We start from the raw sequence: 144,179 nt of genomic DNA, 5'->3' as shown, positions 1-144,179 counted from the left end.
CCAGGGCCAGTGAAGGGAGGGGCCCAGCTCAGTACAACCCTTGGATTTCCACACACAATATTCCTAAAGCCCCTGTGGTGGTAACATGGGCCATGGACATCAACACAGACCTCAGCTGCAGTGGAACCCAGTGGCAGTGCTGGCCACCCGGATCACTATGGCCCCAGAAGCAGCATGGTTAACAGACAATAACATGGTGTCAGGTGGCTGACTAGACTCTGAGCATCCACACAACACTCAGTGGTAAACAGGAGTCAAGAACATCAATTAAGACCCTGGCTGCTGCAGAGCTACAGACTTTAGACCTCGGGGCTTCCTTGAGGCCTTGGGTGGCAACATGGACCACAGACAGCAATACAGACCTTGTGTGCAGTACACCAACCCAGATTTGGTCCTTTGTCTCAACCTGGCCCTAGGTGCCAGCCAGGCCCTGGATCACAACACAAGTCACCCAGATCAGCAGGTCATGGTGGCAGCATGGCCCTCAGACACCAGCATGGTGGACTCAGGTGGCTGACCAGCCCTCGGGCAACCACATGGCCTTCAGTAGTTAACTGCAGTCATCAACACAGACCCTGGGTGCTATAGGGCCACGGACCCAGACATAGCCTTTGGCAGGAGCACGGCACATATACATCACTCTGGCCCTGGACGGCAAGTAGGCCACCCACATCAGCCTGTTCCTCACAGCCTTCACTTCCTTAGTTCTGTCTCTCTCCACAGCACATAAGCTGCTCTGCTTCTCTCCCCTCCCATTTGACCACCACAGATTTGTTCATCATAACCACATCAGGTGACTCTGTGAATGTCTTTAGCCAGCCTGGACTGTGAGGACCCACGCTCATAAAAGAATACTCTTAGGTATATCTAGGGGATACGGTTTTATATTTAAAGTTAACTACGTATTTAAAAGTTTAAATGTATAATGTTTAAAATCCTATCAAAATTTAATAGGCAAAATAAAGAATCACATTAACCAATTGAGAAGACTACTTCTTACACACTCATCATTCTTTATTTGCCTATAGCTCTTTATGTAGGATTGAGGCCTCTTGGGCAGTCCCCTGCCCATGTTAGCAGTTCTTGAAAAACATGCATACAAGTAACATACAAACTGAGCAGGCCATATCTATGTGTGTAGGCATATATCAAATATGCATATACATTTATGGAGCGTGGAGATGTATATGCAAGGGTTTGGAGAGAGGAAATGGAAGGCAAATGATGTAATTATATTATCATATGAAAAAATAAGTTTTGAAATGGGTTAAAGATCTAAACAGAGAGTCCTCAATAGAAGAAATAAAAATGTCAAAGAAACTTTAAGATGTTTAACATCTTTAGCAATTAATGAAATGCAAGTTAAATCAGCTTTTAAAGCTTTATAAAGAGATTCTCAAACTCCCTATTAGTAGTTTATCCTAAAGGAGAAAAATAAAAGTATGCTGAATGAAATTACCTCCAAATCCTGGATCAAGGGTGGATTGAGAATTATTGTATATCTGTGTATTTCATGTACATGTGAAAAGGAATGGGCTACAGCCATGCTTATTAACTTGGAAAGCATTTCCATTGTCTTTTAAGTGTACTAAAATTTCAAAGTAATACATATAATTAATTCAACAGTAAAAATATATGCCTCCATGACCTCTAGAAACAAAATTTATATTGGTAAACATATTAAGATAGATAAATGGTAGAAGATGATAGATGGATAGATAGATAGATGGATAGATAGGTAGATAGACAGATAGATAGATAGGTAGATAGATAGATAAAGAATGAATAAGTAATCCAGATTATCTCAAGGAAAGGATATGGAAAAGTTATTCATTTTTTTTACATATTTGGATTCTTTGCTTGTAACAGTGAACATGTTATACTTTAAAGTAATATAGACATCAAATTTATGTAATCTTTAAAGAAATTAAATAAATTTCAAAATTTAAATGTCTCCAGTTAGAAATGAGATGTTAGACTAGATGTGGCTGTGCAAAGGCTAAAGAGGAACTTTTCTAGAATTTCAATAACAGATCTGATTCCTTAACAAGGCCATGTCTTAAAAACTAATGACTGGCTGTATGAGAGTCACTTTGGAAATCACTATGGAGATACCTCAGAAAAATGGGAATAAGCCTACCACAAGACCCAGCAACTCCACTCTTAGGCATATATCCAAAAGATGCCCATTCATACAATAAGGACATCTGTTCCACTATGTTCATAGCAGCATTATTTGTAATAGCCAGAACCTGGAAGCAACCTACATGCTCCTCAACTGAAGAGTGGATAGAGAAAATGTGGTACGTTTACACAATGGAGTACTATTAAAGAGAAAAAAAACAATGGAATCCTGAAATTTGCAGGCAAATGGATGGCACTAGAAGAAACCATCCTGAGTGAGGTAACCCAGTCACAAAAAAAGAAACATGGCATGTACTCTCTCATATATGGATTTTAGACATAGATCTGGGGAGTGTCAGCCGGCAATCCCATGGCCAGAGAGTCTGGGAAACAGAACCTTCATTCAATGGCTGATGAAAGCAGAGGCAGACTCCCACAGCTAAACACTGAACTGAACTCAAGGAATCCAGTGACAGAGAGGGAGGACTGATGAGCAAAGGGATTAAGACTGGTCAGGTTTAACCCCCAGAAACAGCTGACCTGACAAAGGTTAGCTCTTGAATCCCAGATAGATGGCTGGGAATCCAGCATGGGACTGATCAAGACCCCCTGAATGTGGTTGTCAGTGAGGAGGCCTAGGTAATCTATTGAGCCTTGGGTAGTAGATCAGTCTTTATTCCTGGCATACAAATGGACTTTGCGTACCCATGCAACAATGAGAGATGCACTCTCACCCTGGAATCTTGGGGAAGGGTCTAGACCCTGCTCTGGATGAAATAACAGAACTATGGACCCCCCATGGAGGGCCTCACCCTCCATGGAGAAATGAGGGGATATTGGAGGGTTGGTAGGAGGGCATGGGAGGAGGGCAGGGAAAGGGAGAGGGACCTGGAATTGACATGTGAAGCAACCTTGTTTCCAATTTAAGAAAAACTAATGACTGGAAGTTCAAGCAATACAAAGAACAACATAGTTGTGGAAGTGTACATAGTAAGTGTAGAACCCACTTCTATCATCAAACAACTTAGAATGGAGTCCAAATATAGGATAAAAGCACCTACAGAAAAATAGATGCCAATATATGGTATCACATTCTGTGCATTTGCAATCTAGACAGTCATGTATACCAAGCAAAGGTATATAATTATGTGTTATATCTGGCAGAAAAAGTCGACTCAAGAATTTAAAACCTGGGGTTTAGGTTATGGGGAATATTGGAAAAGAAAAAAAGTTTAAACATACAGGGTTTTATTAGGTCAACTTCTCTAGTTGTGGTTTTTCAACTATTCCGAATTCTAGCTCATACTTTTTATCTAGAAAATAAAGGGATGAAAATTGGGCTGGAAAGATGGCTTGGTGTTAAGTGTACACCTGCTGCTGTTCCAACATAAATGTTAGGCAGCCCACAACCACCTGTAACTCCAGTTCCAGGGAATCTGATATGTTCTTTTGGCTTCTACTACATGCACAGACACTTTAAAAAAAAACACACACACTCTCACACACACACACACACACACACACACACACACACCCCACAAGCGATTTTTTATTCATGAAAGAGATGGGGTTTACTAACATTTCCTTCTGAAGGTATATTTGTTAATTTCTTTTAGAATATTATGTAAACTGAGTGGTGGCTTTAAGTAGCATTGTTTTATTATTGAACTCTATCATAAAACGTATTTCAAAAGGTACTGTATTTATTCAATGCTTATGAGAACAGAACTCACTTTCTTGTGGTCACGTTTTGCGTTTTCTAATTTAGGGATGTTGCTTAGCAATTTCCTCTGAATTGACACAGTGCATCATAGACAGAAGCTGGCTAAGACTCAGGAAGCCACACAAGTCTCAGGAAGTTACTGAAACATAAAAGATTCAAAAGGCCCCCTCCACAAAGTTTTATAAGCAGTAATTTCTGGGGAGGCAAGGCTCTCTAATCGGTCAAGCTACCTGCAAATCGTGGATGTAACTCTTTAGAATGGAGCTTTTCAGTGACTTGTTATCCATACTGGAGTAGGTTTTTCTGCCATAGCTACCTTTGACCCATCAATGCTCCTGCAAGAAACCCCTCATCCATACTCCTGTAAGTAACTGTAATAAACTCAATTCTTAGGCACTTTAGACTTTGACAGAACCGTTGCTTTGGTCTGTCATTGGTGCTTTGTCTGCTATGGAGCTATATTTCCTTGTATCTCCCCAGGAAAAGTTAATACAGCAGGGTGACATTGCCCTAGTATTGTGGCATGGTTTTATTATCTTTGCTACTAATAATGCTTTCATGTTTAAAATAAATTTTGCAAGATATTAGTGTTTTGCACCAATGTTCTTTAAACTGATATCTAAATAGTACAATTTTATTACTGCTTATTTTTAAAGTATGTTTCTATTACTCATATATAAGAAGCATAAAAGCTCTTCTAATATTTGTCTTTTAAGTGTAGAATTCAGTTCATAAAACTTTATTGTGCTGGCGATTTATTCAGGTTTGTATTAACTAAATTAAATTATTTTATTTTTCACTTATTTTTGTCCCTGTACTTTCACCTAATGATCACTTTCCCTGTTGTTTTTGTTATCCATTGTGTCCATTACCTTTTTTCTGAGCGTGGCTTCTCTGACAAAGCTTTCAAGTTGACACCTTACCTAGGTACCTAGGTATACTGTCTGATTATCATTCTCCTTATTTACACCTGGAACCATATGTTTCTGCTCACACTATCAGATTCTGCACTGCCTGGGACTGCTCATCTTCTGTAATGTATATGTTGGCATCCAATATGTGAATGTGTAATAATTAATATGGAGGCCCTTTGGTACTTTCCCATCAACTTCTTTTGCCTTCTACCATGTTAATGGAGATACAGTTTATTTAATATTAGAAGGCAATTCAGGTTCAGGAAAGACATAACTAATATAAACCAAGAATTACAATACCATTATTCCACTTGGGTGTTATGTTTAAATTTAGTTATATGACTTTATTTCAAACAGTGTGAGAAAAGCTAAATCTGGAAGATTATTAGAAATGTTTTTTGCCTCTGAGAAAAAAATGACTCATAGTAGAAATTGTGTGTGTATATGTATGTATATATTGTGTGTGGTGTGTGCAACAGAGTCTGAAGCCACTATTCTGAGACTATAATAGAATCCTTAAGAGTAAAATCAATTTGTTGAGAAGCAGTGGATAGAAAAATACTGTCACTGGTGCCAACTCTGGACTAGCACAGCAAGGTCCAGACATCACCTTTGCCAGTTTTGCACAAAACTTGTTGACCTACAACACCAAACTGAGTGCCTGACATAGACTGAAATTGTTCCTAATCACATTGCCATGTAGTTTACATGGAGAAGTGAAAGATCTGTAGAACTGTCCATTTAGACATTACTTTTACCCAGTTTCTCTCCAACAAAGAGCTGATTGAACTGGCTCATCAGGTTAAGAGGATTATTATGGTTTGGTTCCGTTCTCTTTGGTGTTCTTCTTGTTACTTTGTTCGTATGTGTCAGGATTTTTATCACCATTTACAGAAAAACAATAGCCTCAGATAAGGAGGCAACTGACATTTCATTTGAAGTCCTAGATATTTTCCAAGATAATGTTGTGTGTCCTGAATTGTGTCCCCCAGGGGTTATGATTACTTTAAAACAGACAATGTACATTTATTTATTTAGTGTGGGTGTAAAGGTGTGTCTTTGTGCATGACTGATTTTCTGAGCATCTGTCACACATGTGCAAGTGACTGTGGAGGCCAGAAGAAACTATAGGAACCTCTGAAATTGGAGCAACAAGAAGTTGTGGGCACCTGATGTGGGTACTGGGAACTAATCCTATAGCCTCTGCATAAGTAGCATATACTGGTACCCAGTGGGCCATCTGTCCAGTCTCTCCCATTACTTCAAACTTGCTTTCCAACCCCTCTGTCTTCAGTCGGTGCATGAATGATTAAGACAATTCCAGAAACTCTTCTAGAGGAAGGTTTCACAATTTCATGTTTTGATGCTATTATTGATTAATTTGAATTCATTCCCTTACTATAAAGAACCATAACTCTCTGCTTCTCCCTTGTAGCATCAGGAACTCATCTTCCTGCCATGTTTCAAACAAGAGTGTCTCATAACATATTCAGCATGGTGCTGTGACATAAAGCAATGCATACTGATTTAGAATGTCCAGGAGACAGAGTTCAAAGCTTCATCACTCTTTCTGCTCAGCATCCAATTGGGAATTACAATCTAGCTAGTGAGAAATGTAAAGCCTCTTCCCCTTATCCTTTCTGGTGAAGTGGCAAGTTGACTTTGCAGAATCAGACTGAAGGACAAAAGAAAACTTCACCCTGTTCTCTGCCTGTGAGGGCACAATTCTCTTCTAGGCTGAAATGTAAAACATCAGTAAAAGTGCAAACTTAGAAACAAGTAAAGCCAGCATAAAACAAACATTATAGAAAATGGTAACTTCAAAGTAAAGCCATATTTAAATTTGTTTACATATGAGTAGTTGTGATTTTCTATAACAACTGTTTTCATAATCTTCCAAAATATACTGTGTTTGTATTTCAGTTTCTATCTACCACATAAAGAACATTCCCTGTGACTTTGCTGCATTGATCTTTTAAAGCATTTCTTGATGGCATGGTTGGGTTTTTTTTAAACAGAGCCTTCTGTATGTGACATACACATTTTTGAAAAGTGTTTTTTCCACTCTTAAATCAATTGTCTTGTTATTTTGGACTATAACTCACGTCATCCACCTTCACTGAAACCCTTGGGGGCATCTCTACTGCTACACTCCCTTAATTAATCATTTCCTCTTCTGTTGATTTGGCATGAGGCCTCTTGGTCTGCTATCTGGTCTCCTTGGCTGATAGCGTTCAGTTTTTTCTGCTTCCCTGCGTGTTCTGCACTGACATTTATTTTCTCCATCTAGCATTGATTAGAGGATGACCCTGTGGGGGAGAGAAGCTAATTCTCAAGTGGGAATCTTGAGCAAGAGGAAATTGTGAAGATCTTTATTTCTGGGAAGATTAAAAAAGAAAAACAACACATAAGACAACACGAACTTCCCAAAGATTTGAGTGACAGTGTGAAAGCTTTCCAATGAGCCAAGATCTGTGATGACATGGTTTCCTTCAACAAGGCTATTATCTTCTCATCCTTCAAAGAACAATTCTACCAGCTAGGGACCAAACATTCAAATAAATGAGCCTGTGCGGACCCATTCTCATTAAAGCCATCACATTTCTTTCCCTGGACTCCATAGCTAATAGCCATATCACAATGCCAAAGAAAACAAACAAACAAAAGCAAAGCAAAAACAAAAACAATAGCAATAAAAACATTTGATTCATATTTACAAGTCTTCATAGGCTTGCACAGTATCAAGACAGTTTAGAAGTCCAAAGTCTCTTGTGAGACTCAAGGCAGCCTCTTCACTGTAATCACATGTAAAATTAAAAAGCAGATTACATACTTCTGACTCACAATAGCACAGAATATACACTATCATAACAAAAGGGAGGGGAGAGGAAATAGTGAGGAAACACTGGACCAAAGAAAGACCATAACCCAGCAGGGCAAACTCCAAATCCTTGCTTATAGTTCCAGAGGGTGAGTCTATGACCATTATGGTAGAAAGCATGACATCAGGTGGGCAAGCATGGCACTGGAACAGCAGCTGAGTGCTTACATCTGGTTTACTAGCAGGAGGGAATGAGAGGGAGAGAGAGACAGACAGAGACAGAGATAGAGACTGCCAGGCAGACAGAGACAGACAGACACAGACACAGGGATCTTGGGCTTGCAGCAGACTTTTGAAGGCCCCAAACCCACCTCTAGCAACACAGTTCAATCCTTCCCAAAACAATTCCATCCACTGGAAACCAGGCATTCAAACACACCAACCTATGGGGTCTTTCTCAAGCAAACCACCACATAAACTGCTATGGCCAAAATGAGTTGCTTTATCTGTTAAGGGGTTTCTTCAACTTTGGAAGAAGCTAACCCAAATTATTTTCTGTTCTCCCTCAATTTAGCTTTAAATGAAATAATTTAATTGTGCCCACAAGTCTATGATTATCCTCTCAACACCTGCAATTATGTTACTCACTAGACATTGGGTAGTTGAGCACATTCCAGCTGAACTTATCCAATGCCGAAATCTTGGAAAGGGAAGCCTCTATCAGCTCATAGGAAGATGTGGATGGGACATCTTTCATTAAAAAAAATTGGTTACCTCCCACTCACTGTGCCATTGTATTCCATCAAAAGTATAGCATCAGAGATCAACAGTGATGGATATGCTACTGTCTTTGAGACGGATCTAGGAACTTCTTTGTGTTGAAAGACCTCAGGATCTAAGTCATAGTGTAATGTTTAAAGTAACTTATACATACACCATTAAAAGACAGCAACTACTAGATGTTATCTGGGGGGATCTTGACTTTTCCCACATTGTAAATTTACCCCAGGATGCAACAGAAATTTAAACTTTGGAAAACTAAAGCTTATTGGTATATGCTTTGCAAGCATTTAGTTTATTAACTCTTTACACTGTCTCCTCCTCTTTGGGTAGGTTAATCAACTGGTCAAGGGGCCACCCCTCCAGAAGACTGGTCCACCTTAAGCAATGTTCCTCAGATGGGAGTAATAATTATCCCTTGAAAGAGATAATATCCTTCTCCTTCCCATAATTCCAGGCCTCTGAAGGTAGTTCCTGTAAGTTTCCATAAGGTTCTGTTGGAACATCCAAATTTTCTGAGAAAGGTGGACACAGAACAGTATCTGAAGTTAAACAGAGCGTTAGATGGATTGACTTTATTGGGCCAGAAGGACAGAGAGGAAGGTTAAAGCCATATGTTGCAGATATTGCTATAAACCTCTGGGGTCGTGATCTACTCCAGCAATGGAATACGCAGATTAAAATTCCTCCTGTATCAGCTAGGAATTATAGACAAGCTCTTAGTGGTAGTAAGAATATAGTAAGACAGTACAGAAAACAGATGCCAAATGTACAGGCTGTGCAGAAGCAAGATACTAGTGCCAAAAGCTCTACCATTAAAATGGCTGACAGATGAACCCGTCTGGGTGGGTCAATGGCCTATGACATCTGAGAAGTTAGAGGCTTTGGAGAAGTTAGTTCAGGAACAGCTAGATGCTGGACACATTGAGGAATCAACTAGTGCGTGGAATTTGCCTGTTTTTGTTGTCAAGAAGAAGTCTGGTAAGTGGAGAATGGTTACTGATCTTAGAGCCATCAACAAGGTAATTCAGCCTATGGGGTCTCTACAACCTGGGATGCCGTTACCTTCTCTAATTCCTAAGGATTGGCCAATTATAGTTATAGACTTAAAAGATTGTTTCTTCACCATACCGTTACAAGAAAACGACAGAGAAAAGTTTGCCTTCACAGTACCTACCTATAATAATTCCCGTCCGGTACAGAGATTCCAGTGGAAGGTACTACCTCAAGGTATGTTAAACAGTCCAACTTTGTGTCAATATTTTGTGAATAAACCTCTAGAAATAATTCATAAAAAATTTCCACATTCGTTAATATATCATTATATGGATGACATATTGTTGTCTGATTCAAATAAGGATACTTTGGAAAAGATGTTTGAGGCAGTAAAGGAAATTTTGCCTCGCTGGGGATTACAAATTGCCCCAGAAAAAATACAAAGAGGAGATTCTATTAACTATTTAGGTTATAAAATAGATGCTCAGAAAATTAGACCACAGAAAGTACAGATCAGAAGAGATCGTTACCGGACTCTTAATGATCTTCAAAAACTATTAGGAGAAATCTCTCAATTACAGACGATTATTGGTGTAGAAGGGCATGATTTAAAACACCTGAAAATGGCTTTAAAAGGAGATAAAGACCTAAACAGCCCACGAGTACTATCAGCTGAGGCTGAAAAAGAATTAGAATGGGTAGAAAAGAGAATATTAGAAGCACATGTGGACCGTGTGGATCCAAATCTGGACTGTATTCTGGTTATTTTACCATCTAGAGAATACCCCTCAGGAATATTAATGCAGAGGGATGACATCATTCTAGAATGGGTATTTCTGCCACATAAACAAAATAAAAAATTGAAAACATATATAGAAAAGATATCTGATTTGATATTAAAAGGTAAATTAAGGCTTCATCAACTGACTGGGAAAGACCCAGCTGAAATTATTGTACCTTTAACGAATAAGGAAATTTCCTCCTTATGGAAGGATAATGAGTATTGGCAAATAGCTTGCAGTGACTTTTTGGGAAGTATTAGTAATAACTATCCCAAAACAGAGAGAATCAAATTCATAAAGAAAACAATTTGGATTCTTCCACGTATCGTGAGGCAAACACCTATTTCTGGAGTTCTTACCTTCTACACGGATGCAAACAAATCAGGTAAAGCAGGGTATAAATCAGGAAAAATAAGTAAAGTTGTTCAAAGCCCTTACAACTCCGTACAAAAGGCAGAGTTATATGCCATTCTCATGGTACTTAAAGACTTTACAGAGCCTCTCAATATAGTCACGGATTCTCAGTATGCAGAAAGAGTTGTCCTGCACATTGAGACTGCAGAATTTGTTCCTGATAATACAGAATTAACCTCATTGTTTTTACAATTGCAGGAAATCATCAGAAACAGGACTCATCCTATATATATAACACACATCAGATCCCACTTCTGACACCATTCTGTTAAGAGAAGCTTTTTCTTTTGCTAGCCGCTTTGGTTTATCCCCCACCAGCCGCCTGGGCTCTGCCGTGCGAGCCTGTTTCTAGATCCGCATGAGTCCCAAATAAACACACAGGAAGCTATATTCATTATGAAGCTGTTGGCCTTGCTTGTTTCTAACTGGCTAGCTCTGACTTAAGTAATTACCCCATAATTGTTAATCTAAGTATGTCTCTTACCGGAGAGGTTTCCAGGCTTCCTACCCCAATGGCGGTTACATCTCGAACCCTGTGTTTCTCCTACCCAGAGTCCTCCTGGACTCCTAGCCCCACCTATCTAGATTCCTATTGGCCAGACAGTGCTTTATTAGCATAAGACTTCCCCAACAAGGCACTATAATCAGAAATCAGATCTGCTCTTTCCAAGTCCTTTCTTCCAGAGAGATGTCCATACTAAGCAGTCATGTCCTACAGAGACAGTAGGCTGTCTACAGACTTCTGGAATAACAAACTTGAATTGTTACTTTTATCCTTGTTTAGGAGTCTTTTCCTATGAGCCAGTTAGTGTTGGAGAATACATATGCTTCATTACCCAACTCACAGCAACCTAAGCTAATGAGACCAATGCCTCCAAAACAGATGGCTGCTATGGTAATTTACAAATTTACAATGAGACTGTAAGTAATGGGAGAAAAGGAAAACTCACCAGCAGATTAACAGGGGAATCAAAATGATACTTTGAAAGTATGGAAAATAATTATTGTAGTCACTGTATTTCAAATGTTATTGTGCTGTGAAAATTCAGATTACCCATTTACATAAAATTAAGCTATCAATATTCAATAAACCTTAAGAAAGAATTTCAGGAATATACACATGATTTTACTACATATCAGAACAAATCATGGTTATGTATTATTTATAAATAAATACACTTTTGTAATTGGTAGGGACATCTAAATTTCATTATGCAAAATTGCCCCATATATTAGGGGACACTTAGCACAACTAGCTCTTTCTATAGAATACAATGATACTACCCAATCATTTCAATAGGCAAAAGAACCCTGAGTTTTCCTTTTAGAAAGAAAGATTTCCCCTCTTAATTGATTTCACAGGTTGACCTTCGATGGAATGGATAAAGGATTTAAAAAATCCCTTCCTTCTGCAGAGCATGAATACGTTTTTCTTGGCATCGTTCTGAGATTATTTGGTGAAATGTTTCCTTTTTTAGTGATATTTTTAATTTAAATGAGAAACAATATTATTATACATATCAATCCCAGTTCCCTCTCCCTCCCATCCTTCCATGCCTCTTAGTGATCAATGTAAAGATATTAGATACCCAGTGACATCTCATAGGAGACTAACTGGGAACCACAAAGGCGCTCATGTGAAAGACACCTTAGCAGCCCTTCAGTGTCTTACTAGTGTAACCAGTGAGTTACAGTATACATCTCAAACTGTCATAATTTTCCCCAAGTAGTTGCTAATGCTACACAGAGCCCCATGACAATATACAAATAAAAACGAGGCTACTGTATTAGAAATGGTGATGGTGTGGAGGGTAGTAAGGCTCAAGACATCCCTAGCTTCCCATCTTACTTACACTTTGTGAAGCAGCCCATTGGAAAGCTATGAAGCCCTGAGGTCCCAAGGAACAAAATTTATAACTTGGATTATCTAGTTTACTGCACAATTTTGTCTTTAGCATTAAGGAAGCTACAATGTACAATCTGGTCTAGAAAATGCTCAGGATTCTTTAATTGCAGGTGACAATGATCCTCAAGTTCAGAAATTCGTACCTGCTTTCCTTTTCTTTCAAAACCTGGGTTGCTCCTTAGGCCACGCTGTGGGGTGGAAGGGTGGGACTGTGCACTGGCACCTTGCTTCCTCCTACACTGTTCTGTGGCCCCGCCCACTTCTGACTAGGTGAGACAGTGTCCTTAGCTGTTTCCTAATTTTAGAGCCATCTATTTTTAGGATGATTTTCCGTAGCTCTCTCTTTGTTATTTAACTTTATAGCGGCAGTCTTACTTACTTAGATTGCTTTGGAAATTCTGAAGCATGTTTCTGTGTTCTTATTCATATAACTTCTGTGGTTATCAGTAGGTAAATACTGAGGGATATCTGCAACAAAACTAAGAGATCAAAATAAATCCTTGGCTTTTATTTTATAGCATGCTTTTATCATATTCTCAGAAATTGGTAAGATGAACAACTAATAATGATAGGTTTCCTATCAGTCCTGAGTGGTGTATTTTAATACAGAAAGGAAAATGTTTGACTGAAAGAACTGAAGCAGATGTATCCTCTGAGTTCTCTCTTCCTCTTCAGGGAAAATGTTCATGGCTACCCAATTACATGGTGGGTGCTTTTCCCGACATCTAAGGTTAGGCTGAGGCAAATCATCCTTTCCTTTAATAAGCGCAATTATTAACTGTCTAGATTGGAATGCCTCTCCTTCCCTCCCCCCAACCCCCCATACTCCCACTTTTGAAACCAATTGCCTATTTATTTCCTTTTTGGGTCTCCATATCAGCATTTTGATAATTATTCTTACCTTTAGTTTTTCCAATATTAACAAATTATCTATTAAATATATAAAAGGAAGGTTCACTGACTGCAGATCTCAGGCAATGAGGAGCTGAGTAAGCACTACAGGTATAGGATGATACTTCAGAACACTGAACATCACTCTTTGTAGAGCCCTTTGTATTCACTATTCCAAGTCTCTTTTATCCAAGAGGGTGAGTAGATTCCTGCCCTCATCTTGGTGTCTGTGTGACCCTTCTTTCACTATAAGGCATGAACTATTTTACTTAATAAGAAAACTCAATAGAGCCTGCCGAAGTCCAGGTTCTAGTCCCACCTCCACCCATGGGAAGAGGAGAGATATCATAGTATTGGAACTTCTTGCCCCCACCAGAACAGAACCTTGGACCAATATCCACCAGAAGAAAAAGAGACCCAGCCAATACACACTGGAAGAAGGGAATGGAAGACAGTAGTATAAAAACACATTCAACAACAGAAAGATCAATATGATGCCAACAGTTTAGGGATTCTACACAAGCAAGACCTGAACATCCCAACACAGATGAAGCAGAAGAGAATGACCCTAAAAAAACTTTATGAAGATGATAGAGAACCTAAATAGGTAATGAGAAAAATCCCTTAAAGAAATAGAAGAAGAGCCGTGTGTTGGTGGTGCACGCCTTTAATCCCAGCACTCAGGAGGCAGAGGCAGGCAGATCTCTGTGAGTTCAAGGCCAACCTGGTCTACAGAGCGAGTTCAAGGACAGCCTCCAAAACAATACAGACAAACCCTGTCTCGATAAACCAAAAAAAAAAAAAAAAGAAAGAAAGAAAGAAAAGAAATAGAAGAAGAAACAAAGAATTCAAGAAATGGAGGAAAAAACAAACCAAAAATTGCAAGAAATAAACAAATTTATTAAAGAAAACAAGAAAAGTCAAGAAAAAAATCAAACAAGTGAAGGAAACAATTCAACAGTACAAGGCTTGAAAGCTGAAATACAGACAATTAAAAAAGCAGTCTAAGGGAATTCTGGAAATAGAAAATCTGGGTAAAGGATCAGGAACTACAGATGTAATCATAATCAACATAATACAAGAGATGGTAGAATCTCAGGTATTGAAGATACATTAGGAGAACTGAATTCATCGACCAAAGAAAATCTTAAATCCAACAAATCCCTAACACAAAATATCCAGGAAATATGGGACACTGTGAAAAGATCTTATAATAGGTATAGAAGAAGGCAAAGAAGCCCAGCTCATAGGTTCAGAAAACATATTCAACAAAATCATAGAACACTTTCCCAATATAAGGAAAGACATGTCAATAAAAGTACAAGAAGCTTATAGAACACAACATAGAGTGGACCACAAAAAAGTCCCCTCGCCACACCATAGTCAAACACTACTCACACATAATAAAGAAAGAATATTACAAGAAGCAAGTGAAAAGGTCAAGTAACATATAAAAGCAGACCTACCAGAATTACACCCGATTTTTTAATGGAAACTCTGAAAGGAGGAGTAGACGCCAGGAAATAATCAAATTGAGGGCTGAAATAAATAAAGTAGAAACTAGGAAAACAATACAAAGAATCAGTGAAACCAAGAGTTGGTTCTTCGAGAAAATCAACAAGATAGACAAACCTTTATCCAAACTAACCAAAAGGCAGAAAGAGAACTTGCAAATTAGCAAAATCAGAAATGAAAGGGAGGACCTAACAATGGACACCGACAAAATCCAGAGAATCTTCAGGTCATACTTTGAAAACCTGTACTCCACAATTTTTGAAAATGTAAAGGAAATGGACACTTTTCTGGATGGACATCACTTACCAAAATTAAATAAAAAACAAATAAGGATTTTAAATAAACCTATAATTCCTAATGAAATAAAAGCAGTCATCAAAAGTATCCCAACCACAAAAAACCTAGGGCCAGATGGTTTCAGTGCAGAATTCTACCAGACTCTCAACAGCTAATACCAACACTCCCCAAAGTGTCCCACACAATACAATCATAAGGATCATTGCCAAACTCATTTTATGAGGCTACAATTACCTTGGTATCCCGCCACACAAAGACACAACTAAGAAAGACAACTATAGACCAATATCTGTCATGAACATTGATGCAAAAATACTCAATAAATTACTGGCAAATTGAATCCAAGAACACATCAGGAAAATCATCCATTATGATCAAGTAGGCTCCATCCCACAGATGCAGTAACGGTTCAACATGTGAAAATCCATCAGTGTTATCCACCATATAAACAAACTGGAAAAGAAAAACCACACGATCATCTCACTAGATGATGAAAAGCCTTTGACAAAATCCATTACCCATTCGTGATAAAGGTCTTAGAGAGATCAGGAATAGCAGGAACATACCTAAATGTAATAAAGCAATATACAGCAAACCAACAGTCAACACCAAACTAAATGGAGAGACACTCAAAGTGATTTCTCTAAAATCAGGAACAAGACAAGGCTGTCAACTCTCTCCATATATCTTCAATATTGTACTTGAAGTTCTAGCTACAGCAATAAGACAACAAAGGAGATGAAGGTTATACAAATTGGAAAGGAAGAAGTCAAACTTTCACTATTTGCAGATACTATAATAGCTTACATACGTGACCCAAATAACTCCAACAGCTGGTAAACACCTTCAGCTGAGTAGCAGGATACAAGATTAACTCAAAATATCAGTAGACCTACTATATGCAGATGATAAATGAGCTGAGAAAGAAATCAGAGAAGCATCTACCTTTCCAATAGCCACAAACAATATAAAATATCTTAGGAAAATGCTAACTGAACAAGTGAAAGATACATATAACAAGAACTTTGAGTCTTTAAAGAAATAAATTAAAGAAGATACAAGAAAATGGAAAGATCTCCTATGCTCTTGGATAGGTAGGATCAACATGGCAAAAATGGCAATCTTGCCAAAAGCAATCCACAGATTCAATACAATCCCTATCAAAATCACAGCACAATTCTTCTCAGACCTTGAAAGAATAATATTCAACTTTATACAAAAAACAAAACACCTAGGATAGCTGAAACAGCCCTGTACAATAAAGGAACTTCAGGAGGCATCACCATCCTTGACTTTAAGCTCTAGTATAGAGCTATAGTCCTGAAAACAGCTTGGTTATTGGCACAAGAATACACAGGTAGACCCATGGAATTGAATTGAAAACCAACACACCTATGAACACCTCATTTTTGAGAAAGAAGCTAAAATTATTCAATGGAAAAAAGAAAGCATCTTCAGTAAATGATACTGGTATAACTGGATGCTGGTGTGTAGAAGACTACAGATAGATCCATATCTATTGCCCTGCACAAAACTTAAATCCAAAAGGATCAAAGACCTCAGCATAAATCCAGACACACTTAACCTCTTGGAAGAGAAAGTGGGAGGCACCCTTGAATGAATTGGTACAGGAGACTGCTTCCTGAACATAATGCCAGTAGCACAGACACTAAGATCGACAATTAATAAATGGGACCTCCTGAAACTTAGAAACTTCTGTAAGGCAAAGGACATAGTCAACAAGACAAAACGGCAGTCCACAGAATAGTAAAAGATCTTCACCAATCCCACATCTGACAGAGGACTGATTTTAAAATATACAAAGAATTCAAGAAGCTAGTCTCCAAAACACCAAACAATCCAATGAAAATGTGGAGTGCAAAACTAAACAAAGAATTCTCAATAGAGGAATCTAAAATAACTGAAAGACACTTAAATGTGCTCAGCATCTTTAGCCATCAGGGAAATGCAAATCAAGCCAAATCTGAGATACCATCTTACACCTGTCAGAATATCTAAAATCAAAAACACCAATGACAGCTTATGCTAGAGAGGATGTGGAGAAAGGGGGACACTCCTCCACTGCTGGTGGGAGTGCAAACTTGTATAGCCACTTTAAAATAAGTGTGGTGGTTCCTCAGGAAATTTGCAATCAGTCTGACTGGGCTGGTTTAACCCCCAGAAACAGCTGACCTGACAAAGGTTAACTCTTGAATCCCAGGCATCAGTCTGGGAATCCAGCATGGGACTGATCAAGACCCCCTGAATGTGGGTGTCAGTGAGGAGGCCTAGGTAATCTAATGAGCCTTGGGCAGCAGATCAGTACCCATCCCGAGTATACACACGGACTTTGGACTCCCATCCAACAATGTGAGGTGCACTCTCACCCTGAACTCTTGGGGAAGGGTCTAGGCCCAGCCCTATATGAAATGACAGACTATGGACACCCCCATGGAGGGCCTCACCCTCCCTGGGAAAATGAGGGGATAATGGGGGGGTTGGGGAGAGGGTACGGGAGGAGGGGAGGGAAAGGGAGAGGGCCCTGGAACTGCCTTGTGAAGCAACCTTGTTTCTTATCTAAATTTAAACTGAAAAAAAAAAAGATCCAGCAATTCCACTCTTAGGCATATACCCAAAGGAAGCACATTCATACAACAAGGATGTCTGTTCAACTATGTTCACAGCAGCATTATTTGCAATAATCAGAACCTGGAAGCATCCTAGATGCCCCCCAATGGAAGAATGGATGGAGAAAATGTGGTACATCTACACAATGGAGTATTACTCAGCAGAAAAAAAAACAATGGAATCTTGAAATTCACAGGCAAATGGAAGGCACTAGAAGAAACCATCATGAGTGAGGTAACCCAGTCACAAAAAGACAAACATGGTATGTACTTCCTCATATATGGTTATTAGACATAGAGCAAAGGATTACCAGCCTGCAATCCACACCTCCAGAGAAGCTAGGAAACAAAGAGGACCCTAAGAGAGACATGCATGGTCCCCAGGTAAAGGGACATAATCTCCTGAGCAAATTGGGAGCATGGCAGAGGGGGAGGGGTGAAGGAGTTAGGAAAAAGAGAAGGGGAGAAGAGGAGGGTGGAAGACAAGAGGGAACAGGTGATTGAGTTGGTGGAAGAATAGAGGAGAGAAAGAAAAGAGATACCTTAATAGAGGGAGCCACTGTAGGTTTGAAGAGACATGTGGCACTAAGGAAATGTTCAGAGATATACTAGGATGACCTAAACTAAGACTCTAAGCAATAGGGGAGAGGCTTCCTTAAATGCCCTTCCCCTGTAATGAGACTGATGACTACCTTATAGGCCATCCTAGAGCCTTCATCCAGTAGCTGATGGAAGCAGAAGCAGATACCCACAGCTAAGCCCTGAGCCGAACTCCTGGAACAGAGTTGTAGAGAGAGGAGTGATGAGCAAAGGGGTCAAGACCATGCTGGGTAAACCCACAGATACAGCTAGCTGATCTGAATAAAGGTGCCCTTATGGACCCCAAACTGACAGCTGGGAAACCAGCATAGGATGACAGAATCAGGCCCCTGCTATGGGTGTCAGGATGCCTGGGAAGTCTATGAGGCTCCTGGTAATGGAACAGCATTCATACCTAGTGTGCAAATGGGCACTGGGAGCCCATTCCCCATAGAGAATTCTCTTTCCATCACAGAAATAGTTGACCTGAACAAGGCGGAGCTCATAAACCCCAGACTGACAGCTCAGAAACCAGCATAGGACAGAATCAGGCTCCCTGAATGTGGGTGTCACTTAGGAGACCTGGGCAGTCTATGGGGCCTCTGATAGTGGAATAGTATTTATCCCCAGTGTACGAATGGACATTGGGATCCCATTCCCCATAGAGGGATACTCTTTCAGCCTAGACACATCGGAGGGGGGGACTGAGATCGTGCACCAAATGATGTGACAGACTTTGATGATCCTCCATAGAAGGTCTCACCCTTTCTATGGAGCAGAAGAAGGATGAGATGAGGGATGGTGGGGGTACAGGAGAATGGGAGGGAGAGGGAACTGGAATTGATATATAAAATGAGACTGTTTCTAATTTAAATTCTAAAAAATAGAAAGATAATTAGGTAATATTAATCTGCTATCTGTTCCAGATTGAGTAAACTGTATGATGTCTGTTCCCAAGTAGTATCAGTACATCTTCCAGATTTTTCAATTCAGTGTTATTATTAAAGTTTGTACTTGGTTTAAAAGCTGAAGTAGAGCAAAGCATGCATGTTTTACCACAGTTGAAACTGAGGTACCTTGCATGTTCCAGGCAATTTTACTGAGCTACATGAGAACACTAGCGGGCTTAAGGTGGGCTGAAGGATGTCTTCATGGACAGCCCACCCATTGGTATAAAGCACCCATATGCAGTACGCTCAAAGAAATCCAGTGCTGTCATCAAAACCACAGAGTTATGAAAAGGTAAAAAAGACTGGCATTAGTTCTCAAAATCATGCAATCATACCCTCTGACTTACAAGGTAAGAGGCTAAATAGGTATTCTCTTAGGTCCTCAAGCTTGTAGCATGGAAGGTAGATGCAGCACTAAGGAGAAATAATAGTAAAATGACCTGTCTCACAAAGAGTCTAGCCGAGACAGCCTGGCACAGACAGCACACTACACTGAACTTGAAACCAAATGACATATATGTGAGTCTTCACACACAGGTTACTGGCATGTCACTTAGACTCTCTGAACTTTTCTTCTTGTTCGTAGGACTGTAGCAAGAATGTCTATAAAGTACCTCTAAAGTACAAATAAAAACAGGCTGATCTTATAGCTTTTCGTTTTGCACGTGTGTGTGTGTGTGTGTGTGTGTGTGTATAGGGTACATATATGTATGAATGTTGACATGTGTGCACATGAACACAAACATATGTGAAGGTCCATGGCTGACATCTGGAATCTCCCTCAGTTGTTCTCTGCCTAATTCACTATGGCAGGGTCGCTTGATTGAACCTAAAGACACCATAGGAAATAGTTCAAACAACTGAAATATGATTTATATTTAGTGATTATAATGTCAGGGGTTCAATCTTAAGCATTTTAATTTTTACATATTTGAAGTGGGTGCAATTATTGTTTCATTTGATATCTTTAGGAAGAATATGACTTTGCCTACTAAACTTCAGGTAGAAATTCCTTTGGTAATTTATTATTTTAGAAGTGTTGCATACTTAATTTTACACATTTTTCTTTTAACTTTGGATGTTCCCTGGGCTTTTTGCACACTTTCCTTTGCACGCTGTTCAAAGCCTTAATAAGAGACCAAGTTACATGATTGTCACTCACATACAGAGTCTAGGTGGATCCCATTCAGGCTCCCTACCTGTTGGTTTAGTGTTAATGAGATCCTGTGAGCTCAGATCAGCTGTCTCTGTGGATTTCCCCATCATGCCTTCCCTAACTTGTTCAGTCCCTCTCTCTGGTACTTTATTGAAAACAATCTCACTGACTCTTAATATAGTCTACTTATAAGCAAATTCTATACCAGATGATATATTAAACCTATATCTACTAGCTGGCAACTTAGCAAAATCTATTCTATTCCCATTTTATAAATCAAGTAGAAGCAATTTGTGCATTTCTGAAGGAATAAAGGGCAGGCAGGCCCCAGGTCTACCTGAGCTCACCACGGGCCTTTCCACTATTTTTACTGAATGACTAGCATGGTTAGCAGGACTTGTCCTGGTTATGGGTTCTACTTCTCCAGGTATATTCCTCTCCAGCACTAACATTTCTTTCCCATCGAATTGCGGTTCTAATAGGAGGCCCACATTCACAACGTGAAAAGTGGAAAGTTTCCTCTCTGATGCTAGCTGTGAAGAGAAATGACATCTACGCTATGAGCACATGGGAACATATCAGTTATCAGAACAGAGTGGCTAGGGAATTCCTGTTATCATCAATAAAGAGTAGCTCTTGTTTCAGAAAAATCCATTTCCAGAGATTTCATGGATTTGTGGAGGGACATGACCCAAACCAGAAAGCCATAGGATGCTACCAGGACAGGGGTGAAGAATGGTAGGCCACTCACTGATCATATCTTGCTGTATGATGGACACTAAACTGGAGATCTCTTTTGTTACTTCATTGCAAAGCATCTTGCCTTCATTGCAAAGCATCTTGTGACTTTGGTTTCATGACAACTAAGCATGAGCTAACCTGTGTTAACCTTTGCGGATTCTGTTGTGTCTCATTTCCTGTCTCTTCTCCAGTACTAGCAGGATTTCATTTGAAAGATCATTATTGACAGATAGCTTCCAAGAGATATTTTAGTGCTGTAGATAAGAAAATCTCCAGCAAAGGTCAGATATTTCACTGTTTTAATTAAATCTCAGTGGGAAAAGATTCTATCATGAGGGTGGCCAGCCAACTCATTCTGTCACAATATACACAAGGGTGCCACAAGTCTGCTTCATTACCATACCTGTGTAAGAGTGATGTGCACAACCAGAGCCAGGTTTTAATTTAAACTGAGACTTTATAATTACTTAGTTTCTTCAGAGATGTCTAGGGATATTTAATAATGCTTACAGATACTCTGTGATTATAATTATCCCATTTTATTGGTATAATATTTCATTACTTTGTCTTCATATATGAGTGTGTGGTTGCTAACCAATAGGGTCTTGTTGTTAGTCACCAAATGTCTCCAAAATCAATCCATTATGTGAGTTTCAGAAAATATGTCTCTATTGGAAAATTTCCATAGCATTTTCCACTTACTTATCTCATCACATATTCTCCTGAGAACAAATTTGTTAGAGTTCATTTCAAAAGCAAGCATTACACAAATTTCAGGAAAGATGCTTTATTCCAAGGAAGAGATCTTGTTAAAGACTATGCAGTGTCGAGGCTGAGAAGAAGGTGAACTACAGATGCTCTTAGATGAATACATCCTCATTTATGTTACATATATGTAGGACTGAACGCACAGGAACATCCCAGTTCCACAGATGATTCAGCTTTACTTGCTTCATAGACTTAACAGGCAGTCATGAATTTTATTTTATCTTAAATTGGCTTTTATAGGTTGCAAATCAGAGACTAACATTTTTATTTAAAATACTCAAAAATATTCTCAGAATTACTTTTATGGGCAAAAGGAGGTTATTTCAGAACTACTTATCACATGCTACATTTTGTAAATTTATAGTAAATGTTACCTATTATTTATCATTTTCTAGGTATCTGTGTATCATAATCTATACATCTATGCATTTATATATTTAACATTTATGCATCCATCCATTCATCTATGCTGGGATGGATTCTGTCTTAGTTAGGGTTTCTGTTGCTGGGAAGAAACACCATGACCAAAAAGCAAGTTGGGGAGGAAAGGGTATATTAGGCTTATACCTCAGCAGTGCTGTTGATCCACTGAAGGAAGTCAGGACAGGAACTCAAACAGAGCAGGATCTTGGAGGTAGGAGCTGACACAGAGGCCTTGAAGGGGAGCTGCTTACTGACTTGCTTCCCATGACTTGCTGAACTCACCTTCTTATAGAACTCAGGACTGTCGGGTCCCCACATATGATTTTTTGGTTGTAGGCCTCAGCTCAATTCTAGGAGCTCGAATCGCCTATAGTCTTTTAGATATCGGCTGGTTACCTCCAGATGTCCTGGCTACAGTGGAGAATGGTTTCTAGTTTGTGTAACAATAAACCTAGGCCCCATGCCTATCATGAGGGCTAGTGGGTTATGTCTGAAGACTGGTGAGATGTGCCATTAGTGCCATTATGGAATGTCTGAGGGTTTGTGTACATGCATTCTAGGACCATCTTTAGGGTTAAAGGAAGTGCTTCCTAGTCAGCCCTACATACATGATAATAGATGTCTTCTGCCAGTACCCCCCACTTTTGGAAAGCTATTTAAGAGGATGCTTGAATAAAGCAGGGTCTCCAGTATGAACTGAGAGCCCTCCTGAAGTGACAAGATGTCTTTGTCTCATCCATAACGCTGCTGGGTAGCTTGAACTTCCATGATCCACACTCCACCACACAGAGTCAGACCCAGGACTGTTCAGTTGGTTCCAAACACAGCCCTAAAGACATCAGTCTGGAATAGATGGCTCTTTCAGCCTAGGACTGATACTGGCAGAACCCCAGCACAGGACCAACAGCCCAGGGATGGCACCACCCACTGTAGGCTGGGCCCTCCCCCATTAATCACTAAATGAGAAAATACCTTACAACTGGCTTTCAAGAAGGCATTTCCCTAGCTGAGGCTGCTTTCTCTGATGACTCTACCAAGTTGACACACCCAGTACAGAACCCATGACCTGGTGACTTAACAATACCTCCAATCCAGTAAGTGTGGCCTATTAAGCAAAGACAAATATTATGCCAAAATGAGGAATAACATCAAGCTACATGAACATACAGGAGTGCTGGTTAGGCGCTGTTAGTGATTCTTTGAATAAGTTTATACATATATCATCACTTTACTTTATCATATGTTCACCAGAGGACAAACTTATTAGAGTTAGAAGACATATGTATGTCTTCTTAAAATATGTAGCTACATAGCATAAGAAAAAATGGGATTAAGAAAATATGAGGTAGGACAGAGGGAAGGAGGGAGTTATAGACAGATTTACTTGCCTTCCAGAATGATCCCAATGTCCCTACATTGGTTCTTCCATTTTTACTCTCCTTTGTCTAATTGAGAGCATCTTTCTTCATGTGCAAAGTTAGCAGTAAGCTTCCATCCTGAGAAGAGTGTGAAAGGTATCCATTATCACAAATGACCGTCTTTGGTGATAATCTTGGCCTTTGTCTAAAATATGCCTCCCCTCTCTTTTTTCACCAAAACTGTTTTCTTACTTCAACAGTGCAGATCACCCTAACATTTCAAAGTTATCTCCTAATCTTGATCTCCATGGCATCACAGTAAATGGTTTCCCATCCAGCTCATTAACCACCTCTATATCCTTGCCTTCTGTTTCATCAAATTCCCCAAAACTCCCATGATCATCAAATGTCAGTGATATCCATTGATCTGTTCAGGTCAACCCTTTCACTGGCAAAATTATTGATGCATCTACTTAGGCTATCTTATAAGCACTAAAATGTTAACCTGTTCAAGAAGGAATGAATCTTCTCTGTCCAAGAACAACTGTTTAAACACACTGATTTGTGTTCTTAATATAGACTCATTCAGAATGTCTTAGGATTTCCAACACAGATTCCTCTATTATTTAGTTCTATATTTAGTTTCTTTCTCCCTATTTGCAGGAGCATAGCTAGGGACTCCAAATTTCACTACTTGGATTCTTCAACAAATTGTTCAACCCCACATTCTACCCTTGCAAACAGAAGCATTTTTTTGTGCTGGATATTTCTTCCCTGTTGAACACCTCACTAAAATCATGTATGTCTTCTTAATACTCTAAAGATAAAATCCAAATGTAAACCTGACTAAATTTCCTGTTATTTGAAATTTTCTTTCTTTCTTTCTTCCTTTCTTTCTTTCTTCCTTCCTTTCTTTCTTTCTTTCTTTCTTCTTCTCAGCATCTTCTCTTGATTGACTTAGAATAACTCCTCCATATAGTTCTTCCAATGCGTTTACTTTCTCTCAGTCTGGACATGCTACCTCTGCTGCTTTTTTGTTCTATTTTACCTGGTGAATTGTGTCTCATACCGCCTTTGGGAAAACTATGTTTTCCTTCTTGTAATTTGTTTTAATTCCTCACCTTCCTCTATAAGCTTTAAGGCACATGAGAACAGCAGCTTAACTACCTGTCAGGGAAATGGTAAGTTTTCTTAGTTAATTTTATCCTGCTATAACAGAATCATTCAGATAGCTAATTTACCACAAAAGTGTATTTTTGGTTTTCATGGCTCTGGAGGGTGGGGAATGCTGTCAAGCAGTTAACATTTGGCAAGGACTGTTCCTGAAGAAGAGGGTGAAGGAACAAGCACAAGAGTGAGGTGGAGATTGATCCTTTATGAAAACTTTCTACAGAGATCATTAGTTTTTCCCATACAATGCACTAACACACTCATGACTGATCACAGTTTGAAAGCCTCACTTTGTAACACTGTTTTATTGATGATCGCTTGTCATCATGTGAATTATGAGGGAAGGTCATGCTAAAACCATAAAATTCATCTAAAGGATGTCCTTTGTTGCCCTTTTCTGTCTCATGTAAGATCTCATCAGAATGTTTTATACTATATATACTTCTACAAACCTCCACATCACCCCCAATACCACCCCATAGCCTCTGCTAGGACCCCTTTTAATGTTCTATTCATCACAATTGATATGTTTTCCAGTCATGATCCCCCAAATTTTTCACCTCTGTCAATAGATTGCAAAGTTACTTCCCACATTTTCAGCTACTTGTAGCAACAGATGACTCACTTTCAGTACCTATTTCCTGTTTAATATTTCTGTAACAGAATTCCACAGATGAGTAACATATAAAGAGATTAATATACTTCTCACAGTCCTAGAGGTGGGAAGTCAAACATAAATGTGCCAGCATTTGGTGAAGACTTTCTTCTTACATCATCCATGGCAGAGGCAGAAGGCAAGAGAACATAGAAGAGATACTAAGAAGAGGGTGGGGATAGAAACGAAGGAAAACTAATTTTTTCTTAACCCTATATAAGGAATTTACTCCCACAATATTGGTATTAAGCCTTTTGAGTGGGCACAACATTAGCAATATTATAAAAGTCCCATTGCACTTGGAGCTAAGTTAGTAATACTTGAGCTTTGTGAGGCATAGTTACAACAATGCCTACTTCCTCAATGAACACTTGTACATGGTTAAACATTTTTTAGATGACCTCCATAGTGATTTTCCCCAAATACCTTCACTCTATTGAATTACTGTTGTCAAATCAGTTGTCAATTAATTTATCTACTACACAATTCTGTGTAGAAGCAGGTGCTAGCTATAAGAATCCTTTTTGACACTGTCCTTGAGAGTTCAATGAACTACAGAGATAAACCTAAATCTTACCTGGAAAGACACTGCTCAAAGCAGACATCAGGAGGTAACTTGTGATGCCTTTTCCTGGGAGATGCAGAGAGCTAGCTTAGGCTCGGTCCACATTTTCCTGTTTTATATGTTTCCTTCTCCTGTTCACATATTACTGCTTTGATTTGTACAACTGTTTTTCCCCCAGTTACCTCCAGTTATACCCATTTCATCATCTCTTTTATTATTATTATCATTTATTATTTATTATTATTATCATCAGCAGCAATATCATCATCATCAGCCATTCTTTGTGAATCACTTCTTGCACTAAATTGATTCTACTAATAAACCAGTGAAGTTTCTTTCTGTGCTTAATATGAGAAAAACTGAGGATAACGTGTAATCACATAGATATTCTATGAACAAGTTTGACTTTGAACTCTAAGTGTCATTTTACAGTTTCTGAGGGGTACAGAGATTTTCTATATGTCACTGTCACCTGACATAGAGTTAAGTACTTGGTGAGTACTTTCTGTGGTAATGAAGGAATTACTGTTTTGAAAGAAATTGGATATTCTTTTCACTTTATATTAATCCATCTTTATCAAACACTGGGTGAGTGTATATTAAGAACTACTTACAGCCGGGCGGTGGTGGTGCACGCCTTTAATCCCAGCCCTCGGGAGACAGAGGCAGGCGGATCTCTGTGAGTTCGAGGCCGGGCTGAACCGATAGCCTCCAAAGCAATACAGAGAAACCCTGTCTCGTAAAAACCAAAAAAAAAAAAAAAAAAAAAGAACTACTTACAACTGCAGTAAAATGATTGACAACAAATATCTAAAATAAATAGTAAACAAATAAAATAATATTATGCTTTATTTGACCAACAATAAAGACCATTGAACTTAAGGAAAGTGATAGCCCAGCAAACTATTGGGACAATTTCTATTTTGTTTCTAAAGCTTCTGTTTTAACCAGTGTGAACTTGGATTAGCTGTATGTCATTAAAGTTGATGTGGATGAACTCTTTAAGATGTGTGAATTTTGTGTGAGGTAAAATGAAACAAAATGTAGTACTTCTCAAAGGTATTCATAGCAAAAATTAGTTAAATATTTGTGTTACTTGCATATACTATCTGTTCTTTTCATGATTGCCTATTTACTTCTGGAGAAATAAAAGCTAATGCTTGGTGTTGAGAGCAATCTGCCCCACCATCTGTCTGCACAATTGCAGTCCCCAAATAATACACAGGACACTGTATTAATTATGAAGCTGTTGGCCGTTTGCTTGTTTCTTACTTGCTATCTCTGACTTAAGTATTTAACCCATCTAAGTATCTCTCATACCAGAGAAAGGGTCCAGTCTTCTTACCCCTATGGCAGCTACTTTGTGACTCCCTGTGTTTCTCCTTCCCAGAGTCCTCCTCGACTCCTAGTTCCACCTATCTTGCTTCCCTATTGGCCAACAGTGCTTTGTTCAACAACCAATAAGAGACAGATTTACAGAATGGCAACTACCATCAGCTTGGTTTCAATGAAATCATAAAATAATGTCAGACTTATTAGGAAGTATTAATGATTCAACTTGGGCTATTTGCCTGAAATAGTAAGTTATCTGGAAAATAGACATATTTCTACTTAAAAAGAAATGTATAAAATAAATTAGCAGGGTGAGCTGAGTTCATGACAACTGATATTTGAAAATTTAGTTGTGTTTGTGGGTTGAATAGATTTCTGTATCACTGTCTTCTGACTTATGTGTCATTTTATGGCTTCTGTATCAGAAAATGTATTTTTTAAAAAGGTCTTATATGACTTAGGACTATAACTCACCATATCAGTTACTTTTCTATTGCTGTGATAAGGCAAGGCAACTTGTAGAAAGAATTTATTTTTGGGCTTACCGCTTTAAAGGGCTACTGATGGTGATTGCAGAGTGAAGATAGGAGGTGGACTGGCAGCTGAGAGCAGGAGGCACAGAGAATTCATTCAAAATAACACGAGCCTTTTGGAATCTCAAAGCCCAATGCTGTTCTAGAATATTATTGTAAGGTGTTGAACTCTTTTTCCTGCCTCCCCAGCACTGGGAGTACAGATGTATACCACTTTACTCTGCTAAAATGTAGGGGTTTTATTTTGTTTTTTTTTATGTTTTGTTTCATTTTTGCTAAGTTTGCTTGATGAAAATCAGTACTCATCTTTCTCCCACTTTGCAGTCTCTTCTGATCCCACAGTCTTCATTTTAAACCACTGATTATGTGTTCCAGTGCGGCACTTGTAACCTGGATACTTGAGTCAAATCAGCACAGAAAATTCATTTTTAATGATGAGATAGTGAAAACTAGGAAAAAAGACAAGCAGATTTTTCTGTTAATATTTCCAAAAATAGTACAAACTCACATTCATCAATAGCCCGGGTCACAAACCTGGGAGCACCAGGCATTATCATTGGAAGTTAAAGCACTATGGGCCAAAATATGATGGTGACTATTGTAAGAGTGACTGAAAGCAAATTGTGAAGCAATTGTGGAAGCAAATTGTAAAGTGGATACTGAATTTTAAAAGGTAACTATTTTGTTAAGAAAGACACAGGATAGCCTAGATTGATAAACCAAGTATAAGATGAAGAAATGAATAGGCTACACGAGGAGGGTGAAGAACCTCCCACAAGTTGTGCATATGCCCATGTCTCTGTCACCAGCATGGCTTTCTTTATAGATATGCATTTCCTCATGGAAACTCCACAAAATGCTAAAAGAATCATCCTGCAAACCATGAACAGACTTGTTTTTGACTTACGAAATGTTAAAAAGCAATCTAGTCTTTTTGGCTTGCTAAGACTGTAGAAGTTTATGTATTTTTTGACACATTGATCTACCATTAGTTGCTACATCAACAACTCTGAAAGAAACAGAACTGGTGTTGCTACCACCTCAATTCCTGGCATACACATACCAGTCTGGAATGTTCTGGTGGAAGCTCCACCTGAGCCCCTGGCACACACATACCACAAAAGTAGCCCCTGCCTCCCTCAGAAAGCCTGTCAAACAGCAGCCCCTCCCCTTAGGAAGCCCATGAGAAATTAGCCCCTCCCCAGGGCTGCTCAAGATCATGCCTATAGGCTGCTTAAGATCTAACTGCCATATTTGCCATGTGATTCTTCTCCTGCCCTTCTGAGGATCACCCAGGAAAGCTTTGCTCTGTTCATTAAACCTGGATTTATTAATTCTGTTTGACTGGCTTATTACATCAGTAGTGGTGGATATCCAATAACCGGGGATTCAAAACTTATCATCTATGAATAGACTTCTTTAAAAAATGATTCATGACTAGTGTTGAGAGTGTTTCCTGTTCTACAGCAATGGAAGAGATTCCAGCTCATATTCAGACAACCCAGATGAGTCAGTATATTAGTGTGTGTGTGTGTGTGTGTGTGTGTGTGTCAGAAAGAGGAAAGAATGCTCCTAATAAGAATAATAAGAATGTTTCCTAATAATCTTGGTTATTACTGGAAACTACAATAAATTTTGTGAACATGAGGGCTTCCACAACTACCTCATCATTATATATAACTGGAGGGTTTTGAAATGTATAACTTTATTTGCACTTTACATAGATATGACTTCATGATCTTAGATGCAATAGCAAAGGTCAAGAGTTGAGAAAGAAAAGATCCTTTTCTGTCCTGGATATTTATAAAGTAATTCTTTATTATAGTTCTACATAAATATTTTCCTGGATAACTCTTAGTATCACTACAAAGGTTTGGCAATCCATAAGAGGGTATGGGAATTTACAAGTCTCCTGCCTGCCACACATTGGCAGAATGAATTCACCAGAGTAATCTGTGGTGGATAGAGTATCCTCTACCCTACTGCAAACTTTCAGCACAGACTCCTTAGTGGGGCCCTTTGGTCTACCTGACCTGCGATTTGATGAAAGCACTGTGGGCTCTGGAAAGTTTGTTTACAATCTCAGGACTGATGTAGGATGGACAGGAGAATAACCAAAGATTTTATTGTTTATGTTTTCCTGAAACTGGAGCCGAGAGTTAATCTTAGCTGAGATTTAGAAGCTTTAGTTAATCAGGTGTAGAGGGAGGAAATTGCCATGGTAATAAATCCTTATAAATTCATTCTAGATGAGGACATTACCCCTCAGTTTCATGAGGTCCCATTTATCAATTGTTGATCTTAATGCCTATGCTGTGGTGTTCCATTTAGGAAGTCTTTTCCTGTGTCAATGACTTCAAGACTGGACTTTGTGTGTCCATACCACAAAGAGGGATGCTCTCTCAGCCTGGACTCTTGGGGGAGGGCCTGGACCCTGCCCTGAACGAAATGACAGACTCTGGAGATCCCCTATGTAGAAGGGAATGGAGATAGGGTGGGAGGCTGGGGGGTATGGTGGGGAGGTGCAAGAAGAGGGGAGGGAGAGGGAGCTGGGATTGACATGTGAAGCAAACTTTTTTCTAAAAAAAAAGTAATAAAAAACACCGTTCCCCACTTTCCCTTTCATCAGGATCAATGTGTATGGTTGTATGTTGAGGTCTTTGAACTATTTGCAGTTCAATTTTGTGCAGGGTGATAAGCATGTCTCCATTAGCTCTCTTCTACAAGCTGACATTTAGTTTGACCACCACCATTTGTTGAAGATGACATCCTTTTTTCTAGTATATATTTTTGGCTTTTGTTGAAAACCAGATGTTCATAGGGTATGGATTTATGTCTGGGTCTTCAGGTTGATTCCATTGATCAACCTGTCATTTTTATTACTATAGATCTGTAATACAACTTGAAATAGGGAATGGTGACATGTCCAGCAGACCTTTTGTTGTTTTAGCTCTCCTTGTTTTGTTGTTGTTACAGTTGTTTGTTTTTCCGTATGAAGCTGAGAACTGTCCTTCTAAGGTCTGTGAAGAATTGTATTGTAATTTTAATGAGGATTGCATTTAATATGTAGATTGCTTTTGGTGGGATGACCATTTTCAATATAGTAGGCCTATCTATCCATGGGCATGGAAGAACTTCCTCTCTTCTGATATCTTTTCAACTTCTTTCTTCAGTGATTTGAAGATTTTATCATACAAGGCTTTCATTTGCTTAGTTAAAGTTACCCTCAAGAAGGACTGAACTAAATAGAGATTTCTCAATAGAGGAGACTAAAATGGCTAAGAGACACTTGAGAAAGTGCTCAACATCCTTAGCCATCAGGGAAATGCAAATCAAAACAACTCTGAGATATCATCTTACTCCTGTCAGAATGTCTAAAATCAAAAACACTAATGACAATTTATGCTGGACAGGATGTGGAGAAAGGGGAGCACTCATCCATTGCTGATGGGAGTGCAAACTTGTACAGCCACTTTGGGAATCAGTATGGAGATTCCTCAGAAAAATGGGAATAAGCCTACCACAAGACCCAGCAATTCCACTCTTAGGCATATACCCAAAAGATGCCCATTCATACAACAAAAGATGTCTGTTCCACTATGTTCATAGCAGCATTATTTGTAATAGCTAGATCCTGGAAGCAGCCTAGATGCCCCTCAACTGAAGAGTGGACAGAGAAAATGTGGTACATGTACAAAATGGGGTACTACTCAGTGGAAAAAAAAAACCAGAATCTTGAAATTTACAGGCAAATGGATGGCACTAGAAGAAACCATCCTGAGTGAGGTAACACAGTCACAAAAAGAGAAATATAGTATGTACTCACTCATATATGGATTTTAGACTTAGATCAGGGGAGTGTCAGTCTACAATCCCAGGGTCAGTGAGTCTGGGAAACAGGGAGGTTCCCAAGAGATATGCATTATACCCCCAGAGAAGTGGAAAGAGGCAAGATCTCCTGAGCAGTTGGGAACATTGGGGGAAAAGAGAGGGAACCAGGAAAAAGAGAGGGGGATAAGAGGAGGGTAGAAGAAGACATGGAGGAGCAGGAAGGTTGAGTTGGGCTTAGAATAGAGGAGACCAGGATGAGAGATACCATAATAGTTGGAGTCATTATAGCTTTGAGGAGAAAGCTGACACTAGTGAGATTTCCAGAGATGTACAAGGATAACACCAACTGGAAAACTAAGTAATAGTGGAGAGACTACATTAATAGCCCCAACATGATGATAATGTTGACCTTATATGACATCCTAGAACCTTCATTCAGTGACTGACAGAAGCAGAGACAGATACCCACAGGTAAACACTGAACTGACTCACAGGAAACCAGTGACAGAGATGGAGGAGTGATGAGCAAGGAGGTCAAGACTGTGCTGGTAAAACAAACAAAGACAGCTGACTGGACAAGGGGGATCTCTTGAACCCCAGATTGATGACTAAGAGGCAAACAGGGACTGATCCAGACACCATGACTATAGTGTCAGTGAGGAGGCCTCAGAAATATCTGGGGCCTTGTGTAGTAGATTAGTGTTCACCATGGCATACAAATGAACTTTGGGAGCCCATTCCACATGGAGGGATTCTCTCTCAGCCTGGACTCTTGGGGAAGGGCCTAGGTACTGCCCTGGATGAAATGACAGACTCTGGAGATCCACCCAAGGAGGTCCTCACCCTTCCTGGGGAATGATGTGGGGATTGGACTGGGGTTGGGGGGTGAGGGTGGGGCTGGTGGAGGGAGTAAGGGGAGAGCCGGGATTGACACTTGAAGCATGTATGTTTCTAATTTAAATAAAAAACATACTTAAAAATATAAAGTTACCCCCAAGATATTTTATACTATCTGAGGCTACTGTTAAAGATGCTATTTGCCCGATTTCTTCTCAATTTTTCATTTGTATTTAGAAAGACTGATGATTTTGTAAGCTAAACTTGCATCCAACTACTTTGCTGGAATTATTTATCAACTGTCGAAGTTTCTCTGATGATATTTCTAGGTTCACTAATGTATACTAGCATATCATCTACAAATAAAAATACTTTGACATCTCCCATTCCAGTTTGTATTCTCTTGATCTCTTTCAGTTGTCTTATTACACTAGCTAAGATTTCAAGTATTATAGATATGGAGAGAGTGGACAACCTTGTCCTGTTCCTGATTTTAGTGGAATTGCTTCAAATTTCTCTCCATTTAAGTTGATGCAGGCTGTCAGCTTATTATAAACTGCCTTTATTATGTTTAGGTGTGTCCCTTGTATCCATAATGTCTCCAAGATTTTTATCATGAAGGAGTATTGGATTTTGTCAAAGGCCTTTTCTGCATCTGAGATGATCATGTGGTTTTGTCTTTCAGTTTGTTTATACAGTGGATTGCATTTATCAATTTTCTTAAATTGAACTATCCCTGAATTTCTGGGATGAAGCCTACTTGATCATGGTGGATGAACTTTTTGATGTGTTCTTTTATTTTGTTTGCATGTATTTTATTGAGGACTTTTTGCATCTATGCTCCTAGGGAAATTGGTCTTTTTGTTTTTTTGACTTGGGCCTTTATATAGTTTGGCTATCATGGTAACTATGATCTTATAAAACAAATTGTGCAATGTTATGTTTCTATTTTGTGGAATGATTTGAGGAGTATTGGAGCTAACTCTTCTTTAAGTCTGATAAAATTCTTTGCTAAAACCTCCTGGCTCTGAACTTTTTGTGGTTGGGAGGCTTTTAACGACTATTTCTATTCACTATGGGTTATAGATCTGTTTAATTGATTATCTGATCTTAATTTAACTTTGGTAAGTGGCACATATTGAGAAAATTATCTCTTTCTTTTAGATTTTCCAATTTGCTGAAGTACAGCTTTTTAAACTAGGTCTTTATGTTCTCTGGAGTTTCTCTGGGTTTGTTGGCTATGTTCCCCTTTTTGTTTCTGATTTTGTTAATTTGTATGTTATCCCTGGGTCTTTTAGTTAGTCTGTCTTGTTTCTTCATATTGTTTTCATTGATCCTTCATATTGTTTTCTTTGTTTCTATTTTGTTGATTTTGGCCTTCAGTTTGCTTATTTTTTCCTGTCTATTCCTCTTGGGTGTGATTAATTCTTTTGGTTCTAGAGTTTTCAGGTATGCTGTTAAATTGCTAGTAGGAGATCTCTCCAGTTTTGTTTGGGTTTTTCCACACAAGGTTTCTCTGTGTAGTCCTTGCTATCCTGGAACTCACTTTGTAGACCCTGGTGGCCTTGAATTCACAAAGATCAGCCTTGCCTCTGCCTCTAGAGTGCTAGGTTAAAGGCATGTGTCACCAGACCCAGCTTCTCTTCAGTCTCATTATATAAGCACTTCCAAATTGCCTCTTAACACCACTTTATTGTGTACCTTAAGCTTGGGTAGGCTTCGTATTCATTTTCATAGAATGCTACAAAGCCTTTAGTTTCTTTATTTCTATCTTTACCCATTTCCCATTCAGCAGAAAGCTATTCATTTCCATGGGTTTGTAAGCTTTCTGTTGTTGTTATCTACCTTTAATCCGTAGTGGTCTGATAGGACACAGAGTTATTTCAGTTTTCTTGTATCTGTTGAGACTTGCATTGTGGCTGAGTATGTGCTAAATTCTAGAGGTTCCATGGTTGAAGTCATCTGTAAATATCTGTTAGGTCCTTTAGTGAACAACTTCTCTTCATTCTCCTATTTTTCTGTTAAATTTTTGACTGGATGACCTGTTCATTGGTGAGAGTTGGGTATTGAAGTCTCCTGTCAGTATGTGAGGGTTGATAAGTAATTTAAGTTGTAGTACTGTTTCTTTTTTTTTTTTGAGTTGCCAAATATCTTTATTCTTTAAATGAATCCCTTATTGAATATATGTTTTGCAAACATTTTCTTTTTTATTAATTTTTTATTTTAATTTTAAATAGCTTGTTTTACATGTCAATCCCAGTTCCCTCTCCCTCCCCTCCTCCCACACTACCCCATCCCCCCCCCAGCCTCCCACCCTATTGCCAATTCCTTCCCTATAGGGGATATTTAGAGTCTGTCATTTCACTCAGGGTAGGGTTCAGGCACTCCCCTAAGAGTCCAGGCTGAGACAGCATCCCTTTTTGTGCTATGGGCACACGATGACTGTTTGTATTCCAGGGATAGACACTGATCCACTGCTCAGGGCTCCATAGGTTGCCCAGGGCAGTGACAGAGAGAGAGGAGTGATGAGCAAATTGGCAAAGAATGGGCTGGCAAAACCAGCAAAGACAGCTGGTCTGAAGAGGGGAGAGCTCTTGAACGCCAGACTGACAGCAGGGAGGCCAGCATGGTACTGATCTGGACCCCCCCACCCCGAATGAATGTGAGTGTAGTAGTGTTTCTTTTACAAACTTAGGTGTCCTTGTATTTGAGGCATAGATGTTACATTCACTTGGTGGTAATGTCCTCTGGGTGGATTTTTCCTTTGATGTATATGCAGATTCCTTTTTGACAGAGACCGCCCCTCACATAGTAGGGGCTCCCTTCCAGATTCCAGGTTAGTCACAAACCACACATAAGCATCTGTTTTCACAGAGAGATCCTTTAGCAGGAAAGAAAATTTGCAGAGACTGCTTTCCGATTCAGGCCGGAAACAGCAGCAAATGAACTTGCAGGTATACATTTTAACAAGAGAAAAAAAGGGAAGGTCTGTGTTAGAATCGGCTAGGATGTGGTGGTATATTTTTTCTGGGCATGTTAATTAGGTGAACCAAAGAGGACTTTTGATTGCTGAACTTTGGTACTCAATCTCAAGAATGAGTCTGGCATAAGAAAGTGTTCAAATAAGGGAATAGACCTTGATGGCTATCTCTAGGGATGTAATCTAAAGATTTTTAGTGAGGCAGAGGGAATGGGAAAGAAAGGCATGGATTGCCAGAGCCAGAGCCACATACTCAAGTGGAGCTGGTGTCCCTTCAATTCTCCATTTCCCTTGATTACCTTTACTTTGATGTCTATTTTGTTAGATATTAAAATGGCTACACCAGCTTGCTGTCCATTTGCTTGGAATATCTTTCCAACCCATTTACCCTGAGTCTGTCCTTGGTGTGTAGGTGTGTTTCTTGAATGTAGAAGAAGGACAGATCCTGGTTTTGCATCCATTCTGTTAGTATCTATCTTTTTATTGGGGAATTGAGCACATTGATATTGAGAGGTATCAATGAGCAATGATTGATGATTCCTGTTATTTTGTTATTGTTGTTGGTGGTAGTGTTGATGGTGGTGGTGGTGGTGGTGTGTGTGTGTGTGTGTGTGTGTATGTGTATGTGTATGTTTTCCAGGATTTCTTTAAGGAATTTTGTTTTCATTTTCTCACCCCATTTATTTTTCCAGGATTGCTCTAAGGGGATTAATAATTTCTTCTTTTAAGGACCTTTATCATCTTCAAGTAGGCAGTTTTAAGGTCTTTTTCTTGTATTTCAGCTGTGTTGGAGTAGTCAGGGCCTGCTGTAGTCAGATAGCTGTGGTCTGGTGGAGACCTATTGCCCTGGCTGTAATTGTTGTGTTCTTGCACTGGCATCTAGGCATCTGGGATTGGGATGAATATAGGCCTACATGCTAATTTCTGGTTTTGTCTTTGATGGATGGGTGTTCTTTTCCTTGTTTCTGCTTTCTTTCTGAATTTTTATAGAATGTGATGATTGTGTGCTGTGTGATAGGATATTTTCTTTGGACCTGTTAGCTGTGGCCACTGGTTGGGGGGGATTCTGGGTAAAATGTGTTTCCAGGTATTGGGAGCTAACACTTAGGAATGGGGATAGGCTAGTCTTCACAGGAGGGAAAGGAGCAGAGTAATTAACCAGGATATGCTTATTTTATCTTCTTGGAATGAAGAGACAGTAGAGGGGTCACTACAAAAGGTCTGCTATAGTCCTGGGGATAAGACTAGGGAGTGGTTGGATCTAGAGGAACAGAAGGAGAGGGGAAGATTTGTAGACAGCCTACTTGCTTCCCTGACAGAAGTAGTCTGTGAGTTGCCTATGAATTTGGGGGCTGGGATAACGTGAGAAGTGGGGGAAGGAAGACTAGGAGGGTATGGTACTTTGAATGTATGACCCCCATAAGCTCACAGGGACTAGCACTATTAGGAAGTGTGTCTCTACTATAGTAGGTGTGGTCTTTTGGAGGAAGTATGTCACTGTGTGTTGGCTTTGAGATCTCCTTTGCTCAAACTTTACTTATTGTGACACTCAGTTCACTTCCTGTTTGCTGTAGGTCAAGATGTCAGACCCCCAGCTCCTTCTCTAGCACCATGTTTGCCTGGATGCTGCTGTGTCCCACAATGATGATAATGTACTGAGCTTCTGAAACTGTAAGCCACCCCATTAAATCTTCTTTTATAATAGTTGCTGTGGTCATAGTGTAACCCTAACTAAACCTGTCTGTATGGGCGATGGCTTATGACTTCAGAGAAGCTAGAGGCTCTACAGCAGCTGGCTCAGGAACATATTGAGGAATCTACCATCCCTTGGAATTCTCCTATATTTGTTATTTAAAAAACTGGAACATAGAGAATGCTTACAGACCTGAGAGCCATTAATAAACGAATTCAGCCCATGTGCCAAGAGATGTAGACAGGTGGGAAGGAAGGCTGGATCTGGTTTCTGTTGCTGCATTAGGGATGAGAATGGGGCATTGGGTTTTGAGGGGAGGAAAGAGTGGCGAAGGTCTTCAGACAATTTACCTGCTTCCCTGGCAGGAGTGATCTCCTAGTTTCCTTCTAGTTAAATAATATCTGTTGCCTTATGAATCTAAATGAAACCTGCATCAAACTAACTAGCAATAAATGTTCATATTATCATGTGGGATGCTGATTAAAATGCAGTGTTGGATATGTCCTTTAAATTTTTTATTATTTGTATGCATTATATCTATATCAGTATAAGAATGTAATACCAGAGTTCAATAAGGCTTAGAGCAGTGGTTTTCAACCTTCCTAAAGCTGCCACCCTTTAAGGCAGTTTGTCGGAGACCAGGGGACCAGCTGTTCTGGTGGGTCCAGGAAACCAGAGGAGCCAGGGAGACCAGGGGACCAGTTGTTCCGGCGGGTCCAGGTAAAACAGACCCTGCATCTGGGCCTGTGTTCCAGTGCCTTGGGATAGCCTGGGAACTGCACAGAGCTTCCAATCCCAGCGGGAGCCAAGCACCCCAGATATCAGGTTTCCTCTCCCACCAACATGACCAGGAAACCAGAGGAACCAGGAGACCAGCTATTCTGGCAGGTCCAGTGACTGGGGATCACCTGGGAACTACACAGAGCTTCCAATCACAGTGGGAGCCAAACACCCCAGACTCCAGGACTTCTCTCCCACCAATGAGACCAGGAAACTAGCTGATCCAGGGAGACCAGGGGACTGGCTGTTCTAGCAGATCCAGGAAACCAGAGGAGCCAGGGAGACCAGGGGACCAGCTGTTCTGGGGGATCCAGGGACCAGAACGAGGACAAGGAATAGAAGAACTACCAGATTATTGGACATGCTAGCACCAACCAAAAGCAACTCTGGTCCCATAACCACCAGACCAGAAAGGGGCTCTTTCTGCCCCCACTGGAAGAAGAGATGGGAAAGAGACAATACAAAAGCACACTCAGCAACAGAAAAACAAATATGACATCACCAGATTCTAGAGACTCCACAACAGCAAGACTCCAACACCCCAATGCAAATAAAGCAGAAGAGAATGACCTTAAAACCACTTTCATGAAAATGATAGAAGCCCTAAAAGAGGATATAGGAAAATCCCTCAAAGAAATGGAAGAAAAAAACAAACCAAAAATGCAAGAAATGGAAGAAGAAACAAAGCAAAAAATGCAAGAAATGGAAGAAGAAACAAAGTAAAAAATGCAAGAAATGGAAGAAAAAACAAAACAAAAAATGAAAGAAATGGAAGAAGAAAAAAAACCAAAAAATACAAAAACTGGAAGAAAAAGCAAACCAAAAAATGCAAGAAATGGAAGAATAGAACAAACCTAAAAATTCATAAAATGCAACAAATGGACGAAAAGATAAACCAAAAGTTGCAAGAAACAATGCAAACAGTGCAATGATTGAAAACTGAAATAGAGACAATAAAAAAACACAATCTGAAGAAAGGCTGAAAATAGAAAAGCTGGGGAAATGGTGAGGTACTACTGATACAAGCTTTACCAACAGAATACAAGAGATGGAAGAGAGAATCTCAGGTGTTGAAGATACATAAGGAGAAATGGATTCATCAACCAAAGAAAACCTTAAGTCCAGCAAATCCTTAACACAAAACATCCAGGAAATATGGCACACCAGGAAAAGACCAAACCTAAGAATAATAGGTATGAAAGAAGGAGAAGAAAACCACCTCAAAGGGGCAGAAAACATATTCAACAAAATCATAGAAGAAAACTTCCCAAACCTTAAGAAAGACATGCCAATGAAGGTACAAGAAGCTTACAGAACACCAAATAGAGTGGACCACAAAAAAAGTCCCCTTGCCACATAATAATCAAAACCCCCGAACATACAGAATAAAGAAAGAATATTAAAAGCAGCTAAGGAGAAAGGCCAAGTAACATATAAAGGCAGACCTATCAGAATTACACCTGACATCTCTGTGGAAACTCTGAAAGCCAGAAGGTCCTAGATAGATGTTCTACCAACATTAAGAGACAATGGATGCCAGCCCAGACTACTACACCCGGCAAAGCTCTCAATCAATATAGATGGAGAAAACAAGATACTCCATGACAAAACTAGATTCAAGCAACATGTATCCACTAACCCAGCCATACAGAAAGTTTTGGAAGGAAAACTCCAACCCAAGGAAGTTAACTACAACCAGAAAAACATAGGCATTACAGAATCCCTCTCTACCAACAGCCAAAAGAACAAAGGGGTCAAATTCCACACATAATTCCACCAATAACAACCATTGCAAATCAAAGAAGAATGAGAAATCAATGGTCATTAATATCCCTCAACATTAATGGCCTTCACTCACGCATAAAAAGACACAGGCTAGCAGAATGGATTCGAAGACAGAACCCATTCTTCTGCTGCATACAAGAAATACACCTCACCCTCAACGACAGACATTACCTGAGAGTTAAAGGTTAGGGAAATTTTTTCAATCAAATGGAACCAAGAAATAAGCAGGGGTAGCAATCCTAATATCTAACAAATTAGACTTTAAAATAAAAATCAATCAAAAGAGATGAAGGAGGTCATTACATACTCATCACAGGTGATATCCACCAAGATGCAGTGTCTATCCTGAACATCTAGGCCCCAAATACAAAGGCATCCACATTCATAAAAGAAACATTACTAAAACTCAAATCACATATAAAACCCCACACACTTATAGTGGGAGATTTCAACACACCACTCTCACTACTAGACAGGAATACCAGACAGAAACTCAACAAAGAAGCAAAGGGTCTAATAGAAGTAATGGCCCAACTGGTATTAACAGACATCTATAGAACATTTCATCCACATAAAAAAGAATATACCTTCTTCTCACCACCACATGGAACCTTCTTAAAAATCGACTGCATACTTGGCAACATATCAAATATCAGCAGCTACAAAAAATTGGAATAACTCCATGCATCTTATCAGACTACCATGCTTGAAAAATTAGAATTCAACAACAACATAAATTGCAGAACCTACAAACTCGTGGAAATTTTATAATGCACAACTGCACCATTCCTGGGTCAAAGAAGAAATAAAAAAAGAAATTAAAGACTTCCTAGAATTCAATGAGAATGAAGACACAACATACCCAAACCTATGGGACACTTTGAAAGCAGTGCTATGGGAGAAAGTTCATAGCACTAAGTGCCCACAGGAAGAAACTGCAGAATAGTTATATTAGAAAATTAACAGCACAGCTGAAAGCTCTAGAACATGAGGAAGCAAACTCCCCCAAGAGGAGTAGACGCCAGGAAATAATCAAATTGAGGGCTGAAATCAATGAGGTGCAAACAATAAAAAGAATCAATGCAATGAAGAGATGGTTCTTTGAGCAAATCAACAAGATAGACAAACCTTTGTCCAAACTTACAAAACAGCAGAGAGTGAATATGCAAATTAACAAAATCAGAAACAAAAAGGGGGACAGAACAATAGACTCTGAGGAAATCCAGAGAATCATCAAGTCATACTTTGAAAACCTGTACTCCACAAAATTCAAAATTTAAAGGAAATGGATGACTTCCTGGATAGCTATCACTTGACAAAATTAAATCTAGAACAGATAAGCAATTTAAATAGACCTATAACCCCTATGGAAATAGAAGAAGTCATCAAAAGCCTCCCAACCCAAAAAAGCCCAGGTCCAGATGGCCTCAGTGCAGAATTCTACTAGAAATTCAAAGAACAGCTTATGCTAATTCTTCTCAAAGTATTCCACACAATAGAAGCAGAAGGGTCTTTGCCAAACTCTTTCCATGAGGCTTCAATAACCTTGATCCCCAAGCCACACAAAGACACAACTAAGAAACAGAACTTCAGACCAATATCCCTCATGAATATTGATGCAAAAATACTCAATAAAACACTGGCAAATCGGGTCCAAGAAGACAACAAAACAATCATTCACCACGATCAAGTAGGTTTCATCCCAGGGATGCAGGGATGGTTCAACATACGAAAATCTATCAACGTAATCCACCATATAAACAAGCTGAAAAACAAAAATCACATGATCATCTCACTAGATGCTGAAAAAGCCTTTGACAAAATCCAACACCTCTTCATGATAAAGGTCTTGGAGAGATCTGGGATAACAGGAACATACTTAAACAAAATAAAGGCTATATACAGTAAACCAACAGCTAACATCAAACTAAATGGACAGAAACTCAACGCAATTCCTCTAAAATCAGGAACAAAACAAGGCTGTCCACTCTCCCCATACCTGTTCAACATGGTACTTGAAGTTCTAGCTATTGCCATACAACAACAAAGGGGGAATCAAGGGGATACAAATTGGAAAGGAAGAGGTCAAACTTTCACTGTTTGCAGATGATATGATAGTTTACATCAATGACCCAAAGAATTCTACCAGGGAAATCTTACAGCTGATTAACACCTTCAGCAAAGTGGCAGACTACAAGATCAACTCAAGAAAAGCAGTAGCCCTGCTATATACAGATGATAAAAGGGCTGAGAAAGAAATCAGAGAAACATCACCCTTTACAATTGCCGCAAACAACATTAAATAACTTGGGGTAATGCTAACCAAACAAGTGAAAGACCTGTATCGCAAGAACTTTGAATCTTTAAAGAAAGAAATTAAAGAAGCCTTCAGAAAATGGAAAGATCTCCCATGCTCTTGGATAGGTATGATCAATGTAGTAAAAATGGCAATCCTGCCAAAAGCAATCTACAGATTCAATGCAATCCCCATTAATATCCCAGCACAATCCTTCACAGACCCTGAAAGAACAATAATCAATTTTGTATGGAAAAACAAAAGACCCAGGATAGCCAAAACAACCATGTTCAACAAGGCAACGTCTGGAGGCATCACCATCCCTGACTTCAAGCTCTATTATAGAGCTATAGTCCTGAAAACAGCTTGGTATTGGCACAAAAATAGACAGGTAGATCAATGGAATCGAATTGAAAACCCTGATATTAACCCACACACGTATGAACATCTGATCTTTGACAAAGAAGCTAAAATTATACAATGATATAAAGAAAGCATCTTCAACAAATGGTGCAGGCATAACTGGAGGCTGGCATGTAGAAGAATGTGGATCGATCCATGTTTATCACCATGCACAAAACTTAAATCCAAATGGATCAAAGACCTCAACATAAATCCAGCCACACTGAACCTCTTAGAAGAGAAAGTGGGTTGTACCCTTGAACGAATTGGTACAGGAGACAGCTTCCTGAACATAACACCAGTAGCACAGACAGTGAGATCAACAATTAATAAATGGGACCTCCTGAAACTGAGAAGCTTCTGTAAGGCAAAGGACACAGTCAGCAAGACAAAAAGGCAGCCCACAGAATGGGAAAAAATATTCACTAACCCCACATCTGACAGAGGGTTGATCTCCAAAATTTAAAAAGAACTCAAGAAGCAAGTCTCCAAAACACCAAAGAATCCAATCAAAAATGGGCTGCAGAACTAAATAGAGAATTTTCAATAGAGGAGTCTAAAATGGCTGACAGGCACTTGAGAAAGTGCTCAACATCCTTGGCCATCTGGGAAATGCAAATCAAAACAACTCTGAGATACCATCTCACTCCTGTCAGAATGGCTAAAATCAAAAACACCAAAGACAATTTATGCTGGAAAGGATGTTGTGAAAGGGGAGCACTCCTCCATTGCCAGTGGGAGTGCCAACTTGTTCAGCCACTCTGGAAGTCAGAAAATGGCAATAAACCTACCACAAGACCCAGCAACTCCACTCTTAGGCATATATCCAAAAGATGCCCATTATACAACAAGGATGTCTGTTCCACTATGTTCATAGCAGCATTATTTGTAATAGCCAGAACTTGAAAGCAACCTAGATGCCCCCCACCCGAAGAGTGGATAGAGAAAATGTGGTACATTTACACAATGGAGTACTAGTCAGCAGAAAAAAAAATGGAATCCTGATATTTGCAGGCAAATGGATGACACTAGAAGAAACCATCCTGAGTGAGGTAACCCAGTCACAAAAAGAGAAACATGGCATGTACTCTCTCATATATGGATTTTACACATAGATCTCGGGAGTGCCAGCCTACAATCCCATGTCCAGAGAGTCTGGGAAACAGAAACTTCATTCGGTGGCTGATGGAAGAAGAGGCAGACTCCCACGGCTACGTACTGAGCTGAACTCAAGAAAGCCAGTAACAGAGAGGGAGGACTGATGACCAAAGGAGTTTAGACTGGGCTGGTTTCACCCCAGAAACAGCTGGCCTGACAAGGGTTAACTCTTGAATCCCAGGCTGATGCCTGGGAATCCAACATGGGACTGATCAAGACCCCCTGAATGGGGGTGTCAGTGAGGAAGCCTAGGTAATCTATTGAGCCTTGGGCAGTAGATCAGTATTCATCCCAAGTATACACATGGACTTTGGACTCCCATCCAACAATGTGAGATGCACTCTCACCCTGAACTCTTGGGGGGGAGGGTCTAGGCCCTGCCCTGGATGAAATGACAGTCTATGGACACTGTCATGGAGGGCCTCACCCTCCCTGGGGAAATGAGGGGACAATGGGGGAGTTGGGGGGAGGGTACGGGAGGAGGGGAGGGAAAGGGAGAGGGACCTGGAACTGACTTATGAACCAACCATGTTTCTAATCCAAATTTAAACTTAAAAATAAAAAAATTAATAATAAAAATTAACTAGCATGGGAATGATGTTGAGAATACTTAAATAAATATAATGGCTATTGGAAAAAAAAAAGACAGTTTGTCACATTGTGATGACCCCACCAATAAAATTATTTTCATTACTACTTCATAACTAAATTTGCTAGTGTTATGGATCATACTGTAAGTATTTGTGTTTTCTGATGGTATTAAGGAAACCCTAAGAAAGGTCATTAGACCCAAAAGTGTTGCAACCCACATGTTGAGAAGCACTGCTTTAGAATAAGTCACTTTATCTAAAATTAGAGTTTATTTCAGTTTATTTAAATAGGTCATTTTTGAGTCAAAATTTTGGGGAAAATTAAGAGTACAGGTATAAGAATAACAGTTCTGTTAGTTCAACAACTGTTAAGCATGATGGTCTGGGGTTTACTCTGACATTCTTAAATCTAGCAGTTTAGAGAAGAAAATTGGAAATATGTATGGCAGTTATTGGCATTCTAGGTGGATGAAATTAAAGACGAAGGGAGTATCTTCAGAAATAACTATCTTTGAGCTCCATTTTCTCATTTTTACATACTAAAAATAATTTATGTTTCTCTTACATGTGAACTTTAACTCTATGTCAGCAAGTCTCCCTGAAGCTACTGGATTCAATAAATAGACTGTCGACTGCAAACATATTTAGCATTTAGAACTCATTACAGAAGAATACTTTCTCTCTTTGTCTCCTCTTCCAGTGCTAAATAGGTAGCAGGTGATAGGGACACCATGCCTATGAGTCATTCACTAGCATTGTGCCTAAAAGTATGTGGCAGCTCAACCACTGAGTGATTTCAAATTTCTAAACAGATGGTAAAGTACATGAGCATGATTACATACACCCCCATACGAACAAGTTTTTGTTCTCCATATCAACATGTAGCCTGTACAGCTCTAATTCCAGTCTAGATATTCAAAAACAACTATCAAAATACACAGAACATGATTGCACTTTCTGTAGTGGGAAGGTCCATGTAAAGCTAAAGTTCTTGACTCAGAAGCAAACCATGATGTGGCCTATTTTCTCCAGTAATGATTTGGCTGCAAAGGTGATATTTTCTCTATTCTAGGAATTATTTCAAATTACAGAAAAATATTTTGCATATTTAGAAAACTTGTTCGCTTTATTTCATCTCAGGTTGGTGACTTAAAGGATTTGATTAAAACTTGACACAAGAGACTCCTTTGAGATATACCCATGGATAAAAGAGAGTATGTTGCCCAATAGTTATCAAGATAGAATGTAAATAACACACACATGTATACTAATATAAACAAGACTTCCAATAGATACTATTCCTAATTTGATGACCTATGACCGTCTGGAAAATACCTCTGTATAGAAGCAGCTTGTATACAGTAAGACATAATTTGTCAAAGACATACATGTGTTTTTACATTTATTGAAAATTTCCAAGGAATATGCGCTTAACAGACTCCAAAATTATCAACAATATGGTATAAATTAAGATATAAAGGACACTGTAGTTTTTAATTTGTAAGTGTTATATTTAACTGGCTTTAGCTAATTTTATTTCAGATATTTTCAGTGGGACTTTCCTTGGTAGAATCTAAAATCATACCCACATACCCTAAATATTACATATTTCTAGAGGCAAAATTAAGTAAAAACAAGAAATGACACTTATTGAAGCAAACACAGGGCAGAAGATAAGTTATCTTAGAAATGATGAGTTGAAAAAATATAAATAAAAATATAAATGGTAAAATGAATGATACCCATTGTACAGACACATGAAGTCTAGAAAAAAAATTGGATAAAATATTATTGATGTACAATATGTAAAACCATGAACTATCCTATAGTATTAACCAAACAATGAAATAAACAACCAGGTAATGATATAGGTAAAATAATAGTAATATTGGAAAGGCAAGAACAGAGAAAAGCATCATGTTGCTGGCATTCAAATTATGTGTACAAATGAAATATTTTAACCTTACTGCATTGCATAATACTATGTGTCAGCCATGGTTCTAAATAGAATATGGACTTAAATTCTCAGCAGGATTAGTTAATGTGCCAACTTACTTTACAAATATCAACTATGAGAAATGTTAACAGCACATCCATTAACTTGGTAATAAGTTGCCATAAGTATTACATGAGTGTAAAAGATAGATTTGCATATCTTTTACAGTTAAGAACCAGGAAGGGCCAGGCGGTGGTGGCGCACGCCTTTAATCCCAGCACTCGGGAGGCAGAGGCAGGCGGATCTCTGTGAGTTCAAGGCCGGGCTGGACCGATAGCCTCCAAAACAATACAGAGAAACCCTGTCTCGTAAAAAACAAAAAACAAACAAACAAACAAAGAACCAGGAAGGGCCAGATCACTTGTGAAAGTTGTATATTATTTGGTTTATGGTTATCTTGGATGTTATCTTAAGTCATTGATCTGCATAGCGGAAGGAAATACATCTATTTGTCTAAGTTGTGTAAGTCTAAATGTATAGAGACTTATGGTTTCTATTACTATGATAAAAATGTCATGACCAAAAGCAAATTGGGGAGGAAGGGGTTTATTTAATCTTACAGTTTGTAGTTCAGCACCCAGGGAAATTCAGGTAAGAACTCAAGGTAGGAAGCTGAAGGCATGAACTTATGTAGAGGCTGCTTGCTTAGCTTGCTTTCTTAAAGCATTCACAACACTAGCCTAGGGGGAGCACCAACTACAGTGAGCTGGTCCCTGCTCTATCAATCACAATCAAGAAAATGCACTATAGGCTCTCCAATAGGCCAGTCTGGGAGGGGCATTTTATCAGCTTAGGTTCCCTTTTCCCAAATGACTCTTGCTTGTGTCGAGTTAACATAAAACTAGTCGTCAAAGATATGCTGCAAACTGTTTTCCTAGAAATCAGTCCATGACATCTTAATGCATTTCACTACTCAAATCAAACTAACCAACAGGACTCTTCTCATGAAAGCTTATTACAGACAGAGAAGGCTGTTGAGGTCTTTGCCATAGCACAACAAAGGTACCTAGATCTCTCCCTACAGTGCTGAACTGGGTGAGACTGACCAGGAGATCCATGTAATTGAGTTCAGACCTAGGGGCCACAGAAGCTATAAGTGACTGACATCACTAAACAGATTAAAGACAAGTTAGATTTTTACAATTTTGTGATTTTAGAACATTGACTCAATAACTCCTAGAGTCATAATCTTCAGATTTTAAATGAGAGAGAATTAATTATTTAACACAATATTTACTGGGAGGGAACTAGAGTTAAAGATCTTGCTATGCAATCATGAGGACTTGAATTCATATCTCCAGTGATCATGTAAAAATACTGAGTATGACAGTGCACCCTGTAATGTTAGCCATGGGTGGGGGAGACAGAGTAGTCATAGGAGCTTGCCAGGTTAGCCAGTACAGTGAAATAAGTGAGTTCCAGGTTCAGTAAGAAACCATGTAAGAAAATCATGTGGCAAGTGATAGGGGAAGACATACGTTAGTAATGCCTTGCCTTCATATGCACATATATACACACGCCTGCATGTATATCTGTGTACATACAAGACATATATCTATACATATACACATAGATAGATACATAGGTATATAGATATAAAGATAGCAAAGAGGAAATGATTAAGAGTCCATCAATCTATACATACACAAATATACACACATATAGATAGATGATAGATAGATAGATACATAGATAGATAGACAGGCAGACGGATAGTTGATAGTTAGCCAGATAGCAACGAGGAGGCTCAGCCATTAAGAGTGCATGTTACTATTTCAGAAAATCCAGGTTCAAGTTCCAGAAACGCACACGGCAGCTCATAATGATCTGCAATTCAGCCTCAGGGAATGTGATACCCTCTTCTGGTCTCTGTGCTCACTAGGCATGCAGATTGAAGATGACTTGGAGAACAAGCCTAAAGCTGTTTCTCCAGGGTCTCTACTTCAGTGTCTACCTCCAGAGTCCAGCTTTGGCTTCAAATAATGATGGACTAGAACGCAAAAGACGAATAAACCCTTTTCTCTCCCAGCTGGACCAAGGAGGAAGGAAGAGTACAAAGACATGAAAAGAGGGAGATCAGTAGTGGGGCTCTGTTGCCCAGTCCAGGCTCATTAAATAAGATCAGTGGAGCAGCTTAGAGAGGCCTTTATAGACAAACTGATTAATGGCATTCCAATAGTGAGTGAAAGCTGCTAGAAATGAACAGGTTTGTTTAGGATAAAATCAGAAAAACTAACATTAGACTTGTCAATCAGAGGAAAAAAAAACAGAAAAGACATGTGGCCTTCTTACAACATGGTCTCCCAGGTAACAATGTGCTCTACAACTTACTTTGGGAATTGAAATGCTGAACAGAGATGACCTTTTCTAAAATGGAAAGCAAGTGATGCACAGGGCTTGATCTCACTGAAAAGGACACTTGAGATTTTCTGAAACTTTTCTACACCTCTCCTGCTATTTTACTGTGTATTACCCATGTATGAATGAACCTGAGTCACAAATAACCTAGAGAAAAGCTGTGGTTACTTAAGATGACTTTGTCTCCATGAATGAAACTGCATTTCCATTTAGCAAGCTCTCCCATACACACATCTGTCTTCAGCACCATTCCATCTACTCCGGAAAGGAGTATTCATGACCACTGCAGATATCATGTTAAGAAGGACACTATCAGAATGTCAGAATGGGAGGCACTATAAGGGAGACTTTTTAATCTGTATTAGAAAAATACCAAAAATTAGATTTGTCAATTGTGTATTGTTTGCAACTAAATTGTCTTACCTGATACTGAACAAAACTCTCATATAATAACTCAATGAGGTATAAATACATCATTTTATAGCTAAGGATCCTTATAGCTAAGGATGAAGAGGTACTGTTTAAGTGTTCCAAATAATCAGTTGAAATTGTAATTGAAAAACTTACACAGAATTTCTGTAGTTTTTAATGCCAAGATATTTTATGTCAAGTACTCAGCTCAAATGCTGAAAAATACAATAGTATACAAAACACAAGTGGTTCCCTAGATTGGTAGAGTTTAAGCCTGCAATCCAATGCTGCTGATTAATAAAGGAACAATGTGAAGTGTTTTCAAATATAGTGCTAAAGAAAGTACATGGAGACTGCAGTAAATAAGTAGAAAATCATTTATACCTGGGTCCCAAAGAGTAGGCATTGCAGAACAGGGCTGTGGACAGAGTTGGAGTCAAGACCTGTTGATTCCCAGGCCAAGGACCTTCAGAACATCATGAGATACTGACCCATGTAATTCCACTAGAAAAAAAGTCTAACTAGCCATCAATAAGGCTGTGTTCCAGTGCTACTATGTTTAAAAGCAGTTACAGTTAGCACTGGTACACTCCAGAGAATGAAGTGCATATCTGCTTCCAAGTAGGATATAATCACCTGTTCATATAAACACAATTGGCCATTGTTTTGAGACAGTCTCGAGCATGCCAAGCTGAGCTCAAACTTGAAATCGCTATGCAGTCAAGAATGACCTCAAACTTCTTATCTTCATGCTTCTACATTCTAAGGCCTGGGGTTATAAGTTTGTGGCACTATGGTGGGTTTATATAATCCTGGGAATCTAAACCAGGGCTTCGCACATTCAAGAAAGCCACTCTATCAGCAGACCCACATCCCAAGTGCCAAATTGTAACAATGGGTCAAATACAATAAAAACTTCATTTTGCAAATTAAAACACATGTAAGCATTAAAACTTGGCATGTGAATGCTGTCTATTGAGAAGGTAAAACTATCTCATTTTTAGGATACAATTTTTATTAGTAGTTTAGTTCATCTAGTTTGAAAGCAAAAACATACCATGGGTTGGATAGTACTTTCTTATTTTCTAGGCCAGTCTGGAGAATCTACTGAGAATCATCCTAAGCCAGTTGCTTAGATTAGATGTTAAGTACGCTGAGTAACAACCAGTTCCCTCGGATGGCTGCCCTAATCACCAGTGTTAATGATGGTGCAGAGAGCTGAAACCTTTACCCTTTCTTAGTGAAATTAAAAAATCACCAGTGTTAATGATGGTGCAGAGAGCTGAAACCCTTACCCTTTCTTAGTGAAATTAAAAAATCACCAGTGTTAATGATGGTGCAGAGAGCTGAAACCCTTACCCTTTCTTAGTGAAATTAAAAAATCACCAGTGTTAATGATGGTGCAGAGAGCTGAAACCCTTACCCTTTCTTAGTGAAATTAAAAAATCACCAGTGTTAATGATGGTGCAGAGAGCTGAAACCCTTACCCTTTCTTAGTGAAATTAAAAAATCACCTAGTCATGTTGGAATCAGTTCTGGGTATTCCCAAGTTAAACATAAAATTGCCAAATATCCCAGCAATTCCACTGTTATATACACAAAATATTTGAAAAAAATGTATGTCATACAAAAACTTGTATGTAAATGTCCATGGCATTTTTATTAATTACTTCCTAAAGAGAAAGTAATTAAAACACCCCTTAACTGATAAGAGCTAGAGTGGAATATTGCTAAATGATAACAAAAAGGAATAAAAATAGTTGCCTTTGCTTTTTTTCTGTTGCTGTGATAAAATACACTAACAAAAATGATTTAAGCAAGGAAGGGTTTATTTGATGCACAAAGGTTACAGTCCATCTTGATACAGACGTCATGGCGGCAGGAGTCTGAGGCAGCTAGTCACTCTAGCATCCAGAGTCAAGAAGCAGAATGAGTGAATAATTGTGCTCAGATCACTTTATATTTTTATACAGACCAGGGAATGGTGATAGGCTTAGTTGGAAGGTATTCCAGCATCAATAAATCTAACCAAAATAATCTTTCACAGCATGTCTAGGGATTTGTCTACGAGGTAATCTAGATCTCATCAAGTGGACAGCTGAGATTAGCTATCACAGCACCAGTATCTGCTATAGTACTGGGGACTCTTATATACCCTATAGCAAATACTGCATGGTTGACACAAAAGGTCACACACTGTAAAATTCCATTTGTGTGATATGGCCACAATGAACAAAACCAAAACCAGTAAAGAGCTGCTTCCCATGACCAAGGCTAGAGAGAGGGAAGGGTAAACGCTAATTGGATACAGGTATGGAGGAATATTGAATAAGTATGTGTTATGGTGGAAGCTTCACCCCAGCCCCTGGCATCCATAGGCCCAAAAGAGTTTGGAATGTTATGGTGGAAACTCCACCCAAGCCACCCTCCCCTATTTCCCTCCAAACCCTGCTGCATCTCAGAAAGCCCACCAAATGATGATCTCTCCCCCAGAGACGCTCAAGACCATTCCTACAGGGTATTTAAACTGACCCCCAGAAAATAGGCATGTGATTTTCCAGTCTCTCTTTCTCGGGGGGGGGGGGGAGGATGGAAGGCCATCCAGGAGTGTTATATCCGTTAAAGTGAGCTTTTTCTAATTCTGCTTGGTTTGATCTGATTTGGATTACTGCATCAGCGGAGAAGCTCATGGGGTGCAGAAACTTTTCAGTATGTAACTAACCAAACAAGAATTGTTAAAAGAGAGAACTATTGTTTCATTTTTTTTGTTTAAAGATATACAGCTTATACTGAAATCATGAACATGGTAAATATTTTCATATATTTTTGTTCACCCTAAAAACAAACAAACAAACAAAAACTTGAGGATAACATGAGGTGATTCAGGCCTAGAAATACTTTAAGTATAAATAGGAAAGTGTTTTATGCAACTGTGGTGATTTTCCATTTTATTGTCTCCCTTCTCTACGTCATTGCAATTTACATAAACAAACAGAACTTTGAATGCCACTTTCAATTCTGAGGCAAAGCTTTGAACTTGAGGTCTCTTCCATATCATATTCTTATAATTTTTCTGTTTCTATCTTCTCCACATTTTGGAGCAACTCTTCTCATTCCTTATCGGCTCTTTTTAGGTCTCATGCCTTGGCTATGCCATGAAATCATGTTAAACAGTACCTAAGACGACACTATTAAACCCCAGTATTGGACATGTCACGTGTTCCCCTCCACATCAGAGCCCCTCCTGGTTCTTTGCCTTAGGTACTCATCAGTCCTCTCATCTCCTGGCTGTTGACCTGTGTGTTTCCCAGTGCTTTCCCCTGGCTGCCTCTGGAATTGTTAGCCAAGAGAAAGCAGCTTGAGTGCTAAGTGAAGAGCTACTCAGAGGCTCCTTCCTGTTTGCACTGCATGCCTGGTATGGGCAGAGAGGGCAAGGTCTCCTGCTGCTTACCTCTGTTTGAACAGAGCACAGGGGAGGCTGTTTGTGTCTCACTTCCCTGGGCACTCACTCAGAACTGCTTTCTGGATCCATCTGTGGTAAAATCTGAAAATGTGCTACGGGCAATTACACAAGCAAACACAATGTCCCAAGACAAATATGCCTATTAGCAGACAGGCCAGAACTGAAGTAAAAGCAGGTGTTTCCTATATTGGGTCTGATTGTCTACATGTGTGGCTACTCTGAATTATTTCTTAATGACCCCTGAAGAGTGATCTCCAGCAGAAAGGGAATAAAAACACTTCACAGTGCTTCTGAAGCCTATCTGATCCTCTGCTGAATTAATACTTAAAAGCTGAGGCTTGTAATTAACTTACATGTTTTAGATTCACCATGACCCATTTTTCCTAAGCGAGCAAATTATAAATTCCAACTCTGAATTAGATTTCATCTTCTTGTTATTCCTGAAGGATCATGGCCTTTTTAAGCCCGGAATTCTAATTTGATAAAGATATTCCCTGACTGGATGCCACACAGTATGTGAAATATTCCTGAATTTTAATGTGCATTAACAGCTCTAGGAGGAATGAGTCAGCTGTTGCCCTAGAGTAAACTGAACCTTCAGGCCTACTTTCTAGTTGGTTGCTATTGAGCCTGCCAGGACAGGTGTGTACCAAGCTGTCCTGGGCCCTACAGATACTAAAATGAAACTGGTTTTTGGAATGTATAAATAAAAAAACAGTATATGCTAGCTATTAAAACATGGTTCCATACTACAAGCAATCATATTAGGATGAGATCTGAGTGGATGAGCTAAAGATATGGTGGGAAAACAAAGCAACCTAAATGGAAACTTATCAGACTACTCACAGAATACTTCCCTAATTAATTCTAAATGTTCTCATGATGTCATTAAGAGCTTATATCCAGGAGAAGATGACCAAAACTAAATTGTATATTTGTAGAATTTTTGTTTCATATGAATTTGTTTGGACATTTTTTACAGTGTGTGTGTGTGTGTGTGTGTGTGTGTGTGTGTGTGTGTGTGTGTGTGTGTGATTTACATCTATCTGCTCCTGGAACTTTTTCTTTCTTTTGTTAAGTTTTAATTATAATTTGTTTAGGGGGTTTTGGTTGTTTGTTTGTTTGTTTGGAGTTGAGTGAGTGGGGGGATGGGAGGATCTGGGGGAGGGTAAATCATGATCAGAATATTCTGTAAAATTTTATCGTACATATTTTTATTACATATATAGTGCACTGTATAAAATTTTATTATATATGTTAATTATATATATGAGAGTTGAAATTAAGGATTAAAAAGATTAAGCAATGATGGCCACTTCCCCTACATAAAGAAAACCCTACCCTCAACTCAAGCCCTCACTCTGTAGACACATAGCAAGATGTACATAGCATGTTTACTCCATAAAAAAAGAAGTTTTCTCCTTTATATCACCTGACAAGGAGAATAATGAAAAAGTAGGGTTAAGTATAGAGAGAGCTGGGGTAGGGTAAGGCAGAAGAGGGGATCAAGGAAGAGATTAGCTAATTCTAAGGATGTTTGAAAACTTCAAATGGAAACATATTTTATAAGCTTCATACATGTAGATACACAGAGACATAGATGTGAGTTTAATTAGTGGATTATTTTTCTCTCAGAAGCCACAGGTTGCTAAACAAAATGAATAGTGCCAAGTGTGGTAATCTGTCCTTCAGTTGCTGGTCACAGATGCCCCAAGTCCCTGTACTGTTACCATTGTTCTTGGTTGCCAACCATTATGCTGGTTACACCACACAGAGTCACAGGAAAATTCTCATGTAAGGGTTTGAACATTAGATTTTTTTAAAAATCATATTGTTGCCAGGCAGTGATGGTGCATGCCTTTAATTCCAGCACTCGGGAGGCAGAGGCAGGCACAGAGCACTGTGAGTTAGAGACCAGCCTGGTCTACAAGAGCTAGTTCCAGGACACCCTCTAAAGCCACAGAGAAATCCTGAACACCCCCCAAAAATCACATTCTTGTGATTCTTCTCTCTGTCTCTATTTTCTTCACATCTTCAAACAACTCTTCTCATTCCTTATTGACGGCTTCTAAATCCCTATTTTGATTATACCACTAAAACATGTCAAAATGCAACTATTAAAACTCTATGAACTACTAAATCTCCAGTTTTCTCCAATGGAGTGTCATTGAGCATATCAACTACACACCAGGACAGGGCCTCATGCCCAGTAATAGTTGGCCAACACAAAGTAAATTGCATGGTTTCTTTTTGTTTAGAAAGAGAGACAGAGACAGAGAGAGACACATAGAGAGAATCTGTGTATATGAACTTTTTATTTCATTTTGGTATATTTTTGTTTTATTGGTCTTTTGTTTGTTTTGATGTTCATTTTTTGTGTTTTATTTTTATTTTTTTGTCTAATTTTGGTTGTTGTTTCTGTGTGTTTGAGAAAGAGAGAACCTATTTGAGTGGGTAGGGAGGTCAGGAATCTGGGAGCAGTTCGGGAGAGGAAGGAACATGATTAAAAATATAATGTTTGAAAAATATTTTAATAAAAATGAAATTAAGTAAATCTCTAATAAAATATTTTAACATTTCTCAAAGAAAGTAAATAAAAACTCCAGTGCTGGACAAGTTGGCACTGAGAAGGAAATCCTTGCAAGCTAGCTCTCATAGTACTGAAAAATGTTAAGCAGGTTGCCAGGAGATTTTTAGAAAATCAATAGTCTCACTCAGCTCTAAACACTATGAACTATAACAATAAAACAACCAGTGTGACAACATAGGTCATTTAGTGCAATAGTGGCAAGAACGTTATAGGGGTAACTGCTTTTTTATTGGATTTAAGGCCCGTTCCACAAAAGGAAGCACATACCTGGTACTGTAAATCTGGCCAAGAACTCATGGTTAGACAGCTTATAGGCCATTGGATTGAACCAGTTACCACTATTTTTCTAAAGGAATGTAGTGACAAACTGCCCACTAAATTTATATCTCTCAGTGCAACTGTCAGACCTCATCAGGGAAGTTTCTTTGTGCAGTAAATGGTAATTAATGCAGAAACTCACTGACATAGTAAAGAATTAAGTGACTACAGAATGTTCAGCCACAAATGTAAAATCTGTATCATACCTCTTCTCCAAGGCTCAGAAACTATCACAGAAGAATGGGTTGAAGGGGAGGTTCTAATAGCTAGAATTTGGGGAGGACCAGAGCAAAACAGTGTCTTCTGAACCTCATAGGAATTCTGCATACATGAACTCACGGCAACTGTGGTTGTCTACGTAAGACATGCACAAGATCAACCCAGTCAATGAATGAATGACATGAAATAAGAAGGAATTAATGAGTCTCCAGTGCTAACCAAGATACTATGGACACTTGATGGCTTCTCATGGAGGAAGAGTCATCTTTTTTAAGGGTGTAGTTGCTAGTAGGTTAACCACATGCCAGTGAGTGGTCGCTACCCATAAGTGTATTGGCATCACAAAGTGGAGTTGATGGGCTTTTCAATTCATGGAAAAAAAGTAAATATGAAGATAGGGAGCATAAAGGCAGAAGGGTAAAGAGTTGAGAAGGACCTAGGGAGAACTGAGGGTTGGAGCTGGGATGAACATATTCAAAATAAATTATATATAAGTCTTGAGGGACCAGACCCTCATCTAGACTCCTGCTTTGGCAGCCATAAGAGGATGCAGAAAATACCCCTGACTCAGCAGGATGTGCTAAGCCCCTGACCTTTCCTGACCTTGCCCTAGACACTAGGAAGCTAGATATCCTCCATGTGGCAAGGAACCAATCAGAAGTTATATGATGGGTTCTGGAATGCAGAGCATAGTAACCACCCTGGGAGGGCCTATAGGCCATAGCAACCTACCTGCAGCTGCAGCTGGCCAATCAACGCAGGACAGGTTGCCCAAGCTCTGAAGTGCACCTATCCTGAGACTGATGTGCACCCCAGACGCTCCCCTTGCTCTACCCCCAATAAATTCCCTACCCCACATTACGTCCCAGTCCTTCTCCCTCTACCTGCTGGGTCAGATGGACAGAAGACCCGAGTTAATACAGTCAACTTGTTAATTAATTAAAGACTCTGCTTTTGCATTGGATCATGTCTCTTGATGATTTGGGGGTCAGAATTTGGGCACAACAGTCTCAAAGAACTAATAAATATATTTATTATAAAGGGAACTTTTGGCAATTATGAATTTACTCTTTTCTTACATTCTCAGTCATGAAAACCACTAAGTTTGATGACCATTTCTCTAGGTCAAAGTTTGTTTAAAAAAAGGGAGGGGGCAGATAGGCAATACTTGAAGCCTTGTGACTCATTCCGGTGTCATTTGTAACAACCCAATCTTGCCGTGTGTATCAAAAGCTGTGAGAGACAGCACATAGACTAACTAGCATGACTACAGCCCAATAAGATTTATTTTGGACACAGAAATTTTAGTTTTATAAGAATTTATGTCTTGCAGAATATTATATTTTCAGTATTTTTAACTACTTAGGAATATGATAACTATTGTTAACTCAAAGACAGCAAAAATAGATTGATTGGGCATATTTGTTCCATGGTTCAAAGTTTGCTGACCCCTGCTCTAGATGACAACAGACTGGGCAAGTCATTAACACATGGAAATGGAAGGCAGAAAGATGATTCTGACAACTTTCTGTCATGATAATTTCATTTTATCATCCTCCATCAATCTGACACAACAAAAGTAAGGAACATAGAAAGGATAACAAAAAAAGGATGAGATGCACCAGTTTCAAATAAAAATACAAGTTGTATGGTACAGAAAAACTGACTGGTCACCTCAGTGGCTTCCAAGTAGAGAATGTGACAATACTTAATAAAGTCAGGGAGACAAAAGAGTAAAGGACAGTTGTGGATTGAAAAGGGTTTATTTCCATATATTAGTGCAGAAGGAAGTGCTCAAGTTGAGTTTAAGAATGACAGCTAAGTCAAAGGATTTGGACAAACAGATTAATTGAAGGCCAAATATCAAACCTAGTTAGATGTTTGATGATGGAAGTTTCTGTTTTACCTGGTCCCTCAGCCAATTAGCCCCAAATAAGCACACAGAGACATATTAATTATTAAACTGTTGGCCAAGGGCTAACAGACCCCCATTAGATGTTCTCTTAAGGCAGTATAGAAGTCTGTACTTTCTGGTAGATGTCAGAGGTTCGAAGTGAGTTGTCAGGGAATACAATATATATACAATATAATGTACACATATGCATACATGCACACACACACACACACAACGCTTGGAATCTTTCAAATTCCAGTTTCCTATGAAAAATCAGATCTGACAACATTACTCTAGTATTTCTATACCTGTTTATGAATGGGTTCTCATTTTTTCTTAGTTCTAAACTCTTGCTATTGGATTATTTTTCTGTCCCATTTCACTAGTTTTGATATATCTATATAAGGATGGTTCATCTACACTTCACATCCATGAAATCATCATGTACTAATTGTACTCCTCTCTAAGTCTTAACACACACACACACACACACACACACACACACCACCACCACCACCACCACCACCACCACCACCACCACCACCACCACCCATTATTCTATCATGGATAATGTTACAGTATTAATTTAGTTCTGGATGCTGAGAATAAAAAAAATCACTCAATTCTCTTGGTGCTTAAATCAAGTAAAGGGTTATAGGCAATCAGGGAAAAAAGTTAGCAAATAGTTTGGAAGAAAGTACCAAATGGGATGGAGAATGTAAAATAGAATAAGGGGCTGAGCACAGTGGAGGGGGACAGGCTCCTACCTCCTATAAATGCCAGGCTTTGTTGGTAGAGTGACACAGAATAGATACATGAAGGGAGCTGGGGAGCAGGCATGTGCACAGCTGGAAGAGGACTGTGCTAAGTGAAGAGAAGAATCAGAGCAAGCCTTGGATTTTGTGGTGTATTGAAGGAGACCACAGCAGCTGGAGCAATGCAAGAAGGGAGGTGCCACAGTAAGAAACAGCCAAACATCACTGAGAAACACAGAAATTTATTAGAGTTTTGAAAGGGAGGTGACATGATTTGACACATTTCTAAAGAGGGTCATATTGACTGCTGTACTGAGGACAGATGACAGTAGGTGGCCAAGGAACAAACAAAAAGATGCTGATTAATGTTTTAGTTCTTCAAATAAAACTTATGATGACTTAGGCTAGAGCAACCTTAGTCAGAAAAAAAAAAAGAAGAATGAAGAAATTTGTGAGAACTAAGCATTCTTCCTCTGTGAAGAATGCTGGAGAAGGTCCAATAAAGAACATTAACATGTTCTGAGGATAGCTTCCTGATACGGATCTAAATCTCTCATGGGACAGAAGCTCAGGAATTACAGGAATATGTGCATATTACTTGTGATTTTATTATTTGTGCATGGCATTGGGTACATATTACAACTTCTTAGAGAACAGGGTGAATAAAATAAACCGAGGACATTAAAAAAGACAACTTGTAACCATATTCATTTGAAAGATAAACCTTTAGACTTTATTGAGGAAATTAAGCCACATGGAGGAAGAGGTGCTGGAACTGTTAAATATCTTTACCACTTTAAGAGGTTTTGAATCTGGGAAACCTGTACAGAGGACGAAATTTATCACAACAGCAATAGGTCACAAAAACACAGATACGCTTAATTTTTAAAGTAATGGATCTTACAAAAACTTTTATTTAAATCAGCAACTCACATATAATTTGTATTTCTAGCCTCTGAAATCTTCAAGAGTTCTTGAAATCTTCTTGAATTCTTCAAGAAGAATACTAGTGGAAATTATCTGCTTGGATTCTTCAAGTGCTATCCAAGTATCTTTAAGGCCTACATTGTCCCTCCTCCAGGTCATCAGGTTCCTCATTTGTTCTCCAAATGCCAAAAATGAAGGAATGTTCTCCTCTGCAGTATTCAGCTCTCTTTTCTTATATATGTTTTCTGTTTGGGACCTGGGGGTTAGGGAGTTTTCATCAACTGTATCTCCTGAATACCATCTTGCTCCATCATTTTCTGACCTCACTTTTTCCAGCTGGGGAACTCAGAGTTATAATTGTTCCTTGCATTTCACTAGCATGTACTGATGTCATGAAGCATTTGATACTGCAAATGCAATGGCCTCTAAATATAGGGGAGGGATTTTCTGGCACAGATCTTCAAGTATAAAAGGAAGACTTGAGAAATAGGAACAAACTAACAAATAGTGTCATGCTACAGCCAATGCCATGAAGAATGGAATATGTAACAAGAGGCTCATATGCGGGGGACGTGGAACCTAAATGATTTGATCCGAAGAGGCATCTTTGAGATGACGTTTAAGCTGAATGAGATGCACACAAGAAAATTGCTGGAGGGAACAACATGACACGGCACTGTAACACTAGTTAAATGAGGCTAAACTTGCTGTGGGCTTCTGAGTCAAGCCAGAGAGTGTGAGACAAACTTAGAAGGCAGGAAGGCAAGAGGCAAACCCTGAAGGACACTGAGTGTTATCTCCAGTGATCCTGGTTTCTTTTCAGTGCTGTGTGAAGCCCATCTGGCATGTGAGAGGTCCATCAAATCACCAAAATTACTCTCAAGAAAAGATTGCTTCCATCTTACACTGAAATAACTGGGGGCAAGTAATGCCACTTTCTGGGTGGAGGTTGAATTTTATTTTAGTAAGAGTCAAGAACTCAAGCAAGTTTACCATACCAGGATGAAATGTGTTAGCAGAATGTATGCAGATTGGATGGTAAACTCCACCACCACTCAAACGTGTAGGAAACCAAAAGTTTCAGAGAAACAACTCCTACATTAAGAAGTAACCAGGCAGAGGTGAGAACTCAAATTTAAGGATGAATGTGTAGATAACACTTCAGCACCTCCCTTATTCAGAGGCTATGGACCTAGAAGTGGCAGACCCTGATATAATGAAAATGGTTCTCCATACCTGACACGGTCCTGAAAAAGTCCATCAATTAAGCTCAGACACATGAGTCACTTCATAAGAGAGCTCTCCTCTATCTCTGTAAGCAGCTACATTTTAAAAATTAGTTTCCAAAATCAGATTAGAAAAGGGAAGTATTAAAAGTAACAATAAGAGTTTGGAAAATTGACCACGCCAAGGCCATTACGGTACAGTGAAATCACTTCTTGAATTTTGTGATACTGCCAGTAACTGTGAGATCAGCAGTCCCACCTGCTTTGTTAATGTCCACAGAGACAACCCACTTGGAGGTATTTCTGAGTCACAGGGTAGACTAGAGACTGTTTTACAAGTTAAGGAAGAGTGAGGAACACTGTGGAAGGATTTCTTTATGGCATGATTTTATAAAAGCAGTTTCAGGAACTTAGATAGTGGGCTTCATTAATTCAGTCAACAGGTGAAAAAAGGAAATCATACCACATATTTCTTTTTTATTTAAATTAGAAACAATCTTGTTTTACATGTAAATCCCAGTTCCTTCTCCCACACCTCCTCCCCTGTCCCCCACCAACCCCCTATTCATCTCCTTTCAGCTTCCCAAGGAGGGTGAGGTCTTCCATGAGGGATCTTCAAAGTCTGTCACATCATTTGGAGCCTAGGCCCTCCCCCATGTATCTAGGCTGAGAGAGTATCCCTCTATGGGGAATGGGCTCCCGAAGTCCAGTCATGCACTAGGGATAAATACTGATCACTGACAGAGGCCCCATAGATTGTCCAGGCCTCTTAACTGACACCCACATTCAAGGTGTCTGGATCGATCCTATGCTGGTTTTCTAGCTATCAGTTTGGGGTCCATGAGCTCCCTTTTGCTCAGGTCAGCTGTTTCTGTGGGTTTCTTCAGCCTGATCTTGACCCCTTTGTTCATCACTCCTCCCTCTCTGCAACTAGATTCCAGAAGTTCAGCACAGTGTTTAGCTGTAGGTGTCTGCTTCAGCTTCCATCAGCTACTGGATGAAGGCTCTAGCATATAAGGTAGTCATCAATCTCATTATTGGGGAAGGGCTGCTTAGATTGTTAGTTGGGGTCATCCTTGTAGATCTCTGGACATTTTCCTAGTGCCAGATTTCTCTTTAAACCTATAATGGCTCCCTCTATTATGGTATCTCTTTTCTTGATCTCCTCTATTCTTCCCTTGACTCAATCTTCCTGTTCCCTCTTATCCTCCTCTCCCTGCCTCTTCTCCCATTCTCTTTCTCCTAACTCCCTCTCACCTCCCCCCATGCTTCCAGTTAGCTCAGGAGGTCTTGTTCCTTTCGCCTTTTCTTGGGAACCATATTTGTCTCTCTTAAGGTCCTCCTTGTTTCCTAGCTTCTCTGGCAGTGTGGATTGGAGGCTGGTAAACCTTTGCTCTATGTCTAAAATCCATATATAAGTGAGTACATATCATGTTTGCCTTTAGTTGACTGGGTTATCTCACTTATAATGGTTTCTTCTAGTTCCATCCATTTGTCTGCGAATTTCAAGATTCCATTTTTTCCCACTGAATACTCCATTGTGTAAATGTACCACATTTTCTTTATCCATTCTTCAGTTGAACAGCATCTAGGTTGCTTCCAGATTCTGGCTATTACATATAATGCTGCTATGAACATAGTTGAACAGAAGTCCTTGTGTGAATGTGTATCTTTTCATGATATGCCTAAGAGTGGAATTGCTGGATCTTGTGGTAGACCAATTCCCACATTCCTGAGGAATTTCCATACTGATTTCCAAAATGGCTGTATGAGTTTGCACTCCCATCAGCTTTGAAGGAGTGTTCCACTTTCTCCACATCCTCTCCAGCATAATCTGTCATTGGAGTTTTTTATTTTAGCCATTCTGACAGGAGCAAGATGGTAACTCGCAGTTTTGATTTGCATTTCCCTGATAGCTAAGGATGTTCAGCACTTTCTTAAGTGTCTTTCAGTGATTTTAGATTCCTCTATTAAGAATTCTCTATTTAGTTCTGCACCCCACATTTTAATTAGATTATTTGGTGTTTTGGATATTTGCTTCTTGAGTTCTTTGTATATTTTGGAAATCAGCCCTTTGTCAGATGTGGGATTGATGAATATCTTTTCCCCTTCTGTGGGCTGCCTTTTTGTCTTGTTGACTGTCCTTTGCCTTACAGAAGCTTCTCTGTTTCAAGAGGTCTCATTTATTAATTTTCATCTCAGTATCTGTGCTACTGATATTATGTTCAGGAAACTGTCTCCTGTACCCATTCATTTAAGGGTACCTCCTACTTTCTTTTCTAAGAGGTTCAGTGCGGTTGGGCTTATGTTGAGGTCTTTGATCCATTTGTACTTACATTTTTGTGCAGGGTGATAGATATGGGTCTATTTGCAGTCTTCTACATGCCCGCATCCAGTTATGCCAGCATCATTTGTTGAAGATGCTTTCTTTTTACCATTGTATAATTTTAGCTTCTTTGTCAAAAATCAGTTGTTTGTAAGTATGTGGGTTAATATCAGAGTTGTTAATTCAGTTCCATTTGTCTACCTGTCTATTTTGTGCCAATACCAAGCTATTTTCAGGACTATAGCTCTATAATAGGGATGGTAATTTCTCCAAAATTCATTTATTGTACAGTATTGTTTTGACTGTCCTGGGTATTTTGTTTTTCATATAAAGTTATCACACATTTCTTTTGCAGGCAAAACTCCTATATCCATCTTAGAAGTGTCAGCATGTTTAAAGTGTAAAGGTAGACAATGTGATGAAATCACCAAGCTTTGAATCCTGTACATTGCTTTGTGTGTAGGCCCTCACCCAGCCTCCTGCTTTGGCAGACATGACAGGATGCAGAAAAGACCCAGCAAGACGTAGATAGGATATGTCAAGCCCCTGACCTTTCCTGACCTTGCCCTAATAACTAGGAAGCCCTCCATGTGGCAAGGAACCAATCAGAAGTTAGCTGTCAAGCTTAAGATGTGCTTTACTGATAACAGTGGAATGCAGAGCACAGCAACCACCCTGGGAAGGCCTCTAGGCATAGCAACCTTGCTGTAGCTGCAGCTGACCAATCAACACAGGACAGGTTTCCCAAGCCTAGTGGTGCACCAATCCTGAGAGACTGTTGCTATGCCACTAGCAGACCCCAGACACTTCCTTGCTTTATCCACATATATTCCCTGTACCACTGCTGTCCCAGGTCTTCCTGCTTCACCAGCTGTGCCAGAAGGATGGGGAAATCAGAATTAATTTGCAAACCTAAGACTCTATGCTTTTACATCAGAGAGGGTCTCTTGGTGATTTTGGGGGTTCAGAGTTTGGGCACAACGATGTGGACTGTGGATTCTCAGACAGTGTTAGACAATATCCCTTAGCCGTGTGCACTGGAAGGGGAAAGGTATACAAGAACCTTCTCAGATGCTTCAATGAAGTCACAGACATATTCCATCCTGGTTTATTTTCCTCAAATGAGACTCTTAATTACTAAAACCATGATGATGACATTTATTATCCTTGTCTTGTTATAAACAACTTGGCTTTGTTTCCAAAGGCTATTTATACTTTGCATGGGATGGAAATCACTTATCACTCACTCTGTTACTTACGATAGAATCTAATTACTGAAAGTGAGGCTTGTATGAGTAATTCTTAGTTCAAAATTTCTCTTCTGTGAAATATGATTTTTCACTTCTGTTCACTCATCACAGGTGGCAGAATAGTCTTTACTTGCAAATGTTCTGAGCTTGATCCTTTTCCAAGAGAGGTAAAGAAAAGACTGCCCGGAACATTTGTGCTCCTTGGTGATGGTATGTCATCATTCATCTTCAGGGTTGACTGACTTCCTTGATGTGGCTTATACTATTATTCACTATGTACCATTGTCATATTACTTTATTATTCTTTTAAATTGTATTCATTTCAATTGACTTTATTTTTATCCTAAATTATTTTAGAAATAAAATTTATATCAGTATCACAAGTGAAAAATTAGCATCAATTGTCATAAATAGAGGAAACTAATAAAGCAAACACTTTGCTGCTTTTCAAAATGATTTTGACCCAGGAGGAGTAGACGCCAGGAAATAATCAAATTGAGGGCTGAAATCAATAAAGTAGAAACTAGGAAAACAATACAGAGAATCAATGCAACGATGAGTTGGTTCTTTGAGAAAATCAACAAGATAGACAAACCTTTGTCCAAACTTACCAAACAGCAGAGAGTGAACATGCAAATTAACAAAATCAGAAATGAAAAGGGGGACATAACAACGGACTCTGAGGAAATCCAGAGAATCATCAGGTCATACTTTGAAAACCTGTACTCCACAAAATTCGAAAATTTAAAGGAAATGGACAACCTCCTGGATCAGCTATCATTTGCCAAAACTAAACCAAGAACAGATAAGCAATTTAAATAGACCTATAACCCCTATGGAAATAGAAGCTGTCATCAATAGTCTCCCAACCAAAAAAAGTCCAGGTCCAGATGGCCTCAGTGCAGAATTCTACCAGACTTTCAAAGAACAGCTTGCACCAATTCTTCTCAAAGTATTCCACACAATAGAAGCAGAAGGGTCTTTGCCAAACTCTTTCCATGAGGCTTCAATAACCTTGATCCCCAAGCCATACAAAGACACAACTAAGAAAGAGAACTTCAGACCAATATCCCTCATGAACATTGATTCAAAAATACTCAATAAAATACTAGTAAATCAGATCCAAGAACACATCAAAACAATCATTCACCACGATCAAGTAGGTTTCATCCCAGGGATGCAGGGATGGTTCAACATACGAAAATCCATCAACGTAATCCACCATATAAACAAGCTGAAAAACAAAAATCACATAATCATCTCACTAGATGCTGAAAAAGCCTTTGACAAAATCCAACATCCCTTCATGATAAAGGTCTTGGAGAGATCTGGGATAACAGGGACATACTTGAACATAATAAAAGCTATATACGGTAAACCAACAGCCAACAACAAACTAAATGGAGAGAAACTCAACGCAATTCCTCTAAAATCAGGAACAAAACAAGGCAGTCCACTCTCTCCATACCTTTTCAACACGGTACTTGAAGTTCTAGCCATTGCCATACGACAACAAAGGGGGATCAAGGGGGTTACAAATTGGGAAGGAAGAGGTCAAACTTTCACTGTTTGCAGATGATATGATAGTTTACATCAATGACCCAAAGAACTCTACCAGGGAACTCTTACAGCTGATTAACACCTTCAGCAAAGTGGCAGGCTAAAAGATCAACTCAAGAAAAGCAGTAGCCCTGCTATATACAGATGATAAAAGGGCTGAGAAAGAAATCAGAGAAACATCACCCTTTACAATTGCCGCAAACAACATAAAATACCTTGGGGTAACACTAGCCAAACAAGTGAAAGACCTGTATCGCAAGAACTTTGAATCTTTAAAGAAAGAAATTAAAGAAGCCCCCAGAAAATGGAAAGATCTCCCATGCTCTTGGATAGGTATGATCAATGTAGTAAAAATGGCAATCCTGCCAAAAGCAATCTACAGATTCAATGCAATCCCCATTAAAATCCCAGCACAATTCTTCACAGGCCTTGAAAGAACAATAATCAATTTTGTATGGAAAAACAAAAGACCCAGGATAGCCAAAACAACCCTGTTCAACAAGGCAACATCCGGAGGCATCACCATTCCTGACCTCAAGCTCTACTATAGAGTTATAGTCCTGAAAACAGCTTGGTATTGGCACAAAAATAGACAGGTAGACCAATGGAATCGAATTGAAAACCCAGATATTAACCCACACACGTATGAACATCTGATCTTTGACAAAGAAGCTAAAAATATATGATGGAATAAAGAAAGTATCTTCAACAAATGGTGCTGGCATAACTGGAGGCTGGCATGTAGAAGAATGCGGATCGATCCATGTTTATCACCATGCCAAAACTTAAGTCCAATGGATCAAAGACCTCAACATAAATCCAGCCACACTGAACCTCTTAGAAGAGAAAGAGGGTGGTACGCTTGAACGAATTGGTACAGGAGACACCTTCCTTAACATAACACCAGTAGCACAGACAGTGAGATCAACAATTAATAAATGGGACCTCCTGAAACTGAGAAGCTTCTGTAAGGCAAAGGACACAGTCAGCAAGACAAAAAGGCAGCCCACAGAATGGGAAAAAATATTCACTAACCCCACATCTGACAGAGGGTTGATCTCCAAAATTTAAAAAGAACTCAAGAAGCAAGTCTCCAAAACACCAAAGGACCCAATTAAAAAGTGGGCTGCAGAACTAAATAGAGAATTTTCAATAGAGGAGTCTAAAATGGCTGAGAGGCACTTGAGAAAGTGCTCAACATCCTTAGTCATCCGGGAAATGCAAATCAAAACAACTCTGAGATACCATCTCACTCCTGTCAGAATGGCTAAAATCAAAAACATCAAAGACAATTTATGCTGGAAAGGATGTGGTGAAAGGGGAACACTCCTCCATTGCTGGTGGGAGTGCCAACTGGTTCAGCCACTTTGGAAATCAGTATGGAGATTCCTCAGAAAAATGGGAACAAACCTACCACAAGACCCAGCAACTCCTCTCTTAGGCATATATCCAAAAGATGCCCATTCATACAACAAAGATGTCTGTTCCACTATGTTCATAGCAGCATTATTTGTAATAGCCAGAACTTGAAAGCAACCTAGATGTCCCTCACCCGAAGAGTGGATAGAGAAAATGTGGTACATTTACACAATGGAGTACTAGTCAGCAGAAAAAATCAATGGAATCCTGAGATTCGCAGGCAAATGGATGACACTAGAAGAAACCATCCTGAGTGAGGTAACCCAGTCACAAAAAGAGAAACATGGCATGTACTCTCTCATATATGGATTTTACACATAGATCTGGGGAGTGCCAGCCTACAATCCCATGGCCAGAGAGTCTGGGAAACAGAAACTTCATTCGGTGGCTGATGGAAGAAGAGACAGACTCCCCTCGGTTAAGTACTGAGCTGAACTCAAGAAAGCCAGTAACAGAGAGGGAGGACTGATGACCAAAGGGATTAAGACTGGGCTGGTTTAACCCTAGAAACAGCTGACCTGACAAAGGTTAACTCTTGAATCCCAGGGTGATGCCTGGGAATCCAACTTGGGACTGATCAAGACCCCCCTGAATGTGAGTGTCAGTGAGGAAGCCTAGGTAATCTATTGAGCCTTGGGCAGCAGATCAGTACTCATCCCGATTATACACAAGGACTTTGGACTCCCATCCAACAATGTGAGGTGCACTCTCACCCTGAACTTTTGGGGGAGGGTCTAGGCCCTGCCCTGTATGAAATGACAGACTATCGACACCCCCATGGAGGGCCTCACCCTCCCTGGGGAAATGAGGGGATAATGGGGAGGGGTTAGGGGGCCGGCACGGGAGGAGGGGAGGGAAAGGGAGAGGGACCTGGAACTGAGTTGTGAAGCAACCTTGTTTCTTATCTAAATTTAAACTGAAAAATAAATTAAAAAAACAAAAAAGTGATTTTGAGCCAAATATCTGCTTTATTATATTGATAAGGAGACTCAAAGCAGCTTTGACAGCGTCCTAGCTCCAGCCATTCTGCCAATGGTCATTGAAAGGATACAAAAGCCATTGTACCTCTTTTGTGATTCAGTATTAATTCACGGTCCATGGACTACCTAGAATAATTTCAAATGTTATCAGCAGAATATTCAGGAAATATGATAATTTTGAAAGGAAAACAATCCCTGCTCAAAATAATACCCACAAATTGATTATTTTAATGATATTATGGTACAGTAAGATGTCTAAATGGAACTATACAGAACTCTGCTGAGGCTATTGATAGTCAATACCAACACATCTTTTTAAAGAGCCATTCACTCTGAAATTAGATTCCAATCTAGTCCAAGGACCTTACTTGTTTCAGATCTCATGACAGGGTTTTTAAACTCTCTGTCTTTTGTTTCCTTGTCTTTTATATGTCTGATAATGCCTGTCTCATATGAATGTTATCAGGATTAATAAAATGAATGATATGTCTGCCACATACTAGGGGCTTAGTTATTGGGAGCTAATTTTGAGGGCAATGGTTGGTGGCATTATTTCCAAGGCCTTGTATTATATTACAATTGAGAAAACAAGACATATTTGGTAAATTAAACAAAGATCCAAATTATTTCTATGAATTCATACTGAAGAGAAATGTTAAGAAAATTATCCAAATGATCCAGATCAAACCTTGACAGCTTAGTGCTGCCCAATACCAGCAGGACACCTTTTTATTTGCTTAGTTCTTTGTGACTGAAGTCATCTGGACAATTGACTAAATTATATGTTTTTGTGTTGTAACAGCTTGTGTGGATCCAAAGTGAGGAAATCTATGCTGTTTAAGCATTTCTCTTGTTTAGATCAATGCCCAAAAGCAATTATTTAAGTCTAGTGACTTGAAAGAGCCAGTGAATCCTAGCCATACACACTTTGAAAGAATTATCACATTCAGGTTCAGATGAGCATGGCCACTGCGAGTAAGCCAGCCCCTCATCATCCTTACAAATACCTCCTGTGGCTACCTAACTCATACTGTGATATGCCCACAGCTGACACTTCTAATTTCATGTTGTAAAGCTCTTGGCTTTGCAAAGAAATTTCATTCTCTTAAAATGTAATTACTTTGACCATGTAAAGATGTGTTACATTTATTTATGTTGCAGAATATTATTTTAACTATGTAAAGGTGCTTTACATTTCTTTATGCTGCATTTGTTTAATGATGTAAAGATGGGCTGCTTTGCCTGCCTAAGGCAACTCATTTTCTAATTAACAAAACCGAGCAGCCAATAGCTAGGCAGAGGAGGGATAATTGGGGCTTGCACACTAAGAGAATAAATAAGAGGAGGAATCTAGGCTCAAGAGAACCTGAGAGGAGAAGAGAACAAGAGAGAAAGAAAGGGAGAAGTCCAGGGTCAGCCAGCCAGACAAGAAGCAGGAAAAGTAGGACATACAAATTAAAAAAGCCCCAAGGCAAAACATAGATAAAAAGAAATCGGTTAAATTAAGTTATAAGGGCTAGAAGGACAAGCATAAGATAAGGCCTAGTATACATAACTAATAATATGTCTTCAATTCATAATTTGGGAGCTGGCGGTCTGAGAAAGTCTGCTACAGATTAATTTATATTCTTCTCTACAAGGATTATATCAAATATCACCACACTCCAGGGAACTAAGCATATAGGCAAAATAAAGTTAATATGGAAAATAATCTTATAGAGGAATTATTTTACTATGTACATACTTCCTTAAATAAAATTAATAATGCTGCTCATGTTGATACCAGTAAGATTAAAATCGGATTCAAATAGACAGATAACGGTGAAAATTAATAGAAAAACAAATAGTCAACTGGACCTTTTTCAAGTGCTAGGGTCTTAGACATGTAGACAAAAATACTAGCACTCAGCTGCATCCAAACCTTCAACTGATGATTTTGATTAGCTATTTATGTTGTACTTAAGACTGAGAAACACAGCTTTGAAGATCTTATATTAATCATAACCTGAAGGCATTTTTTCCATAAGGAATCTTCCTTAAAATAAACCAATGTTTTCTTTTTCCTTTAGGATAAGATATGTTTGATTCTTTGTGTGCTCTGAATTTTTATAAAAAATGTTCTTTAAATAGAAAGCCCCTCTGAGGATGGCAGACCTGACTAGGTTTTACTTTTATGAACTATTTTTTTTAACTTGGTGCTCTTTGCTTTTGAAATGCTTGAGGTTTCTGATTGCTGTCTCCAGTTAAGTAGTGACTTAACAAATGTCTCTTTAAATGCCTAGCCCAAGAGGAAATGAAAAGGGCATGGGAAGAGTTAAAGAGTAAGAAATAATGATCCTTGCTTCATACTGAGAGACTGAGGGAGTCTCAGTGGTGGAATGAACAGTTTGGTTTGGACCTTGCAGAGTCACATGTCTATTTAGAGAAAGGACAAAACAATGGTTTTTACTTCCTTGTCCCCTGAGTTCCTCATCTGCTGGTGTCTTCAGGGTGATACAGTGCTCTCGCTTATCTAGCGTAGTCCCTATCCCAGATTCCCCATCTTCCGAGGGCCTGATATTCACCCCTTTTCTGATACATGGACTCTCAATACTATCTATAACTTTCACCCTTGATATGAACTAAAAAGCACTCAGGCAAAAAGGAGCCAGCTGTTAGCTAGGGAAGACAATAGTCTAGTGTCTTCTGTTATCTGTAACTTGCTGATGAGCTGTAAGCATTTCTCCAACTGAAAATGTGTCATAACAATTTCTTTCTTACAGAAGTCCCTATGAAATCTCCCACCAAGGCTGTGGTGGAACCCACTACAGCCTAGAGACCTGTAATCGAAGTATACTTCTGCCTTTTCTACATAGTTCTGCTAGATTTCTCACTCAGTGACAAATTTTGATAGGAAAACACTCCCTGGTGCCTCCTGTAAGGGCAGCTTCTTTTCCTACGTGTGCTGTGGAGATGATGAACAAAGAGGGTTGGTGGTTCGTAAAGCAGAGGACTCTCCCCTCATGAAGAACTTCCTGGTTGTCATACTCGGCCAAATGAGACTCAAAGTTCTGAAATAATTATGATTGCTGCTTTCTATATTATTGCTTTTGATGACGGATGAACACCTATAAATTTCTGGTCCACCATCCTACCCCTGTGGCTATTTCTAGACTTTCAAGTATAGCCTGTAAAACTACTGACCATTCTGTTGTTTCATTACAACCATATTGTATAGTAAGTTTTAATATGTAGAAACTTCAGTTATTAAAAACATCCTCAAGCAAATATATACATATATATGCATATATATAGTCCCTCACTTGTTCCTATTCTTCATTTACCCAGAACTTAGCAGTGGTTAGAATAAAGTTAGATTGTTAGAAGTTTGGAGGTGATTGGTGATATTAAAAAATGTGCAAGGCAATCTGCTGCTTTTCAGGGAGTTGTAATTTGTAATTACATGGAGTTCATCTAGGCATTAAGCATGTTTCTCAAGTAATAGATCCATCTGGGTGCTTCTGGGGATGACTACAAGAATCAGATGAGACAACAGAGGTCAGGTTTTCATGAGTGTGTGGAATACCATTTTTGTGAGGATGTTATAGAAATTGTGCATTTCTGAAGAGGACTTTCCAATACTGAAAACTGAATTGAGTCTCACCCATACTAGGTCAGTAATCTATTATTTGTCTACATGACCAACCAAAGAAAATTTCCTATATAGGAATACTCATTCAACTTAATCTGACTCATAATTTATTGAGCAACTATTAATATTATATAACTGAAACTTAGAGACCAAAAATTTTTAGAATAGCCCTCTTTCTCTCTCTGTCCCTCTTTCTCTTCCTTTCTCGTGCTTTTTTGCCCCCAGTCCCCCTCCCACACTCTCTTTCCTCTCTCCTGTTCCCAGAGGCTGATCTCCCCCCCTTTACGTTTGACAATTCTTTTCCCTTAATAAAAAGCTCTTCCACCTGAACTCTGTCCCATGGTGTCTTTCTTTCTCAAGCTGCTTTGTTGTTGTAGTTACAACAACCATGCCTGGCTTTGTGCTGTGTCAGGTTCAGGGAGAAAAACATATTCAAAATTAACTACAACATAGACATGAAAACAGATAGGGTGTGGTAGGGCTTAAAAACATAAACGCCTTATATTACATAATGGCTAAAACTGGAAGTGCCAATACAAGAAAAATAAGATAATTTAGAGATAGAGAGATGACATACTTCAAGCTAAGAAAGTAAAAAGATGATCTGAAGAAATCAGAAATGGGCCGAGCGTTGGTGGTGCACGCCTTTTATTCCAGCACTCGGGAGGCAGAGGCAGGCGGATTTCTGTGAGTTCGAGGCCAGCCTGGTCTACAGAGCGAGTTCCAGGACAGCCTCCAAAACAATACAAAGAAACCCTGTCTCAAAAAAAGAAATTAGAAATGGGGTCCATCTTCACAAGCCTGGGGTACTAATTGATATAACTGTTTAATTTGATTCACATTAAAGATACTATTTTTCTTGGTAAAGGAATGGCTTTAGTTTTTATTTAAATTAGAAACTATCGTATTTTATATATCAATCCGTTTCCTCCCTCCCATGCTTCCCACTGATCCCCATCCCATCCCTCTTCTGTTTCATAGAAAGGGTAAGGCCTTTCATGGGGGATAACCAAAGTCTGTCATATCATTTGGGACAGAGCCTAGGTCTTCCACTGTGCATCTAGGCTGATAGAGTATCCTCTATGGGGAATGGACTCCCAGTGTCCATTCATACACTGAGGATAAATACTATTCCACCACCAGAGGCCCCACAGACTGCTCAGGCCTCCTAACTGACAACTATATTCAGGGTCCCTGGTTCTGTACTATGCTGGTGTCTGAGCTGTCAGTCTGTGTGTCTAGGCTGAGAGAGTATCCCTCTATTGGAAATGGGATCCCAATGTCCAGGAATGACTTTATTTTTAAATGGCACATGATCCAAGCAGGTAATTAACAAAGGTTCTTACAAGATCCCTGCTTCTCTGCCTTTCTTCTTAGCGTGTGATTTTGTGGCCCATGTATAAGAGCAAACTCCTTCCTTATGTGAATAGAAGCCACCTAGGAAATTCTAGATGCTGAATTCCAGCACTTCCATTCCACAAATGGTTCCATTCCAGAAAGTGACTAAATTTAAGCTACACACAGACACATATTGCAAGATGATCTCAGATGCATCTATTCTGAAAGCCTCCTTTCTGTGGCTGGGCTTCCATAGTACCAGAAATACTAAGCAAACTGCCAAGAGAGAAAAGCAATAAATAGTCCTGTAGAACTGTGACAACTATGAACCAACCACAACAATAACAAGCTTGGCAAAATATCCAAAAAGGTACAACAGTGTCACTCACATGTTGGTAGTGACCAACAGCTGTCTAATTGAATTTAAGGCCCACTTTTTTGGAGAGAAATAACGCCTAGTATTACAAAACTACCAACTACCTGGGAATAGTGAGGTCATGGATATTAGAAGAAAAACTACCATTTCCAATTGCAGCATAATTGCTAATTGCATTCTAAAACTCATTCTTTCATTCGCAGGTAAGTATAGTCCTCACTGCTCAGCATAATGCGCCATCACAGAAAGTCACCACTGAACACAATGCAGAGAACAACGAATCATGGGGAGCTCAGTCCCAGGAGATATATCCACGTCACAGCTCCTGCATCTATAGTTCAGGGAAAAACATGGAAGGGAAGGCAGAAAGATTAATCGTAAGATCTAGAATACCAGAAAGTCTGCTATGAAACTATGTCTCCTAGGAATGACTCCATAAGCAAGACCTGAATAATGACAGTATAGACATTCTAACTAACAAGTAGGAATAATCTCAAGGTGTGACATTCCTAGACAAAGAACTACAGACAACTAATAACTGCTGAGAGAGAGAGACAGAAAAGTAGCTTTCTCCAGGGTTGAACCCCTCTTTAATTGTCCAGTATGAATTAGACGGCTCTGAAACCACATAGACACAAACAACAAAATCAAACTCAGCATGTTGTATGTACATATATTTGTGCATTGTTATTGTTGTTTGTGTAGCAAACATAATTAAAGAAAAAGAGGGCATCATTTGAGAGGATAGAAACAGGGCATGGGAGAAGGCACATGGAAGAAAAGGAAAGCTGGGAAGTGATGTGTATATATACTTTCCTTTTATCCTTTTTCGTTATCATTCTCTCATATAATACACCTCAACCTCAGCCCCCCCCCCCCACTTTTCCCTGTTCCCTCCTACACATCCTTTCTTCTCCACATCCTGCTGTTTCCCTTTAGAAAATAGCAGGCTTCCAAGGGATATCAGCCAAACACAGCAAAGCAAGATGCAATAAGACTGGGCATAAATGCTCATACCAAGGATGAACTAGGCAACTCAGTAAGAGGAAAGAGGTCCCACGAGCAGGCAAAAGAGTCAGAGACACCACACTCCGACAGCATGTATGGGCCCAGTGCAAAGACATTCAGGCTCCATGGTTGCTGCTTAGGTCTCTGTGAGCCACCATGAGACCTGATTAGTTGATTCTGTGGACCATGTTCTCTTGGTGCCTTTGACCCCTCCAGCATCTAAATTCTTCTTCCTCCTTTTCTGTGGGGTTTCCAGAGCTCCACCTAATGTTTGGATGTGGATTTTGACATCTGATCACATTATCTGCTTGAGAAAGCCTCTCTGAGTAGTATTGATCTAGGTACCTATAGCAGTAGGAATCATTTCATTATCTTTTTTGGTTAGCCCTGTTTGCTTATCTAAACTAAAAATCTGTTTGAGAAGTTTTAATAGTCAGTAGAAGGAAGGTAGACTGTCTCCACAATGACTAATCTAGAATTATATATTTAATAAATATTTGGTGAATGAATGAGTGAATGGATGAATGAATAAAATAAAGCAAGTTGCTCATTAGACATCTGATCATGCAGTGTCCATGTGCCAGAGCAAAACATTTGGTTATTTCCTTTCAGTCTCCCTGTTAAATTTAGAATAACAAAGAGTTAGAGAATCAAAGTGCCAAGGGACATAATTAAAGACCTGTGTGTGCAAATGTTCCAGTTCATTTTGAGTCAGGACTTAGAATTTTAAAATTTATATTCTCCACAGGTGGGTTAGGATACTTTTATGAAATATGCTCAGTATAGCAATTAGGTGAACAATAATGTCAAAGTGACATTTTTCAGGACACTTCAATTTCATAAAGATACTATACAGATGTTTGGGGAGGGTTCTGGTCCCTCATCTTTGCTCAGCCAGAATGCCCTTGATTTTTCTCTTTTTTCTTTTTTTTTTCTTCTTCATCTATAGGCAAACCATTCAAAATGAAATCTCTGCCACTTGTATTTTGTGTGGGTAGATCTACTGTGTTACAGCAGCTTCGTGTTACAATTTTTCAAAGACTCAAGAAAGATACAAAGAGTATATGAACCAGGTTAACTAGAATATCAAAGGCAGAGTACACCCAAACACATGTCTGAATAAGAAGGAGTGGGTGAAAAATGGAGCTTTATGTTTCCATAGCCAAATACACTATTTTATCATAATTCCACATTTCCCATTAAAAATAACAAACTAGATCAAGTTAGTCCAAGTAAGCTCAGTCAAATTATTGTTATTTTAGTTTCAGATTCAAGGAAATGTAACATTTTACCTTTCTGTACTTCCTTTCCAAGCAGTATTAAAATTCTAAAGGAGTGTTGTAGTTTCTGTGTGTGCATGTGTGTGTGTGTGAATGTGCATGTGTATCTGGGTGTGTGTTCATGTCTGCTAGTGATATGTGTATGTGCATGTGTGTGTGCTTGTGCATGCATGTAGACGTGTGAAGGTGTGTGCACGCATGCAGAAATGCATGCGTGTGAGTGCAATGGGTCATTGTCTTTGTCTTGTGTCAACTACTATTTAAATCATCTTGTCTACACTTTGGGAATTAGCTCTGTGTCCAGTATTTCTGATGCTTCCTGGGGTTCTAACCTGGTTTTGAGTCCTCTGTTGATCTCTTGTCATTCCCAAATTCCCTCAGGAATGCACACTTCACCATATTGACTGAAAGTCTAATAGAGATTCAAGGGGGCCTCTCATGCATTCTCATGTCTAAGCTTATTTTCTTTTATTCCTCCATTGTCACTATGCTGTGAAGCACACAAGCAAGACTGACTGTTCCCACACAATCTCACATGGGAACCCAGCATTAGCTCCTTTGTTGAGGTCTGCCATTCGGCCAGCATCCTGTAGGGTGCTTATTGGAGTAATCATATAGCTCCTCTCTCAGGCTAATGCTTGTGATTTTTCCAGTTGCCACTTACATAGAGTCCTTCCCTTCCTCAGTCCTCCAAATGGCAGGAAGCCCAGTCACTGTGCCCTGTTGTAGATACTGGTCTGCTGAGGACAGAAGCTGCAATTGCATGCTTCCTTGCTTGGTTTTCTTCAAGAGGACTTTGCTTCCTGGCAATCTACTCCTCCACCTACCCTCTTTCCATTGTGTTGTTTATCACATAAGCTTTACTGGCTTCCTTTGAGACTTGGCCTCTTGTAGCAAAAAAAAAAAAAAAGAAAGAAAGAAAAGAAAAGAAAAAAAAAGGAAAATGTATCTTGAATATCAATACCCTTGACTTTGCAGATTGTGTGTCAGCCGTGAGGTATAAATTTTATTTTTAGAGACTCAAAGGCTAAGCTCTGACTGCTTATTTTCTTTTTGTGTTCCTGGAATAAAGTGTACATCCTCTGTGAAGGATTGCCTGATGCTGGGTGAACAGGAGAGGAGCCTGGGGAATCCTGGATAATAACTCAAACTGTCATCCTTCCACACAGCAGATGCATGGGGTCTTGTCAGCCATTCTTTTCTGAGAACACAGAGGAAAGAAAAGGAATGTTCCAGAAACTCGGTGGCTATAGTCATATAAGATTCCAAAGTCAAGTAAACGGTAGAGTGCTTTGTAATGAAGCAAAGGCTCATAAGCCAATAGTTCTTGTGCCATAAAAGAGTCAAGTAATGTTAGTAACAGGCAAATGGGCTTGCTATGTAAACAAAGGAGATATTTTTATAAAAAAGGAAACTTGATTTTCTTTGAACACTTAGAAATTATTGTGCCTTACCAAGTAGAAAACGTCACACTAGCTAATGCTCTTCCTTCCTCTGCTCGCACTACATCACAATCACCTCCTCAGGATTCCACACAGTAAAAGGACCTCGTGCTAATTGCTCAGAACAAGCATGGAAAAGGTAGCGTAAGGAACACTGAGATTTTTTTTAATTATGAGGCTAAGGAAATTTACAAAGTGGTAGATACCAAATTGGAATGTTTGGGTTCCCAGAGAAAGAAACAGAATATTTCTCAAGGGAGAGAAGGGTGAAAGTCAGAGAGAAGACACACAGGCTAATAGAGCCATTGGGAGAATAATCCCAGCCCTGTGGATGCTGGCTCACCTGGAGATCTAGAGGGTACCCGAGGAGCCCAGTTAGTATGTGGGCAATGAGGACATTCTCTTCCTTCAGGTAAGAGGTAAGGGATCTACATAGGCATTTGGGTTTTAAACATCCATCTCTTCACTATTTATGCTTTGAATTTGTCAACAGTAGCCTGTGTAGGTACTCAGTTGAGGACCAGTTGCTATGGCAGTCTTTTTAAAAGGAAGAATTTTCTTCTTGTGTTGACTTCTATATGAGTTTTTCCTTCATTATGGAAATTAGGTCCATAGGAATCATGGGACTGCTAGCAGTGTCTAGCACTTCATCACACGTTCCTCGGGATTTCATGCGGGTTATAGAAATGTTTCTTTTTTTAATACAGAAATTGAATCATGTACTAAACCCTTAGCTTATTAACTATGAAAGTAGATTGCAACAGACTTGAGGGAGTCCCTTGGTGTACATAGTGGAAAATTCCCACAATTCAAGAACAGAATAAAATAAATCACATAAATGTGTTACAATAAAAACTCTGGTCCAGAACCTAGACAAAAGCCCAGATGTCAGGATCCTGAGTTGCAGACTCGTTACTTTACACAGAAGAAGCTGATGCTGGAAAGCAAGGAGTCTAAGCCTGCCTGCTTCTGCCTAAGCCTCACAGCCCTGTCAGATTTCTTATCTGGCTTAGCTGCTAGACATTCTGCTGTTCACAGAGACAAGCAAAACCCCATAGGCCACTCTTGGTTGGGTACACCCTTGTCATCCATTCTGTCATTTAGCTCAATTACAGGTAATAAATAGAACTCATTTTGGTGCTTATAAGTTCAGGATGCATTATTAGTTATAAATGGCAACTTGTAAGAATGTAGGTTCACCCAGGAAAGGGAACAGCAAAGAAGAATTTCCTATATTGGATTGGCCTGTGGGCATGCCTGGGTGCTGTGATTATCTTCGTGGCATTAGCAGAAGTGAGGAGATCCACCCACTGTTGGTAGCACCATCACTAGGTAGAGAATTCTGAATTGTGTAAGAGTGGGAAAAGTGAACTCAGCATAAGAATACATATATTAACTTCCTTCTCTTTGCTTTGTGATTGTAGATGCACTGCGACCTCAAACTCCTGCCACGGTGACTTTTCCACAATGATAGACTGTAACCTGGAACTGTAAGCTGCTTTTCTAACAGCCACAGAATTAAATACAAGACAAAGGGCTTCTCAAATCTGGATTACAGATATTTTCACCTTAAGGAATTACTTAAATCACTCTAAGTATCAGTTTTCCCACATAAAAATGTATTATAACAATAGGTCCTTTGCATATTTTTGTGAAATTAAATCAACATAATATCTGCAGGAGGAATCCTAAAGTACTTAGTTTTGCATAGTTTACTTCTATAGTTATACCAACTATATTTTCATATATTAATATATTCTATATCAGCATTCATAGGTATAAGTTTCTATGGTTGCACAGGTTTTCATTGTATAGATGCCCAGTAATTTAATGAATTAATTAAATACTGAGAACTATTGAGACTCTTTGGCTTCCATACATTGTTAATGTTCAATGGTGAAGTATCTGTGTCAAATTTTATTTCCTCAAAGACTACCTGGAAGGAATTTTTGTAGATATAAATGCATTGAATAGCAATAAAATAGAGGAAACAATAGCAACAAGATTATTAATGTGGAAAAGCAAATAATTATATTTTTAGTCCCAAGCATCAGGGAAATCCAAAGAAAACCATGTCTGTATCTCAGAATTTCTCAAAGTTGACAGTTATTAGCACCAACAGTTCTAGAAGAGAAAAGGAGAAGTGCTCAATACGAGAACGACTGAAAGATGATTTTAGAGCATTCTTCCTCCTCCATCCCCTCATCACCCTCTACTCCCAGAGAATGTCACTCTAGCACAGTGTGTGTGTGTGTGTGTGTGTGTGTGTGTGAGAGAGAGAGAGAGAGACAGAGACAGAGACAGAGAGAGAGAGAGAGAGAGAGAGAGAGAGAGAGAGAGCTCCTTCTCCAGAGAATAGATCAGGGGTTCCCCAGGAAACCCTTTCTTTTATTTTTTGTTTTTGTTTTCAGGATGTCTCTGTGTGTAGCTCTGGCTGTCCTGGAACTCACTCTGTAGATGAGGCTGACCTCGAACTCAACAGAGATCTGCTTTCCTCTTCCTCTCAAATGCTGAGATTAAAGGCATGTGCCACCACTGCCCCATAAACCAGGTTCTTTCAAAACCTTATGTTTCCAACTGCAGTAAAGAACTAAGTGATGAACACTGTATGCCGAGTCCCTTAGGATTTTAGTCCTTCCTCTAGCAGTGAGCCTCCTTCCTAGGAGATGGAGTCTCTGAAAGCTAACTGACTCAAGAATGGAGCCTTTTCAAGTCTTATTACTGGAAGTTTCTCAGGACAGGTGGTAAACCAGCAGCTAGGTGAGGTCACATCTAAACAATCTTTCTTTGCTCACTTTTAATGTGGTCCATTGACCAAGGATTGATTGCCAGATATCTGGGAAATACTTTTACCATAAGGGATAGAGCTGATATCAAACAGGCAAATACAAGTTGCTAGTTGTTTTATGGGAAGAGAAGTAAACACACATACACACGCACACACGCACATACCCCAAAATCCAAATCTCTAGCATTAACATTTTCAATCATGAGATAAAAACACGGATGACGTGAAAGAAATCATTGTAAAGTGGAACACCTCTTAGAAGTTAGCAATGTGGTGTGGAAATGAAGACTCAGTTGAAGAGTTGAAATGTAAGTTGGGAAATACTTTCAAATAACTGTAGACAGATCTAGGGCTATAGTTCAGCATCAGTGCCTTTGCCTAGCACACATGAAACAAATTCAATCCTCCAGTACTGAAAAAGTATATATTTATGTATCTGTGCATATATATGTATCAAAACAGATAAGTGCAAATTAGAGAAAGAATAGTCTTGGCTATTGTAGACAAAATATGATATTTGAATGAAAAAAGAATATTTAAAAACTTTATAACCATCTTATTTTGCAGCTTGGAGTGAAACCAAAAGAGCATTTAATCACTTAAAGTCTTTAAGTATGGAAAAGTGAAAGTTTATTTCTACCAGAACCCTCCATGCAGTAAGAAAAGACTAGAACATTATTAGTGACCATTCTAAATGCCTAACAGCAAACCAGTGAAAACTATGCTACACAGACATATTGCAAAGTCATGCTCCCAAGGCACCAGTTTTCAATAAGAAGAGAAATGGCATAAGCCAGAAACACAGGACAGAGGACATCCTCTAGATGTCAGTCACCCCAGCTTCTCTTTGTGAATCCACAGAAGACACGGTAGGGTGAACTTTTGACTCTTGGTGGTTCTGGCTCCACCAAGAGAAACAGTTCAATGTCAGATTTACTTTCCCTTCGCACTCATCTCTCATATTGCCATTGATTCATTCGGAATATCTTTGGGGTGCTATGTATTTCAACACTGTGGGAAAATTTAGACAAAGTCACACACCCTACCAAAATGCAATAGAGAATCCTGACAAATAAGAAATCCAAACATAGATATTATCTATATCCATATATTGTAGAAGGTCTTAAAGAGATGCCAATTGCTAAATGAACTTGATTCATATATAACAATGCACATTCCCAAATACCCAATACAATAACCACATGACATGTTCTGAGTCACACAAATTAAATTATACTATTAGAATTTAAGTCCAGGGCATTGGTATTTGAATGCTACCAAATAACTGAACTATACAGAAAGAAAATTAATTATCTAATTCAGGCTAAAAAAGACTTTGAAGTGTATGCTTTGAGTTGGCTGTTATGTTTTTCTCAAATCTTGTTGCAAGATTTCCTTGAAGCTCTCTACAGAAGGTACAAATTGGAGATTACATTTAGTTAGTATAAGTTATCGCATACTTGGGACTTGGTTTTCTTACCTGGTTTTCAGGAATGTAGACGCAATAAGAATGGAGTAGGAGTATAGAGTAGTAACAATGGCAGTATTCTCAATGTGCTGACTAATTTGTAGCAGTGGGTCAGGATTAGCTTTCTGTTGAACTGTTAGGATGGTGACCCTGTATCTAGCTGTGTATGATCTTCATAGAGAAGAATATGCCTTACCACCCACATGCTAAATGTGGGTCCAATATTGACAAGTTCCAGAAATCATCATGAACTACTTGACTGCTTATGAGAGGGACAGAGTCTGAAGTGATGTATGAGCAAATGTTTGCTTTTACTTTATGATTCTCTTCCTAATTGGCTCTGGGGGAGTTTTATGTGTATAATTTTTTTCTTTGAGGTCTGTCTTTCCTCTTCTGTTCAGTGGCATTTTCTCCAAACATATAAAAATTGAGTTACCCTAATGGTTCAAACCAGCCCCAGGGTGTCTATTTGAGACGAAAAACAAACAAACGAACAAACAAAAATAAGGGAAAGAAAGATAGAGAGATATGAAAAGAAAGTAGAGAAAAGAAAGTAAACAATAATGATGCAAAAAGTCATGGAGAAAAAGTAGGAGGAGAAGCACCTTCAGTAGAATAGGGGACAAAAACACCTAAGGGCTTCTTGTAGAGTTTTTTTTTTTTTTTTTTTTTGGTTTTACGAGACAGGGTTTCTCTGTTTTGTTTTGGAGGCTGTCGGGCCAGCCCGGCCTTGAACTCACAGAGATACGCCTGCCTCTACCTCCCAAGTGCTGGAATTAAAGGCGTGCGCCACCACCGCCCAGCTGCTTGTAGAGTTTTTTACAGTGTTGGAGCATATTTCTTAAAGTTTCTAGATTCCTGGTTCCTTCACAATCTTAAGAGTCAAGATCAGGGAAAAGGAAAACAAATGCTCCAAGCATAGAACACTCCTGTGCACACAACAAACCATTTCAAAACCATTGACCTATAATGCTTTGCACACAAATTCCAGACAGACATCCTTACCAAAGCAAAAATGGGCAGTAGATACTCACATACCCAGGAGTAAGGCGGTGCTTCTAGAATTAGTCTGAAATTACAGTTTTATGAAAACTGAAGATGATATGGCAGCCACCCTCCACTAGACACTTATGATGTGCCAAGTCTTGTTCTAAGCAATGTTCATGATTTAGTCATGTTCAGTTCCAACAATTAGTAGAAGGTTTATTTCTCCTGACTTACTGAGAAGGACACTGGAAACTCAGGAGCTGTTGTAAGTAATGGTGCTGGTAAAGGCAGAGAAAACTCTTTATTCAACTTCTCAAAACAATATATATCAACCAATTCCACTTGATGAAAAGTAAAAGCACTGCAGATCTCAGCTTAAGCTTTAATCCTGTTAAATTAACTATGAAAACCCAGATGACATTGCCGGCCTGTGACTTAGTTTACTTGTCTATAAAATGGGAAGAGTAATAATGGTGTGGTAAGATGCCAATATATGAAAGTCTTTCTTAAAAAACATAAATAGTTTTCATTATGATAGATCTGTAATCATGGCTCATATGGGCCTGACCCAAGCTTTATCTGTGAAGTTATAAAACAAGTGTGTTATTATTCAGTAGCTCACAGAATCACAGGCAACTGGTTCTCACACCAAGAAATAAGGTGGCAGAATGAGCACAGTACAAATTAAGCCCTGTCTCCCGCCACTGTTTTCTTTGTGTGCCTCATCATCTGACCACCACTGTTAAATGTGAGTACCTCGACATCTTCCTTCCCACTTCATATATGCCCAGTATCTTGATAATATGGAGTGTGTTTAGATCAAGCAGATTTCTGTGAGTTTCCAGTATTTCTAATTCCATCAAGAAATTAAGTGCCAAGTGCTCTAAGAGAGAAGATCTTGGGACAAGTGTATGGGTGAACAGATGGCTTTATCCTCTGCATGTCAGTGAACTGTCATTCAGGAAGAGAGGAAAGAGGTGTGAAAATGATGTTCCAAAGCCAGGCACACAACTCAGACAGTAAAATCATTTCCACATTGAACTTGCCTCCCCAACCACACAATACTGCCTATTTCAGGACCTGAAACATTCTTATATAACAAATTGTGATGTAATGAGAGATCTATTTCTCAGTAAACATAATGATTATTTAATTGTACTGAAACAGGCTTATAAGTATATTGTGTGTATTAACTCTATCAGGTAACTATTACACCTCACATTATAAATAAGGAAAATAAAGCAAAGAAGTATTGAAAAGATGACTGAATATTGCTAAAAAAGGAAATAGCAGAGCTGTGAATCAGATCCTCGTGGTCTATGTGTTTGCTCTTTCCCATGTGCCTACTGCCTTTGAAATGGTGCTTGGCCAGAGTTTTGGTAATGGTTATTGAATGGCGTGAGCTTCTCTATCAATTCTCATCTGGTTGTACATGCAAAATTACAGCCACTGTCTTTTCTTTATCTAGAAACAGAGAAATAGGTAAAAAGCTGGATCATCAGCCATTGTACCCCTGTTTTCTTCCATACCAATTTATTTCCTGTGTTTCCAATGTCAGCTTCTATATTTCTGCCACGTGTTGGTGCAGAGCCAACCGAGACATTTGGGTGAGGCCAAAGTGCCAGAAGATCATGAGTGGCTATAACCTATCCACTCATCCTACCTCTTTCTACTCCATTTATATATTCACCACACCATACGCGTTGGCTTGCACTGTGGTGCCCACAGCTTTTTGTCTTTCTTCCTTGCTGTGAGTAAAGAGCTAAGGCTGCCATGGCCTGATATGAATTGTACAGGGAAGAATCTAGAAATAGCTCTAGGAGATGTCTGTATAAGCAGATGTTCACAGGAGACAGAAGGACACCATGATGAAATAGGTGGGTCAAGTATGATAAAAAAAGGTTCTCCACACACTTGATTCTTGTGGCTACATCCCTACTTTTGACAGATGAACATTCCTGAGCTCCCACTGTGAAGAAAAAAGGGAAGTTAAACGTAATTGAAAAGATTAGTACTACATCTCAATGTCTGGACCCCTGTTACAGACACATATTTTCTAGATTTAAAAAATTTCCAGAAAGCTAGTATTGTATAGTTATTTTCTTAATTTAAACATGAACTAACTTAGAGTTCTACCAAGCCAATATTTAGTTTAGCAACCTACTCCAAGCATGCCTCTTTCACGATCAGCTAGACAAATTTGTATTTTAAGTTGCTAACTAGTACAACATGATCAACAAAATTTGTTCATGGGAGGATATCTAATGAGAAAGCAAGCCAGGCATCCTGGCAGGTAAAACATTACTTGGTGTGTTCAATATCAGTCTTCTCATATGCTAAATGCTCACATCCATTTGTGATAAAACTGAATATGGTAATCTCTCTAAGAATTCCTATTTTCCAATTTACAGGTTTCAATATTATTTTTATATTACTTTGTATATATGTATAAATACTACTATGTAAGGTAAACTCTAAATCTGTAAATATCCTCACATGGAATTATGATAATTAATTTGACAAAGAAACATTATATTATTTCAAATAAAATAACTGAAGGCTATAATTCTTGGCTTGTTTTAGAGTTCTGCAATCATTTCATTCCCTACTGTGTAAAAGTACACCATCAACAATTTGAAAAAAATTATTTGTTATTAAAGCATACCATAATAGAAACACAGTTCTGTACAGTGTCTAAATTATTCCCTTTTATATGCAAACTAATAAAATCAAAATGTTATTAATGTGTTTTGATGAGAAATAGCATATCAATTTGGAAACATAAAACCCAAGGTAAGTTGTCTTGATGGGATCATAGATAGATAGATAGATAGATTGAAAGTTATCTATATTCAATTTTAATGTTGTTAAAATAGTGCATTTTATGTTCTTATCATAATTATATTATGTAAAGAAATTATCTTCTGTGAGTCCTATATACCAAGTACCCAAAGTTCCTCCAGTTTGTCTCAGTGTACCACATGGATATTATTTTCTAGGTTTATAAACCCAATAAATGTTGCCTCTAATATATATTCTATTCCACAACATCTTCTGCTTTAGTTATGGACTCAACATTCAGTTGTTATTACTCATGGACTCATGGCACACTTTTAAGTCTAAATAATGACTGGGAAATATTAAAGTAAGCTATTTCATTGTCATTCCTTTTTATTTGTAAACAAAATGTCCTGTTTTGTTACCCAGGCTGGATTGAAGCAATCCCCCTAGCTCAATATTCTTAATGCTTTCTAAAAACTTAGTATTTTCTGAATAATATCATATTGGGTCTGGAAATGTTCTTTTTGTTCAGTTTGCAATGATTTTTGTGCAAATTGTGTGTTATGTCAGGGTGCATATTTAATTTTACAGTAGCATAAGTTTCTAAGGCCAAACAGATGCAGTAATCTGTAGGAGCCTAGTCTTTCTTTCATTCTAATCTTGCTCTTGTTACTTTCCCAAACATCTAATAAGCTATTAACTGAATCACAGAAGCAGGAGGATCACTGGGGTTGCTGACTGCCAGCCTAGCTCTTTCTTTAACACACACGCATACACACACACACACACACACACACACACACACACACACCTAAGGAGGTTGAAGAATCTTTTTCAGAAGAAATACTCTCTCACTTTCTTTTCCTTGCACTTTTAATTTTGGACAGAGTCCAAAGCATTCCGGCGACCAAGATGCACAAAATGACCATCATGAACCTCATCTCACTCCCACTTAGGCCAGTTTCCCAAGACCCAGGTCAAAGAGGAAGCAGCTGAGAGTTGGCCCAGGGAGGCAAAGCAGAGACTGTTGCTGCTCAGATGGAGCTCTTCTCCAGAAGCGCTGTCGCTGTCCAGACCTCGGTGCTGAATGCTAAAAGCTGGCCTTGCTGTGGTCAGTTCAATCCCAGAAGGAACCCCGATGGATTCTGACAAGGAAGTCACAATGGTATCTCAAGGGTAGGCGTGGGGACTTCTCTTATTCTCTCCCTAAGGAAAACTTGTCTTTCACAAAGATACATGGTGTATTTAATGTGAGAATAGTGGCACAGTTTCTGGTCAGCTCCCAAACTGAAATCTCCAGTGAGGGAAAAACAGAAAAGTTCTGGGGTAATGAAACTCACTCCTACCTTTCCTGAGTCAATACAAAAACCTTTGGGACAGTGCACCTCCTTATTGAAAATTTAAAACATTTTTGTATTTTGAAAACTCATGTTGCTAATTAATCTCGCTTTGTGGTGTGTGTGTGTGTGTGTGTGTGTGTGTGTGTGTGTGTGTGTGTGCTGATGTAAATACTACAATGATGGTGGCGCTGGGTTCCCAAAGTCTGGGGTAGACTTTTAGATATCACTTTAGCTGGGCTCAGAAACAAGAGAGAAGGAGCTACAAGTAATTTAAAAAACACTTTGAAAACGTTGTTTCAATACCGTCTTAAGGAAGCACTCGTTTTCTTAGGTGATTTGGGGTAGAAAGAAAGTAGCAGGTAGCTTCCCTCCTCTGCTCTTAGACTACCGGATTTGAAAGATCTCAGCAGGAGTCCTGGGTTTTGTCTGTTTTATAGCAAATGCTCAAACTCAAGAGCCATTAGAATCCTATTTTCACTCACCCCACCCCCCATCCCCGGGCACATTCATAGGAGACAATAAAGTAACACAGAGAAAATAGGTGGGGGGGGGGTGCGCTTCCTGCCTTGGGATCTTGGCAGTTGTATTCAAATAGGGCGCTTCTCTTTGAAGAATGGAGCTGTTTCTGGTAGCTACAGTATTTATGGGCAGACCCCACAGAATGGACTGATCCCATTAAACAGTCCTTTCCTTTCCTTAATCCTTCCCTGCTTGTTTTAGTCATTTCTCCACCCCGCCGGGAATACCATCCACTTCTCAGTCCAGGTAGATCTGACGTCAAGAGATGGCTTTCGTAGATTTGACGTGTAAACACTCATTTCTATTCTGGCTGGGGAGGCTGGCGCTCCGCTCTGCCAGGAGACTAAAGCGCTTCAGTGGGCGCTTGCCACCGCCCAGCCTCTCCCAGCGCGACTCCTAGCTTTTGCGGAGCAACCCGAGCCAGGAGTGGTTCAGAGAGACAGGGTGGAAAGGTCGAGTCTAGCTGGTGTTTCTCTTGTCTCGCTTTTCTCTCATCCCTTCTTGCTTGTGTGAGAACAAGGGTGGGAGCCATGGAGCAAAGAGGCTGGTCTCTGCAGTGCACGGCTTTCGCCCTCTTTTGCGCTTGGTGTGCTCTGAACGGTGTAAAAGCCAAGAGGCAGTTTGTCAATGAATGGGCGGCGGAGATCCCCGGAGGGCCGGAGGCTGCCTCTGCCATCGCCGAGGAGCTGGGTTATGACCTCTTGGGTCAGGTAAGAGTTTTCACTTTCGAGAAACTTTCTAGATCTTGAGGGCACTGGAGGGGCTGGAGTAGTCTCCCGAGTGGGAGTCACAGACTGCACTCCCCTGCTCTCAGTGTCACAAGCAGCGAGGAGCATCCCCCTTTGCCCCTGCGCCCCCTGCTCTCTTTCAGAGGGAAAATGCTTACATTATTTATTGTTTGGGCTGGGCGCCGCCAACCAAAGGAAGCTGCCGCAGCAGACCCTGATCTCTCTGTTGTCCGCTCTAGATTTGAAATCCGCACCCACGAGGTTTGGGAGAAAAAAAAATCTTCCACGTTGTTCCGGGAACTTAAGGTGTCCACGGGCTCTTGCCTGCTGTGGGAGAGTCAGTGCGCTCGATCCCCTTGGGAGGCAGGCAGCCTGCGTCCAGAGCCGGCGCTTTCCTTGCTTTCAATATGGCAGCGCCAGCTCCCAGTCCTGAAGCCAGGGGCCGGGCAGGCTTGGAGATGCCCGCGCGCGTCGAGAGCACGCAGAGAGCGCCAACTGCTGGGACTAGTGACTCCGGGGTTTGGGTTGGTGGCGGTGGTGCAGAGTGGTGGGAGAAACTGCAAGGCGATGAGGTAAAGGAAGACGCCGGATCTTGCTTATGGGGAAGTTCAGGGTTTTCACCCATAACTTGGGAAGTCTGAGCTTCCTAACTTTTCATGGCCAATATTTCCGCAGGATCTAGCTGCAGAAATGACTGTGGTGAAAGGATCCCTTTCTGTCTTGTTCCTCGGCTAAGTGCAAAATCATCTCCTAGGGGTGTCAGATTATGAAATAAACCGATGTCTGTTCAAGTGTGTGCTGAACTAACAGACAGGTGGGGAGGGGCGCGCAGAGCGATCTCAAAGGGGGAATCCAGAGGGTGTGATTTCTAATCTCAGCTTTTCTTTTCCTAGAAGTAGAGGCAAACCCTCGACCCTTGCCGGAGAATTGTCCACAGTTAAGCGGGGGGAGGAGGGAGTTGCAAAACATTTTGGCGCGTTTTCTATTCTGGAGGTGGTGATTGAGACTCTGAAGTCACGGATGAGTAATCGGCGTGGGCGGTGTCGATTCCGTGCATCAAATCCACTGGGAAATAAGCCTTCTCTAGCCAGAGGGGTCACTCTCTAACGGTGTGAGGCAAATGATCTTTGAAAGGCCCACCATGAAACTCACTAAATTCCCAGCGCCTTTTTGAACAGTCCCTTAGGGACTGGGGACTAAAAATGAGGAAAACATGTGCTCTCAATGGAATTCAGATCTGTGGGACAGTGGATTCGAAATGAAGATTGGCACCTGAATGCGATTTGTGTAAGAGAAGTTGTAGCTAGTGACTTAACACAGCATTTTTTGTTTGTTTGTTTGTTTGTTTTCAGAGAGAAAGGAGAAAGGGAATATGGGAGGCAGGAAAGAAAACTACTGAAAATATCTACTTTGCAGGGGTTAGAAAGAAGTGTCAGGTTGCCAGGAGAACATGGTAAGACTGGAGAAATCCTCCAGCATAGAAAATAGCTTGCTGGCAAGCAGACAGAAAACAGCTTCCTAATTAAGTTTGTTTATTGTGTGCAATTCTTGAGCATTTGGAGACCAAAAGAGAGAGTAGCAGATGGAATTATCCTGGTGGGTACTATAAGCACCTTGGGAATGTGTATGTCCTGGGGTGGCAGAGGTAGTATTTCACAGGCAGCTTGGTGTTTGTGGCTGGGAAAGAAAGAAAACACATGAAACTCTTTCCCTCCCTCCCTCCCAAACTAGCCCCCCCCACACAAACCTAGACCAATCGGTATGAAAATAATTTTTCAAAATAAACTAGCTTCCTTCTAGTCATTTTTAGTTAAAATGTCATTCAATAACGAAATTTCAGAAAATAGCAACTTGCTTTCTTGATTCTGCTCACGTACCATTTTGTTAGCATTTCTAAAATCATACTAATCTAAGACAAGTATCCTGACATTACAGCCTCATGATACAGCTAGGGCTAGAGTAGAGACAAGGAACAAAGCTATTTGACCATAGAAATAGGGCTAGCAACCCTGGCCTTTTCTTGTGGCTTTTGCTATCTCTTCCCAGATCCATCTACAGCTAGCAGTACAGTTCATAGTAGATTCACTGCCTAAGGCTCTGCTTCCCAGCTAAACCTCAGCATTTCCATTTCTTTTGCAACAACACATTGCTTATCTTAATTAAAAAAAACAGGCATCTAAAGGATTTAGTCAATTCACATTTTGTACTGGTATATATAAAAGTCTTTTAACTCAAAGACTAGTAAACAGTCTAAATGATCCAGAAGGCATTGAAGCTACCAAGGAAGTACAAATATCCTGAGGTGGGGCACCTATCTTAGACAGAGCACACTTCCTGACAGCACTTAGCTAGTGAAAAATTGAATCACCAATAATGGCTGGTAACATTTGATTTAAACACTATGCTGACAATATCTTGTTTTAACTAAATGTGGCAGTAATCACTAAAAAATTCTAAGGGATTTTCTTGTGTTCCACAAATAGTTGTTTTCTGACAGAGTATATTTGTTCAAATGGCATATTTTAAGAAATATCTACATACTCATTTTTTCATCAAAAATATACTAAGGTACTCCTCTAAAATAGAAAGCACCCCCATTGCTATGGAAACAGAATCATCCTTGTTCTCGAGTCCTGACAGTCATCTCAAGACTTCCATGCCTTCCTCGTGAAGGAAAAGTTAATTTCAGTGTGTTTAATAAAAGATATTTGTATTAATAAAAGCCATCTAACCATGTTAGTTGATTTTTTAACTAGTGTGTACATACGTTCTGAAGAAAGTGGATTGTTGTTTTGATTTTCTTAATAGATTGGATCACTTGAAAATCACTACTTATTCAAACACAAAAACCATCCTCGAAGGTCTCGAAGAAGTGCTCTTCACATCACTAAGAGGTTATCTGATGACGATCGTGTAAGTGTGCCTTTGTCCACAAACTCAGTCTGGCCAACTACGTTCTGTGTAACTCCCGACAGGAGCAAAAGCATCTCCCATTTGATACTTTTGTGTTATAACTGGGTTTGCATTTATATATGTTTGTCTTACTCATTATTTCTTTCTGTAGAATCATAATTGTTCATAATATGTTTGGATTGGATTAAGCTAACAAACATTAATTTTATGTATATGCTTAGTTATATGTGATATATTTCTACATATCTAGAGTTGGGTTTTGAGTGCTGAAAATCAGGAGAAAGAATTAATAAAATATTGACACTGTAGTCAATCAACAGCCTTTTATACAGTGTGTGGCAAATATGAAATGCTCCTTTTTGAAATCGTTAAAAGAAAATCTAAAGATCATTTTAATATGACCCAAATGGTGCCAAAGAAATGTGTAGTCCTGGTTTCAGTTACACTTCAGTATAACTGAAAACATTTTATCACTTGCATTGTTAAAATATGTTGGTGTTTAAGAGAGAACGTCTAATGCATTCGTTAATGAGGGGTTTTCAAGCACATTATGTTCTTTGAGCCAGTTCTTTTTCATCCTTGTGTGTAGGCCAAGTCACAGTTATTTGCCAACAACAAACAATATCTGGGGTCAATATAGATAAATAACATGAGGACAGTTTGAATGCATATTCAATTATACTTATTGGTGTGGGGGTCTATTTTCAAGGTCAGAAGTCATGCTAATAGAAAAGAATGAATGGATGTTGAAATACGTAGCCTCCTTTCTAACTCTGGTGTTCCTAGAGAAATATTTGCATGCTGGTTGGCCTAATGTCTGTGTCCATGACTACTGTTTCTTAGGATACCCTGAGAGTTACTGTGAGAAATACAGAGTATTATCTCAACTTTGGGAGGGAGGAGAAGATAAGTGACAGAAGGAAATAGTGACAAAGGAGTTGAAAGTACATAGAATATAGGAATCCTGGAAATTACATTGTGGTTCAGTTTACTCCTTAATTGTTTGTTTTAAATAAGAAAACAGATTATGAGGAGAAACAATTGTTAGGCCTTTGGCTGCAGGGCTCAAAAACGTTAGAGACATTCCACACTGATTATGGTTCATCAGGACCAAGGACCGCATTGCTAGGTCTTTGTATCAACATGTGGCTAGATGTGGTAGATCAAACTGGAAGCCAGCAGGCTTATTTAAAAAGTTAATAGACAGCTCCTTATATGTGGGCTTTAAAAAACAGACCTCCCAGTACCGTGACTAGGAGAAAGAAAATGCATGCCCAACATTAATAACAATAGGTTAATAATTAGTAATAAAAGGCTAATAATTACTCATCAATAAAAGTTCATTAAAAAGGAGTTAGTCCCATGAAAAATTAACCTCTGGGTAATTTTAGTTTAGGAAATACCTTGTAGTCGTTGAAGTTTGCAGTGGACAAGATGGTGTTTTAGTATCTTCACAGATCCAAAGTGTTATTTACAATGAAGAGCATGATACCTATTATACATACAATAAGAAGGCACTGACAATATTCTCTATTCCATTTAGTCTGTTCTTCCAGAGATTAAAGTGCAGTTCTACTTTATGGTTTGCTACAAGTGAGTGTTGACCTGATCGGATGGCAGAGTGGTTCTTCTCACACGCTGTTCTTAAAATTGCTCCTCATTTTCACTTTGCTGCTCTTTTCAACCAGGGATATTCTTTCAGTTAATCCCCATGAAATGTATTGTGATGCCTACTTTCACACACTGATGAAATTCCCAACTTTAAGTTTCCCCTCACACAAAGATTTGTGTGTATCTCCTAGCAGCCAGCTTCCAAAGACCAAGGTAGATGGCAGGCAATGTATTCTGAGTAGTGTGTTATTTTAAGGCACAATGATAGTCTGAAAACACAAGCACTTTAAAATAAATTATACTGACTAATTGCTGGCTCTCCAGTACCTCCAGTATTTATAAAAGGCTTGCAATACACTTTGTGCTTGAAAATTTAAGGCATTTCTAGTGGATGTGTTTGGCATTCAGCTGAAATTATTTTTCATTTTTTTATTTTTGGATTTGATCCTCTCATTTTAAACATACCGCACCTCACAGTGGACTGTCACTAAATACACAACAGAAAATCTGTGTTTGGAGCAGGAAACAGTCCCGTTTCCCAGCAAAATAAGAATATAGTATTGTCTCATAATGACAATAACTGCAAGACAGCCCTGCATTCTCACAGGGCCTCAAATATGATAAGGTTATGCCAGGTAATTTTTATACTGCATAATACATGCAGCTAAATTAATGACAGGTGTGCCTGGACAGTAACACTCATTGATCACCTCAGGTCTTCAATCTGTTTCTCCTATTAAATACTACTAGGCAGGAGGTAGAAACATAGAGGAACCAAAGTTCCAAATTTGCACACACAGCACCTGTGTTACATAACACCTGTAATTTTTACCTTCGGACGTGAAGGGAGAAACAAAGCAGCAAGGAAGCTCTAACAACAGTACCTGAACACCCTTGGCTGGTTGACTTGTTCTGTGAAACTGGCCAGTTTTTAGCCACTGAGCCCTGAAGCTTCAGTGTGGAAACCTGTACTGTGGTCTGGTTTCTGATGACAGCAGTCTGCACTTCTATTCCCACTGTTAACACAGTGTAGATGATCTGAAGTACTCGCTCCTTTGCTTCTCCCTGTAAGAGGATTCCTTACTGTAATGGAAGGAACCCTTGTCTCCTCAGTGAGCAACCTTTTCTTCTCCCTGGGCTGGGAGTTTGAGGTGGTCAAACAAAAACATCGCTGAGCTACATAAGTTCTGGTAGGGAGGCTCTTGGAGATGATTATATCCAGGTGGAAACTTGATTTTTATTTCTTACCATAAAAACATTTGTAGGTGATATGGGCTGAACAACAATACCAGAAAGAGAGAAGCAAACGTTCAGTTCAAAAGGACTCAGCATTGAATCTCTTCAATGACCCAATGTGGAATCAGCAGTGGTACTTGGTGAGTACTGAAAGGACTGTGTAGGATCTAGGTTCTTATACTGCTGCGTCATCTACAAGTGGATCTGTCTATGCTTTTATCTGTATTAGGTGGGGTTTCTAAAGGAACAACTTACAAGATAAATATATTTCTAGCCATCTATCTATCTATCTAAAGTCTATAGATAGATATATAGAAGGGGATGTATTAGAATGACTTATGGGCTGTGGTCCAGAGAGTCCACAAGTGGTTGTGTAGCAACAGAAGTTCCAAGTTCAGTCTATGAGGTTGGATGTCTCAGCTGGTCTTCTGAATATGCTGGAATCTTTAATGCCAGGGACGGAATGGGCTTGTTAGCAAGAGCAAGCAGGCAAAAAGAAAGTCATCCTCCATCTTCCATTCTTCCATTTCCTTTATATAGGGTGGCAGCAGAGGTGTGGTCCAGACTAAAGGTGGATCCTTCCACCTCGAAAGACCTAGATTAGAAGTGAGTCTTCCCACTTCAAATGACTTAATTAAGAAAAAGCCAATCATAGGTGTGCCTGCCATTTGAGTTTTGATTAATTCCAAATATAGTCAAGTTGACAACCAAGAAGGGCCATCACAGCATCTTACACAGAATTTGGGAAAAGGCTATGCCTCTAGAAAGTTGGACTAATGGAGCTTTCCTAACAAGGCCCTTTTGTTTTGCTGAATGAGTGTCCAAAACAAGTCCATATATGTTAATACTTCTTGTCTTTGTGTCTTAAGTATAACTGGTGTAAATGCAAAAGAATCATGTTGGGCAGAAAACAATTTCCAGAAAGACCAGAAAGATCACTACAATGGAATTTACTTTCAAGAAGCCTCTAAATGACTCATAGATCATAGTCAGTATAATATACAGTCCAAATTGACATTTCTTAGACATACTGTGGACAAGAAACCCTGAATGAGGCAAAAGGAAAGATTCCAGGAATTTCTATTTACAAATACCTAGCCCTTGGGGGAAATCCACAGATATAGCTGACCTGAACAAGGGGGAGCTCATGGGCCCCAGACTAACAGCTCAGAAACAAGCATAGGACAGAACCAGGCTCCCTAAATGTGGGTGTCAGTTAGGAGGCCTGAGGAGTCTATGGGGCCTCTGGTAGTTGAATAGTATTTATCCCTAGTGTACAAATGGATGTTGGGAGCCCATTCCCCACAGAGGGATACTCTCTCAGCCTAGACACATGGGGGGAGGGCCTAGGCCCTGCTCCAAATGTAACAGACTTTGATGATCCCGCTTGGAAGGCCTGACTCTTTCTATGGAGCAGAAGAAAGATGGGATGGGGATGGTGGGGGACAGGGGAGGACGGAAGTGAGAGGGAACTGGGATTGACACATAAAATAAGATTGTTCCTAATTTAAATAAAAAGATTAAAAAAACAAATACCTACTCTTGTAAATGACTGTTTCTTCAAGATGTTTGCTGAGCCTTGATTGGTGTATGTACACGATGCTGCTTGACTTCAAGGTGTTCTCTTCAGTGTGATTAATTGTATGACCGCTGGTGGCAGGGTCATCATTCATGGTTCCAGAGGTCATACTCCTTTTAAAAAACTTCTTCTCTCATATATTAGATCCCTACCACAGTTTCTTCTCTGCTCTCTCCTCCCCATTTCCCTTTCAGAAAAGGGCAAGTCAGAGGCCATATTCTTTTTTTAAATTAATTACTTAATTAATTTATATCTACATCTGGACCACAGTTTCCCCTTCCTCTTCTCCTCCCAGGCCTTTCCCCCACCTCTCCTCTGCCACTGCCTACCCCCATCTAATCCTCCTCTGTTTCTATTGAGAAAAGGGTAGGCTTCTCATGGATTTCAACAAAACATGGCATATCAAGTTGCAGTAAGACTAAGCACCTCCCCTCTTATTAAGGCTGGACAAGGCAACGCAGTATGAGGAATAGGGTTCCAAAAGTCAGCAAAAGAGTCAGAACCAGCCCCTGCTCCCACTGTTAGGAGTCCCACAAGATGACCAAGCTGCACAACTGACACATATCTGCAGAGGGCCTAGGTCAGGCCCAGGTAGCCTCCCTGGTCTAAGTTCAGTCTCTGTGAGCTGTGAGCTCCTACGAGTCCAGGTTAGCTGATTTTGTGGGTTTCTTGTGGTGTCCTTAACCCTTCTGGCTCCTACAACCCTCTCTACCCTGCCCCTTGCAGGCTTCCCTGGGCTCTGCCTAACGTTTGGCTGTGGGTCTCTGCATCTGTTTCTGCCAGTTACTGGATGAAGCCTTTCTGATGACAACTGAGCTAGGCACCAATCTATGAGTGTAGCAGAATATCATTAGGCATCATTCCACTGACATTTTCTTTTCACTAGTATATTGCTTCTATCCTAGGTCTCTAGGATATCCAGCCTCTAGGTCCTGGTGCTCAAAACAGTGTCAGGGGTGGGTTCACTCTCATAGTACGGGTCATTAGCTGGCCACTCCCGCAATTTCTATTCCGCCTTTACTCCAGCACATCTTGTAGGCAGGACAAACTGTAGGTCAAAAGTTATGTGGCTGGGTTGGTGTGCCTGTTCCTCCACTGGAAGTCTTAAGGGGCCACATTTTTAACAACTATACACTTGCACACTCACGTGAGAGCCTTCTCTACCGTTGGTCAATCAAAAGGCTATGTATTTCCAACTCTTGTGATTCAGCCTCACAATCGCCTGGTGAGCCATCACCACTACTACATTTTTTCAGGAAGTATCAGTAAGGAGACAGCCTATTCATTGGATTTTTATTGTGGTTACTTAGCATTGTTTGCTGATTCTATATCACCAGGTCCTTCATACTCCTACTGCAGTTTTCACTTTTCATATCTGTGTTACCTCATTTCCCAACTCTTCTATACAGTCATGCACACTGTAAGTATTAGGAAAATTACCAGAAAAGGGAAGAAAATATTCCCTAAATTACATATAAGTAGAAAAAAGTTATTAAATAAAAATTTCTAGTGAGGCTAGTCTCCGAGGCGCTTATTTTTCTTAGGAGAATATCTCTACAACAACCATACATGATGAGAACTCAGTGTAGCAAGGAAGGCTCAGGACTTTGTCGAGATAAAAACACACACCACCAAATAAAACCTCAGCATGAGGGAAGCTTGAGCTTCTTAATATAACTGGACAAAACAACAGAGAGTGTGTGTAAAGAGGCCCAAGATAATTCAGCTCTTACATTTTGTTTTGTTTTGGTTTTTCTAATTAGGACAACTAGAAGAGCAGCATAAATGTGTTATTAGGCTGGAACTCTCAACTTTGTGTTTTCATTTTACCCAATTGCCTTCTTTTTGTTACCCAAGGAAAAAGAAAAAAAATGACCTTAAGTCCCTGATTAAACAAGAAAAACCATAATTTCACCAGTGTTTGTTTTTCTTCACTAGCAAGACACCAGGATGACTGCAGCTCTGCCCAAGCTGGATCTTCACGTGATACCGGTTTGGCAAAAGGGCATCACAGGCAAAGGAGTTGTCATTACTGTGCTGGATGATGGCTTGGAGTGGAATCACACAGACATATATGCCAATTATGTGAGTCCCTATCTTTTTCACTTAGGGAGCCATCTCTGCAGACATGCAGGGCGTTTCTCTCCTTAAAGAGAGGCGGGCTGCCTGGACATCATTCTCTAGGTCCTATCAGCCTGTTCCAGGAGGCATAAGAAGAGTCCATCAAAGTCAAAGATGACTCCTAACACCCTGTGTTAGGAAGTAGGATGGGGGTGCTTACATAAATGGAACTGTTAAAATCCTTCACATGATGAGCCACAAGCAATCAGCCAAAGCTTGCTGAATGATACCACTTTATTGGTGATTTTCTCAAATGCCTTATGGGTCAGTATCTCTTCTTGCATGAGTGCAATTCCCACTGTGGGTACCACAGTAAAAATGTCAAGCCAAGAAGGGAAGAGTTTACTAGCAGCAGGAAGGCAAATAATTATCAGTTAAGTTACTAATAGAACATGAACTCCAATTATGGATCTATTTCCCTTAGAACAGGAGGCGAATATTTCATCTATCAAATTATCCCTTATCATTCTCTTGTCCTTTCTACCCATGCAAAATTCCCTAGTCATAATTCAAAGCTAAACGACAAAAGAAAAAGACTATGGGGAAGAGATTTAAAAAATGGCTCAGAGTAGAAATCAAGAGTTTTTAAAACCTAGGGGAATAGGAATAGTGGTAGTGGATCTAAGTCAGAGATGCCTAAATGCAGCAGTATGATTGGAAAAGAAAACAGGCAAGTTAAGCTTGCTTGAGTTTCAAGCAAATTTTCAGTAATTCAATTTCATGAGTTCTTACTGTGCCTACGAAGGCTGAGGGAAAGCATCATAGAAGTCAATCCACCCCACAGTCATCTCTTTGCATGTTGGTTATGAAAAGATGCATATTACCACATGAGTATCTAGCTCTGTGGTCTTAATAAGTCACTGACTTTCTCTGGGCCTCACTCTTTGTTTCTGAAGAATGAGACATCTGACCCCATGGAATGCTGACCTTTTACAGATTTCTGAGCATCTGAGAAATATGAGTTTGCTACATTCACTGAGTGTTGGGTACCTTGCTCATCAGTGCTGCTGGCTTGTGGGTATCATTCATGCTCAGTCAGACTCAAAGCTCTGAAATATGCTGTTTGGGGCTGTCTGCCAGCATGGCAAAGGCTCCAGAAGTGCTACCTTTTATGACTCTATGTTGTTATTTTTGTTGTCTATTTAGGATCCAGAGGCTAGCTATGATTTTAATGATAATGATCATGATCCATTTCCCCGATACGATCCCACAAACGAAAACAAGTGAGTAAATGTGTGTTTTGGAGGAATAAGGTTAAGTAAAATGTTTTTTATCTTGTCTGGGAGACATGCTATAAATTTAGTCCAATTTCAAGTCTTAGTAAATGTTACTACATACTCTCCACACCATATTTCATTGTTTTTTAAAGCAGAAACAAAAACCTGTTTTCATATTCCTTTTAGTTTATAGAAGCATATTTAGTGAAATTTCTTATTTTATAAAATTATCATTCTTATATCATGAAATTTGCACCTCAAGTATAACTGAATATTTGTAGATTCAGGAAGAATGTTAGGAATGTAATGGATGTAAATTGTGTGCCTCCCTTACCCCTTCATGCTTGTTATTAATCATGAAAAAGAAACATATGCAGATAAATAACACCCAACAACTTCCCATGGCAATAACAATTATGCTTTCTAACCTAACTCCACCAGAAGGTCATGGTCTGACAACAGACAAAAGGAGCTCAGTTGAGGTCTGTTATCTGCACCTGGCTCAGTCTCTAAGATGTCGAAGCAGTTAGGATTCTTCTGAGGGAGAAAAGGGATGAGCCAGTGGCTCTTAGGCTAATAGCTTTCCCTTGGAGTCTCACAGTATAAGGGAAGCCAAGAACTAGTCAGTCCTTCCAAAGTTACGTGCCAAAGACTTTCAACGCCCTCTCCTAACTCTACAGAAACTTTACTCTAGAAACATACAGTCTCAAATATCTATGCCCACATGAGTACTTACCTTTATCATACTGATATTTATTGCAGGCTTCGAGGAGACATTCAAACTTTTTCTCCACATAGAAGAGACTTTCACCAAAAGAGATGAAATTGGGGTCAAAATTGGGGCATGTTTCTGTGAAGATAGGAACTGTCTTGACAGGTTTTGGTGTGTGAAACATTCTACATGAAACATGAAGTGGTTCTCTTTCCTCTGGGCCCTGTATGCCTTGGGTAGTACTTTAGTTTAAAGTTATTTTTCTTTGACCTGCCTAAGGAACACACATGTCCTGTCTGTCTTCTTGTGACCCTCTGGTACACTTCCATCATGTAAGGAGCAACAACTCACATGGTATCCTTTCCCACCACAACCTTACCTCCAGTGTGGGCTCTTCTTTGTCTCATCCTTTTATAGGAAGCCTAGACTCCCCTCCACCTCCAATCCACTCATTACAACCAGCTCTACTCATCCTCATTTATTTGGGTACCTGGTCCCTTCTTTAGGCAGACAACAGATTCAGACAGCAAACCACACCCATCCCCACCCCCTAAGGACCACCCCTCTCCAAGAAGGGGTACTTGCCCTACACTTGCAACTCCGCTCACCCTGAGCTAAGTACCAGCCTCATGTCTTGCACCTGCCTACCACTCCCATACCTCCTTTTCAGGTAGAGATGCCAGACATGCATTGCCTACTCTATCAGTACCTATTACTTGAGGGAAAGGCCTGAGGATTTCCTCCAGACCCCTAAAGATTGACTGAGATTCCTATAAATCTACAGAAAGTCTGTATCTAGGACTACCCCTGTCTGACACCCCACCTCCACAAGGACAACATTCATCAAGAGAAACTAGGCCAATATAAACTTGACCTCAACTTGCAGATGTCTGTTTCTTCCTTGAAGAATAAGGAAGGTGGTGTAGGATTTGTACACTACTCTTTTAGTTCCACTTCTCTGGGTTTGAGCAAAGGCGTTAACTACAAATCCATAACATTTCAGTACCAACACAGTGGGAAAGCTAGTGCAGTGTCCTCGGAGGAAAGTACGGATATCTTGAGAAGGACAACAGAGCTCACAGACAAGATTTTAGACATGTTTCTCAGGTAGAACAGTCAGAAACAACAGGAATACGGATTCTTTTTGGAACACTGCCATATGGTTGGTGTTAGCCTAGCTGGAAGTTGTAGCTTTGCCAATGACATGGAATTGGAGTAACCTTCGGGAAATCACTCACTTCTCAGTGCCTCTACTTTTCTTCTTCTTATCATCTAAAATGGGTAACGAAGCACCTGCTATCTATATTTCTGAACGTTCCCGAGAAAATGGCCAGTAAATACTTGCAAATAGGCATTACCTTACTTATTGGAATGACATAAAAGAAACTTCCATTGAATCCCTAGTTAAGACCAACAGCAACCTGCCTATGCCCAAATGATGAGTTTGGGGAGACTTAGTGAGAGCAGGCAGGGTACCTCCCTCCTATGGAGAGCTTGGGGCCTGGCTATACAATACAACATGGTGATAACTTGTGTAGTGATACTCTCCCATTTCTTTGGTCATGAAAAGGGCCCAGACTTCATATGAGTCATATTTGTATTACTGGAGCAAATAAAATTAAATCAACTTGAAAAGAGGAAATGTTTCTTTTGGCTTACAGTTTTAGAGGGTTCAGTCCACGTTTGTTTGTGTCTGCTGCTCTTTGGACTTGTGGTGAGATGTAGTGGGATAAGATGTTCATCTCACAGCAGCAGAAAGTACAGAGGAAGAGACCAACATCTGACAATTAACTTTTTAGGGTGTGTCCCTAATTACATAAAATTAACCTCTTATTTGTTCCAGTATCTTCCAATAGGTTCAAGGTAAGTTCTTGACACATGGGCTTTTGTGGAATATTCCACATCCAAAATGCAGCAAACCTTGTATAGAGGTAGCTGCTTTATCTTTATAGTGAGTGTTATGTATGCTTATCCTGAAAACTCTGGGTTTCCAGAGCATTGCCGACCATGGGCCTTCCATATGCACGGTATGGAGTTAATATGACATCAGCACAGCAGCTAACAGCAGGCTTAGAGATGTGTTTAGATTAGTCTTACCTCTTCTACTCAACAAAGTGGGTTTTTTTGTGTGTGTGTTTAGATCTCAACATCTTTTAAAAATGAATACTTCATATGACTATTATTATGGAAACTACGCAAATATGCATATGTGTGTGTTCATAATTACAGCTTGGAGATTAATGTACAGAAATGTAAATAATTGTTTACTGAAATGATTTTAATGATAAGGACAATGGTAGTGGTATTGACAATGACAGTGGTCAAGGTTTCTCACTTAACAATTGAGATGGATTTCATTTCATTAAGAAATCAGCATAACAAGAATGGCATCATTTGATAGGAGCATCAGGAGAAACATTTTGATTTCCTCAGTCAATTCAGAATCTGTATTTGAAAATGACATGAGAATATTTCTCAAAGCACTCTTGTCTATCAACCATAAAGATAGTATCCCTATCATTTATCATAAACTACAACAAAAAATAGTGACTTTCTAGCACATTGCTAGTCATAACATCTTTTAAGTTTAGAAAATAAATGACTTTGTACATCAGCTGGAGACCTATTGGTTCCCAAATCCATGAGTATTATCTCTCTAAATCATCCCTATCACTGTCCTTCATAATTACTAATAAGGAGTCACATAGTGCCACATATGAATGCCCTATGCCAATCAAAAGAGGAATCACCAAACAATAAATCATAAAATTTCAGGTAATTCTTACTGCTAAGCCGACATGAATCTTTATTCACTATTGCAACACCAATTACAGATTACTTTTCCAGTCAAGTAATTAGTGTCACAAGGATGTCGTAAGCAAAATAGTAGTCAATACCTTTTGAAAATTTTTTAAATCAATTTTTAAAATGAAGTTACTTCCATGGTTCTAAATTAGTAGAAGATGTTTATTTGTTTGGGTAACCACCCACATTTTGATTTGACTTAAGGCCTATTCTATGAGATGGAACACATAACTGCCATGTCTAAGAGCCCATAACTAGATAGGCTATGGACCTAGGAGAAAGCCCGGTACTAAAGGAGCATGACAACAAAAAGACTCCAAATGGCACATTTCTATACCCATAATAAGTGCATTACTCAACCCTCATCGAGGGCTCCCATCTTGCAATGGATGGGAGCCAATGTTGCACCAGTATATACTGTAGGCAAATTGTTGTTGTTGGTTACAGAGTTTGTAGCTGGATGAGATTGATGTGTACTTTTCCTCTGCAGTAATGTGCAGAGGACCTATCAACACCATGATCACTAGTCAGTGAAGGGGTGACTTTTCCAGCTGAGCAACAGCCTGATTTCTCTGTATTTGATGGCATAAGTAAACTGTGTCTTCAGCTATTATAGGGCCTTGCCATCCATCATGCTGTGGAAAGAAACCAACACATGACTAAGTAACACTCAAAAAAATGTTCAACATCCTTAGTCATCAGGAAAATGCCAGTTAAACTACTTTGATATTCCATCTTACCCCAGTCGAAATGGCTTTCCATATGGTTTTTCAAAAGGACATTATGGAAACCTACTACTCTAGAAACTTCCTTAAGTATATACTATATAAAAAAATTTAAATGGAGTCACCATATAACGAGGGAGAGAATACATCAACTTATGCCATCAAGCAAAACCTCCAATAGCAGGTATAGGGTGCATCTTATTGAGTTGTTGGTCAAAGAATCCAGACACAAGCTATTGTAGGTATCTTTTATGTGTTCTGATTTGTAAACATTCTTCAGAAAGTTCCAAGGTAGCTTCAGTTGCCTGTGAGATAACCCTAAGTCAGACATAAAATGTAAAATGGGAATTTAAAAATCACTAGCAGATGATCTAGCTTCAGAAGTTACAAGACACTTGAAGTTGCATAATGTGTTCCCATTAACACCAGCCACTGTTACTGTTGCTTGCCCATTTTTTGCTTCATTCACCATAGGGTCCTGAATGGCAGCAAGATACATCTGATTCACCTGCTGCCTTGTGCTCAGAGTTACAAGGAAGGGCAGTGTTTTCTTCCCACATCAGCTTCAGTGCTTGAAAGCTGTCTGGGGGAGGGAACCATTACAGAGAGAATCTCAAGGAATCATGGAGATTCTACCTAACTAAATGGGAACATATTAGCTTGCAATAAAAATAAAGAAAAACAAACGACAACAAAAAAATCCTAAAACTGTAATCCCTGTTATAGAAACCGGCATAGAATTCCTGTCCTCTATTAGAATGAGGGAGCACTAATAACCATTTAGTCAAAAAAGACCAGGAAATCTTCTTTGGGACATCAGGGAAAATAATAAGCAACATTGTCTTCATTGGCTCAGTAACTTCAGGAATTTTATATCCTGTGCTAGGATGAAGTACTATGGTCAGTGTAGTACTTTCTAGAAGTAGCTGGCTAGTGTTGCTCCTGAAGGGTGAACCCTTCTCTAATCCTCTATGCCAGCACACCTGACAGTGGCTCTTGTACATCACTAGCAGCTTCATAGAACAGTCAGCTGCTTCTGCAATGGAATGAATCCTGGAAATAAATTCAGCTTAGCATTCTCATCAGTTTTGGGCCTCCCTGAGTCAGGCTAGCAGAAGAAAGCACAATTGTTTTCTCCAGAATTTCAGAACTGATTCTTCAGTGGTAGACATGATCTAGTGGTTGGTGTATTCCATCAAATATTCTTAATCACCTATCACTCTCTTCAGTTGACTGGAAAACTAGTTTAGTTTAGTTCTCAACCAGGTTACAAGAATGTCTCATTTCTCAGTTAGTCTGCAGTATCCCCAGAAAATCACATCCTCCTCTTGATAACATCATCTTTGGGTATCGTGGTGTGACACATGGTCAGAGGCATGGAGAAGGGCAAGCAAGGGGGACCTTTGTCTATCACACTTTATGAGGGCTGATTGAGGCTCAGTCCAAAATAGAAAGCGAAGAACCATTTTATCAGGAATACTTAATGCAAAACCATTCCTAGATTTGAAAGTGAGGAACCATTTCACTTCCAGTATGTAAGAAGCAGAAGATGTGTTGGTGACTGTCCCTGGGTGTTGGCTTATTCACAATGGTGTCAGCAGCTACACTGGTTGGGTTCTCTGTGTATGTTCTATGTGGTCTTCACAATCACATGTTTTGCCCACTACCTATATCCTTTATCTTGTCAGATTTTATTTGACTCCAATAGGGAGAACACAAGGAAGAAAGCTGATAAAAAGCTAGCACATCTAAATACCGTGGATTCATGTGCAAAACACAATTGTTATCTTTGCTTCTGTTTTATAAGTTTTACTCCTTTAACCCTTAGACATGGAACTAGATGTGCAGGAGAAATTGCCATGCAAGCAAATAATCGCAAGTGTGGGGTTGGAGTTGCATACAATTCCAAAGTTGGAGGTAAGGTTGCCCTTTTCCTACAGTTTGGCACTTCAATTGAAGGCATGTACTCCCTGCTATAAAATGGGGAGAGGGGACTTTCCCTAACCCAAGGGGAAATGAGTTCTTAACAAAATTTGTTGCAGGACTTGAGTGTTGCTTGCAAGAAATTAGTGGCTCTGAATTCCTAGAATATAGCCTATACATCCTTGCAGGAAAAATAATGACTCTGTTGAATGGCACTTGAGTGAAATTGAATTTTCTCTATGTTCTGTTTTCAGAGGATATCTATTAAATTCTTGCTAAGAGAGCATAAGCTAGACTTTGCCTGCTTCTTAATTCTTTGCTTATAAGTAAAAAATAAGGTTGTGTTTTTTTAATTCTTTTCAAGACGAGGTTTCTCTGTGTATCAGTCCTGGCTGTTCTGGAACTAACTCTGTAAATGAGACTAGCCTCAAACTCATAGAGATTTACCTGCCTCTGTTGCCCCAGTGTTGGGATTAAATGCATGTGCTACCATGCCAGACTCAAAGAATAGTTTTTAAAAGATTTTTTAAAAATATGCTATTGTTACACAAAGTAGTCCACCTTATGATGGCAAAAAAGGAGAATCAGTAGCTGACTTGTTCAGTGTAGGGTAATTGAGGATATTTGAGGTAATTGAGGCCTTTATAAATTAGAAGTAGCAAACAAGGAACTAATTAGAATATGAAGAGGTTACCACCTCTAGGCTCAAAATAGCAAGGAGAAAGAGAGGCCAGAGAAAGTAGAGAGATAAATACATAGCTATAGAGAATTCCTGGGCAAGTGATGGGGGATGTCCTTCTGTATTCTGTGAATATATGTTTTTCTTATTGGTTGACAAATAAATGCTGATTTGCCAGTAGCCAGGCAGGAAGTATAAGCAGAGCTATCAGATTAGGAGAATTCTGAGAGGATGAAGGTGGAGAGTGAGTCACAAGGGAGAAAGGCCATGCAACCACCAGGAAGGGTAGGATGCCTGGGCATTCTCTGGTAAGCCAAACCATGTGAAGATACATAAATTAATAGAAATGTGTTAATTAAAAGAGAGCTAGCAAGTGAGAAGCCTAAACCATTGGCCAAACAGTTTATAATTAATATAAGCCTCTGTGTGTTTATTTGGGAATAAATGGCTGAGGGACAGAGATTTCCATCTACAGGCAAGAGCTCTAGCTTCACATGTGCAAAAGAAGCCACTTCCAAGTGGGTAGGGTATAGATGAACAAGACTTCACTCACCTTACAAGATCACACTCCTATTGGTGATTGCATTTGACTGAGCCACTGGGAAGGCAAAGAGAACCCATTGGCAGCATCAGGGTTCCAGTGGAGAACAGTGGAAAGCACATCCATCAGGATATAGGAAGAAAGCAAAAATTTTCTCTTTTCTTATTCCCTATCTTGGGCTTTCATAGTTATGTAGTAAACTTTGAGTTTAATTTTGCTTTCAAAACATAACCACAAAATGATCATTTGTAGCGTATGTCATTCCAATAAAGTCTCATTAAAATCTACCTGGTTACACTTTAGATTTGGCTATAGATTTCTTTTTTAGAAACCAGATAAATACACATTGTGATGTGGATATGCCTGCATCCTCACCAATGTAGGATACTTATGTAGATTTTCAAGTATCACTCCTGATTTTTTTAATACCATCATCTTCAAAATGCTATTCTAACTTACAGACAATGAAAGCAGGCACAGATCATGTAATCAACTCAAAAAGAACTCACTTTTTAAGTAGCTGTAAGCCAAACATCCATAGTTGGTGAGGAAATTATCTGATCCTTCAGGTTTTGGAGAAGAATTGTAATTAAGTTCTTAAGGTAACCAATAGCAGCCAGTGGAAACATCAAAGAAAGACATAAAATTTCTGATCCTAAACCTACTGTGCTATTTCATCACTCTTACCTTTGATGCTCCAGTCCCAATTTGAGCAATTTAATGTACTAGGCATCTACTGTGCATCAATCAAATATCATACAGTATATTATAGAACATGTTCCCTGAAGTGGACAGTGTAGATTTGGGTGCCATGTTTTTGGAGTTTGGATCCTGGATTTCTGCTTTGAAGCTATGTGACCTTAAAGAAGCCTTAGTCTGTCTCTTAGGCCTTAGTCTGTCCACATATAAAATAGAAGAACTACAGCACCAATTTGAAACAGTAGTTGTAAAGAGATGAGTTTCTGTGTGCAATGTATGTGGACTAATGACTGCATATACTTCAAGTGTGCTGATGTCATCACCTACATTTTAGAGTTGATGATAGAGTTGATGAAAATGAGGAATGGAGAGGTGGAATAGCTTCCTCAGTATCAATACAGCTATGAAAAACTAGAGTTGAAATGTTTTTCTTCCAAACACATTTAAAGCATTTTGTCATTGTTGTTTTTGTGTTCAGACAGGGTCTGCGGCACAGGATGGTCTTTTGAACTCACTGTGTAGCCAAGACTGGTCTTGTTCTATGGACCCTCCTGTCTCCATCATCCAACTTCTGGGATTTTAGTTGCTGCCTTGCTTAGAAAAGCAATGCTCTAAAAACCACAAAACCTTTATTGATGGTGTGAATTACATATCTACCAACTCTCTTCCATAGCATATAGTAGTTGAAAATCTAAGGCTGTGTAGTGTGGCACATTATCAGCCCAAAGCCAGGAATAGCCAGGTATCTGCCTGTCTTGTTCAGATTGCTTTTCCTCTTTGACTCTTGGATTCATGAGTATGATGATGGGTGACAGGGTGCTGGAAAGCATAAAGAGCTCCCTCCTGATGAAAAACAACTCCCTCGGGAGTAAAACCTGCTGCAATGACTTTATGCTTGGAATTATTTAGAAGAAAAGAAAGCATGTTCTTTAAATGTATTTCTCAGCAAGCATATCAAAGAATGACCTTTGGATTACTTTTAATTTGTTCATAGAAAAATGGTTCCTTCCCTGTGTTAGCTTCTTATTGGAGATGGATCTTTTGTGGCTGCAGTTTCTAATAAGGGTATTTCTATGAAAGATCGGGCCACAGCCACATGGCACAGTCAGGAGCAGGTGTGTCGAGGGAGGGATGTTTGTTATTTTTCCTTCTGAAAGCTCTCTCATCTGTCACTTTGTTCCGATGCTAGAGGGAGAGGAGATACTTTTAATGAATAGTAGCCATGGCATTTCCTCGTGCAAAGATGCCACTTCCTTTTGATCTCGGTATTACTGGGAACAGCTTTGAATCATCAGCAATAGCAACAAATCTCAGCTACTTTATAGTACATAATGGTGACTCCCAAGTTCCTTCACAGAGACATGGATTTGTCCCCTTACTGCTGTTAGGAACTGCCTCACATGTGTTGCAAACATCCAGTGCTTTGCTTTTTGTTGTTGTTTGTTTGTTTGTTTCACAAAGTCCTTTAAGAATGTGATTATTCAGTGTTTTATTTTTCTATGTGGACACAGTAACATTCCTGTTACATTCTCATTGTCTTGCTTCCTCTTTTTTGCTCAGGTATAAGAATGCTGGACGGCATTGTAACTGATGCAATTGAGGCCAGTTCAATTGGCTTCAACCCTGGCCATGTAGATATTTACAGTGCAAGCTGGGGCCCTAATGATGACGGGAAAACTGTGGAGGGGCCTGGAAGACTGGCCCAGAAGGCATTTGAATATGGTGTCAAACAGGTGAGATGCTCAATAAGGACTCATATGAAACTATCACAAGAGGAAAAATCTTAGGTTAGAGGGAAAGATACAGGGGATGGGCGTTCAAGATTAAGAGCATTTCCATATTTGGGTTCAACATGGCACAGAGATTCATTACTTTTAAAATACTTGCATTTAAAATATTTCTTGGGGCTATGGAGATAGCTCATTTGAAAAAGTGATGGCTGTACAATGTGAAAACTTGGGTTTGTGCCCCAGCATCTGGGTATAAAGCCACAAATGACAGTGCATGTTTACTGCCAAGGCAGGAGAAGCAGGCAAAGATCCCTGAAGATCACTACCTGGCCAGCCTTTCATGAGGGAACATGCTTTAAACAAACAAGATGGACTTTTCTGAAAGCTAGGTAGATAGTGCCTCAAAAATGACAGTCAATATGGACCTCTGGCCTCCACACACATGCATGTACACCTACACAAATGCATGTATCTGGACATACACATATATGCGCTCACACATAAATACCTGCATCCATGTACATACGCACACAGAGACATGTATACACACGGCTTTTTGGACATCTTTCTCATTTTTCTTCAGCAGTTTCAATAGGTCATCCACAACCTAGACTTCTTGCAGTTGTTCAAGTTGCATTCTTGAAAGTAATAACACCCTGCCTTCCACATTACACACACCCCTGGAATCCCCTGGCCTGTCATCTTTCACTTGAGCTGACTGCATTATTGGACAGATTCTAAGACCTTGAACTATGCAGGACAAGACAAAAGTAGAAGCTTTGGAAAGCACCAATTGAAAAATCACAGGAAAAGTGGCCTTGACGAGTTTCATTCAATGCAGAGTCCTTTTGAATGCAGCTGCAAGGCAGATCTGAATAATGCCTGATTTCGTCATTCTATCAGTCAGCCAGACGATTCATTCGGAAATAGAGGAAGTTCAAAGATTCAAGTATAGTGACATAGCCAAGAGAAGAGTGAAAAGAATTCTAATCCAGTGCTAAAGGCCAGGTTATGAATCTACTAATAAAGAAGAAAGGAAAAGCTTTTCTGGACCCCACTGCACAGAGAGCCCTGACAACTAGAGACTGGCAGGAACAGTCTTGTCCTGGTCTGTAATATACAGTCTGACATTGACCCTGAACTTAACGACAGATTCCAAAGAGTTGTCTCTGGGGATGTGTATTTCCTGGTAGTTTTGGTGGAATTGCTGGTAACCAGAATAGATGATGATACATTGTTATGTGTTGTCTTTTCTTTTAGGGGAGACAAGGGAAAGGCTCCATCTTTGTTTGGGCTTCTGGGAATGGGGGTCGTCAGGGAGATAATTGTGACTGTGATGGCTACACAGATAGCATTTACACCATCTCTATCAGCAGTGCCTCCCAGCAAGGCTTGTCACCCTGGTATGCAGAGAAGTGTTCCTCCACACTGGCCACCTCCTACAGCAGCGGAGATTACACAGACCAGCGAATAGTAGGTTACAGGTTGCTTTTGTTTCTGTCTCTCTGCTGAGGTAGAGGAGCAGGGCTTTCAGAGCAACCCTTTCCCATGACCTTCGGTAGAACTGGTTTGCTTCAGCTTGATGTCTCTGTTTGGAAGACTTGTACTTGCTCACTTGAAAGAGTGGCATATATTGGGAAGTTTCTCTCCAGGGACAATGACACTTCTGCCAAGATGATCTTCCCTGTCGTTTTTCTTTTTAACTCAACTCAGAAAAGCCACAAAACCTGTCATTACATACAGTAAAAACTCCAAATGCCTTTCCTGTCTGTCTGATGTCTCTGTGGAAAGAGTCTAGAAGGAGATTTCAGAGTCATAGGGCTCATCACCCTGTGCTGTGGAAAGAGTCTAGAAGGAGATTTCAGAGTCATAGGGCTCATCACCCTGTGCTGTGGAAAGAGTCTAGAAGGAGATTTCAGAGTCATAGGGCTCATCACCCTGTGCTGTGGAAAGAGTCTAGAAGGAGATTTCAGAGTCATAGGGCTCATCACCCTGTGCTTGCTGACCCTCTAATAGCAGGGATACAGTCTGACTTGACCATTAGCAAATGATACAAGGATAGCCTGCACACCAGTGACATCTCTTAAGAACAGATGACCCACATGAAAAATAACAGTCTCACTTTTGCCTGGGGTGAACTCAGCCTTCAGGAAAGCAGCTCAGGGAGTTATATGCTTCAGTATGCTCCAGCCCACGCAAACCTGTGCCTCACTTCCGTGAGTCATGGACAATTATTGGATTTCCCTCCAAGGGCATAATGAAGAACTGTTTGGAGGCATTGAGAACAGAGATGGGCACTTTAAACTTAAACATTTAAAGCCTCAAATTTAACCATGGACATAGAATGCACTAAATAAAGCATGTAGATCCTATCCTCAATAAAGTAGCAGGTTAAGAACCAGTTAGTAATTCCTAGGTTCTGGGAGCTAATTACCCCTAACTCCAGTCTGTTATGATAGAGTGTTATACTTGCTGTCTTTTCTTTTAGGGGAGCTAAGGGAAGGACTCCATCTTTGTCAAATCTTCTGGGAATGGGGGTCCTGGCATATATGTACAGTTCCCACTAACAAGCAAAATTGTCTGGTTTGCACAAGATCAGTGTTCTATTGCTCTTATTCTGCACCTACTTAAGGCAAGAAAGCTGTGTCGTTTCCACGGAAAGGTGATGGCCTCCCTCTCATGCCATGTGTTCAGCTAGTTGAATAATAGACTGTGACATTCTACTCAAGGGTTCTGTATAGCAGACACACTTTATAGCTTTAGAAAGGGACATGTCAGATATCTGCCCATGGGTGTCAGAGCTCCTGACTGTTACTGTTCCTGGAGCATCCAGAGCTGGCTTGTGTTAAAAGTTTAAATGTTAAAAATTTCCTGTTAAGCATTGTGGAATTGCTATTGCGCAGACTTGCCCTCATCTGGAGCCCCACACACTGAAGCAGGCAAGAGACTTCTGCCTTTGTAGAGATTCGTCCTTAGGTAAAGCAGTCCTGAGACAGACAGATGGCAGATTTCATTTGAGACAGTTGCAATGATGCTTTTACTTATGTAATGCTTTTCCTCCACATAGTCATCTCTGGGGACCTATTTGCGTCAACAGGTATAAAGGGCATCTTGACTTCCGCAGCTCTCTGAGAAGTAGAGCCACCATAACTTGAGAAATCTGAGGATGCTAAGTGGAAAGCCAAAGGAGGTGATAATAGAACAAATTATTTTTTTACACCTCCCTCCCACACATTCAAGTCTCTAGGTAAAACTAAGACACTGAAGCCTGAGTGGGTGTCTGCTTAGTAATCATTTGGCCCCACTGCTTGTTCTGCCAGCAGACTGACTGAAAGTGGTTTGGGTATTTCTGCTTTATCTCAGTAACCTCTTTATTATCCTAAAGTTAGCCTGCTCACTTCTTGCATACAATAATATTGTTCACAAATACTTTCACAAGGCAGGCTGTCACTTATGTCTCAGGATGAGTCCGGAAATATAAATCTCATTCTGGTAATGTGAAGAACACATAATGTGACCATGGATCACATCTAGTACACAGCAGTTTTATAACCTGAACCAAGAGCTAAATGTGGGTTAGTTTTTAAATCTGACCATTCCCACATAAGGGCAGAAGACATGAGCTCATAGCTTTCCAATCAAGTTTACAGTTAATGCAAAATCTATTCTAAGTAAGTTCTGTTCAAAGAACTCTTATCAAGGTGTCATTATATCCCCGTGTTACAGTGGCAGACAGATGTCAATCTGAAGGCCAGAGGGAATGTTGTTTGAGTTAGGATTTCTAAATATGCCCGACCATGCACAAAGGACCTGATGATTAATGAGATGGCATGATTCACAGTGATTTAGAAACAGTTCCTTTTTTATAGACACATTTAGTTTGGGAATCTCAGAAGAGAAAATATTCATAGTGGGAGTACTTCATGCCCAGAATAGGCAACTTGCTGCCAGAATTATAGACAAGTTGCACATAGAGGAGAGTGACTAAAACAGCAGCAGATGGCAAACATCCGCTTGCTGGTGCTTGAGAGGAGGAAGTGGAGAGTGGAACCTTGAGCACAACAGATGCAGACCTTGGTCGGGCTACCCCTGCAATGCTCCTCATGTCTCTATCTTTTTCTCCTTCTTCCCAGACAAGCGCCGACCTGCACAATGACTGCACAGAGACCCACACAGGCACCTCAGCCTCTGCACCTCTGGCTGCTGGCATCTTCGCTCTGGCCTTGGAAGCAAAGTAAGGCCCCCAAATGTTGTCAGCTTGACTGGGACTGCTTCTCATACTCTTTTCTGAATATGTGATTATAGGAGAAATGCTGGACAACTGCAAAAATAGTAACAACAACATCTAACCAAATCCTGCCACTTTGAAATCATTGTTGACACCTCAATCTAGATTTAAGAAGCATACATCATATTGCAAATTATTTTCTAATATTTAAAAAAATCTATAATATATTAAAATATTGACTCATATCTCAGTCAATGTTCTTTGACTTTCTAAATTCATTTTTCACCTAGTTCTCCTCCTGCGCACCAAGCCTGTCCTATCAGAAAGAATTCCGTCCAAATCACTTCCTAGGAGTGACGCTGAAAGCAAATGTGCTTCTTCTCATTATAACCTTCATTCTGAGCTAATTTAACTAGATAAAATTTGATAATTAAAAACAAGACTTTATCTTTTCACACGGCTGCAGACTATAAATACAAATTTTGGTAAAACCATCCAATCATGTTTCTATAAATATTGGCATTTGTGATGTGTTCCTGGAAACAAGCACACAGACTTGGGAAATCTGAGCCAAAGAGAAGGTGTGTTTTAATGATTTTGATGCATATTGACAAATTGTTGCCTTGAAAGGCCATATCATGCTATATTCTCCCCAGCAGTGTATGTTTGAAAGTGCCAGTTTCTAAAATACTAACAGTGCTTACCTTTAATGTGTTTATTGTGTGAAGGAAATGGTGTCTTCTTTAATACTCGGCTCATTACTGACGTAGTTCAGAATTGGCTCATTACTGACGTAGTTCAGAAGTTTATGTCTTTTGGCCAGTTGCCCTCTGATACAGCCTCTTTATGTCCCTGGCTTTTATGACCTTGGTTACAAAGATCCATTAATACTTTATCAGTTTGGCCTTTATCTTCCGTTTTACTCATAGGTAACAGTGTAACAAGGCTAGTAAGTAATCAGCTATGTTTGCCAGTCTGTTTCTCTAGTGCTTCCTGCTTTAAAAATTCTCATAAACCAAAACTAGATTCAAATTATTTGTTTCCATTGCCTCTTCTTTGCCATGCTTAATTTCTAAATCCCTCTGGCCTTTATTTTAACATAAGATGTTAAAAATGGGCTTAGCAATGTTTTTACTTCACAGAAGTTATTCAACAGTCTAACAATTAACACAGATGCAAAGAAAAGTTATTCACCCCACACCTGCTTCCATAGCTCAGTTTTTCTTATCCCTGCAATTTAATATCAGGTGATGAGATGTTCACCAAGCCTCCCACATATTTGTAGACTACACTCATAAGAGCAAAACATGCTATCCTCTACACCACAAGGAAGAATTGGAAACTTTGTTGGAAACAGTCCAGAAGAGATGAGGGTGGAGTTTCTGGGTGTCAACAATGACACATCCTATCCAGCATAAACTCTCATTGGTGTTTTTAATTTTGCCATTCTGCCAGGAGTGAGATGATATCTCAGAGATGTTTTGATTTGGATTTCCCTGATGGCTAAGGATGTTGAGCACTTTCTTAACTTTCTTTCAGCCATTTTAGATTCCTCTATTGAGAATTCTCTGTTTAGTTCTGCAGCCCACTTTTTAATTGAATTATTTGGTGTTTTGGAGACTATGTATTTTGGAAATCAGTCCTCTGTCAGATGTGGGGTTGGTGAACATCTTTTCCCATTCTGTAGGCTGCCCTTTTGTTTTCTTGACTGTGTCCTTTGCCTTACAGAAGCTTCTCAGTTTCAGGAGGTCCCATTTATTAATTGTCAATCTCAGTGTCTGCGCTTACAATCATCTCATTCTTTAGAGGCAAGATCAAAAGAATCAGAACACTTTTAGTAAGGAAGAAAAACTCTCAGGAGAATCATTGGATCCTATCACACCTTTGGAGATAATCAGCAAACAGATGAACCTTAGGCTTGATTAAGGTCAAGAGAATCAGAAATAAGCTATCAATATTGCACAAAGTCTTCAAGGGAACAAACCTCCACAAAATTCATACAATTCTCTTTGAAAGTTCAAGTTAGAAAGTCTTCAATATTTGAACTCAAATAGGTGCAGTCAGAGACTGAACCACGTAAAGACTAAACCAGGTAACCCAAGAATTTTCACTGGTGATTTTGTACCCAGTCTTTTTAATCTGTATCTCTTCTAATTAAAGGAATGCTTAATTCAGTGTTTACTTCTGTAATTCTTATTTTCAATAACATCTCTAATTAGTAACACAATACAGTCTTGTCATTTTTAATTATTGCAGGTGCTGGTATGCACTAATTAACAAAGGAAGGCTGTCAGGAAGTGGGTCTACTGTTAGTAGCTCCTTTTCACTTATAAAATGTAAGCACACAACTGTGGAATAATTGTTAATAAACAAGACTTAATTTTCCTAATTGCCTAACAGTGAACTCCCTTAGATATTTCCCAAAAATTATATATAAAAAATACAATATTACTGCAAATAATGGCTCAGTCATGGAAATGTAAAAATGTATACCTTGATTGTGATCACCACACCACCATTTCTTATGCCCCTTAGTCTCCATCTTCATCCCCATTACACATACCTGCAAACAGTGATCAACCAAATGGGAAACTTGTCTATTGCCTATTGACCACCTTGATAGGAGGCTTTTACTTAAGACACCTTGTTTTAAAAACCGGAATGAAACAAGCATCTTAATAATGTACTTTAGGAACAGAAGTCATTGTTTGTACCTTGAAAGCACAGCCTTTCCTTCTCAACTGGCTAATGATTCCTAAATGTGTGAGGGCCACAAAACAATAGATATAGAGAGGTAATTCTAATGTTAAACTGACAGAAGTTTTGAGTTGTAAGGCATCCTAGAGATTGTCACATCCAACTTTCTCTTATGACAGATGAGATGACTCAGGCCCACAGAAATAAAGGAGTCAGACTGTGGTTGAACCATTCATTGGAGTTTCTGTTAGTTTTGGTGCAATACAAAACCAGATTGAATTTTAAAAATATAAATATCCTGCCCCACCTACATTGGTAGAGTTGGATATGTCTCAGAAGTTTTCATTATTTATAAGTGTACTAGGTGATTATGATACATGTGATCTGGAATTTGCTGGGAATCTCTAGACTGGAGTCCTTCTCAAGCCTCCACCAGGGGCTTTGGCATTTCACAATATATCCGGTAAGAATGCAGGTCAGCTGAGTGAAATGAATGGAACTCTCAGTTCCTGGGATAGCCCATTAAAGCAACAAGTCAAAATGAGAGCTAAGCCTTCAACTGCCCAGTGATAACAACCAGCATAGACATGGGGCTTGTCTCATTTCTGGGAGCCCAAATGACAGATATCAGCAGTTTTATGCATGTATGTACTATGCCTATAAATAATAACTGCTTAATAGAGGATAAAATGGGAAAGGTGCCTTTAGGGTTTCTACATCTTCTTCCATATGGAAATCTTGACAAAAGTACCTCAAGAAGACTTTGAAGCAAGTCTCCAACAGAGAGACTTGCTAATAAAGGAATTTGCCCTGGCAGGCCTGGGGCATGAGGGGGTGGGGTGGGGATGGGGTGGGTTGGCTGGGAATGTAGTTGGGGAAAGCTCAGAAGTGGTCTAGGAGCTAAAGACTTGACTGCAACTTCAAAGGCTGCAATACAATGGCTCTGGACCAGGGCTGGTTCAAACACAGGTAGCTTTGGCTAGAAGTCTCATCAGTGAAAGCATTCCTAATTCCCTATGGTCATGCCTTGGAGATCATACACAGGTCTTTAAACAGTAACCAGGGCATTGATTAATTCATCCATTATTGGCTCTGGGGAGAAAGAAGCAAATTGAGCCAGATTTCCATGATTCTGCAACCTCATGATAAGACAGAACCTTTGAAAAATTCAAATATTTATTAAATATTGCTTGATTTCACCAGAACGAAACAATGCAACTCACAAAACAATGAAATACTTAAGGACTTGAAACAGTATAATGACTAACAGCAGTAATCTTCAAATATATCAGAATATTTAATATTAATATTTAATAAGAAGGCAACTTCTTATTCACAAGTCTTATTTATATATACTCTTCTTTATTATTTTTATGATTTTCTCCTTTCCTTTTCTCCCTCAAAATCTTCCTATATACCCCATGCCCTCATTACTTTTTCAAATTCATGGTCTTTTAAAAAATTAATTGTTATTACATATGTATGTACACCTAAATATAACCTGCTCAGTCTGTACAATGTCACTTGTATGCATGTTTTCAAGGCAACTAATGCACTCTTTCCTGGAAAACTATTTTTCCCACACTCAGTATTCATTAGGTGCCTGTAGTTTTTTGTGTAGGATTGAGGCCTCACAGAGTTTCTTTAGTTCACTTTGACATGTCTATTGTATTTGTCCTTGTTTAGCTCATGTTAAGTAGTCATACCAGTGTGACTTCATGTGTGTAACTTAGATATTTTATTACATTCACTTGGCAGATGTAAGTGCACATTTATTTGACCCAGAGCACAAACATGTGGAGGTCAGAGGACACCTTGTAGGAGTTAGTTCTCTCTTCTTCCACCAAACAGACACTGGGGATAGCATTCCGATTAACAGGTGTGACATGAGGTGTCCCTATTTCCCTTATACTCTTGCATACTCTCGTGCCTGGCATTCCTCTGTGTGTTCACTAATCATCAGGGAAGGAGGTAATATGTTTTCACTCCTTGTGGCTAAATTCTGGCTAGAGAGGCAGAAAATAAGACACAAAACAAAGGAGTTGACCAGTGTGTAATAATATGGAGAAAAGAGAAACATCAGAGCAGGGGGTGAGCTCCAGGAGCCTGTTGTGGGGAGTTAGAAGCCTCAGTAAGGTAGTCAAGGAAGGCCTCAACCTATTGTGATACTTTGAGTCTCCAACTTACACATGTTGTTTTCAAATTAATTTTACTAAAACTTAACAGTTTACCATTTTCTTCAGCAAAAATCCAGAACAATTCCCACTGCCCAAATGGTAAATTCCAAGCTTCCTCTGGCATTCAGCACCTTCAGTTGTGGCTGAGCTCTTCCCTGCCCTGGCACACAGAGCTCTCTTCCCTGACCTGGCACACAGACTGTAATGTGGTCAAGCTGTCTTCCCACATCAGGCTGCTGCTGCTCGACGAACCCTTGAAAATTCACCTCATATATATCTTCCCAGAAAAGGCATTCTCCAGGCTTTCACATTCATTAAGTTATAAATGCAACATCCAACATACATAGTTATACAAAAGGTTTTTTAACTGTACCGCAAATTTCTTAAAAACCAGAACCACCTCCTTGAATATTCTAATAATATTTAGCATAATAACTTTCAAGAGTAATATCATGAAGTCCAGAATTTCTTGTCATTCCTCAATATCTGCCAAGAATCAGGCTTTACAAAGTTCAAGTCTCTTGTATGAAATGGTATTTCAATTGTAAACAACATATGCTCATCTCATATATTTTAAGTAATTTCCAAATTACTTATAATACCCAATAAAATGTAAATCCTATGTTATACTACACTTTTAAAGGAATGCTAACAAGGGAAATTGTTATACATATCAGTACAAATGAAAAGATTTTCTTTTTAAATATTTTTTATCTATGTTTGGTTGAATCCTAAGTATGTGGAACCCAGGAATATGGAGCTCTGACTACATTTGAAAAAAAAAAAAAGACAAGGAGCGTTGAGTATGTTTCGAGCCTCTGTGTTTCAAATTTGATTCTTCCTATGACAAAAGCAAGGCTTAAGGTGATAAGGCATTTCAAGAACAGAACTAGTGACACAAAGAAAGTCTTATATTATTATTATGTAAATAAAATTAAATTAAAAATGAAAATAATCCATGACTCCTCCTCATACCACCAAGGGTTGTGCAGATACCCAGGGTCTGGTCAGCCATCTGAAATTATGATAGTGTCCAAGAGCCATGTTGCCATCAGGGTCATACTGATCTGGGTGGCCTTTGCTGCCACAGGGCCATGGTAACATCCAGGCCAAGGGCTTTGCAGGTCTGTGGTCCTGCTACAGCAGCGTCTGTGTTGAGTTCCATGGCCCATGTCACCGCAGCGGGTCATAGGAGCCACGAGTGCTGAAACCTGAGGACAGTGCTGAGCTAGAACCATCATTTGCTAGCTCTGGAAGATCTGGCCCTGCCCTTCCCTGGCCACTTTAGTTGAAGGGCTGGCCCCACCCCTCACTGGAGAGCCAGCCACCCCTCACCACAGGTGTGGGAGAGCTGGCCTGCATCGCAGAGCCTAAGAGAGCTGGCTCTGTCCCTCATCTAAAGAGGATGATCCCAGTGCCCCAGACCAACCAAGTTAGTTACCACCCAGACCCACATCCAGGACTTTAACCTGGCCAACCCCAACATGAACCCCATAAATGACCTGCAAGGGTGTGAAGGCACTGATCCTGCAAAAACAATAGCCACAAGATCTCCATGACTCAGGGCAACAGGAGGATAGCTGAGTGAACTTTCAGTGAGGGTCCAGTGATGATGGTGTGACAGAGGCCTTGAACCAGACCAACAACTTGTTGCAATGAACAGTGAAGCTGAGTGGGCAGTAGGGTGCACTGCATGGCATGGCACACCACAGCTCCCAACGACACTCAGACGAACGGAGAGGTGGGGAAAATGGGATGAAGTGGAGCTTTTGTTTGTTTGTTCATTTCGTGTTATTCTAAATTAATACGATTTTAAATTGTTGGGGGAATGCTACAGGGGTGACAGAAAGATATAGAGGGACTGAGAAATGAGCAGAATTGGGGGTACAGAATGTGAAATTCCCAAAGAATCAATAAAAATTATGTAAAAACAACCTCCCAAAAATTGGCTTTAGATAAATATAAATAACTAGAGTTGGGAACAAAAGTTCACACCTCAACAATGCTTGAGATAGAATTTTACTGGTAGTAAATATTTAACTTGTATGCTATAGATGATAACTTTTAGTACTGTTTTGTAAGTTCTAAATAAAATAACTTAACAATAAGTAATAGAATATATATTTACAAAAGGCACTTAATAATCCCTAAAAGGAGATGCTTATTTTTAGCACTTGATTTTATAAGAATATTTCATTTTGTTCCTAAAAGATACTTTGGGTCACTTTCTCTCTAGCCCAAATCTCACTTGGCGTGATATGCAGCATCTGGTTGTCTGGACCTCTGAGTATGATCCACTGGCTAATAACCCAGGTTGGAAAAAGAATGGTGCAGGCTTAATGGTGAACAGTCGATTTGGATTTGGTTTGCTAAATGCCAAAGCTCTGGTCGATCTGGCTGACCCTAGGACCTGGAGAACTGTGCCTGAGAAGAAAGAATGCGTTGTAAAAGACAATAACTTTGAGCCTCGGTAAGTATCTCTAAGACAGTCTTATTAAATTGTTATCACTTAAGTTTTTCTCATACCCTTGGTCTTATGACATAGATGAGGATGGAACTTGACAGTGTTCACTCTGTCTGTATCCTTATGGGGAGTCATGGAAAACCAAAGGTATGCTAGTCAGGTTAACGTATTTGTGTTTTCTTCTTGAAGACCACCTACCAAGTAGCATTAAGCTTCAGAGGTATAACTGTTTTATATAACACTAAGACAAAACATTCTCAAACCAAGACCAATCAACAATTAGTTTTGAGATCTTTTCTCAAAAAGAAGCTTGTTTTAAAATGCATTTTAGCATTGATGAAATCCAATACTTGCCACTAGTATTCTCTAAAGGGTCTTTTCAAAGTAGCCCTACTTCATACTGCAGTTCTGTGTGATGGATGGATTTTCTTCCATGTAGGGCCCATCATGGATTACCTCTGACTCATGTGTGGTCATGAAAGCAGATCTATGACTGCTACATTGCTTTTTATCAAGGTGACCATAATGATAATGAAAAAACCACTCACACGAAGTTTCAGAGCCTAGAAAACCTGGGGGCATTCCTCAGGAAGGCCCTATAAACACAATTATATTTTTATGAGAATCTTATTGACATCTTTGTCATGGACCACGTTTGTTGGATTGAAGACAAACCTGCCAGAATTTGATTGTACATCGATGGCATTGTGTGTGTGTGTGTGTGTGTGTGTGTGTGTGTGTGTGTGCGCGCGCATGTGCGTGTGTGTATGTTTCTTACCATTTTCTTATGCATTAAATTCATTTATAGATAATTCTGAACTGAACTCTAATTCAGATAGTTATATAATGATAATAAGCCTTGCTGACTATCTTGTCAAGATATGCATGCACCTGTGGGACTGTCTCAAACAAACAGAGGGAAGCCAGGGAGCCAGAGGAGACACATTTTCTTTTATATGCTTCTCTAATGTATGTAGAGCCCTCAAAGCTAATGGAGAAGTGACTGTTGAAATCCCAACAAGAGCTTGTGAAGGACAAGAAAACGCTATCAAGTCCCTGGAACATGTGCAATTTGAAGCAACAATTGAATATTCTCGTAGAGGAGACCTTCATGTCACACTCACTTCTGCCGCTGGTAAACTTCAACAACCAAGCAATTGTTGTAGAACTAAGTCTCCTCATAGGCATTGACAGTTCTGTAAAACGTGGTATTTTTGTTGACAATAGAGTTCTTCTCCCTGGTCATTTATCACTGGACCCTAGAGAGACAAAGGGAGTGGCCTGCTCAAGTATGCTAATTAATAAGCTTTTCTAAAATTACCTGCTTTCAAACTATGTGCATTTCCCCACATTAAAGACTGAGCATTCTCTTCTCTTGGTGGCAGTGATTTTTTTAAATCAAGACTTACAGGTATGTCTGAATCATTGAAAAATCAGAATTGTGACCCATAAAATTGAGAATAGTGACTAAATATTCACAGTGATATGAATAAGAATATATGATAATATAAACTTTACCTTATTCCTGAGAGAGTCCTAGTGATGAGTTAAGGACTGTTGAGCAATAAACCACAATCCAACCAAAAGTTGTCCCTCTATATTTATGTGGGTGGAGCTGTGAGACAGGCAGCCGGCAAAGATTCCTACTGCTAAGCCTAATGGCCTGAGTGCCATCCCTGAAACCCATGTGATAGAAGGAGAGAACTGACTCCTACGAGTTGTCCTCTGAACGCCACGCATGTGCCATGGCTCACAGACCTGGCCAATTCTACGATCTTTATAGCATGTGAAGTCTTAGAACTTGGGAGTAAGCTCTATTGAGAGTTATACTTTCTAGATGCCTTGGAGTTTGCCTGAAATACTACTAAGAGTCATACACCATCCCATTGACAGGCTGTAGTTCACTTAATCTCACCTTGAATTTCCAGTTTCTAGATGCTAGAGTGAATCCTATGATCAGTCTGTCAGGTTAGGATATTCACTGACTTATGTTTGTTGTATGAAACTAGGAACAAGCACCGTACTGTTGGCTGAAAGGGAGCGGGATGCATCCCCCAATGGCTTTAAGAATTGGGACTTCATGTCTGTTCACACATGGGGAGAGAATCCTGTAGGCACCTGGATATTGAAAATTACAGACATGGTAAGTATGATTCAGAAGAAACCAAGCTCATTTACAAATACTTTGAAAATGTTGATGTTCAAGTATGTTAAAATGTTAATGACATCATTAGTTAAGTCCAACTCAAAACTACCTCCAGGGTTCAGGTCAGAGACCACAGCATAGTGAAGAGAACTTAGAAAATTTCTAATCTGAGGAGTTACAGAATAACTCACCCATGTCATGATCTTTGTTCTTCTCTTGGCTCTAATTCTCCCTCTGCAGCTTCTAATTCTCCTTTGTTTCAGTTCTTGCTAGCTTCTTGCTCATCTAGCCTAAATACAGTTTTTATAGGAGGCTTGAAGCAGTACTAAAAAAATTACAAGAGTTACATGAAGCACATTCCTTTGGCTGAGTGATAATTGCAGAGTCCTTTACCATTGCAATGCAAAGTTTCAAGGTTCCTGGTTTAAGACCGTGATGCACTGCCTAGTGAGACATGGGTCTTTTATCAGCAAGACTTGGCAAGTCAAGAATTGGAATTTTTTAGGCTGCTTTGTGTTAATAGCCTGGGTTAGACACCTGCAACTCTGACCTTGGGCATAACTGTAAAGTTTTAAACTTATGATCTATTTACAAAAAAACTTTAGTCTGCTTAGAACTTGCTCTGAGGTAAAAATGAACTAATTGTGTGCAGTGGTGTCTTAGACTGAGGAGAAATTATGTTTTTGTGTTAGTCTGAGTAAAAGGAACAAAGAAGGCTTTTAAGTGTCTTAGTGGGACAATAGATCTAGTTATGAAGTATATTCTAGTATATTTTCTATATATCAGAATCATACAGTTAATGATAAGTCATCTTCCTGATTATCCACAGATACATGTGTCCATAAGATTGAGATATAATCATGAGATTACATATATACATCATGTGAGATTACACACTACAATGCTAGGATTGGGGAGACAACAGAGCTGCTTTTGCACATGTGAAACTACGGACAAGAGCAACAGTTTCTGAAGTCAATGCTTCTACAGGCCTTGCCAGCATGGGATTCTGTTCCAACAGGGAGCCACTCTTCTGCTGGGTTGATATCTGAACACTAGTTATCACCTGCTGTATACTTCCACAGCCCTTGACACTCCTAAAGAACTTGACCTGTTCACTTCCTAGAAGAAGAAAGATAAAAGTACAGGGCTACTCTACCCTCTTAGTTATATAGACAATAATCATAAAAAACTACTATACTCAGACATGCTGTAAGGGAGGAGAAAAGGTATACAGCTAAACATGTGACCTGTGATCTTTAGAATCACTCATGATCACAGAGACAGCCAGGTGTGAGGGTACATTTGCTATGGTACCTTGCTGGAGTCAAAGACAGCACCCTTACAGCTCTTCTGCTACTCTCATTAAGTAGATGCTTCCTGTTTCAGGTTAAGCAAGACATTTTAGTTGATGTCTTTCTTCTACTTTTACTAACAAAAAAACGCACTAAAATTTTCAAAAATTTTTATTTTGAAAGCTCAAATAATACTCAAAAACATAAGAATTTTAGAGCATCGCAGACTTTCTTTGTAGAATTGGGAAGCTCAGCTAGTAAACCCTGCATAAACACTTTAAGACCAGAAAGATTTGGAAATCTGAAATACTTCTGGCTCCCAGAATTTTGCATAATAGATCTGTGCTAACGCTCTCTGACATGCTTTAAAGTACACAGGATGATGTGGCAGGGCGGTATCTGGCTGAAATGAAACAGCTGAGTTCTTTATTCCTGGACCACTCCTCTGCTTCCTCTGAAGGTCAGATGTAAATGAATGATTCCATCTTTGAGTTCTGAGAGAAAAGTGTAAGGACCAGCAGTGCAGAGCTCGTAGCCTGGATAATTTTCAAAGATAAATCACTTTAATCTTCTAAAGATGCCAATTAATGTGAATTATATATTTTCTACCTTTTCTCTGAGAATAGCTTTCTTCTACAGATCTTTGAAGTAGGACCAGCAAGATGTCTCAGTAGTTAAAGACAGTTGCCATCAAGATTATTCTGAGTCTTTGAGTTTGATCCCTGGACATAACATTGTTAAAGGAGAGAATCAGCTCATACAAATTTTCTGTGATCTCCATACATATGCTTTGTCACACTGTGAATGCTCGTACACATACACAGAGTCAGTCAATCATATTTTAGAAAATGAAGACTGTAGTAAGTTCTATTCTGATAGGAAGAGAGTAGTGCTATTCTTGAACTTGTCCTCAGTCCTTAAAAAGAAAGCTATTGTATGTGTATGGGTGTGCTGCCTGCCTGTGTATATGTACATGTGTATACCACATTCATGTCTTGTACATCAGGAAACCAGGAGAGGACGTTAGGTCTCCAGAATTGGAGTTACAGAGGGTTGTGAACTGCCATGTGAGTGCTGAGAACTGAACCTGGATCCTCTGGAGGAGAAGCCCATGCTCTTAACCACTGAGTCACCTTTCCAGCCCCTCCTCACTCAATTCCTTGGCTCAGTTTCAGCTTTGGGGAACTAAATGACTCTGCTTACCAAGAAGGATCCACTTCATGTCAAGTCTATACATTCTGACTGAACAGTTTTAAATATTTGACTCATAGATGTTTCAGAGACAATCAGCTTTTCAATGTGACAAAATGCATTTACACAGGGAACTTTGCTTTTAAAACTAGATATTTGAGTGTGAGGTAATAAATCAGTTTTTTTAAATGTTAGATAGTATCAGTTTTTATAACAGGGGTGAATCCAGTGGTTCCTTTCAAAATAGATCTTTGAATGTGAAATACACATTCAAAATTAGATTTTTAACTATGAGATTCTTTTGGCAATTTTAATTGAGTTTATTTTCTATTTGAAGCACAAACTAAAAGACACACATGCTTGATTTTGCCAGTCTGGAAGAATGCAGAACGAAGGCAGGATTGTGAACTGGAAGCTGATTTTTCACGGAACATCTTCTCAGCCAGAGCACATGAAGCAGCCCCGTGTGTACACATCTTACAACACTGTCCAGAATGACAGGAGAGGAGTGGAGAAGATGGTGAATGTCGTGGAGGTCTGTGTAGTTCTGTTCTTGGCATGTTCTCCCTTGAACAATAGTAAACAATGAGTGAGTGAAGACGCATTTAATTTTAAGACAGAAAGAATTTGTGTATGCATAGAGAGAAAGGGCTTGGGAGAGAAAAACTTTTTTTTCAACGGAATGAATCCTTGTTTTCCTTTTTTCTTAAATCTAGAGTTTATTAGTTAAAGTTAGTGAACATAAAATTAAATTATATAACATGAATTGTACTCATGTATGACAGCATATTGCAAATCAAGCTGTGTTTTACATGGTTAAAAATACTACACCTATTATAATATATTGTGTAATATTATGTTGTGGTACAATTATTCAATCTTAGCTGGATGATGGTTATGCACACCTTTAATCCCAGGACTCAGAAGGCAAAGGCAGGTGAATATCTGAGTTCAAACACAGCCTACTCGACAGAACAAGTTCCAGAATGGCCAGGGCTACACAGAGAAACCCTATCTTGAAAAATGAAGATGTAAATTTTAAAAAAGAATGTTAAATCTTATTTGATTTTAACTGTAATCTGTGTAACCTACACAGAAATATCAAAAGAAAGAAAACCAAGGTTAGGGAGTCAAATCATGTAAGCTTCTCTTTGCTGATTTCTCTTTAGTAGTTGGCGCTTAGATGACTTTGTCATCATTAAGAAGAGTTATGAAATCACAATTTCTCTCAGAAAATTTTAAAGAGTAGCCAGTGTTAACCTGGCTTCAGGCTTTGCCCTTTTTAGAAACCATGAAGAACCTGCATCTGTTTCCCTACATGACCAGCATCTAACATAGTGTCTCTGCTGCAGGAAGGGTTGTAGGATCTCTGGAATGTGCTGTCCTAAATAGAAGGCCTCTCTTCTGGATGTTTTAGAAGGTTTCGAGGCATGACCTTTACATGAGGAACTTGTGGACTAACTTTGAGGAAGCCTCAGCTGGGGTTCTGGCCCTGTTTGTATTCTAATAAGCAGAGTCCAAGAGCAATTTATCCATAGCAACTGAGGAGAGTTCACACGGAGAGTGTTTCTCCAAGATTCCTTTCAAAGTATGAACAGGATTTTTCTGTGTTAAAATGTTGAAATGTGATCAGCCCTTCATAGGGTGGGTTCTAAATTCTTGTCGTCAACCATGTATGGATCAAAAATCTTTGAACCAACTGCCTCTGTACTGAACATGTATAGACATTCCTGTATCATTCCCTTCAATAATGCAGTCTAGCAAGTCTTTGCATTGTATTAAGTATTACAAATGATCTAGAGATGATGGTGTATTCTGGAGGATGTGTGTAGGCTATTTACCAATACCTTCCATTCTATGCAAAGGACTTGAACATCCATCGATTTTGGTACCGTGGAAAGTCCTAGAGAACAACTGTATTTACATAATGGTTGACACAGAGCCTCTTCTTAGATCTCCCAGTTCCTGCTCCATGCCCTCTCCACCCAAGGACCTTCTCAGAATCCTATAGCTTCTAACAGGAGTGAGGGCCCTCTAGTCAGCTGCATTTGCACGCAGCAACCAACTGATGCCTTACAAGCAAATTGTTAAATATTTAATATCATTTCCCCAAATGGATTAGATTGCAGCAGGCTTGAAAGTGAAGGAAAACAGCATATTAAATACATACTTGTATAATAGTCTCAATCTCCAAAACCACCAGACATGGAAGCATTCTGATTTCTACTTTATGGCTAGAATTCTGCAAGATGGAAAAAGCTGCCAAAGGTGAACCAGTAAAGGGGAAAATAAGGGTTGAAATACAAACCAATGTAACTCGAAGCCTTGTGTTCTCTCTACTCTCCAAATTGCTTCTCAAGTGACATGTGGGCTTATGTTAGAGCTGCAGCTCTCTTTCCTGCCTGTAAATAATGAGCTTTTTCCCTTTGTTGATGGCATTTTATATTTCAGGAGCAGCCCACACAAAAGAGCCTGAATGACAATCTCCTGGTACCCCAAAGCTCCAGCAGCAGCGGTGTTGAGGGCAGAAGGGAGAAACTGGCACAAGGTGCTCCTTCAGAGGCTGTGCTACGGCTCCTACAAAGTGCTTTCAGCAAAAACCCACCTTCAAAGCAATCACCAAAGAAGTCTCCAGGTACAAAGATCAGCATCCCTTATGAGAGTTTCTATGAAGCCTTGGAAAAGCTAAACAAACCCTCCCAGCTTGAAGACGCTGAGGACAGTCTGTACAACGACTATGTTGATGTTTTCTATAACACAAAACCTTATAAGCATAGAGACGACAGGCTACTGCAAGCTCTTGTGAACATTCTGAATGAGGAAAATTAATAAGGGCGTGTCCCCAAGCATCCTCTTTCCCCTTAAATGTCCCTGGGTGTGAGTGTGTCACTGATTCCTATGCTTATAATGTCCTTTGTGGTACTTTTGCATTTTCTCCTCAAATTGTACCTTGGGGTGGGTTCCAAAAGGAAAGCCAACTTTCTGAATGGATCTCAGTGTTTAACAATGTCTTCCCTGACATATGAGTAAAGCAGGTCTTTGTATAGTCACAGTTGACATGCAGCCCTTTACCCAATGGGATGGCTCCTTCATCCTCCCCATTTCATATCTCGAAAGAACAGGAACAGATTAAGACGTGCATTTTAATTTGGAAAAGTCGTCCACCAAGGTGAGGGTCTACAGCTGATCTTGCTCCCTATTTTTTCAATGGGGTTCTTTGAAAATGAAAGCTCACAAGTAGGTCCATGCCTTAGGCCTCTCTACACCACGTGCTGCTCATGCTGATGGTCTGATGGTTTTCGGGGGGACAGAATAAAATGCATTATTTAGATCCAAAAACAGATATTAAATTTTATATTATCTTGGATAGTTACAGAACATTCTTCTTGGCTGGCGCACCATGAAGAGCTCTCTGCGTGTCCAAAGATGGCTGTGACTCCTACTGTCTGTGGCCTGGCCTCCTGTTTCCCTTTCTGCCTCACACGCCATATGTTTCTTTTCTGAGCCACATGCTCAGGACTCAAAGAACTAATCCAAGCCATTTTCTCAGAACAAAATTATGCTTGACGTTGGCAAATTCCTAATCATAGTTTTGTTTAATAACAAGCAGCCACTCAATAGATAGAGAACCAATGTAATAACAGAGAAAACGTTGATTGAAGGGGGAAAGCAATGAGACATTTCTAACAAGTTGTGTTCTTAGGACAGGCTCTTCTAGTTCTCTGTAAATGAGTATTCATTTCTGAACATCATAGGGTCTTCTCCAATCTCAGTGGACAGTATTCAAGTTCTTACCAAATTGCTTCCATGCTTCTAATCAGAAAACAGATGGGCAGCACGTAGGTCTTATTTGTCCAACCTATAAGTTATGAAGAATGTTTTGAAAACATGAAGGGCTGTTCAAAGTGTGAGATTTCACATAAAAGCTGATTTTCATACCCATCTTCCATCATGGCAATAGCTGGCTGGAGATAACACCTCCCTAGTAAGATTCTGAGTCTGGGCTTTCCTGGCTGGCGGCCTCTTTTTTTTTTACTACTCAGTATCGCTATGGACATTTATCCTTTTTAAATTAAAGTGTGTTAGTTGTAGAAAATAAGGTTTCATTTTGACATTCTCCTACAAGTATTTCATGTACTTGGACAATGTCCACCCCCTACTAATCTGTATTCTGCCTATCTCCACTTGTCCCCCTCCTCTTCACAAGTGCTTCTGCTTCCAATTCCTGTCTTTTCATTTCATCCAGACTCCACATATTAAAAAATGTGATTTTTGTCTTTCTGTGCATGTGATTTTGCCCACTCCCACACTAAATGAATCTGTATAAAGTGTAAATGTATTAGGAAAAAGATTTCCCACAATTACTTCCAGGCAGGCTCTGCCTTTAATAATTGAGTTTGCTATGACCTAGTTATTTTGTTGTATTTATAAATAAAAAGAGTACTTGGAGCCCTAAATATACCTCTGAAGTTTGGTTTAATATGAGCATTTAATCTTATCACACCTGGATGTTCATTGTACTGTTCATTAACTGGAGACCCCTGCTTCCTTATCTTAACATGCCAATATAGGTTCTAGTTGACTATATGCCTGCATTCTCCAACTGAGTTTCTGTTTGTAAATTTTCTACAGTCTGAGCACTGAGCATCCTACAACAACTCCTAGCATTGGACTAGTTCAGAAAAACAGTTCATTTGCTTTTGCTTTGAGTGTAGTTAGTATGATGAATTTCACCTCCTGTTTCTTCGTGATTTTGTACATACGAGGCTCTCTGCAGAGCCTTGCCCGTGATGCCTAGAAGATTTGCAGTAGTCATGTCCCTGAAGGTTTTACACTGTGTTTGATGTAAGTTTTAATGGAATTTTCACTATTGTAGCACATTAAAACAGAAAAGCACTTTAGAGTTTTACATTAAATTTCAACTAACTAAAAATGTCCTGGAGGATGACATCACTAATTGACAGTGATTTAAAACAATGAAAGAGTTAGAGGTCAACCCCTTCCTTTCCTAGCCCTTATACTAAACATAGGGAACTTTTCTTCAATGCTTTCTAATAGTGTCTTTTCCCTGTAAGAACCCCAACCAGCTCATGGGCTACAGCCAAAGGTTTACTCTGGATAAGCTTTAATATTTAGACAACACCATGTTTGAATGTTTCCAAGCTGGAGTATATATTGTCTAGACATAAAATATTTTTGTCAGTCTTTCTTAGTGCCTATGTGGATTTTGTGAAAATGTTAAAAATGATAATTATATAATATGTCCCTTGGAATTTTAAGCTATATTTTCTTTACAGGTATTTATAATGTACCACTGCTTTTATCAAACAATTTTAAAAGCATAATAAATTATATTAAAGAATCAAAAGCTTTCATGAGAATAATAATGTTTCATCCAATAAAATATTTTGAAAGGCATGTCCCTTTGTGAATGGAAAAGTATATATATATATATATATATATATGCCTGTGTTTGTATGTATGTATAAAAGTATATGTATATATGTATGTATGTATGTGTTGTGATACTAAAAGTTATGTTTATCTAATATCCTAATGCAATGTACAACTGAGTCTAACATGATCTTAGAATTCTTAATGGAGCTCTTACATTACACACTTGATGTATTAATCAGAATACATAAAATATACTTATAAATAAGAAGAATAAATTCCTCACCAAGTCAAAAAGGAAAAGCTCATGTTTCCAGCAAAAATAGGTTCTCTCTTTTTCCTAATGTGTTTCCAAATGGACTTTAGAAAAGCAAGAGGTTTACATTAAAACATTGATTAACTCATTTTTAAGATGCCAGACTTTCCTAGAAGCAAATTAAGTACTTACTTGAACAGGCACATTTCATTTTCCTACCCAACCCAGGTATTCAAGTTCACTACAACACAAAAACGCTGTGTGACTGAGCCTTAGCTGAGGTGTTGAGGAGGAGAAAAGGCAGGTGAAGCTGAGCAGACTCACTGCCTCAGAGAAATATTTTCTGACAATTCAGTTTATACACCAAAATAAAGCAGCCAAGCTGTGGCCCCTTCTTCTAAGATGTCCCTTGATCAAGCCTCCAGTTTCCATCCTCAGGACACATCCCTTGAAACTCTACAGCTCAGAAATAGACCCTTTAGTCCCTGAAGATGGGTTTTCCCTGACAACCAACTTCCCTTTCCTAAGAGATTAGTCATTTAAAGTAAAATAACACCTCAAGTATTCCAGAGGGATTGTTTAAACAGGGCTCGTTCCTCCTGGCAGAAACATTGTGAGCCCCTGTGTTAAACACCATCCACTGCATAAAGACATTTCTCTGATGACAGCTAAGAGCTGCACTGCATACAGGTAGAGAAATATGAATTTAAAGGTACTATTATGTTTATTCAACAAAACAAAAGTAGTAGATTTACTCCTAAGGCTAGGAGTTCATGGGTGAAGTGGTCCTGTCATGTCCAGCAGACACTGTTTCATTCTAGTCTACTATGACAACTGACTCTTATGCTTTTTCTAAACCCTCTTCCATAATGGCTCTGAATCTTGGCAGGAGGTATGATACAATTGCTTCATTTGTGGCTTCCGGATCATGGTTCTTAACTGTATTTGCAGTGCCGCATATTAACATTTTCTCCTGTGAAGCAGCTTAATCCAATTGCAAAGTGATTGGTTACACTCATAACATTTGGGAAAACTATTATACCCAAAGGGATATTTTCTAATTCTAAGTGATGATTTAGTTTTATAAACTTTTCAAATAATGTATGAACACATAATTACAATATAAAATTTAAGCATAGAAGTATTACAATACAAACTGATGGTTCATTAGACAGATACACCCCTGCCTCAGTCCAAGGCACTTCCAAGCTATAACTAGCAATTTAAGAAAAGTTTCTCTATAATAAGCATTGCAATATAATTAAAATATGCAAAATTCTGTGTAAAAATGAAATGAGATATATAAATATGGTCCTTACTTTTTAGAAACTTATTAGCCATTATTTTAGATTCCTATCAACTGATGAAAGAATAGAGAAAGCATTGTACTTATAGACAATTGGATATTAATAAGTTGAAATGAAAACTGAAATCTTGAAATGTTCAGATGGGTAAGAATGGAACTGAAAAAAATTTTTTTTCTGATTAGGGTCACTCAGGCTTGTGAGACAAATGCCTTGTGTTCTTTCTCATATGAGAGTTTTGGCCTCAAATGTTTTGTTTTGTGTATTTAAAATTAAAATGGAATACACAGAGAAGGTAAGAAACTAAAAATAAGTACTGACAGAGTGATGCATTTGATGTGATAGGAGATAGTAAAATACAGATGAAACAATTTATGATTATTTATGATTTGACAAAGCTTGCCTGGGGATCAGAATGCAAAGCCAGCTACACTAGCTAGCCACAGAAGCTGAGCAGTGGTGGCACACAACTTTAATCCCAAAACTCAGGAGACAGAGGCAGATGGATCTCTCTGAGCTCAAGGCCACCCAGGGCTCCACCATAGTGATTCAGTCTAAAAGAGAAACAGAGCTCACGCCTTCAATCCCAGCACTAGAGAGGTATATATGGAACTCAGTGCAGTCTCAGAGAGCAGTCTAAGATTCTGAGGCTTCTTGGAGAGCAATCTGAGGTTGAGTGGATCGCCCCTTCCATCTGAGCATTGGTAGAGATGACAACTCTGTAGTGGCTGGCTGCTTTGCTTTTCTGATCTTCAGCTTGAATCCCTGTATCTGTCTCTGGGTTTTTATTGTTTGTGCTGCAGAGACCAGGACTATGGGGCAGGTATTGGTGTAACAGTGCTGTGAAATTGAAGGACTAGGTGAAGGCTTAAATAAATAAAATACTGGAGTTGAAGACAGGGCTCAGTGGTTTAGAGTGTTTTCTGTTGCAGCAGAGGACCAGAATTTGATCTAGCACATCAGGCAGTTCACAAATCCCCAAGGAATCTGATGTCCCTTATGTCTTCAAAGGGTACCTACCACATATGTGTGAACACATATACAAATGACATAAAACTAACCTTTAGAAAAATAAAGTGCACATGAAGAAGTTATTTTGGGAATGTGTTCTGCAAACCAAGTGAAAAAATAATAAAATAGATATATGTGTTATGGAAAACATGACAGAATTCTGGGAGCTAAAGGTTTAACCAGGGATGGAGACAGAGGATGGGGAACAGATTGATAAGGGGGAAATTAATTCAAACTAAGTATGCATTAAGAAGCCTTATGAAACCCCACAAGTTTGTAAGCTAAACAAAATTATGAAATTTTACAAAATAATTTCAGTAGAGTTACTCCACACTAATGAACTATGATATTCCCAGAAGACCTGGGTCATTAAAAGAAAATCTCAGAGCAAGGCATGGATCACCTCCCTTTGAGTTATTTCTCCAAGAGGCCCCCAGAGACATCCAAAACAATATAGACTATTGATATTGCTCTTAGTTTCCCACCATGACTAGATCATAAGACCCTATTTCTCAGGACACCATACGGTTTGGTTGCATATTACAGAGAATTTAACGTTTAACTGACCAGAAAACTTCCCTGTTGGGTCAAGCGTACTGGGGAAGAAAAGACATTAATGGTCTTATCCAGTGGTGGACTTTATATGTTTCACTATGGAACTGCCAAGAAATGTGCAGCAAGACTGCTTACAGGGTAACAGCCTACTATCTTGGCTGTATTTAAGGCATACTCCACGGGGGAATCAACTTTTCATACAACAAATAAGGACAAAACCCACAGCTAGGAAGGTCATAAGCCTTAAGAGTGTAATTACTGATTTTGTTCCTATAAATGATTGTATTAAACTGCCTTCTAAATGCTTATGTTTACATGCATAAATTTGTTCTGCTACTAACCTCAGTCAGAGAAGTGCTTAGTTGTGCTGAATAGTGGCTAATGAGAGGTATGTTAAGTGTTCACAGTGCTGAAAAGAATTGACTATGAATGCTCAGTCACAAATGGAGCACCTATATCAACTCCCTTTTCTGAAGGCAGGAAGAGCATCGTGGAGCAGGGGGTGGCAAGGATGAGCCAGAGGATAGGGAAGTGCCTTCCCTGGACATGTCACATTTGCTGAACATATGCACTCACAACAGACATGGTTACTGAGACAAGATCCGTACAAGATCAAGCCAGCTAAAAGCACCAGCATGGATTGGGGAGAGTGTGCAAAAGACCCAGCCGTAGCTGAAGAGCTATTGGAAATGATGGCTGCTTGAGAAGGAAGTTACCTTTCTGTGCCAATAGGACCACTGGTAGGCTTCCCATGCTTCCACTGATGACCTCACATCCATGCACTTGTGGGTAGCACTAACTAGACTCAGAGGGTTAAAACTAATCAACCAATAAAAGTTCAAAATGTTTTATATTTTTTATTAGCACACAAATAAATAGGTTTCATTGTGGCATTTTCATGTGTACTTTATGTTGGTCAATTCTCTAACAAATTGGTAATTCCTTTCTCTAAAGCCAACAAAGGATAAGATGCAAGAATCAATGGGAAATAAATAGAAATACTGTAAAATCTCTCTAGCTGGTATGTTAATGTCTTGGATATTATCATGCCACTGTGACCCTAAGGCTATCCTGGCACCACTTAATCATAGGCAATGTAGACTGTACTCTAATGACAGGGAATAGGAAAGTATAGCTGAGTTCCCATGGCCAAGGAAATCCCGAGGCAGCCAGTAAGTAGAAGGAGCATAAAGAAGGAAATAATACAGTTAATTTTGTTTTATGCTTAATTACTTTTGTGGAAGAGTCATAGTGTCATTTTCAAACATAAAAGATCTACAAATCATTGCTAACCCTGGAGAGCATGGGTTCTTAACTACAGTCACCGCACAGTGCATTGTTTAATTGAATTCTCACAAGATTTGGAAAACAGGTATGAAACAAATGGTATCATTCCTAGTTTACACACTATAAAATTGAGGTATGCTGAGGTATTCTGGTATGTTCAAGGTGACACAGATGGTAAGTAGTACAGTTGTGCATTTAATGTGGCAGTAGTTCTAATCTCAGTTTATGTCTTACAGTGGTAATACACAGAGCCCATGTGCATTTTAAAAGGTATTTATATGATGACTCAAGTCAGAACTGAGTGATTGAAACTATTATTTCTTTTTTACTATTTGAAATTGTAGATGGAGGCTTCTGTCCTTCCTGGTCCCACGGCCATTCAGTCCCAAATAAACACACCAAGGCTACTGAATATTTGCCATGATCTAAACATGCAAATTCCACATTTTCACAATAATTGCATATTAATTTCTGAGAACAAATTACAGTTTACAGTATTTTAAATGTTTTCATTATCTTGCAAGTGTTTTACAAACACAGAAACTGAGAAAGGTTAAGCCGCTTAACAGGGAGTACAGCTAAGTAAGTGTTTGAAAAAGATCTCATTCCATCTTGTTTACTTTTGAGCTTCATGTCTCCATTTTTTTCCTGATAAATAATCTCAAGATTTCAAAAACAACAAGGTAGGCTTTACTCTGTTTCATTAATTCAAAAGTTATAAATTCCAGTAAAATCACAAGAAAAGCAGATACCCTGTTACCTCCATCGAAGTGGCATATGGGTGTACCTTTGGGGCACTTTCTTGATTGATGTGGGAGGAGTTAGCCCACTGTGGATGGTATACTCCCTAGGCAGGTGGGCCTGGGGTGTACAGAAATGCTGGCTGAGCAAAGTAAGCTGTGCTCCCTGTGGGTTTCTTCTTCAAGCCCCTGCCCTGAGTTCTATACCACCATCACTCAATTACAGAATGTAATAACCTATCTTCCAAGATAAACTTTTTCTCCCAACTTGCTGTTGGTCATTTCAGCAGCAGAAAAAAGAACAACTTAAGTCCATTTGAATTTTTGTGTAGTCCACACCGAGGACTGCCAAGTCATATTGGGTCTATGAGGATTGTTTTCTTATTCGTTGACCTTTCTGCCTTGATGCTAGTGTGTGTGTGTGTGTGTGTGTGTGTGTGTGTGTGTGTGTGTGTGTGTGTGTATTTCCACAGCTTATTCTCCAATATTGTTCAGTGGTGAGCATGTGAGATGTCTTTAAGTTTATAAAATATTCTATAGTCTTGTACATTTGTGGGAAAATCTGATTTTATTTTTGTTGTGTTTCTTTTGGATCTTGTGCTTGGTTTAGGCTTGCTTGTTTTGATTTCATTGCAAGAGTTCTCAGAAGTTCGTTTCATATACTGGTGTTCACTATGAACATTTAAGATGGGACTGCCTTGCTCAGCATCTCTCTAGACAGAATTATTTTTCCTGGAGCATCTGCCAGGACCAGAATTCTCTCAACTTGAGACATTTTCTTCCAGCCAACTTTCTCCAGCTAATAGCTCCACAGCTTGATTCTAGGTCCCGAAGAGTGAGTAAAACTTACACTCACCACATGCCTCCTTATTTCTGGGATATTACAACTCAATGCCATACCCTTGCCTCAGTCAGAAATGATACATTGCCAGCTGACAGAGAGCAGGTGCCAACTGTAGTCAATAAGGAACATGAGTCAGCACTCACCAGGAGTAATAAAGAGAAAAGAAACTTGCTTTCTGAGGGGAGAGAACACAATATGCTTTTTAAAAGGGGGGGTTGAAGAACTCACTCTATCACATATATGTTGTAGAGTGGCTATTGTATCAATTTCTTGAGAGCATCTTTGATTTATTGCTGTTGTAGTAGTATAATCATGATTCCATATGCATCTTGTCTGTTGAAGTAATACTGTTATCAAAACAAGGGAAAACACTGTTCCTTCCCCATCTCTATCACCCTATATGTGATGTCAAGCACTTTGCCACCCATTGGGGGACATTATTAAATACAATAACCATTTCTGAAATATCTCCTTAATTTCATGTTTTAGGTTCTATAAGACCTGGATCTTCCTCTTTCCTATCTCTCCATCTTCAGTCACAAAGTCTAATCGTCCAAGTCTTCCAGGTTCTCATCATCAAAGCTATCATTTGGTTCCCACTGTGTCTTCAGCATCACTACTATGGACAGAATTTTTACTAATCTCCTTTCATCCTTTTATGTCATCAAACTATACATTGCATTATACTACTCTCTCTTTTAAAATCCATCGAACTTGGAATCAGACCCAAATGAGTCACCTGGGTCAGAAACCCTGAACAATTTGCCCTTAACTCTGGTTGCAGTTCATGCCTTCTTGCTGACTCACTTTCTGGATTTAGCTGACTAATCCTTTTCTAGCTGCTCCAAAGATCATTGTTGGGGACATACTATTCTGCCAACATGCCCTACTCTATATTTTCTAGTTAATTCTTTTCTGTTTATCTTTAGAATTCAGTTTACAAACACTTATTTGAGGAGGATTTTCTGTCTACTGGTCCAGATTCGGTGAGAATTTCTTATTTATGTTCCCATTTAGTATGTGTTGGAGGATAATCACACACAACTGTTTGGTGTTTGTATCTGTAAGTGGCATGCCAACTCCATTAATATTTCTCATGTTAATTACTATAGCATAAAAAAGCAAAGTTTCTTATATAAAAGTGTGAATGTTTGATTGACACTTGAATATCTTTTTTTTTTTTTTGGTTTTTCGAGACAGGGTTTCTCTGTGGCTTTGGAGGCTGTCCTGGAACTTGCTTGGTAGTCCAGGCAGGTCTCGAACTCGCAGAGATCCGCCTGCCTCTGCCTCCCGAGTGCTGGGATTAAAGGCGTGCGCCACCAACACCCGGCGACACTTGAACATCTTAACACTGAAAGCTGTAATTTGCTTTGAAAATTAGAAACTTAAAAGTGAAATTCACTCTTCTCAAGTAGAATGAATCAGTAGTTTGAGCATTTCTTCCTAGGGATTCCATAAAGGTACTGGCTTTCAACATACAGTCCAGCATGTATTACATGCATGAGACAGATACTTTCAAAACATGGACATAATCCTTAAATCCCATCAAAACCTAGCTGAGAATCCTGGATGCCAGGGAAGAACACAAAAAAAGAGAGAAATTCAAATTTCTCTCTTTGAGTAACTTTGAGGAAATGAGTAACTTAAAGAGAAGTGTCAGGAGAGTTTCTGTCTATTGTCACACAACTGCATAGTTGTCGAGGGGAGACGGTATGCTTTGTTCCTGTATGCTAGATGTCAAACAACAATAGATTCAATTACACAACAGTATACTTTTATGGAGTCCACATTATAGGCCATCAAACAAAGCATTGACTCATAAGAATGCTATATAATTTTATGTATTGATAAAGAAATGCACTTAAAACAATTGTAGTCTGCTGCTTTATTCCTCAGGCTGATTTCAAAGTGAATGGATAAGTAGCATAATAAAAATGAGAAGCAAGCCATATGCCAGATGTCTTAAACACAGTAAGCCAGGTGGATGACTAGTGTCTGAGATCATCTGGCAAAGCAAACAACTTCCCTGAGAGACCAAGATCTGTGGCTACTGCTTCATATCCACCAGCAGCCAAGGGCGCATGTGTCAAATGTCCAGGAAGCTGCCTCACCTTTGTTCTCTTTGCAATATCTTAATCCACTGATTATTTATGTAACCATTATTGGTTTATATTGAGACCAGGAAGGCATTCTAATCTATCATTAGATGCTTTAACTCTCATGGTGTGGCCTATGATTTCTCCATGTAAGGTCATCTAAGAGTGATTAGTCCCTCATACGTCTGATAATAGTCCCTAAAATGTTTGAACCTATGTCAGATTCACTATCGGTGTAATTACTTAGAACCCTAACAATCCTTCATATATGGAGGCTTTATCTGTCAGAACTTGGTGTTTAGAACCCAATTTGAAAAACTAAATATTTATTTACTAACCATTTATTTGATTATCACCATCAATCAAATTCATATCAAAATAATTATTTATATGAAAATAACTATATTTCTCAAATAAAATGTTGGTGGGAAGATGCTGTTTTCAAACATTTTTGCAAATCTCTTTGAGGTCTGGCTAAGCAGAAGAAAGCTGAAATCTCCTGTCTAGTTCAGTCTACCATCAACCTGCCACACAGCAATATTTTGGCATTGTATAGCAAGATACAGCCGAAAAAGGAAGAAATATATTTTTGGATACTCTTTGATCCTACAGTAACAGTATAGTTCTGTGTCTCCAAGGGTACAAATTGGATTCTTAGAACATATCAAATAACATTTGTGTTCTCCCACCAGCCTGTCTTGAAGTAGTATTTATCCATGCATAGTTTTGTAGCAGCACACATTGTTACTTAGACAACACTGATGCACTTTGTTATGCCTATCTGCCAGATGTTTATACAGTCCATCACAAAATGTTCTAATTCATATTGGTTAATATCACTAATTTCATTTAAAAGTCTCTAAATACTGGGAAGTTCAAGTAAAGGCAGAAATGAATTTTCCAAACATTCACATTACTTGAAAAATTAAATTTTACCATGAGCAACAAACAATTTCATCTGTTTGTCCTTGAAGTAACAGGCAAATTTTATTCATTTTCAAGAAAATGTCTGCCAAATACCCAGGGGAGAATAACTGCAGTTCACCTACTTCTTTTTTTTTTTACCATTTTTAAATATTTTATTATTTTTTTTATTTTATTTTCCAGTTTAAATTTAGATAAGAATCAAGGTTGCTTCACAAGTCAGTTCCAGGTCCCTCTCCCATTCCCTCCCTTCCTCCCGTGCCCCCCCCCGTTATCCCCTCATTTCTCCAGGGAGGGTGAGGCCCTCCATGGGGGTGTCCATAGTGTGTCATTTCATATAGGGCAGGGCCTAGACCCTTTCCCAAGAGTTCAGGGTGACAGTGCACCTCACATTGTTCTATTGGAGTCCAAAGTCCGTGTGTATACTTGGGATGGGTACTGATCTGCTGCCCAAGGCTCAATAGATTCCCTAGGCCTCTTCACTGACACCCAGATTCAGGGGGTCTTGATCAGTCCCATGCTGGCTTCCCAGGCTAATGCCTGGGATTCAAGAGTTAACCTTTGTCTGGTCAGCTGTTTCTGGGGGTTAAACCAGCCCAGTCTTAATCCCTTTGATCATCAGTCCTCCCTCTCTGTTACTGGCTTTCTTGAGTTCAGCTCAGTACTTAACCAAGGGAGTCTGCCTCTTCTTCGATCAGCCACTAAATAAAGTTTCTGTTTCCCAGACTCTCTGACCATAGGATTGTATGTAGGCTGGCACTCCCCAGATCTATGTCTAAAATCCATATGTGAGAGAGTACATGCCATGTTTCTCTTTTTGTGACTGGGTTACCTCACTCAGGATGGTTTCTTCTAGTGTCATCCATTTGCCTGCGAATCTCATGATTCCATTATTTTTTTCTGCTGAATAGTACTCCATTGTGTAGATGTACCACATTTTCTCTATCCACTCTTCAGGTGAGGGACATCTAGGTTGCTTCCACGTTCTGGCAATTACAAATAAAGCTGCTATGAACATAGTGGAACAGACATCTTTGCTGTATGAATGGGCATCTTTTGGATATATGCCTAAGAGTGGAGTTGCTGGGTCTTGTGGTAGGTTTATTCCCATTTTTCTGAGGAATCTCCACACTGATTTCCAAAGTGGCTGAACCATTTGGCACTCCCACCAGCAATGGAGGAGTGTCCCCCTTTCACCACATCCTCTCCAGCATAAATTGTCATTGGTGTTTTTGATTTTAGCCATTCTGACAGGGGTGAGATGGTATCTGAGAGTTGTTTTGATTTGCATTTCCCGGATGGCTAAGGATGTTGAGCACTTTCTCAAGTGCCTCTCAGCCATTTTAGACTCCTCTATTGAAAACTCTCTATTTAGTTCTGCAGCCCACTTTTTAATAGGGTCCTTTGGTGTTTTGGAGACTTGCTTCTTGAGTTCTTTGTAAATTTTGGAGATCAACCCTCTGTCAGATGTGGGATTAGTGAATATTTTTTCCCATTCTGTGGGCTGCCTTTTTGTCTTGCTGACTGTGTCCCTTGCCTTACAGAAGCTTCTCAGTTTCAGTAGGTCCCATTTATTAATTGTTGATCTTACTGCCTGTGCTACTGGTGTTATGTTCAGGAAGCTGTCTCCTGTACCAATTCGTTCAAGGGTACCACCCACTTTCTCTTCTAAGAGGTTCAGTGTGGCTGGATTTATGTTGAGGTCTTTGATCCATTTGGACTTAAGTTTTGTGCATGGCGATAGACATGGATCGATCTGCATTCTTCTACATGCCAGCCTCCTGTTATGCCAGCACCATTTGTTGAAGATGCTTTCTTTATTCCATTGTATATTTTTAGCTTCTTTGTCAAAGATCAGATGTTCGTACGTGTGTGGGTTAATACCCGAGTTTTCAATTCGATTCCATTGGTCTACCTGTCTATTTTTGTGCCAATACCAAGCTGTTTTCAGGACTATAGCTCTATAGTAGAGCTTGAGGTCAGGAATGGTGATGCCTCCGGACGTTGCCTTGTTGAACAGGGTTGTTTTGGCTATCCTGGGTCTTTTGTTTTTCCATACAAAATTGATTATTGTTCTTTCAAGGTCTGTGAAGAACTGTGCTGGGATTTTAATGGGGATTGCATTGAATCTGTAGATTGCTTTTGGCAGGATTGCCATTTTTACTACATTGATCCTACCTATCCAAGAGCATGGGAGATCTTTCCATTTTCTGAGGGCTTCTTTAATTTCTTTCTTTAAAGATTCAAAGTTCTTACGATACAGGTCTTTCACTTGTTTGGTTAGCGTTACCCCAAGGTATTTTATGTTGTTTGTGGCAATTGTAAAGGGTGATGTTTCTCTGATTTCTCTTTCAGCCCTTTTATCATCTGCATATAGTAGGGCTACTGATTTTCTTGAGTTGATCCTGTAGCCTGCCACTTTGCTGAAGGTGTTAATCAGCTGTAAGAGTTCCCTGGTAGAGTTCTTTGGGTCATTGATGTAAACTATCATATCGTCTGCAAACAGTGAAAGTTTGACCTCTTCCTTCCCAATTTGTATCCCCTTGATCCCCCTTTGTTGTCGTATGGCAATAGCTAGAACTTCAAGTACCATGTTGAAAAGGTATGGAGAGAGTGGACAGCCTTGTTTTGTTCCTGATTTTAGAGGAATTGCGTTGAGTTTCTGTCCATTTAGTTTGATGTTGGCTGTTGGTTTACTGTATATAGCTTTTATTATGTTTAAGTATGTCCCTGTTATCCCAGATCTCTCCAAGACCTTTATCATGAAGGGTTCACCTACTTCTTAATAGTAAAATTGTGTGTCATGAAAAAAGCCCCCATCTTCACATCAGTGACTGTACAAATGTTTTTCCTAGAAACAACCATATCATTTAGCTTGCAGAAAATCTAATTACGCAAAATTCTCATTTTGTCACCTGACTTAAAAATAAAAAATTCAAGGCTAAATTGTGGTCTCTGTTGTTTGACCAAAGGTCCTTTGAAGTTATCTAGCTATTTTCTAACTATCAATGAAGCCAGGCAAAGCCTCCAGTGACTACTAGGAAAGCTTAGTGTCACTGCTTTGGTCCTTGCTCACAGCAGTGACAGCTTTTCAGCACTGAGGTGAGTGACAACAAAGAGACAAATGCAAATCAGCTCAGGATGCTTTAAAAAGCAGGTTTGACTTCTTTAAAAAGCTGCTTTAAAAAGCACCTTCTAAAGTCATTGATGTATTTACAAAAAATGTTCAATAATAGGGAAATTTTAGTATTGTGCAATATTGATAAATTCTTTAGGTAAATTCATATGATTTAGATAAAAACCAAGAGGTGACACGGAAGGAGAGATGGTCCTCGTCAAGCAATGGCTAGCACTGAGACCAGGTAGTTTGTTCTCTACCTGTTAGTCCTGCACCCATATGGAAACTCCCACGATTGGTAAAAGGCTGGTTAAGGGTTAATTAAGAAAAACTGAACTTAAGTAACAGAATCCAACATCTAAATGTAAATATGTTCACGGGAAGACAAAAGAATGTTTATGTTAAAATAAATCTTCAATATAGCCAAGTTTTAGACATTACTATTGTTCCCATATTTGGGAGGTTGAGGCATGAGGACTGTTTAGTATAAAACCCTGACATAAAACAATAAAAATAAGCAAATAAAAAAATCAAACAAAACCAGCAAAGTCAAACCTCATTGTGGTTTTTCTGTTAGCTCCTAGTTCTCTCACCCTAGAGAGCTAGTACCTAGACCGGTGTCTGGTCCTAAAAGAAATCATTTCCAGTTTCTTCTTGACTGTTCAGCATTGGCTATTAACCTATTTCCTGGACCATCTCTGCTGCTTCCTTTTGAGTCAATGCAGGATGAGTTACTGGTAACAGTAAATTTATCTCCAACATCAATACCATGGATAGTTGCAAAAAGTTTGTAATTGCTCATTTATAATTCATCAACAATTAATATTTAAAGTATATTGCTTATCAACTCTATCTTATTGCTAGCTATTTGCCCTATGACACCATATACGTACATTAATGCAAGCATAAGAAACTAGGAAATTCTTCTCCACAGTAAATGAACTTACTAAAGCTCATCTCAAATGTCTCATTCCCATTTGTAGACAGAAACACATTGAGAGGGACAGACTGAGTGAAGACAGCATGAAAGAATGAAAGGGGGAAGAAATGAGAAAAGAGATACTGAAATGAAGGAAGATGAAAGAGGGAGAGTGAAGACATAGCTTGTTCCTTGCATAGCTGAAACTATGTACCCTTTGATGCACATCTGCCTGTTTTTTCCTCCTTCTCAGCTCTGAGAACCCTCTTTTATTCTCTGTTCCTATGATTTGACTGTTCTATATTCCAAACAAAATACGACTACATAGTTTGTATTTTTGTATCTGGCTTTTTGACTTAGCATTCTATCCACTCATTCATCCATGCTGTTATAAATGCTAGCATTTTCCTCTTTTTAAGGTGAAATAATATCCCATCCAGTTCATACCCACTTGCTAATTGATGGAAAGCTGAAACCGATCCAAATGGAGGATTATGGAGCCCAGTACCAAGGCTCCACATTTGTAGTACAATTCCTACCTCTATGGCTCAGGGAACATTGTGGAATATAAGGCAGAAAAGTTATAAGAGCCAGAGGAACAGGGAGGGAGTTTACTGTGAGACTGTGTGTCCTAGGAATGTCAGAAGTAGCCAACATAACTTCCTAAACATGAGCTGAACAAAGACAACAACAGACATGCTAATGTGAACCAGAAAAGTCCAGAAGGCCTCAACCCTGTGCACAGAGCCGTAGGAAAATAAGGAATGCTGAGAGTGGGGGAATTGGTCTTTCCCAGTGAGGAGCTCACCAACTCGTTATCCGGTACCACATGGTCATCCCTGAAAACATACACAGTAACATTACACAGTTTGAGCAGGTTACACTTATGTATTTAGGTAAGTGTATATATGTATGTATGTATGCATGAATGTTTGTATGCACACAACATGTACATTATATATAAATATAATATATATATATACATACATACATAGATTATGTAACAACAATTAGTGAAAAGAGGCCATGACTTTAACAAAAGAGTCAGGAGGGATATATAGAGAGCATTGAAGAGAAGAAAAGAAAAAGTGTACTCACATTATATTATAATTATACTTATAATATATTATATTTTGTCAGGTGGTGGTGGCGCATGCCTTTAATGACAGCACTTGAGAGGCAGAGGCAGTCAGATCTCAATGAGTTCAAGGCCAGGTGGTCTACAAAGCAAGTTCTAGGACAGTCAGGACTGTTACACAGAGAAACAATCAGAAAACATTTTATTTTGACTT

General features: G+C 39.3%; 1 protein-coding gene across 1 annotated transcript; it reads left to right on the top strand.

The window, feature by feature from the left end:
* Positions 1-87,322: 87,322 nt before the first annotated feature.
* Positions 87,323-128,896, top strand: Pcsk1 (proprotein convertase subtilisin/kexin type 1). Its single transcript, XM_040728997.1, has 14 exons — positions 87,323-87,732; positions 90,559-90,663; positions 93,540-93,650; positions 97,028-97,174; positions 98,357-98,433; positions 104,498-104,586; positions 108,072-108,244; positions 109,502-109,714; positions 112,375-112,475; positions 119,580-119,813; positions 120,785-120,942; positions 121,817-121,950; positions 124,813-124,974; positions 126,891-128,896. Exons 1-14 carry the CDS (start codon positions 87,553-87,555, stop codon positions 127,266-127,268), a joined length of 2,262 nt encoding a protein of 753 aa, XP_040584931.1. The 5' UTR covers positions 87,323-87,552; the 3' UTR covers positions 127,269-128,896.
* Positions 128,897-144,179: the final 15,283 nt, after the last annotated feature.

The sequence above is a fragment of the Mesocricetus auratus genome, unplaced genomic scaffold (assembly GCF_017639785.1).
Source record: "Mesocricetus auratus isolate SY011 unplaced genomic scaffold, BCM_Maur_2.0 Super-Scaffold_100020, whole genome shotgun sequence".
Lineage (NCBI taxonomy): Eukaryota > Metazoa > Chordata > Mammalia > Rodentia > Cricetidae > Mesocricetus > Mesocricetus auratus.
Note: the sequence above shows the minus strand (reverse complement) of the source record. Positions and strands in the feature narration are given on the sequence as shown.

Bases quoted from the DNA above. Each gene is read 5' to 3' on its own strand.
- Pcsk1 (XM_040728997.1), top strand. From the start codon at position 87,553: ATGGAGCAAAGAGGCTGGTCTCTGCAGTGCACGGCTTTCGCCCTCTTT. The intron at 87,733-90,558 runs GTAAGAGTTTTC...TTTTCTTAATAG, and splicing joins GTTATGACCTCTTGGGTCAG to ATTGGATCACTTGAAAATCA. The intron at 108,245-109,501 runs GTGAGATGCTCA...CTTTTCTTTTAG, and splicing joins TTGAATATGGTGTCAAACAG to GGGAGACAAGGGAAAGGCTC.